General features: G+C 41.6%; 3 protein-coding genes across 4 annotated transcripts in view; all 3 read left to right on the forward strand.

Moving 5' to 3' along the window:
* The first annotated feature begins 245 nt into the window (after positions 1-245).
* OSTM1 (osteoclastogenesis associated transmembrane protein 1) lies at positions 246-9,634 on the forward strand. 2 transcript variants are annotated; one of them, XM_015623303.2, is made up of 7 exons: positions 246-605; positions 3,424-3,538; positions 4,412-4,509; positions 5,494-5,658; positions 6,434-6,599; positions 6,906-6,999; positions 7,407-9,634. In XM_015623303.2, exons 1-6 carry the CDS (start codon positions 267-269, stop codon positions 6,959-6,961), a joined length of 939 nt encoding a protein of 312 aa, XP_015478789.1. In that variant the 5' UTR covers positions 246-266; the 3' UTR covers positions 6,962-6,999; positions 7,407-9,634. The 2 variants fall into 2 exon arrangements, with proteins under 2 accessions (XP_015478789.1, XP_015478788.1); XM_015623302.2 differs by having other exon boundaries at positions 6,906-9,634.
* Positions 9,635-40,116: 30,482 nt separating this feature from the next.
* SEC63 (SEC63 homolog, protein translocation regulator) lies at positions 40,117-100,141 on the forward strand. Its single transcript, XM_015622004.3, has 21 exons — positions 40,117-40,308; positions 58,915-59,014; positions 59,803-59,917; positions 63,459-63,571; positions 65,848-65,909; positions 69,414-69,472; positions 70,201-70,251; positions 72,683-72,791; positions 75,234-75,328; positions 77,913-78,045; positions 79,197-79,289; positions 84,058-84,212; positions 85,997-86,144; positions 87,908-87,990; positions 89,629-89,688; positions 89,910-90,068; positions 90,944-91,099; positions 91,920-92,021; positions 96,849-96,947; positions 97,805-97,909; positions 98,464-100,141. Exons 1-21 carry the CDS (start codon positions 40,185-40,187, stop codon positions 98,605-98,607), a joined length of 2,265 nt encoding a protein of 754 aa, XP_015477490.1. The 5' UTR covers positions 40,117-40,184; the 3' UTR covers positions 98,608-100,141.
* Positions 100,142-135,273: 35,132 nt separating this feature from the next.
* The window catches only part of SCML4 (Scm polycomb group protein like 4), a 43,858-nt gene continuing 34,952 nt past the window's right edge, over positions 135,274-144,179 (forward strand). The window contains exons 1-2 of the mRNA XM_015620599.3: positions 135,274-135,474; positions 143,742-143,871. Of these exons, the coding sequence (XP_015476085.2) occupies positions 135,274-135,474; positions 143,742-143,871 (331 nt within the window). The remainder of the gene's footprint in view (positions 135,475-143,741; positions 143,872-144,179) is intronic.

Raw genomic sequence — 144,179 nt, forward strand, 5'->3', positions numbered from 1 at the left:
CACGGGCACGGGCACGGGCACGGGCACGGGCACGGGCACGGGCACGGGCACGGGCACGGCTCGCACACACTCCCGGCCCTGGGGTCATCCCAGCGCCGTGTCCCGGGATGAGTCCCTGGGATGGGACCCCGGCCCCAGGGACCACCCATCAAGGCCCCGCCCCTTTCCCCGTCCCCGCCCCATCTCAGCCAATCAGCGGCGGCGCTCCGCGGCGGGGGGCCGGCTCTTTCCCGGCGCGGCGCTTCCGCTTCCTCGGCGCGGCCGCTATGGCGCCGCCGTGGTGCCTGTGCCGGCCGCTGCTGCTGCTGCTGCTGCCGCCCGCCCTCGCCCTCCTCAGCCTCGCCACCGCCACGGGGCCGCGCCAGACCCCGGCGCTGGAGCTGGCGCAGGAGCTGGCGGAGGAGCTGTGGAGCGCGGGGCTGCCCGGGGACCTGCCCGAGCTGGAGCCCGAGTGCCGCAGCTTGCTGGCCGACTTCGCGGAGGGCAGCGCGGCGCTGACGGGCTGCCTGGGCCGGCGCGCCCGCCCGGTGCGGCTGTGCCAGGGCTGCCACGGCCACTACCGCCGCCTGCTCGCACAGTACGGCAGCATCGCCCGCGCCGTCGGGGTGCGTCCGTGGGGCCGAGGCGGGTGCGCGGTTTGCCGGGGCGGGCTGGGGGCCTGCTCCCTTTCCGTGAGGCTTCCAGGCCCGTGAGTTCGGTGCCGGAGCACGTCAGGTGGCGGTGGGATCCTCGGGAAGGTAGGCTGAATGCCTCGCTGGGATGCGCAGGGCAGTTTGGCAGAGGCTGGGAGTGTTTGGGAAGCGCTGCTGGCAGGGACGGCCGCCTCGTCCTGCTCTGTTGTGGCAGCTCCTGGCATGGCTGGGGGCGAGCAGCTCCACCTGCGGAGAAAGCTGTGCGAGTGGAAAAACTCGAGTTGTTCTTGCTGATGTAGCAATGGCTAAAGCCGTGCTCTGGCTCACGGGTTGTATGAGCGCAGCTGGGGAGCACTGCTAGAGCGTAGTTGCCTGGAACTTCTCGGAAAAAAGATGGTCTGTGAAGCTGTGGCGAGTGAGGCACATCATCTGTGAGGAACCGTGTCGGCGTTCTTGGTTCCAAAGCTGATGGGAGCGTGTGTAAAAAGCCTGAGCACTGGCTGGGGTCAGTGCACCCTACTGGTGGGAGAACTTTGACTGAAGCTGAGTCTTCTGTTAACATCCGCCAGACTTTTATCGTGCTTTGTTTTGTTTTGTTTTGTTTTTTTTTTCCCTCCTTTTCTTTTTGTTGGACGTGGTTTGTGGCTTGTTTTGTGTGTTCTCATCGAATTGATCCATTTGTAAAAGTTCCTAGGATGGCGTGATGATAACATCAGTGAATCAGAGCACTTAGTGATTAGTGAATCAGACTTTTGTTCTGTGATGATGACTGAAAGTGGATGCCCTGGTAGTAGAACAGAGAGCAAGTCGATAGGAGTATGCACCCTGGATTGTGCTTTCAGTCTTGGGATTTCTGAATTCCAAGATTTAGAATTGCCATTGATGAGAAAAATCTGTTGCTCTTCATGCCCAGGCAATAGATAGGTGCCACAGTGGCCTGCAAACCATCCTCTGCACTGTTTCCTGTCGTTGGAGAAGTATTAGTGTTGCTTTTGGGTAGTGTTTTGGGTTGTTTTCCTGTTTCCTCTCACCACCCCAGTGCTTGTATTGGAAGAATACATGCATGTTCCCTTGGTAATTGTTCTCTCCAGGGCATATATGTAGCTAGTGGTCTCTTGTTCTAGTTTGCAAACTTGTCTGTTCTATTTGTTTCTTCCATGGAAGCTGCTTCAGTGTGAAAGTGAGAAATTGAATGTATAACTCTCTTGGGTACTTTTACCATGATATTTTGGCTAGAATTAAGTGCCCAAACGTATTCCATTACTTAGAATATGTATGAACTCGTTGCAGCTGCTGTGCTTGAGTACTAGCAGTCTGGGAGGACTTGTTCCCTATGTGGTCTGGAAGACACATCTGTTGGCTTTCCTTCTGTGTGTGGATTAACTCACTAGGTGAATGAAGGAGGTGGCCTCTTGCAACCTCAGTCCCTGATTACAATTAATCAGGTGTCTGATGTTTCTATCTTAACAGCAGTTATGAGTGCAACATGACAGGAACAGCCAGTTTAAGTTTTGGACATCTCTGAAATATCAAATCCTTCTCACCAGGCTAATTAAAGAATCAATTAAGCAAACTTCATTTAAGGAATAATTTAGGTTTATGTGATTCAGTGTTGGTAAAGTGCTTTTTCCTACTCATGAGCCCAGGTGGTGAGGAAGCTTCACAGGCTTTCTGAAGCAACCAGAGTTTCCTGCATAAACAACATTCTTGCATATCTGTAATTTAGTAGAAATGAAAGCGGGTGAACGTGGGAGTTACCAGATGTGGCAATATTTGACTTCTGCAGTTGATCCTCCAGGGGAAAGTTCTTATTTAACCTCCTTGCCTAGTTTTAATGAAGAGGCAGAAACTGGATCTCTTGTAAAGCACTGTAAGGACCAAGTTTCTCATTAAAGAGATTATTTTTTTCTGTGTCCCACGTCACTTATCAAAGAGGCTTTTGGCAGTTTTGAGAAGTGCTTAAGTCAATTTTGCAGCTAGACACCAGGAGCTAGAGCACAGGAGTCAGCTGACTGGAGGTCATGGTTCTGTATCTGAATTCTGATCAGAATACTTCCTGTTTATTCTGCAACTGCTTTCACAGTTGTGCATTTTTTATGAGCTTGGTCCAGAGAATAAGTTGCTGTAAGAGTTGTGGCAGAGTCTGCTTTGAGGATGGGGTGCACTGAATGGCTCACTAAGGCAGGTGAGCTTGGCCCGGTCATATGCTTGGGTGAGTGAGCGTGGGCACTGCTCCACAGAGGACTCTGTTCCTGGTGTTGCTGCAGTGGGGGAAGTTTGCTGCTGATAGACTATGTTGCTGCAGTGGTTTTGGAGGCTGTTTCTGTTTGGGTTTGGTTTGTTTGAGGCCAGTCCACTGGTTCAGCTCCTTCAACTGTTCCTTTTGTCTAATGAGAATAACCCTGTCCTCTTCTCTGACTGCACATGCCTTGAGCTGGCTCCCGGGGCAGTGGCCCATGAATGGATGAATGTGAGCCACCTGGCAGAGAAGGTCCCGTCTGTGTGCTTGTTTTTTCTTTTTTTGTTTTTTCTTTTTTTGCCATGTACTTTTGACTGACTTGCCTGAGGCCCTAGTAGACCTGCAGAGGTTGTGTGTAAGCTGTGTTGCTCACAGTATGAATTGGAGGACTAAAAGATTTTTGTTCCATCACTTCTGCTCTGCCTTCTCCGGAAATATCCATGTGATGTGTTGTGATTGTTTTAGATATGCTTGTGTGAAATACATTTCAGAAATTCCCCTTTATATTTTTAACACTTGTCTGCTTCCTTTCTTTTTTCTTTTTATTTCTAGAATTCCTCTGAAAGCCACAATTGTGCCAAAAGCATCTTGACCTCAGACAGGCTGCAGATAGTTGTGACCCTTTCGGAGTTCTTCAACGAAACCTGGGAGGCAGCCAACTGCGCAAGTACGTGACTCATTCTGTAGCTCTCATGCTACTGTGATGATGTAGCCCTAAAATTTGCACAGATCAGAATTGTTTGAATACAGCCTGCAGATAACGCACAAATCCTGAACTACAGCCCACTCCAAGAGTGTTTTCTTTTGTAAGGGCCAAAGTCTGAGGGTGGTAGTCTGTCAGAAAACTACGAATGGTGTTTACTACTTTCAGGAGCATTTTCTAGGATGTTGGCTTGCTCTCACGGTGCTGTTGCTGAACTCCTAAATTCCTCAAATACTGTTGTTTTTAAAGGTCTGGCTGATTAGTGCACCTGAAGTAGGGTAGGATGGACGGAAGCAGTAACATGGGGTTGAGCCCCTGACTGGAAGGAAAGCCCCAGAGCTTCCCTCAAAGCTGGTAAAAAGCTCAGCTCTTTTCTTAAAGAATAATAATTACACTGTGATTTCTACTATTGTGTTCATGGTCTAGCTGTTTCCTGGGTGCTCTCCATTTCATCTCTGCTGCTGGTGCTTCTACTTCCACAAAATGGCTGTTACTGTTGCTGGGCAAAGCCAGATTTGTGGGCTGGGAAATAAAAGTAATGTCTTGTTTTATCTCAAAGTCCAAAGATAATTCAGTTCCCCTCTTCAGAAAGCTCTTGATGATAGTCTTCATCTTTCACTTAATCAAGGCCAATTAATTCTGAAATGTGTTCTCGATGAAGCGTTAGGTCAGCAGGTCTGAGATATCAGTGGCAGGCAGATAAGGAAACTGCAGTGTTGACTAGACCTGTCCTTTATAGTCGAGGGCTCTTTTTGCAGGAGTGGAGTGTCTGGGCCTTGCTGGCTGTGGAAATGTTAGAAATTAAAATATCCTGATGTTTTTCTTTCTTTTCAACAGATTGTTTAAAGAATAACAGTGAGGGATTATCAAATTCTACTGAAGAATTCCTGGATTTATTCAATAAATCTCTGACATGTTTTGAACATAACCTTCAGGTACTTATGCTGTGTATTTAAGAGAAGCACTAAATCGTCTAACTGCTACCAAAATTTTATTTATGCTGAATAAACTGCAGATGCAGACTAGGCAAATTAACTGCTGCTGAGTTTGTGAATTGTAGGCAGATAAATCCGTGATCGGTAAAATGCAGTTGTTTACAGACTGAGTGCCTGAAATTAATTCTAATTGATACTCACCTTGACTTCATTTTGTCTGTAATTGCAATGCTACTTCACATCAAAATTTCTGAATTCACAATAGTTGATAATTACATAGTAAAAACCAGCATGTCTGCATGCTCTTGCTTTGTAGAATTATCTTTTTTAACGTAGAAATTTGGTCTTTAAATATTCTTTTGATAATATGAACTAGCTCAGAAGTACCAGCCACCTTTAATTCTTGTAACATTTCTTTTGTCTGTTAAAATTACTCGTAGTTAAAGGTTGGCCATATTGTAAAGACAGTATAACTTCCTTAGTGAAACAAATGTGGTAATTGTCCTGAGAGAAAATGCCCTGTATAGCCTAAGAAACTGCATATTCCATTTCAGTCAGAAACTGGCCAGATTTCAGGATCATTTCGTAGTAAAATGGGTTTACTTCAATGGGCATGGGACAATCTCTGAGGAATCTGTCTCTTCTTCATGAATGGTTTCCAGGAAATGTGCCTTTATAGGCCTTGGTCAGGAGCGGTGTGGACTGGCCTATTGAAAACTTCCAAGTGATTAAACTAGAACTTAACCCAGTGGTCAGTGGGTAGCTGGTACAGCCATTACTGTGGTGAAATATCTTCAGAGATTGCAGGTTTTGTTTTCACGTGTCCTGTATTGCATTCATGGAGTGCTGAAGGCTGCAGATGGAAAGGATTGCTTGGTACGGCACAGTCCGTCCCCGTCAGTGTAACTCGGCAGTAACAAATTAAACCAGTTTGGTTTTTTTAATGCCTTAAACTGTTATTCATTCAGAGTTTTATAATCCTAGGGGCAGGCCATTGATCTGTCACCAAATAACTACACAGAGGTGTGTAAAAACTGCAACGAAACCTACACAAAATTGAATGACCTGTATACCCACCTGCAGAGGATGAACAGGCAAGGTGGTGAATCTGAGCACTCCGCACACTTGTGTATCGACGTGGAAGATGCAGTACGTGTTTGTTAATACACTTCATTAATCTGAGCCATTTGTGCTTTTCTTACTAGGGTTGCTTTTTCCTTTGGGCAGGGGGCAGTAGGGGCAGCAGTGCCTTTGGCAGGCTGGTGTCCTGTGGTGGGAGGTGCTTCGTGGGGCTGTCTTGTGAGGTCCTGTCCTCGGGCAGTGCTGCAGGAGCATGACTGAAGCTCCAGATCTCCCAAGCGCATTCCAGTTTGAGTAGCTGCGCTTTCGTTTCTTGTTACTGTGGAGGAGATGGATTAAAAAAAAATAAATCTCTTAATCTTCTGGCTTTTAATGTGGGGCTTTTCTCCTATTGTTCTAGCTGGTGTATTAATTGATTCCTTATTACAGCAGCTGTTTCTAGGGATCCTCAGCATTGACGACATATATTTGAAAAAAGCTTTGGGTATATTGTGGATTTTTAAGTGGCTGGGCTGAAGGAGTGTTCCTTAAAAGCATGGGATTAGCCCTGTCCCCACCGACTATCAGTGAGCTCTCTGGGAAACAGGCATGCAACAGTGTCTACATGTATCTGAGTATAGTTATGTTTTTGAAGCTTGTAAAAGTTTTGATGTGAAATCTTGGCTCCATCTAAATAGTCTGTTTCAACATTTCCAGGTATTTGCTTGCTTTTGGGGGAGATTTGTTCAAGTGCAATTTTCTGAGGTGATACTTGCATGTCTTGAGGCCTCACTGTTTGCCATGCCATGCTGCACAGAAAAAATGCACGTGCTGTTTTCATGGTTTGCCTCTGTTTTCCTTTTAGATGAACATCACTCGGAAGCTTTGGAGCAGGACTTTCAATTGTTCTCTTCCCTGCAGTGACACAGTCCCAGTGATTGCAGTTTCATCCTTTATTCTCTTCCTACCTATTGTTTTTTATCTTAGTAGTTTCCTTCACTCAAAGCAGAAGAAACGGATACTCATTTTGCGTAAGTGGCGGCGTTGGCATTTCAGTGTTGGAGTTGGGAGGTGCCAGGGATTTTCTTGGCTCTTGTGGGAGAGGAGGCCCAGCCAGATCTGCCTGCAGCTGTGCTGACGGCGCTAATAGCAACTATTAGTCTGCTGCTGTCCCCTGAAGAAGGGTAGTAAAGAGCTTCAGCCATATCTTTTCATTAAAGTTTCTGGACGTGAACAGAAAGCTGTTTGCAAGTCTGTCTGATAAATAGAGGGGAGTGGAGGGACTAGTTTTGTGGAATTCTTTGTGTTTAATTTTCATATAATTTTTTCCTTTCTAGCCAAGCGCATCCAGTCAAATGCCAATCTTGTGAACATCCAAGAAAAATACAGCTGAGCTGCAAAACAAAACCTGAGAACTGCTGCTGGTATACAGTGGGTACAATTGTGTTGGAATGAGGCCGGCACAAAAGAGGAGTTAATTATGGTTTAGTGTAATGATATAGAGCAACACAAGTTAAACAAAATGCTGTCTGACTTCTAAGCGAGGATATTAACAAACATGACAAGGCAGGGCTGTGTGACACTGTATGGACTCTGGTTTTGAAAAATCTGTGGTGTTTTTTTATTTTTTCAGTCTTGGGCTGAAGCTGGTGTTTTTCTGTTCCTAAGCTTTTGTACTTCACATCAGTAGAATAGCTACACTTCCCTTGCATGGTATTTTCTGTGTTTGTTTCATAAAAATTGGTATTTTGAATCTTTTTGAGGTGATTTTGATAGACAGACAAAATTTCAAATAATGTTTGATATTTCTGCTTAAAATATTATTTTTAATTCCACAGAATATTCAGACTTGGGATGGAAGGAACCCTTTAAAAAAGTTCCCATCTTTTCTATACCACTGAAAAGTCATGCTGGCACCTGTTAAAAAAGAAGCATGAAATATACAGAGAAAGTGGTAATATATACTGTCTAAAATGGCAACAAAAGCAGCGCAACTGCCAGAGCTGGACTTGAATAGTAATTATTGATGGCTACAGTATTGTGTTTTCTCTGAAACTGGTGGCATATCGAGTCTTTTGCACACTTTAACCACTAAAATCGTTGCTTTTCAAATCTTACATTTTCAGAAGCTAATCTTACATACCTGCTTGTGTAACAAGGTTTCACTCTCTGTTTATTATGCCATTTGCTTTCTTTCTTAATTCTAACATTTTGGTGTTTTTTTATGTCTTTGTAGAGGAGAAGTGAGGTAAAGTCAAGTCACTGGAGATGCTGAATTTCCTGGTCTAGAGCTTACTGTGGCTTAATACAGAGTTGTTTACAGGAATTTTGTAGGGAAAAAGTTGTGTTTTCTAGGTAATGTGTTTTTGCAGTAAGTGAACCAGTGGGTTCTCTTACTTGAAACCTGTTCTGAAGAACGTGAATATACTGTGTTGGGAATTGGTGACTTTCAAGAAATAGTTTAGAAGTATTATTCCTGTGAAATAGATGGGTGCAAACAAATGCAAACTAGCAGAACTTCAAAGCTGATGGAGAAATTAGTGCAATAACTGCGGGGATGGGTGGTGCTACTGTCAGGCTGTGGGCACAATTTAATGGCTGCAGCAAGAGTGGCAGTTCAGTTTGTTTATTGTATTTCTGATTTGGGAGAGTGGGAGAGTGGTGGGGTTTAAAGTATTTATAGCTGTACCTGAGGTTAATGAATGCCAGAGTCTTTGCTCCAGTTTTTAAATGTATTTTCTAACCTTGAGATAAAAAAAAAATGGTCATTACAGCTAAAAAAATTAACTCATTTTCTCTGGGAATCTGTGTCTGATGTCTGTCAAAATGCCCCATTAAATGGTTGTATTTGATTTACTTTGGAGCCTATAATGTTGAATTTCTCATTTGCACTAGGGCTCAAATAAATATATAACAGTGTAACAAAAACAGTCCTAAAGCTTTTCAAATCATTGGCTTTATTAATTTTTTTTTTCTTCTGTTAGGACATGCTATTGGTTTTGAAGTCAAGTTTAACAAGTTTATTAATAAACTGTATGTTTAATAATAAGTACAGTATGGTGTTAGCAATTGGTCCCACCCACATGATTGCTTTTTTGTGTTTTATCAGAAAGAAGTATCTCTCTTCCTCTGTTTAACATGTGAATTACTAGATCAGCAGTCACTTTGTTTTAGGTAGTTTACAGCAATGATACAAAACTGTGTTTCTCTTGCTTATTGCATAACTACATCTGGCTGGGAGAGGCATGCTGCCTTTTAATAAAAAAAATATTTTTTATATCTATTATTCTTAAACTTCAACTTTCTGGTACTTATTCAGCTGCCTGCTCTAATAGCATTACATTGATTTGGGACATCATATGATTGAGAGCTGTTCAAAGGAATCTTTCATTCCTGCAGATAAAGCCAGTTTGTATGTGCAGCATTTCAGAATGACAGCTTTTATACTGTAAGCAGTGGCTTTTTGAGCACATTCATGTTAAGTAGGTCTGAAAGTCATTACTTTTGGATATGGTGGTTAAGCACTTTAAAAAAAAAATCAGCTTTTCTTATTTTCCTGGCTCTTAAGCCAAACGGAAATACTCATGTGACTTTTGTTGGTTTTGATTTTAAAGCAGCAGCAAAGTTTACGCTTGAGATTTTTAATGTTAAATCTATTATTTTCTTTTTTTTTTTCCCACCCTTCCCCCGACTTTCTACTGTAAACTTTCTTTACACAGTGTTATATTTTTGGTAGTATATTTCATATATGAATTGATTGAATTGTCTTTATACTCTATTTGCTAGAGAAATGTGGAAGCAAACAGACTGTTAAAAGAGGAATGGGATTCTTTTTGCTGCTAGTCTTTCACCTTTTTTTTTTTGGTATTATGTATTAAAAGGCATAAACTTTGAAATACTGGTTGGTTTTATCTTGTTTTTTTTTTGTAGAAATAAAGATTTCTTATTCTGGGGGGGGGGGTGTAACACTTTGATTCATATTTATACTTAGTAGGAAACCCCTACTAAGGGGTTCCTACTAAACATGCAAAGTCAGGTCTAATAAAGACTGTCAATAAACAGTGAACAGCGTGGTTACTTAATTGCTTCATCTGTAGTAGTTTTGTACTCCTTCTGTTCTGCATTTGTGTTGAGAAGCACCTGCTTCTTATTCTTCATGATGCTGCTTGCAGGACAACAGCGTCAGAAAGGTGTTTTAGAGCAGTGCTGTGCTGAATTACAGACAGGCAACTGCTGAGAGGGTGGAGTTTCAGCTCTGTGGAAGTCTCCTGCAGTCAATGGAAAGGCTTGTGTTAGCTGCAACTGAGTTTCATGGGTGGGTGTGTGGAAGTGAGGCTGGTGGGGATAACTTCTTGTCTTTGTGGGGGGGCTTTTGGTTGCCTGCCCTGGCCCCTCAGAACTTCAGCAGGCATGGTGTTGGATTGCTGCTGGGCTGCAGGGTTTAAAAAGCAGCAGTGCAGTGCCTCATCATGGAGAGAGTTGGGTGTCTAGCCTGATGGCAGGAGCCTTGTGCTCTAGTGGTGCAATTTGTAAAGGCAAATTTAAGTCTCAGCGTATTCCTTGCAAGAAATGTCCAGGAAGGCAGTGGGAATTGCAATGTTGGTGTGGTTTTGGCTGCCTCTACGCTTGAGAGAGAAACTTGGAAGGGAATCTGCACAGGAGAAGGGCAAGGGGGAACAGTAGAGGATTTAACTGATGAGTGGAGGAGTAGAGGTTCAGAAATGGGAGTCTGTAAGCACATGAAGGGGAGGCTGCTGAAGTGCACAGGTGGTTGAAAGATGCTGAGAAAATGAATGGACCCTTGATGGCAGCTGAGCTGGAAGGGAGATGCTCTGGCTTCTTGGTCGAAGTGAGGCTGGGGACTGCTGGATGCAGTGCAGCTGAGCTGGAGCCCTGCACTGGTCTATGGTGGGGTGCCTGCACAGGTCAGAGCTGGGAGTGAGGAGTAGGATGACAACAGGGACTGCCTTCTGAGCTAAAAACAACTGCTTTCTGCTGGGAGGACTGCTGGACTGTGTGATGGTATTGAAGAAATCCTAGTTCAAATGTTCTTTAAAGCTCCTGTTCTATTTTGAGCTGAGTGAGGATTCCTGTTAAGTGCTAAACAAAGAACTCTTTAAAAAAAAAAATTTTTTTTTTTGAGTAATGGCTGCTTCTGCATCTTCATTAAATAACTGCTATAATCACAAAATGGCTTCAGTTTCCTAATGTTTTGTTTCTGGTGCTTTTTGTCCAGTTAATCAAGTACCATCAAATCTTCTGTTTCTGCTAATTTCTACCTTAGTTTTCATGCCCTGAATGTAGAGTTCCTCTGAAACGATAAGATGTGTGATTAGCAAAATCCCTGTACTCCTAATCAGAATGTATGGGTAACTTAACAATTTTTGTTCATATTTCGTTCTGAAATTTTCCTGTGGGACTGATGTAAGCATTTTTAGCCTGACCTTCATTAAGTTTGTGTAGGATGTGCATTCTGTATCTTTGCCAGAGTGAGAAGTTACATTGGAAGAGCAAAGCCAGTAAATTCTTCAACTTCTCTGGAGTGTTTCTTCTCCCAGTATTGTGATGGGTGCCTTTTGCTACTTGCTGGTGGCAGCCAGGGTGATTTATGTCCAACAATAGCCTTGTGTTTTGCTGAGAATTGAAGTGCAGTCGCTGTCTTGGAGATCCTAATCTAATCTAAGACAAAAATAACATGGAAAGGAAGAAAACAGGTGATGTGATCAGTAACCACAATCAGTTGTGTGATACCTGCATCAAACACCTGCACTTGGAAGGGATCACCAGCATCTTTGGTGGCCTTTCAGAGTGTCTGGCATGGTCTGTGCCCAGGACTGGGTGTGGGCTTAGGGAGCTGTCAGACCAGCGTCTTCCTCTGTGATGGCAGCAGCTTCAGTACTCGGCTCTGCTGGAAAGTTGGTGCTGCTCCAAACTGATTTCCTGCAGCATCTGCTCTGACCTGGGGCAAGGAAGGAATATGGGGATACTCTAGAGTACAGCTTTGAAAGGAGCTTGTTGCTTGAAATATGAGCTAGGCTTTTTCACTTCTGTGCATCATGTTTGCAAAGGGGATTGAGCAGAATAGGGCTGAGTGAGCACAAAGACAGCAGGGACACCACTGCAATGTTTCGCTGTGTTAGAGAGGCAAAGTTATGTCAAGTAAATGCTAATTATTTTTTAACAATATCTTAATTAGTTGTGGCAGAAATAAGTTAAATGGTTGCATGAGCTCTAATCTTCCTCTGCTCCCATCTGAGGTGAAAATAATGGGTTTTTTTCCCAAATAGTTATTAAAAGAAAGACACTCACTAGTAGCTCAGTTGAATTTTTAACTTTTAATACTGAAAATTTTCCTCTGGTGCCAGCACAGTAAGTATCATGGATTGCTGCAATTAAACCAGTGCATTAAGTTATTCATAATACCCTTTCTGGGCAGTGTTCCCACCTGCTTAATCTGTGCTATACAAGCATTTATTAGAACTGACTGTTGAAAAACGCCAAGCTAAATCGGACACTAAAAAAAAAAAATTGGAAAATCAATATGATGCCCTAAACTGGTTTAATGTGTCTTTCCTCTTCAATAATCCTACGTGTTACTGATTTATTTGCTGTAATGAACATGCCATTCAACCGAAACAAGATTAGCTGCTTAAACCAGCGCATTAAGCACGGAGCAACTTTAATGCTGCTTTATATTTCATTGTAATGCTCAGCACTTACAGCAGTGTGACTTTTTCTCCTCTGCAACAACGAGTTGTGTGAGAGTCACAGAAGGCTTCTCAAATGGTGTTTGGTTAAAACATTTGAAAGGGTAAATATGGGTTGGAGAGTTGCAAGGTGGCACCTCCTTCATCCAAACCTAAGTGGAACCAAACCACTGTGAGCAGGATTAATGCACAAATTTATACTCCCTTCAGGATTTTTCTGGGGTTAACCATGAAATAAATGGCTTATGTCAAATTGATCTAGGTTAAGACAGAGAGAACAGCCACTGGCAATCAGAATCTTCCTTTGGACCTCATTCAAAAAACTTTTTTCACACATTTCAAAGAATAGCAATTTACTGTGCTGCATTAAAAAGCAGACTGCAAGGAGAAAGCATATTGGCTTTGCAAGGGAGAGCCCCGTGATGGATGTGGTAAAGACAGAAGGTGTTCAAAGGATTCTGTAGAAGGAGACAGGGAAGTAAGAGTACAGGTATTCACACCTGTCCAGTATTGTGTAATATATAAATAGAAAGTCTGTTCTTTTGCATAATACTGGGCAGGTCTGAAAAGTTCAAGCTCTCCAGTTTCCAGGTAAAACTGTGTGTTCTCTTCCTGCTATAGTGGCAGACTTCAACTGGGTTTTCAGTGGGTTTTGATTACTGTTTTGTTCTTTTCCCGCTGTCATGAAAATGCTGTTTTAGATAATTACCTTCCCTTTTTGTTGATTAGGAAGCAGGCTGTATTTGCTGGGGCATCTGTATGTTCTCCATAGTTCTCAAAATTGCAATGAATTTTCTGTTTGCAGTGCAATGTTATGTTTCTTTTTTCTTTGGAAGATTATGATGAGTAGTCAACATGTTTCAGCAGCTTTTTGGGGTCTTGGAGTCAAACTTGGAATATCAAGCACAGAGAAAATATGTTTCAAAGTATTGCAGATGTGTGCTGAGTTGAGAGCAATTACCTAAACATGTAGAAATTATAAAAAAATACAGTGCATTTGCACTGTGTTGGTGCAGGTTTTCAAATGCAGGTGGTGATTCTTGCTCCAAGTGCATGTTCTTTCTGGTGAATGCTGCTTTTATCCAGATGACCAGAACACAGAATCAAAGTGATCTGGTAATAAGAAAGTTGAGGGATTGAAGTAAGTTGCTTCTGGAGAAGCAGATGCACTCTAAGAAGCCTCTTAGGGGAAGCAGCCTTACTGTGCATTGCTCCATTTAAACAAAAAAACAAACAAGCCTGAAGTTACTTTCAGAACATCTGCCTGAAGGGTGAGTGCTGGGATGCAAAAAAAGGGCTTGTGAGTCTTGAATAGACTCAAGAATATTACATTGCCACTGATATGACACTTTTTCATGGAAGAGCAGAATCTGAGGGTAAATGCGATGGAGTGCCCTGAGAGGAATGTGCATGCTGCAAGGGGAAAACACTGTCCTCAGCAGGTGGTTTAAAATGGAGGAAGAGTAGCAGTCATGTTTCTGTGGAATACTTGCGTGTTTTTTTTAAATTATCAGGAGCTCCCTTGGCCACCATTTGCTGTTGCTTTCCAAACTGCATAGATCCAAATGATGCTTGCATTCAGCCCCTGGGCTCTGGTCACTCTGTGTTACAGCAGGCTCAGTTCCTACTGCACAAAAAACCACTTATTTTTTCTGCTACACAGATAAGCAGCTGCCTTTATTGCAGCCACTCACATGAGCAACTTTAGGCCCACTCATATGTTCCCATAGTCATATTTTATTCAAAGAGGAAGTGGTTTGTGTGATCTTCTAATTCACAGCAATGGAAGCACTTGGACTGACCTGTTTGATGTCCAAGCAAGCCTCAGAAGAAGGGATAGTGAGAAGGAAGGAATGGGGGAGCAACAGTGAAACTGAGCAGGAGAAAGGAGGATTGAATAGCCCTGGGAAAGCCTCTGCTCTGCCTTGGCTTGTATAATGGGGACTTATACAACGTGTAACCCAACCTGACCCTGACCCTGCCAGTGCTCAGGGACTATATTTTTACTAAGATTAAGCTTTTCTTTTCTTTCTTTTCCTGGAACAATTTAATTGGCTTTTAGCTTGCCTCTTGGCTGGCACGGTCAAAGCAAGCTTGCTTGCTTTTATCTGTGATATTTACCTACATCCTCTGTGAGTTGTGTAGCAGAGGCTGCTTTGGCCCAGCAGCTGTGTGTGTGCCAGCCTTCTTGGGGAGCATGTCACTGTCTCACAAATAGTTGGGTAGTGAGGAACTACTCCAGAAATCAAGCAGGTGAAGAGGCTGACCATGCCTAGTTTTTTAATCAGGCTTCTCTCTCACTTTCCTGAGGAGATTGTGTGCACAAGCTGATCCCCAGTGACTGGTAACAGGGGCAGATTTCTGCCTCCTAATTAGGCATACAGATGCCCAATTTCACTTCTGTTCAAGTGAAAACAACTCTTTGCAGTAAGAGGCCAGAAGTAAAACCACATCCTGTGCTTTCTGACAAGAACACAGAGGGACTACAGCTCTGGGACAGGAACCAAGCCCCCTCGGGCTTGTGGGTTTATCCTCAGATGGGATGGCTGCCCTGCAGCAGACACCTCTTTGTGCAGCAGTCAGCAGTCTTACATCCAGGCAGGCAACCTCAGGGAAAAAACAAAGCATACACAGATGTGCTCTGCCTTATCTCTCACCCTCTCAATGTTTTTGCTGCTGCCATGTCTAGAAGTCTGTAAGCAAAAAGGACACATCACGGGGATTTGGATACACGGCCTCTCAGCACAAGGATGCCAGATGTGACCCGTGTGCTCTGCACTTGAACTAACTCTTCTGAATCAACCACAAGATCTTGAAGGCACTTAAACTGGGAAAACCCATGTCTTCTTCCCTGTTCTGGTTTCTATTTCTGATAATTTTGGCTCAAGATCTGCCTTTTTTTCCCCTGAAAATTTATGCTCACACAGCTGCGATAGTTCAGTAAAAGGAACAGCACCATCCTTTATGTGATTGGTGCAGAAATCAAGCTGTGAGTTATCTTCATGGTCTGACATGATGAAACTCATATTTTTACACTGGAAACTCATTCTGAGGGGTCAATAAGCATAAGATAACCTGGACAGAAATAGAAATAACAGATGAAAGTGTCTAAAATAGATTTTAAATATATTTTTATATATATACATATTTATTTTTCCTTTGAAGTGTACCTTCCTGATTTCAGAGTGCATAACTTTTTAGCTCCTGTGCCATGAGTCAGACAATCTGTGAACTGGGGCTGCACAGACACTACTGTTCTCACTTCCAGCATCTGAGAGGGGAGATGAGGTAAAAGGGAAAAAAACAGAGACTGAGAGACTAAGAGACCCCATCTTACTCATGTTAGAAAAAAACTCCCGTATCTGCTAAAAGGAGATAAAAAGAGCATAAATTCCAGTCAGATGTGCCTCTTGTGCAAAATGACTAATTAAATGACACTGGTATATTAAAAATAGACCTTGCTTTAACGGGAAAATGTTTTAGAGGTGATTTAAAAAGAAATCAGAACCCCAGGAATAATGAAGGTATGACTCTCTGTCTGGGCTTTGTTATTTCTTAGAAATAAATCTTATTTTGGGGAGAGCTTTTAAGAAGAACAGTAAAGCCTGGCTGACATACAATAGCCAGTCTCATACAAACAAGTGTGGGCCAGGGCTCACAAAAGGGGCTGCAGAGGTCAGAAAACAAGTGCTGAGTGGTGTGTAAATGAAGCCAGCCTCTCCTGACCCTTGGGCAAGCCCTCCTGCCCACGTGGGAGCAGCAGCCTTTGCGTCTCCCTGCACCCAGTGGCAAACCCACACCTGCCTGGGCCTGGCGGGAGCCTGGGAGCAGCCGGGCAGCTCCTGGTACCAAGCAGGAGAACCATGGGGCTTCTTCCATGCATTTCTTGTGCTGCTGGAACACAGACCCCATCCAGGCACAGGCTTTGGGCTGGTAACTGCCTAGGAGCATGGAGGAACATGGAGATGCCCATGGAGGGACATAAGAGCTGCTGCAGTGGGTCATCTCTAGTCCAGGAGCCTGTCTCCACTGTGCCTGCCAGCTCTGGCACTGTAGGAAGGACTCATCATTGTTTATTCACTCCTTCTATGCCCACTGGGTTTTCTTAAACCTTTGCTGCTTCTCTTCTGCAGTTTCCCCAGCAGCACATATGCCCCAAATAATTGTTTGTCGAACCATGTGCTTAAACACCTGCAAGATGAGATTTCTAAAAATTAGTTTATATACTGAAAACATGAAACGGATTAACGCAAAGGGGAAACGTTTGATCTCTTTCACCAAATAACCATATCAAAAGCTCTTTTTAACGCCTTTTGTTGAAACATATAAAAGTCATGAACTCCTTGGCTGCTAGCCAGTACATCAGAGCGCTGCCTGGTGTAAACTAATGTCACTCTGTCAGACTCCAAGGATATGAACTGACTTCTGCCATGCCAGGATGCAGCCTCCAGGGATTAACAGGGTGTTTGTATGACTGGTAACACTGTATGTTCTGTGCTGAAATGAGTAAATGTGTATGGAGAGCTGTGAATGTTATTGAGAAGCTAGCTCCTGAAGTACAGCAGATATTATTTTCAAGAGAAAGACTGACAGACTGTCTATCTTTGAGGTGATGAATAAGAAAGCACATATTTTTTTTCTAAAAACTTATGAGTTTTTTATTGAAAGTGACACATTGTTCCAAATACATCAATTTTGATTTCCTGGTGTTTGCCAGGAAAGGCTACTCCCCAATAAAGGAGAAGTTCCCTTCTGCTTTTGTTATAATAACAGCAAAACTCAGTTATAGGAAATTTTCCACCTCTTTACCTGAACTGGTGGTTCAAGGAACAGGTTTCCTACTTTAATATTTCACCCTTCAGAGCTTTTTCTGCTAATTTGGAGGGGTATTGAAAATTAAAGGGGTATTGAAAATTGAAAAGTTAAAATTATAAGAGTGCTCTGGCCCCTCCTGATGCTGAGGGTCTCTGCACTGTATTTCCTGTGGCACCTGGCTCCAAACACAGGTGTCTCCAGGAAGGACACTTTGTGGGTTTGGTGTTGAAACTTCTGCTGTGATCCCTGGAGGTCTGAGTAGTCCACTGTCAAGAAGCTGAGAGCCCTGTGTCTGCTTCAGGGACAGCCAAATATCTCCTTAAATGCTTGTTAACTCCAATCCAGGGTGAGCATTGGACATCCCTTCATTTTGGGACTAGCCCTCAATTCAATCCCTTATTAACCATGCAAGAAGCTGCTGCTGATATTGCTGCTGAGTGACACTCAAGTGAATGTCATAAGCAAGGGATGGTTAAAACTGTGTTCTCTATATATTTCAAGAAAAAAACAACCCTGTCAATGAATAACAGGGCAAGCACATCTGAGCTTGGCTTTCTGGGGAAAACAAGATTGTATCTTAAGGGGTTTGAATGCAGATTATGACCTCCTACATTTGTAATCTCTTGGCAAATCTTAATGAAACTGCACTTGAGGGAAAACTTACAAAGAGACAGGAGTTCCTACAAGCTTCATGATAAGTGCTGCTGAGGAGAGAAAGGAAATCACCCAGAAATTATCCCTCAAAGAGGTGGCAGCCTGACCTCACCATTGGTTAGCCATGGCAGAGGATAGAGCCACAGGATAGAACCTGTAGAAGCCCTAGTTTCAAAGAAAGCTACAGCCAGACTTTGCATCTTCCTGGGCACCATAACTGATTTATCATGGGGTACAAATGTGGCTTTGTTAGTTCCAGTCCTTAAGGACTACCTAAGCCAGCCTACTGGTTCTGCTTTACTCCCCAGTCTTTCTGTGCCATACTGGCAGCCCTGGGGCCCTCCTGGTTTTGGCACATCTGCCAGACTGGTAAGAGGGCAAAGTAACCAGCTCAAGACAGTGGTGGAACCACCTCTTTTCAGTAGGATCTCAGAAAGTTGTGGTCTGTCAGAAATGTATGTGCCTACAGTGCTGACTAGTGCTGTGTTTCTCAAATACAAGAGGATTTCCTTTCCCCTTGGTAGCAAGGAGTTTTATGCTGAGTTTACAGAATAAGACTTATCAGCAGAATAATCTCCCTGAAAGATTAGGAAAGTCAAACATTTCTTAGGATCTTTATCATGTCTGAAATATCTTTATCCTACATATGAATTACCTTTTTCCTTTTAAATGGATGCATGCACCAAAGCTGAACCCAATGCTTTAATTTCCAGCTGTATCTGTTTAGCTGCTCCCCTCTCTAAAACTTTTTTTATTTCCTTTTTTTTAAAGGTGAGAGCCTGAGAGAGGTCATCTGGAGCATAAGTGCTCTGCTTTTGCCTTTCATTAGCACAAGTGATGGCTACACATGGATTTCAAATTTTCTTCAGCTCTTACTGGGGCTCTTTGCAGCCTGAAGCAGGGATTGATTGTCTGTGAAGAGGCTCTGCGGTAACAAAGGCAGAAGTCAGGCAGGGAAGGTCTGACATGTGAGCTGTCAGAGGCGGTGTCACTGCCAGCTGACCCATCATAAGACTGCCAGGAACAGCCAAAGGGTGCCCTGCTCGGGAGGTTCTAGTGCCCTGCTCCCTGCTAGTTTGTGCTTGGAAACAGATTGACTAACATAATAGAGTGATTTTGTAATCTGTCATAATACCATAAGCTACAGATCCACAGACTTTGACCCCTTGCAGGTATAATGAGCTCCTTTATTCAGCTGCACATGCTCTCTCGATGGGGGAGAGAGAGGGGGGCTTTTTTCTAATTATATATCCAAAGCATATGTTTTGCCCAGAAACAAAGCATTATATTCATTAGTGAAATCCTATAAGCTTGGCTCTTTTTATTAGCCAGTTAACTAATTGACAGTTAAGAACATGTATTAATATCATGGTGTAACCATGCAGTCACTTAATCTGACAGCTTTATTAAAATCATAGCATTGCTCCTCTAAGTTGCTACAGTGAAGGGCTGTAGCATTTGCATTAGAAACACTGGTGTTTTGAGATATAAAGCTCAGCTGTGAAAAAAAAAATCAACATAACAACACACAAAGTCTTAGCCTGGTGTTGGTCTCTGTTAATCCTTTGTCAGAATTGGAGAAGATCACTAAAAGTCCTTGTGTTGAACTGCTCAATCAGTTTAAAGTAGGTTTGAGGAGCCTACAAAAAACATTTGTTAGTATATTATCCTTTTTTCCTTACTGCATCAGAAAATTGTAGCACAATGCAGAGCACTGCACATCTGAAAGAATAATGCAAAACTCTGGGTGCAGTTTGGGCAGGGGGTGTGTGTCACACTGGGGACAGAGGGAGCTCAGATATAACTGTGGATGTGGCACTGAACACAGCCCTTCCATTTGCTATGGTAGTTTAAAAAGGTAAATGACCTGTAAATGGAAAAGCTTAGAAAGTAAGTACTGGTAATGGAATCAGTGTCATCATGGTGTGATGACATTGTACAAATCAATCTTAAATCCTCACCTCACCAAAGGAATAACTCTCTATAGCAGCCCATGTTTGAAAAGGTTGAGGTGGCAGATTTTTGTCATGAAGCACAGTGCTTTCATGAGGCGCGAGAATAAAAGCTCTACAGAATTATTCCTTTCATTATGCTTGCAAAGCCTCTGCATCTGGTATACAGATCTTTATTACCTGGTGCCTGACATATAAGATGGAGAATACAAAACAGCTCTGGGTTTGTCAGACTGATAGTTACAGAGAGTGGGGAAAAAAAGAGGAAATCAGTGAAAGAAAATAAATATGAGAACACATAATGGTATTTTTAGCAATCTTTACTACACACAGATTGACAGACATCATGGTGGAAAACCCAAAAAGCTTTAAAATGCCCCCCCACTGAGCAGCAAGGCTGCCCACTGTGGGTATGCCTTCCCTGTTGCAGCTGTGAGAGCTGTGTTTGGCTGGGCTGGAGCTACTGTGCATTTGCTGGCCTGATGTGAATCACTTTGTGGTCAGGACCACCTGGAGTTGTGGCCTGGCTTTATTCATAGCAAAGATGTACATGTCCCCATCCCTGCCAGGATTCAAACTTTTCCCTGCTCTCTGTGCCTGAAATGCCCATGACCATTATTTTAGCTCAGCAAGAAGAGGGGCAGAGTCCAGCATCAAAGGCCTTACAAAAGAGGCTTCACCCCCTTCTTCATTTATTGCAGACTTCCCATCTTTTACCATGGGCAGCATAGAAGTGAGTGTCACAGAACTGTGTAGCCAGACTGATCCCACAGCCAATCCCTGGTGTATGAAAGATCTCATCTGGAATGGATGGGACAAAGTGAAAATTACCTTGGCTGGGGAAAATGGATTCAGGCTGGACATTTCTGATACAGAAGCAGAAAAGTCAAAATGTCTTCAAGTAGTTGTTGATTACACTGCAGCCAAGAAGCAGTAATTTTTTTAAGCAAAGAAACTTCTCAATGAGAAGTGGGCTAAAGTCAGTGGGTACACATGAATACAAGCACACGTTGGTGGTTTCACTGGGCAGTCTAATAGAAGAGAGCACATGAGCCCTGCCACCACCTGCAGTCCACTGCCCTTTTCTCTGCTCTATCTATCTAGTGCTACTGTGCTAGGGATGTTCAGGGGTATGTCCTAGCCCAGCCTTTTCAGTATCCACCCATGTCCATCTAATTCCTTAGTCAACTTGCTGATACCATTTGACTCCCCTAGCGTTATGTAGCTGCCAGCAACTCAAGTTCACTGCCATCAGCCTAAGGAATGTCTCATTTAAACCAAGCTCCTTTTGTTTCCTCCAGTCTCCCCCATACTGATGTTTGCTGATGCAGTATTTGTGAGTCCTCTTCCACTTGGCTATTGTTGCCAAAGCTTTGTAAACTTCCAACATGTCCTTTCTCAGCCACCTCCTCTGCAGAACCCCAGCCTCCCTCTTTGCTCCCTGGAAGATGATCTTCAGATAATCTCCTCCATCATTTCAGTTGCCCTTTCCCATTACTCCTCTAGTTCTATATACAAGGGCATAGGTCAACAGGTGCCTGCTCCAGCCATCAGTGGTAAATATAGATCAGTTCAACCAGTAGGTACAATTTTCAAAGTCCCTTTAATTTTTGCCATGACATCTATTAGGATTCAATCTTAATTAATTCTTAAAAAAAGAATTTTCATCCTTTGCCTGCTGAAATGTTCACTAAACCCAGACCATGTTGCCCCCTAAAATGAAGCAATGGACAAAGTAAATCAGAGAATGGTAGTTAATTAAAAATCATAAATGAAAGCTAACAAAAACTCTCTGGAATTCAATATGAGTCTCTGTGCATAATACCGTTGACCAGTGACAGGACCTGAGGGAATGCCCTGAAGTTGTGTCAGGAGAGGATTAGTTTTGACATCAGGAAAAGGTTCTTCACCCACAGGGTGGTTGGGCACTGGAACAGGCTGCCCAGGAACATGGTCACAGCACCAAGCCTGACAGAGTTCAAGGAGTGCTTGGACAATGCTCTCAGGAACAGGGTGGGATTCTTGGGGCTGTCCAGTGCAGAGCCACAAGCTGGAGTCTATGATCCTTGTGGGTCCCCTCCAACTCAGGACATTCTCTGGTTTCAATTTATGATTTATTATGTTCATGGTTTTACAACTATTTCCTGGACAAATCTTGCACAGGTAGCAGCCAGGCGATGACGTCAATGTGAATTTTTCCAGATCGCTGACAGCATGATTGAGATCCTAATAAATAAAATGTCAAGGAAAGCCTCTTTTAAACATTCAAACAACATCTGTTAAAAAAAGCCCAGCCATGGTGAACAGATGGCTGCTGTGTATGAGAGCGGACTTGTAGGAAGGACCATAATATCACACTTGCTGAGCAATTTCTCAGCAGCAGAGGAGTAAGCAATACCTCTAATAAGAAATCAGAGGTAAAATGAATTAGGTGGTGATAACCCTTGAAAAAGAAAAGGTATTTTGTGAGTTTCTGTGCAAAGACCATTTGAGCTCTAAGCTTCATAATCAGCTTGGAAAATAGTTTAACCCACAGGAATCTTTGTGACTTACTTCTGTCTTCCTGAGTTTGCAAGGTCAACTATCAAAACAGTTTGGAGAGCTTTGAGTGACAAGCAGTGAGCATAATTTACTAATGGTTTTCTGTTTCTAAAGGCAGTGCTATTGCATCATTTTTAGGTCATGTTTAAAATAAGGCATAAAATAGTTAATTTAAACAAAAAAAAAGTGTGTGTGTGTGGGGGGGGTGTGGACTTTTCAAATAATCCACTTACTGCATCTTTGTTGTGCCTATCCTCATAATACCCCTGAGTTCCAGTTGCTGGATTTAGCTGTAACACTTACCAACTTCCAGAGAAGCAGCAGCTGCGCTCCAGCTTTCATTGCTAATATTCCTGGCATTAGTGCCCTGTGGAGCCCTGTGGCAAAGGCTGCACCTCCTCAAGTGTGGGGGGAAGGGAGGGAGGGAGGGAGGGAGGAAGGAAGGAAGGCACTGGCCCTAGGTCAGTGGGAAACCCTCAGCTTCTAAAGCACTGCTCAGCTTCGGTATTGCATCTCACAGTTACTTCCTAGCAAGCAACTGGAAAGAACAAAGTAGGCCAAAATGCCCACCAAAATGATTCCTGATGGAACTCAACCACTGGATTTCTGCTAAGGGTAAAACTCCATGAAGTCACAGCCCAGACTTTACAGACTTACATGTAAAGTGCTTAAGCTCCTGTCTTCCCGCTTTACTGGCTCTTCTGGAACTTTATTCAGGAGCACTCTGGGGTTTTGAGCTGCCACTAACCTCTCCACTACTGAGACAGAAGCTGCCAGCACTCTGCTTTAGGACCTTTTTCCTGAGTTTTCCACCTCTCAGCAGGAATACCCCACAATTTACTGCCATCTGAAACTACCCACTGCATGAAGTTCTGCAGTATTCAGCACACTGCCCAGGAAAGCTCCATTTTCCCATTGTCATGGTTTCCCCTGGAATACAGTTAACTTTCTTCACAGTAGCTGATATGAGGAGGGTATGATTCAGATTTGTGCTGGAAACAGAGTTGATAATTCAGGGATATTTTAGCTTCTGCTGAGCAGCGCTTGTGCACAGTCAAGGCCTTTTCTGCCTCTCACCCCACCCTGCCAGAGAGGAGCCTGCACAAGGAGTTGGGAGAAGACACAGCCCAGAGAATTGACCTCAACTGACCAAAGGGATCGCCCAATGCTATGTAGCATCATGCCCAGCATATAAAGCTGGGGAGGAAGGAGAAAGGAGGGGGTATTTGAAGTGATGGTGTTTGTCTTCCCAAGTCACTGTTATGTGTGATGGAACCCTGCTCTCCTGGGAATGGCTGAACACCTGCCTGCCCATGGGAAACTACGAATTAATTCCTTGTTTTGTTTTGTTTAGCTTGCATGTGTGGTTTCTGCTTTACCTGTTAAACTGTCTTTATCCCATCGGTTTTCTCCCTTCTACTCTCTTGATTCTCCTCCCCATACTACCAGGAGAGAGTGAGTGAGTGAATGAGTGGCTGCATGGGACAGAGTTTCCAGCTGACACCAGCCCTTTTTTCACCCTATGTTCTTGTCCTGGGAAATTTTTACTGTATTTGGGTTAATAAGCTCAGAGCAACCATAGTAGTGGTGTCACACAATATTATATAGCAATTGCTCACCACCTTCTGACCGATTCCCAGCCAGACCATGGGCAGTGCCCCCCAGTTTATATAAGGAATCTCACTGTGCAATACATAAAGCCAGCTGCGTATCTTTCCCCCCTCTGCAAACCAACTGGATTCACCTTGTCCTTCAGCAGCCAGCTGATGGTTAAACCATGGCATCCATCCTACAGACTTCCATACTCCTGCCCTTCAGCTCTTCTCCTTCACTTTCCCCATCCCATTCCTATTGGTCTGGCACAATCTTTGTGACTAGCCAGGAGTATGTGGAAATTTCATGAAAGTGTTAGGAAGTGTGCCAAGGAAAATATGGTACAAATATTTTCTCACCCCTATTGGGAAGCAAATTGGGGTATGCAAGAACGGGGCAATGCCAAAAGGGAGCTATGCTCCTGTGGGCAGTTTGAGAAGAGGCTAAAACATGGCACCTTTCTTTCTTGTATGGTCATTTGGAACTCCTTTATGGCTCTGGAGAACACTAGTTTTAGTCCCATCAAAAACAACAGGCAAATCTAAAGAAGGCAGGTTCACTGGAGTCCCAAAGTCCTCAGTGGGGCATCATATGGCTTCTCTGTCAGAAATAAATAAAATAGCAGCAGTAAAAGGCACCATTGAGAGGACAGCAGTGTTTGCAAGGAAGTGGTTACATGCACTCACTTGCCTTCATGGAACTAGCTGAGCGCAGCTTCTCTCCTGTAGTGTGTTTCCCTTCATGAAATCTAATCAAAATCTATTTTGGGTTCATGACTCTTCAGGGAAGTCACACTAAACTTTTGACTGGAATTAATTAGAAGAATGGACCATTTTGTGTCACAGGATAGACACAGAGAAAAAACATTTCTAAAATAGCTGGGCCAAATGCAAAGACTCCTGTGTGACACTGCTTGCAGTATGGATCAGGAGCAGAACCACAAAAGGGACTGCAAGCCCACCCACCATGGCTGGGCAGCCTGAGGTGGATTCCAGCCACACACAATGCAGATCCTGGTGCCTTTCTGGTGTCTGCTTTTTTATGGTGACAGGTTCTTCTGATGCCCTCACAAAGAGCTGTTTTGTTAGCAATGCCCACTCCAATGAAATATGCCATGTAAATCTGTTATCTTCTCTCTTTCTCACCTAAACACACTAAGAGCTTTCTTCTTTTGTTGTTTTGATGGCACAGATATGCTAGACTTATGTCTATGACTAGACTAATGCCACATTGCATTTTATTGGGAACTAGTATACCTACAAAACTGGCAAATCATTGGAAATTCATCACCTTCTCTTCAGACTTGCTTGGCAGCAGCATGAGCTGGAGAACGTGCCAACATTGTATTGGATTGTCATTGTTGTAGAAGAAATTGTAGAAGTGGAAATTTAGCACTAGCAGTTTAAACATTAATAGCTAGAGTGCACAAAGCCTATAGATTGTGGCACATGAATTATAACAACATGTGAAATAGCTAACTACAGAATTGGCCAAAACACCCATAAAGGGATGTCAAATAGGATACAGGAATCCTGAAGTAGTCTGCAATGACTGAAGGCAAGAACTCAGAATACTGTGGAAATCGGAGTTTATGGGATGTGAAACAAATAGGAAATAAAGGGATGTGGATTAGATTTTTATTAGTATAAGTGTCCCTGTCTTTTTTATTAGGAAAATATCTTCTCCAAATCCTAGATGTACAATTAAATCTATCATTCGGAATCCTGATTTGACAATCACGGGGATAGGCTTAACACCTGAAGCTCAGGAGCCCGACCTGGAGATACCTAAACCCCTGGAAGTGGTGCCCAGGGAAAAGCAGAATCAATCGGGAACTGATGTGAGACTGCCGAAGTACGCCTGAAAACAAAGGGAGGCACGCCCTCTGCTGTGAGCAGCATCCCATCCCCGGGAAGCAGGGAAAAACAACCAAAATGAACCAGATCAGCACCTTGTCCAAGGAATCTTGGAAGTGTCTGAATTCCTATATAAAACCCGAATGTTACCAGCTGAAAAAAAAAAAAAAAAGACTGAATAAAGATGAGGATTCTTGAATTTATTCAAGATTTGAGAGCAACTAACCAGCATGCCTCACACCCCTCAGGGCCAGATTCTTCTCCTGCCCTCTTGAAAACCATGCACTGAGCTACATGTTTTACTGTGACTGATCTGACTGCAGTGTTTTTCAGTATTCCCACAGATGAAGAAAGCCATCCCTTGTTTGCATTTACTTGGAAGAGACTTCAGCTGATGTGATCTTGTCCTTCAGAGGGGTTTAATGGATCTTTCACTGACATAGTCAGTGGAGCCCTGTCTATCTCTTTGTGCACACCAGCACCATACCAGGTGTGAGGAAAAGCCTTGGAGAAGCAACTCCTGAGGCTGAACCTTTAGAGTTACTTGCTGTATGGGAACAGGTGTCAGGGGTAAGGCAAAAGAGTAAGGAGGCTCTCTGCGTGGCTCCAGCACCCTAAATTTACTGAGGCTGAAGGGGTCAGGGACAAAGAGCCCTGAAATAATCTGTGCTCAAGATTAAATAGAGGTTTCAGGGGGTGTGTACCTGTGTGTGGACATTCAACCAATCAGAAACAAACAGGGGAGGAGCATGAGGTGGGGTTTACAACATGGGAACCAGTGAGGATAAGCGGGAGGAGAGGACAGGTCACATGGGCCAATAGAGCCTCCAGGGTTAGGGGATTTCCACACGGGAGGTAGAATTGGGGATTGGCCCAACTGGGGACTGACAGGGAAGGACCTGGAAAAAGGGGCAGGGAACGTTAGGGAATAAGGGGCTGGGTTACAATGATAGGCAGCATAGGGGAGGATACAATTTAGGGATGTACCGACTTGGGGAGAATATAGGGGAACATTGGAATAAACCATTCACATTGAAACACTAACTATGAACCATAAAATAAATGCACACCACAACATTTCACCATATTTTCTCAGATATTAAAAGAAGATCTAAAGGATATTGAGTTACCTGGTGGATCAGATTTAATGTGATCTGTAGATAATTTATTTCTAATAGCTAGTAGAAATTGCAATGACTGTTTGAAAGGTATTAAACATTTATGTACTGCCTTAGCAACCAAGGGCACATTTCCATCCAAACTCCAGCTCCACACAGTGTCAAATGGGAGTAAAATACCTGGGATTTGTTTTAAAGGAAGGACAGCAAATAATAGATGTTATGAATAAGATAATTTGTTTGATTAGAGATGTTATGGTTATGATGTTGTTTATTGCGTAGGATTGTATAGGTGTACAAGAAAAGTGTAATAACCAGTTTTGAACAATAGGGGGGTATAAGAGTGATATAAACAGAATAGAATGGAACTTTCTAGAACAGTGAAGTCACAACGCCAGATGATGTTGTGGATCCTTGTTGGCTGAAGAGACTGACCAATGGGAGGTTGATTTTCAGAAATGATTGGTAGAAATTGCAGGATCCTAAAGACCAATCAGAGGACTGTGTTTGGACCAGTCAAACTGAGGATAGAAAAATGCACCAATCCTGCATGAGCAGAAAGTATAAGGACTGTTCTGGAACTAAGTTTCAGGTCTTCTGAAGGACTCTGTCGCCTGAGGAACACCCAGTCTGTGGACTGTTTGTAGAAACAGATCTGGTTATTGAGCTGGATCCCTGAGCTTATCTTAGGGGTCCCACTTCCAGTTGGAGTTTTATTTCTTTTGTTGAACAAATTGGACTGTTTTCCTGAGGTAATCTGCTTTGTTTATCACAATAGATACAAAAAGAGTAAAGATTATAATTTAAATTCTTTGGCCAGTTGAAAAACCACAACCAGTATGGTGGTTTCACATTAATTAACATTTGGGAAAAGAATAAAGCAACCATGGAAGTGATTTCTTTGAGAAAAGCTGCTGGGAGCTTCCTCTGTGCCTGGAACAGGCCAATAGCTGGCTAGTTCTGAGAACTGAAAACATTTTGCACCATTTAGAAATTAGATCTTCTTCTGTGAGATCCACTTTTAAAAACCACAAACCCGGGAAATCTTTCTCTTTGCCTCCGGCCTCAGAAGGTAGCGGAGCTCTGGTGGGACTGGCCCTGCTTCCCTGTGGCCTGTGTGAAGCTGGGTTGGACCCCAATGGCTTCTGGGCAGGGGATGGAGGCTGCGGGGCCTCAGCCCCAGGCTGGGCCAGGCCATGGCTGCTGACATCTGGCCAACACTAAATCCCCCCACCCTGGCCCACACAGACGGCTCCAGACAAAATGAGGACTGCTCGCCCCCCCTCAGCAGATGCTGGACAGAGGGAGGGGCCCAGCAGGGCCTGAAATCCAACACCATGACTGCTGTGGCCACTGGGCAAGATATTAACCCTTTCACTACACTGATGAGACCTGCAGTCTTTGTTCCTCTCTCCAGAGAGTGAAAAAGAGAGATAACACATAGAAAGACAACATGGGAGGAGAATGAGGACATGCATAATGGGGCTGAAATATTCTTTTGGTAGGGCCATGGAAACGGACAATGATATAGTGAAATCTCTCCTTTAATTTATGAGAGAGTATGGGAGGATGAAAGATTCAAACTGTAGATTGTGAGCAGAGACATCCATTGATGAAGCCAAGCAGATGTTGGAGTAGCTGTGATCCCATGAGAAGCCTGAACAGAGAGAGATGAGAGTTCATGAAGACCCTTTGCCTCCAGGGAGAGAAGAAGAAAACCTCTGTTCCCAGAGATGATCACAGAGACAGATGAAGAGAACCTTTGACTTTGAACAACTCATCCTTCAAATAATACCTCGTGAGTTCATGGCTCATGGACACACCTCTAGGAGGGCTGTGAAAATGAGAAGAATTTCATTATGCAGAACTTTTTGCCTGGGTGACTGCTATTTGGGAAAATGAAAAGCCACAAGAGAACTGTTGTGGAGAAGTGTCCGTGGCATGAGAAGAGAAAATTCTTCTCCCTACAAGAACTGATGAAAGACTATTGTATAGTTGGTACTGCTTTACCATCCCAGGTTTTGTTTCTACATTGTCAGTTAAGAAAGGAAAAAGTTGGGCAGGGGGAGGAAAGGTGTTCTGGAAGTTTTATTCTAATGCTTCTTGTAGTCCTGTTAATAAAGTTTCTATACACCTGTCGTGGTTTAAAACTAATAACTAAGAAAATTACTTATTTCTTGCTGTGAGATATGGATTAGAACAAGAGCAAAACAGGCATAAAACTTAAAAGGAATAAAGAAAGTTTATTGACAAACTACAATAATAAGAACACCAGAATAAACTTCCAGAAAAACCTTTTCATCCCCTATCTACTCACTATTCCTTTGTTCACACGACAACAGAGACAAAAACTTTGGAACTTAGGTGGTTAAAACAGTCTCAATTCTTGCTACAGTCTTTTCACCAGTCTTTGTAGAGAAACAGAAGTTTCTTCCTGTTAATTTATGGAGTTTCTCACAAGAAAACTATTTTTGTTATAGTTTTCCATTGCCCTGATATCAGCTGCCCAGAGCTGCTGTTATCAGAGCCCACCCCTCCCATTTTTACATCACTCTGAGGTGTGTTTGGGCCATGAGTCTAGGGATAGCATCTTTAAGGATGAGTATTCAAAGGCAAAAAAAAGTCTTCTTCATCTGTTTCTGTGAGCTTCACTAGACAACAGTTTTCTCATTGCCTCTCAAGGCTTCAAATCTCCCAGCACTTCACTATACCATAATTACTCAAGTTTACACTTTGAACACTTTATTCCTCCCTAGATACTTATCATGAATTAAAGGAGTTCTTTCAGGACTTCATTGTCCATCTCCATAGTTTAAACAGAAAGATATTTCAGCTAAATGAAAGCATCTTCTTAATTCTCTACCTTTTCTGAAGCTTCTTTTCTTTCTTGTCACTGGTAGTTTATAAAGTCTCTTTTCATGTTGATCACTCTCTTTTTTTTCTCTCTGGATAAAAGATTAATTCGCAAGTCTCATCTGGGTAATGAAAGAGTTAAAATCTTGCCCAGGCTGTTGTAGGTAGTTCTGTGGCCTCGGCCAGTGCAGGAACTGGAGCCGTCTGTGATGGAGAGTTCCTCATGGCTGCTCTGGAGAGTGTAGTCGCTGCCCCAGCCCGCTGCAGGTCCAGAGTCTCTCTCTCCTTCTTCACTCAGCAGTTTCTAGTGAATTTAGTTACAGCAAAAACCCTGCAGCCGAGCCAGAGATCAGCTCGGCCCGGCCCAGCCCGGCCAGAGCCCGGGGAAAACCCCCCGCAGGGCCCGCATCTCCCGGCCGGGAGACGCGGCAGGCCCAGCCCCCTGGAGCTCCGCCACTCTTCACAGCCAGGAAACAAAGAGAACCAAGAGAGCTCTGGTTTTACACTTTAAGGTAGGGTTCAGAAGTTGATCCCACTTTTCAATGGCCTAAACTGCTGTCAATTCTCAGCAATGACCGATAATTGGTCAGGAGAAAAGACTCCAGGCAGTTCCCAGAAACTTCAACTTTTCTTAAAAGTAAAGTAACTCCATGACAATACCTTTTAAGTTTTAAGCCTGTTTTGCCCTTCTCCTAATCCATATCTCACAGCAAGAAATGAGTAAGTGCACTGGTGATTTTATCCAGCGCTAAACCCACCACATTATTTAGTGCGTTGGCCAGGAAACTCAAATTGGCAAATCTAAACCATTACAACCAGCTATGAGGATTCTTAGGTGCAGCTGGGTTTTGCCAACTGTGGATATGAGGATTAGGGGAACTAATATAATCTCTGAGAGAAACAACAAAAAATGAAGAAATAGAACCCATTACATAGGGGCCAGGATGGGAAAAAGCCTTCAGAGCTTTAAAAAGGTCCTTGGTTTTGGCTCCAGCTTTTTGGCTTCCAGACTACCTAAAGCCTTTTGATATGTATATACATACAAAAAAGAGTGGCTAGTGGAGTGTTAATGCAGAAATTAGTTCCTCATCAAAGACCTGTGGCATTTTATTCTGACCAACTGGATCTGGTGGCAGCTGGAGCTTCAACATACATTAGATCCATGTTGGTGGCAGCTATAATAGGGGAAAAAACTAAGTCTTTAGTATGAGGGCACCTGTGCCAATACAATCTATGTGCCACATGAAGTTGAATTACTTCACAAGCAAGACACAAGCTATGTGTCTCCCCCATGTGCACATAAATACAAACTACCGCTTTAAAGTGTAGGTGTGTGACTCTACCTGGCAACACTATTACCAATACCAAGACAAGGGGAAGAGCCCCACTGATGTGACATGGTAATCCAGACTATTAGTGAAGCACAAGCAGATCACAGAGAGACAAAATAAAACAAACACAGTTCTTTTTTTATTCACAGATGGAATCATGCTACTGTTTACACAGGCAACAAAAGCCTGGCTACAGAATTGTGGAACCGCGGCAAGTTGTAGATGCCAGAGCCCTTCAGCAACAGTTAGTGCTTAAGGGACAGAGTTAACTGCCTTAGCCTGAGCAGCAATGCCTGGGAAGCAGAAAGTGAGTATTTATATAGATTCCAAGTGTACTCTTGGCGTATGCTTTTGGCGTATGCTCTTGGTGCATGCCATGCAATAGCATATTGTGCAAAGAATGGGGGTGTCCCACTTCCTCATGAAAAGGTGTGGCTAATGGAACAGAAATTTGGGACTTGCTGCACACAATTCAACTTGCCAAAGAAATTGCTGTGGTTTGCTGTCCATTCTGTACAGGGCACACAATCAGCCAAAGGAATGTATCAACAATGCAGCAGCAAAAGCCACAGTTCATCAACCTGCAATGAACATGATGGCAGTTACTTTAGATAAGAGCTCATGGCCTGATGTCAACCTTCCTCCAAAAGGATTATGACCAATCAGGTATGACAAATGAAGAAAAGGATCTGTTGTGCTGCATTTTCATATTTTGTTATGAAAAGGGTTTGTTCTTATGTTCCCCCATGCTCCTCTGAAATTGGTTTGCCCCAAAGTTATACCCTTCCCTACGCTGCCCATCATTGTATGCCCAACCTCTTATTCCTGAACCTTCCATGCCAGTCACCATGATCTTGCCCCTTGCTTCCCATCATCATTGTAAACCCTGCCTCTTGTTCTGGATCCTTCCCTGTCAACCCTTAATCCTCGAGGCCCTACTGGCCCGTGTGGCCTGTCCTCTCCTCCCCCTTGTCCCTATTGGGCCCTGAAAAGTAATCCCCTCCCTTTACTCCTCTCTTCTGGATTCCCATTGGCTGTTTGTTTGTACCCTCCCACCAGTTTTCAGCTGTACTTAATCCCATGCACAGCAGCGCTTGGGGCTCTTCAATCCCTGAACCCTTTGGAGAATAAAACCTTCCCTGGAACCCAAACCAAAAGCCTCCTCCTCGTCCTTTGCTCCCTCCTTGCACCAAGAACTGAAACTGCAATAGAGCATCAGCTCAAAGGTTCAGCTCCTGTTGCTTCAGTCAGGAGCTGTTCCCCACTCCCAGTGTGGTGCTGTGGAACTACAGCTAGCCAGGACTCTGGCACCATGTCAGAAACTGTGGAAAAAGTTAGAAGCAGTGCAAGGCTGAAGATGGAATATGAACAATAGGGGGAAAAGCTGTCTTACTGAAGAAATAACTGATAACTGAGTGGTTCCATCACAAATCTCAGGGAAGAATGGAAGCAGTGGCTAATCAAGCATAGCAAGTATGGGCAGATTTGGGTGTCTACGCAGCTGCAAAAAGAATTACTAATGCCTGTCCCACCTGTCATAAATTATTACATATAAAATTAATTTGTGAAATCAACATGAGCATTTTTCTCATTCCAAAGGTTGCAGATAGATTATATGGATATGCCTGCAGCATGTGGATGTAATCACTCACTGGTGATAGCAGCTTAATTTTCTTAGTTTCACAAGGGGAGGCATGCACAATTAGTTACGAGTTGTTGCATGTACATTGACCAGAGTGGAAGGACTTCAGCCAATGTCCAAAGTTGTGGGAACAAGTAAAATTAACGCATAAAATATAATACGGCAACATTTCAGGAAGATTCCAAGTATGGTCACTTCTTCACCAATACTTCAGCAAGAAATAGTGGCTCACCTCCTGGATATCAGATTAAGAGCTGGGGAAAAATGAATTTTTTATAGGTTATTAATTTTTATGATGATCTTTGAAATAATGTTTGTTTGTATCAAATGTGGTAACACTTGTTGTACACAACACCTTAGGGTATTCCACTCCCATATAAGAGCAATGTTAAGAACAACAAAGAGAGGACTGTTGTAGAAAATATTTGTTTCAACTTAGCACTAGCAGCCTAAACATTAACAGCTAGAGTATGCAAAGCCTGTAGATTGTGATATATGTGCTGTGACACCCATATTACAGTATGCTGAGTAGCAAACTACAGGACCAGAAGAAAACAGCCTAAGAGGATGTGAAACAGGATACAGAACCACTGTATATCGTCTAAGGAGATGCCCACTTGGAACTGCCTACTAGCAAAACAGCAAGAAATTCAGTAAGAAGTAAGAACACCCCAGACTCCAATATTACTATTGGTCCTAGCTGTCACATGAGGGGTGAACTTTGATTGTAAAGGAATAATTGCCAAGGGATTTCTTTGTTTGGGTCCATCTTTGGAGGTGCCTAGTCTGATCTGGAGCACTGTTAATACAAAGGACTCCATAGAAGAGTCTGCTTTCAATTTACTGATTCCGCCTAAGCCTAGAGCTGAAGCCTGTTATGGTGCCTGCTATGCTTAATTTCCACAGCACCATCTGCTGGCCAGTGATTACCGCCTGAGATCCCTGCTCTCCAGACTGCCAGCTGTGGGGAGGTAGTCCACCACCTCACAGAAGATTAGGAAGGTCATGACATGTGGGACACAAATTCCCACAGCAAACAGCATATCTGCTAGGTTTTAATGTCCATTTTACAACCATAAAATCTTCTGTTTGGAAAGTACGTATCTGTTACAGCTGAATTGTTCCTAGTTTCACCATTCCTACTCACTAAACCAGTCTGATTGTCATCTTTGGCACCATACCAGATTTGTCACTGCATTTCTTCCACAGAGATTTTAGGACCCTGTCAAAGCGCACTTTCTTTTGTCAGTAATTTGGGTCCCTGGCTTGTATGATTAGGGATTAAGGTAGGATTGAACTCAGTCAGCTGCACTTTTGTAACTAAGCCTGATAAAAGCCTGAAGGTGTGGCAGACGAAATCAGCAGCTGACAATCTCCCATGAGATCAGAAAGCAGGGGATATGCAGGAGAGGTGCCAGGTGACTGTGAAACCACTGTGCAAATGACTACGTGTGCGACACTGAGTAATTTGAACCTAGTGTAGGGGGCTGAAGGAAAGCCAGGTGAATGGCAGAAGAGCACTGGAAGATGCTGGGGGCAGCCCCCATGGCTGCAGAATCCACCTGTGCACACCCTGCTCATGTGGAAGGGCTCATGACAACTGCATGACAGTGTTGTGTTGCAAAAAAGAGGCACTTTGTGAATTGACACAACAGGTTCTTAAAGTATTTTGAGTGCATTTTGGGGAGATCAGACTCCTATAGGTTAGAAATAGTTACCTTATCAAGGTAACCCATAATGTTATTTAGCTGGCCAGAGTGGCCAGCTTCCACTGGCCATGAGTGAAAAAAGAAACATTGCTTCTTCCTTTTGCCTAGGAAGCAAGGGATCATGTCACTTCTTATAGGGAAATTGAGTATGCAAGGAACGACACTCAAATAAACCATAGGGGTTTAGGTTAGAATGGTATCTGCTCACTACTCTTCAGCTATGGAGCATCCCCCCTTCTGGCTGGGGAAACCTGCATACTGGAGCTGATGGTAGGAACTATTTTTCTCTGGCCCTCTTCCAGTGGCTCCTGGCTAATAGCTGGAACAGGCTGGCAGGGAGAAAGCAGAGGAAGGATAAGGCTGAAAGCAGCCCCTTATGACTCCCTTACTAGGTCAGTTAATGCCACAGGCAACCAATCCCCTCACACACCAATGGGGCAAAGGAGCAATGTTGCAAACAACAGATAGAAAATCTGTAACTGGGTTCCAAAATAATGGCATTAAGAGACTATCCGATGATCTGCAACAGGAGCAATGCCTGCTTTCCTCCTGATCTGGCTCCTGTGATCTACTGAATGCATTGATCAGAGATTTTTTACTGGGCACTTACCCATGCTGCTTCCTGTGTGGATTTTAAAATCCACACAGTGTCTTGAAAGATCTTGGCTCACCCACTGCTCATCCTTAAAACTGGGGCCCTCACAAGCCTTCCTCATCTAACAGGCTGCTTTCACAAAACCTGCAGGAACATAATGGTCTGTGAAAGCTCTGTCCCTTTATCTGCCTGAAGTAGCAAACTCAGCAAATGAACACAGCTGGAGGAAGAACATTTTCTTCTGCTTACAAAACTGCTCTGATTACATGTGTAGGTTTTTACCTGTCATGTCTTTTTACTGTGCGCAGTAGCTTTTCACTGACTTGCTGTAAAACATTAAGGACTAGAAACCCAGAGGGTGTTGAGTTTTAATGCATTCAGGGATCTTCCAAAACATCTACTGCAAGAATTGCCATCACTCCAGGGGATGTACAAGACTCAGGGTATATAGCAAAAGACATAGAAGGAAATACCTTAAACTTTGCCCATGAACCCTACAAGGGTCTAACCAGAAGCAATTACAGAGTATGTCAATGAAAAAAATCGAATCTTTTATTAAAAAAAAAAAAAAAAACACAAAATAATTTCCAAGAAAAACTGGAGATTTTGTCCATTCTGTAGCGGTTTAGATTTGCTAATTTGAGTTTCCCGGGCGGCACCCCAAATAATGTGGTGGGTTTAGCGCTGGCTAAAATCACCAGTGCACTTACTCGTTCCTTGCTGTTGGATATGGATTAGGAGGAGGGCAAAACAGGCTTAAAACTTAAAAGGTATATAGAAACTTTATTAACAGGATTACAAGAATAAGAAGCATTAGAATAAAACTTTCAGAACACCTTTGCTCCCCTGCCTAACTTTTTCCTTTCTTAACTGACAGCTTAGAGACAAAACTTGGGATGTTAAAGCAGTACTAACTATACAATAGTCTTTCATTAGTTTTTGTAGGGAGAGGAGTTTTCTTTTGTCATTTTGTCCTGCTTTAGGGCAAATTTGGGACAAAACCTCTGAATGGGGTTCCTCTAAAAAGCAGATTCAAGTGGCCCCTCCCCCAACTGGTTCCAGAAAAGATTTCCTTAGAGAAAAGTGGAAAAACCTGTTTATTTAACAGAAATTGAATAATATTAAAAAATGAAACCTCTTGCTGTTCAAAGAGATGGCACATCCAGAAAAGTCCTTGTTGTGGGGTATAGCTTGGCTCGCCCAGGTTCCTATCAGTCCCTCTGGTGCTGGAAAGTGCCAAGGCTCAGGCCTCAATGGACCACAGGTGTGAGCTCCTGGGGTTTGTCTGGGTTTTCAGTCCAGAGCAGGTTTGAGCAGATCCAAGGAAAAAGTGAAAAAACAGTCCAGGGAACTTCCCTGCCTCAGCTAGCTAAAACTAACTAACAGCCAAGGAGATCTCTGTCCTGCTGTCTGTCTGTGCTGCAGACAGCACAGTCCAGGAGCAGGATGCGGGGCAGTGAGCACTCTTTCTGAACACAAACTGCACACTTCTTCTTTCCCCCTTTTGCTCTCAGAGCCAGTCTTAAAGGTGCAGAACTTAATATGTAACATAAACCAGGCGACTGGGGATACAAGCATTACAGTCACCCCATGACACATGTTATGGAGACTTTTCTACAATAAGCTGTTTTTTTGTGGCTTTTCATTTTTATGAATAGCAGCTGCCTGGCAAAAAGTTCTGCATAATGAAATTCTTCCTGTTTTCACAGCCTTCTTAGAGGTGTGTCCATGGGCCATGAACTCACGGGGTATTATTTGAAGGATGAGTTGTTCAAAGGCAAAGGTTCTCTTTATCTGTCTCTGTGATTATCTCTGGGAACAGAGGTTTTCTTCTTCTCTCCCTGGGGGCAAAGGGTCTTCATCACTCTCATCTCTCTCTAAACTTTTCATGGGATTACAGTTACTCTAACATATGCTTGGCTTTATCAATGGATGCCTTTGCTCACAATCTACAGTTTGAATACTTCATCTCCCCATACTCTCTCATGAATTAAAGGAGATATTCTAGTGTATCATTGTCTCTCTCCATCACCCTACCAAAAGAATTTGGTATCTTTTCATTCTCTTTCTATCTGAGGCTTGACTTTTTTTTAGTGACTTTGGTGTTTCCATGTCATCTTTTTACATGTTGTCACTCTGTCCTTTTCTCTCCCTGGAGAGAGGAACAAGGTCTGCAGGTCTCATCTGGGTAGTGAAAGGGTTAATATCATGCTAGTCCTGCACATGGTCATAGGCAGTGGTCGCTGCAGTCACGATGATGGATTTCAGGCTGTGCTGGTCCACTCCCTCTGCCCGGCTGCCACTTGAGGGGGGGTGGGTTTGGCCTCGAGCTGTCGGTGTGGACTGGGAGTGGGGGAGTTTAGTGTCAGCCAGATGTCAGCAGCCTGGGGCTGGGTCCCGCAGCCTCCATCCCCCCCGGGAGCCACTGGAGTCCGGCCCGGCCTCCCCCAGGCCACACAGGCTGCAGGGCCTGCCCCACCAGAGCTCCGCTACCTTCTGAGGCCAGAAGCAAAGAGAGAGATTTCCCAGGTTTGTGGTTTAAGAGTGGATCTCACAGAAGCAGATCTAATTTCTAAATGGTGCAAAATGTCAGTTCTCAGAACTAGCCAGCTATTGGCCTGTTCCAGGCACAGAGGAAGCTCCCAGTAGCTTCTCCTAAAGAAATCACTTCCATGGCTGGTTTGTTACTTCTTTCTCTAAATGTCATTCAATGTGAAACCACCACACATTTACAGATCACTGTATCATGGGACCAGGACATTTGGTGCTACTTATCGGTTGAGGCATCGTGTTACCTTTCTCTCCACTTCCCACGTCAGTTTTCGTCAATGTTGGGACAGAACTTCTTTCTAAAGTATGCCTAATGTGTCCCTTGCATGGGATGCCATCACCATGTCTGTGTCTCATTTTCCCATAACCTGAACTTCTAAGAACTGAAGATGTGAGATTTTTACAGGATCACAGTTATGAGCAGCTGCACACTGGACCATGAATCTGTAGAGATGGGCATATTCCCACAAATGGGCATGATCAACAATTTTGTCTACCTCAGAGAAGTAACTTGCCATTATTGGTGTGAATAGGATCATCACAGTATCTGCCTTTTGATTTCACACCTTTAGGGTCACAACCCCTTGTAGAGCATGATCATCCCTGGAATTAAATTCAGAATTAGACACATTTTAAAATGTTCGCTCTCACATGTTTGCTGAGAGTCCACCCTCCAAATTCTGAGAACTCTACTATGCCTGAAATACTTGCTCTAAGGAACAAGTATTCTCTTCTTGGTAAAAACAGAACAAGAGGCAACAGGCAGAAACGGATGCACAGGAAGTTCCACACAAACATGAGTCAGAATGTCTTTACATGTGGGTGACCGAGCACTGCAACAGATTGCTTGTAGTGTCAGGTGGTGATGGTAAGGTGACTCTACCTTCCTCAAAGGGCCTCCAGGCGGGAAGGTGTCTGGGCAGGCTACAATCACACTCACACACATCCACTCACAAACAGGCCATGAACAGATGAGCCATGGCAGAGAGCCAGGAAGGGTCTTTGTAAGCAGTTCCAGTGGGGTTTATCACAGCCACACACTGAAGGGGTCCAGGAACAAAGACAGGGAACAATGGAGAGTCCAGGAATATATAAAGGTTTGAGGGGGTGGATCTGAGTGTAGGGGTCCAATAGGAAGAGGGTAAAGTGGTGCATAGGTGGGGTCAAGGAGAGGGAGAGCCAATGAGATAACAGGGGCAGAGGATTGCAGCAAACTGGGACCAATGGGGAAACAGGGAAGGGAGAGCTTTCTAAGGACATAGAAGGTAAAAAGGGGAGGGACAGCCTACAGGACTGCTGGGTACATGTAACTGGTGTACAGTGAATGGTGGTGCAAAGGACTATGAGAAATTTTTTTTCCTTCTATTCTTGTATGGGGAAAAACCTCTTTATGCTTCAACTTCGTACATTAGAGGCCTCCTTCTACACCATCACTGCCCTTGGCTCCGGAGCCTCCACTGTTGCCCAGAGAGGTCGTGGAGTCTCCCTCATTGGAGATACTCAAGAACCATATGGATGCAAGCCTGTCCTGCTGAATGGATTCAGAAGGACCTGGATAGGCTGGAGAATTAGGCAGAGAGAAACCTAATGAGGTTCAACAAGGACAAGTGGAGGACACTGCACCTGGGAAGGAATAACCTCAAGTGCCAGTACAGGCTGAGGACTGATGTGCTAGAGGACAGCTCTGTGGAGAAGGTCTTGGGACTCTTGGTGGATGACAAGCTGACCAAGGCAGCAGCCTTGTGGCCAGGAGGGCCAATGGTACCCTGGGCTGCACTGGGAAGAATGTAGCCAACAGGTCAAGGGTGGTGATACTGCCTTTCTACTCATCTACTACCTTGTGAGGCCACATCAGGAGTTCTGAGTCCAGTTTTGGGTTTCTCAGTACCAGAGAGACAATGAGCTACTGAAGAGGGTCCAGCAGAAATGATGAGGGGTCTGGAGCATCTCTCTTATGAGAAGAGACTGAGGAAACCTCAGGGGCCTGTTTAGTCTGGAGAAGACTGAGAGTGGATATCATCAACGTATATACATCCTCTTGACAAAGTGGCATTTGTCAAGAGGATGGTGCCAGACTCTTTTTGGTGGTGCCAGTGACAGAATGAGAATGGCCACAAACTAAAACACAAGAAGTTCCACCTCAACATGAGGTAGAACTTTACATGGAGGGTCGCAGAGCACTGGAACAGGCTTCCCGGGAAAGTCGTGGATTCTCCCTCTCTGGAGACACCCCAAATCCACTTGGGGGAGGTTCCTGTGTCACCTGCTCTAGGTGCCATAACCTGCTCCTTGGCAGGGGAGTTTGGACGAGTTCCACGAATCTCTTCCAGCCTTAACGAATCTGTGATTCTGCGGCACATGCTCTGAGATAACCCTGCTTTAGCAGGGAAGTCAGACCAGATACCCAAAGGCGTCCCACTCTAGCCCGGCCCACGCTACGATTCCCTGGATCCCGGATCCCGGGATTTAGTTATTTCTGGCGGGTGGGGCTTTTGGCCGAGCCAATGGGCGGCCGGGCAGGTGGGCCCGTGATGCCTGACGGGCTATGGTAGCTTTGCAGTGACACGTCTCCTAGCGCGGCCTGGGAGGGAGGGAAGGGGCGGGCGGGCGGACGAGCCTGCGATCTCGCGGGATCCCGGAGAGGCGACACCGGGGGGCCGCCGGCGGCAACGGTGGCGGGGACGGGCGGCCTGCGTGGCCATGGCGGGGCAGCAGTTCCAGTATGACGACAGCGGCAACACGTTCTTCTACTTCCTCACCAGCTTCGTGGGGCTCATCGTCATCCCCGCCACCTACTACCTGTGGCCGCGGGACCAGCATGCCGGTGAGCGGCCCAACCCCGGGCACGGCCGGCTCCTGCGCCGCGGTACAGCGGGGCCGGGCCGGGCCGGGCCCGCCGCGGAGCCGCCGCGGTCGGGGCGCCCGTCCGGCCCTGCCTGCGCCCCCGGGGGCCGGCTGGAGGGGCGGCGGCCCCGCGCTGCGCTCGCCGGCGGCCATTAAGCGGTACCTGGGGCCGGCGGAGGGGTCCCGGGGCCGCCGCCCCCAGAGCGCGCCCGGCTCCGCGCCGCGGCTCCTGCAGAGTCATCGCTGCGCCGGGGTCCGGGGCTTTGTTTGGGGTTTGGGTTTGCCCTTGTCTTCCCGGAGTGTTTCAGGGTGGGTGACCTAAATTTTGGTCGTGGCGAAAGAACAAGCTATTGAGTTGGGGACAAAGACGAAAAGTTACCGGGCTCAGCTTCTATGTGCCGTAAGGTCGCAGCGAGTACGATTTGGGATTTATTTTTTTTTTCGCATTGCGAATCACAGTTAAATGTCCGAAGGGCTACATTTCTGTTTCACTCTTCGGGGTGATGCCTTGTATCCCTGAACAGTGCTATAAAGTTTCTTCGACTAGTTCAGAGTCTCATTTCAAAGTAAATTTCCGCTTTGTCTTTCCTACATCCATCTATTTTTGGAAGGAGAAAGCGTTTTGGTATACAGCTTGCAGAGGAACACGTTTTTAATAGCAGTTCTGAGATTAAAAAGGCCGTAGAAATTGTGTTTAAAGGCTGGGTGGTAAGTGCTGAGTAAAACAGGAATGCTTGATACAGATTCCCATTGCAGAAACCTGCTGTCCTCTTAAGAACACCTGGGCTTTGCAATCTGAGAAGAATCCCTTTTGTTCCTTGCATCTTTTTACATTCAGTATCTGGTGGTTACTTAGTGGCTTTGATGCCATTTTAAATGGCTTGCCAGGTTCTGCTTAACTTAGTTTTATATGAAAATGAAATCTTAATCCTGTACCTTCTAGCAAGGAGTAGGATAGAGCAAATGTTGTTTGGGTGCTAAATCACAGCTGTTCACAGTCTTGGTTGCTGCCAGACGTGCCTGTGGCTTCTGGAAGGACCCTGGCTGGAGAACCTCTTTGGAGGATTGGTGTCTGCCCTCCAGGTGCTTACTACCTGTTGTACAGCTGAGGAGTTAGTTCTCTCTGCGGAAAGGAAAGGCTTCCCTGCCTCCTCTTTCTTCATCTTGACTGTTGCAAGAGGGAGGCGTTACTGTTGTTGAAGATGTTTTGTAATCTTTGGGTTGTTCTTGAGGAGCGGGGGATCAGAGAAAGAATATTACTTCTGTAACCTTTTTCCAAACCTAAAAGATTTTTGTTATATTTTTGTTCTGGTAAAGGGTGGGAGGCAGTGGGGGAGAAAATCGCTTTTCCCCTTGAATAATACTGTACTTTCTCTGTAGTTCTTAGAAGCTGCTTCTCGGGAAAATGATTGTGACTTGCCTGAGCTGCCGTGTGGAATGATATGGCCAGCAGGGACACTCTGTGATGCTAACATCAGTTTCAGGGGGCTGACAGAAGCAGGAAAAGCTGTAGAAATGCTGTCAAACTTGAAAGCACTTCACTAGCCTTACATAGTTGATCCTCAACTATCCTTACAGAGTGACAGAAAGTTAAAACCAGACTTTGGAATATGGCTGTATGGATTTCACCCAGTTTCTGAAGAGGCATCCCATTAAATATATTACTAATTTCTTTCCATCTAGCCATCATTGTCCAGGATATGGAGGGCCTGCTGCATATTATTCTGCATTCAGTGCTAGATTCTTACAAAGCTGTGTCAAACCATACTTTCCAAAGCAAAAGGTAGATTTTGTCATATGCTGTTGGTGCAGAGAAATGAGTCAACTAAGTGAAAATCACCAATGGAAATGAAGGGAGATGGAAGAATGATTTCTGCCTCATAATTGTCTTAATGGGTTTTAAAATGTGAATGTAGTCCAGTTTTTAGCGTATGCATTAATGGCATGCCTGCAGTCTCTTGATTGAGTTCTGTTCTGTAGGCTCTGTTTAAACAAAGAGTTGAGGTGTCATGCAGATCATCATTTAGGACTAATGTTGATCTACTAACTAAGTTCTTATGAAGTAAATCTGCTAAGTAGTAGAATATTGTGATGTTCAAGTTGAGCATAAGTGTATGGCTCTTAGGCAAGTAATTTCCAGAAAAATCCTCTCAGAATTTTTCTCACAGCTTTTTGTGTGTATTCAACCATGCCTGTTCCAGCATATGAACAAGATTTCAGGAATAAATTAAAACCTTGTGATGATGAAAAATACTATTTGTTTGGCCACTGCTTCTTGTTTTCAGAGTAATTCACTAGTTTCAAAAAACAGGAAACCCACTTATTTCAGAAGCTAAGAGAAGGCCCGTGTCTTCAAAAGAGAAATCTTCCAACACTAATATCTCTTGCTTCCTTTGATGAGCAGAAATGCCTAGATGTTGATACGAGATACTATTTTAATGCTAGTTTAGAGTAGAGTTTCCACTACTGAGGCACAGTATTGGGCCAAAGAGAATAAGCTCCACCAAGACCTCTGTCCTCTGTGTGTAGGACCAAGTAACATTCTTGTTCTGGAATTGTGTTTTGCTCTACCTGTGCCAGAGAAGCCAGCCTTTGTTGCCCCAGTGGACTTGGTGAGGTGCAGTTGTACTGGCGAGCTGTTTCTGCTCCAGCTGCAGGAGTGAAGAAGACCAGATCTGGGGGGAGCTTTTGAAGCAAATCAGATGCTTGTCTTCCTCACTTCAAGACCCCTTTGCAATGCAAACCAGAGCATCCAAAAGACACAGAGCAGATTCCTTTTTTGGTAAAATGGGTTGGAAGAGGAGCTTTGGCCGCACTGTGTTGTAAGAGCAGACTAGAGCTAGTGTGACGCAAGGGTGAAATGCTCATTGCAGGAAGGTCATGCCATTGGTGCCTGCTGCTTCTGTCTACAAATGTGCTGCCATGGATTGCTGGCATGTGATACACTACAGAGTGACAGCAGAGGGAGAAGTACAGCAAAAATCTGGGAGTTGATGATGGCCTGTAATATTTTAGGATTTATTTTGTGCTGTACTTTTGTAGTAAATGCTCATAGAATAAATAAACCCCCCAAACTCGTTGTTTGTTTTTGCCACAGTGAAGACTGGAAAGTAAGACTGGATCTATATTGCTTTACTACTTCGAGGAAACTCAAAATGTGTTACTAGAGTCAGATTTGTAGTAGAATAGTTTTTTGGCAAGCCATTAGCATTTTGCTTTTAGTTCTTATAATAAACTTTTGGAAAGCCTTTTCAGTACTACTGTCTGGAAGAACAGCATGATGTAACTTATGTCTTGAAGTCCTGAGAAGAATTTGAGCTGCTTTTTTTCCCCTGGGTGTCTAAACCTGCTTTTTCCAGGCATTCTGAAAGAGTCCATATGAACTGTTGTTGCAGCCTGCAGTAGGGGTGGATGTTAGTATTTGGGAGGTTTTGCTGTGGTGTGCTAGACACTCTGTGAACTGTCCCATAATTTCATTACCTCAGCTTTGATAAACCAAACAAGTAGGTAATTGACTTTGTAAACTGGATTTGTCCAAATGACTTTACCTCCTTGGTGTTCACTCCTGAGCTAATAAGGCCTTTATAAAAGGTTAATTGTTCAGCTTTGTGTCTTGGACTGAAGTTTCATAATTGCATCAAGGTAGCTATGCTCTTAACAGAGTTAAGTCCTGTATTTGTCCCCATCCCTTGTGCCAAATACAGCACCAGTGTATGGGAGCGGAAGAAAGTAATTTTACATAAAATTAATTTTTTGCCTTTTTTTTTTTTTTTTTTTCTCCTGTCTTACTTTTAATGTGGGTTCTTTTCTGTGTAAGACTGTGGGTACCTGGGATGGTACAGGATGTGACTGAGGGAAAGAAGACTGATTCTTTCAGTGTTGATGATAGTGAATATGGCTTCAGGCTGTATGGTTTATCCTTGACTTGTTTCTTAACAACATATATGTTTCATTACTAAAAAAAGTCACACTTTTCTGGGTTACCTTTGTTTTGGGAAAATACTGGTATAAATTTAGCCTAATTGCTGTGAGTAAAACCATTGCAAGGACTGCTCTTAGAATAAAAATTGTGGTTGCTAAGAAGTTATTCTGGTGCAGATTCATTCTTAACTAAATGATATTTTCTGCAATGGGACTTTTCAAGTTGTTTTTCAAAAAGTTAATTGTGTGAGAGTTGAAGAATTTTTTTTTCCCACAGCAATTAGGAGGAGTGTCCATGAAAGTATCTTCCTGTTGTTGGTCTTGAAATTTCACTGTAAGCTTGTGTAGATTAAATGTCAGCATCTAGAAAGGAAACGGAGAGCAAGGGGTGAATTAATTTAGTTAGATAGTATGGCAGTTGTTGCACAATACTGATGTGTTTGCTGAACTTTGTGTACTTTTTGACTTACACCTGTGCTGCTGGACTGAGACACATAGTTATAAAGCTGTGCTGAAACAGGTGGTCATAGATTGTGATGTGGTTTGTAGTTAAGTACCTGTATCTGGAAGCTTGCTATTTCATATTTTTTAGTTTATTTAGGTCTACATTAAATAAATTATCCTGTTTTAGGGTATTGGAAATTCATAATTTGTTACAAAGCTGATGGAAAGAATAGAAGTATGTATCCTGAGGGTTTTATAGTAACTTGAACAACACAAGATGTTGAAAACATTTCAAAAACCCTGAAGAATAACAGCTTTGAATGCAAGGGTAACATTAATACAAGTTTGCAGTCCCTTCTCTGAGAGAAAAGAGGCTATAGGAGCTATTCTGTTTAAAATTTAGATCTTCCTTCAAGTTTAAGGACATAAAAACCTACTGTAGGGAAGGGAAAAAACCCAGATGAATGGCTGCATTTTTGTACCTAGAAAAAAGTATTGATATGAAATGGATAAAAGTTATTTAGTTTACTTGCATTATAATAGAAATCCATGCAAAGTCTATGGTGTTTCATTTTATTTTCAAAATTTATTTGGCTTTTGTTTGTGATTTTTGTTGTTATTGTTGCTGCTCCCCAGCCTGGCTGTACATTGTCCTGTTGCTCACTACTAATACTTTCCCTTTGCACCTCCCCTCTCAAACGTTTCTGTGTGAGATATAGGTAAAGTTTTCTTGAAGAACACTGGGCTAATACAAAGAAAAGCTTTTGAAAATCTAGTTAAAGGAGGCAATTTCTTGCTAATCTTTGAAGTTGCTGTGCCTGTAGGAAGTAGCATAGGCAGTTAGAGAACCCTAGTACTATTCTAGCCTTTTTTGTATGGATGCTGGGCAAAGTACAGAAATATTTAAAAAGCACAGCTTACTTGGTGACTGTTAAAAGGGAGAATATTATACCATGTTGATACTTAATATTATTTTGTTAATTTTTTAGTGTATTGCTATTTTGAAGCATTAGGGCTTTTTGTATACTTCTGTAGATGTTATTTTGCAATTACATTCAAAATCTTGATCAGAAGTCCTGAGAAAGTTGTTCTGTAAATGTTTGCTGTCTTGGGAGCCATACTTCTCAGTATATCTGCCCACTATACTGGATATCTCTGTGTAGTAGTGTCAATAATGAAGTTTCTCTGTAATTTTTGGTGTATTTTTCATCTGTGTGTGTTGAGGCTGACCTCATAGATTCTCATATTAATCCCCTGCTTTAAGATGCAGATTGGGGAACTGAAGCTGTGAAGTTTATCTGGATGACGACAAACAATGAGTGTGCAACTTGGATGTGACTCAGGCCAGTGTACAGAATGCAGGTAGCACTTTTCAGTTTTATCTGTAATGGAGTAATGAGCACTTGAATCTCACAGCAACTGGGGGAGAAGGAAGCGGCATTGCTGCTGCTCCTACTCCAGGTAAAATTTTTCTGTGACGCTGCTAATCCTCTGGTGTGAGATAAGATTGGTTGGAGTGAGTTAACTGTGATGCCTGTCCTTGCCCACAGCTCACTAAAATCTTGTTAACCTTACTCCAAAGTATTTCACAGGATTTTGGTATTTGGTAATGCAGGATAAAGTACAGGATGCTGGTAAAGGACAGGATAAAACCACAGGATGCCATGCTCATTGCTAATGTGGTGGATAAGCATGGGTGTGAAAACTTGATATCTGTGAATATAAGCATTTTGTGCCCATATGTGTGTGCTTATCCTTTCCTGTTAATATAACCTTTCATCATTATGTCAGGAAGTGGGAGGAGAGTCAGTGAGACTCAGTTGTGCATTTAAGGACAGTTATTACATACAAATTGAGGTTTTTGAGAGATTGAGTGTACCATGGTTGACTTAAAACATTTCAAGTTCAGAAGAATACAGTTTATTAGGTGACTGTTTAAAGGCAGAATATAATGTAATGGAGATACTTAACTTTGTTTGGTTTTTTTTAAAATTTTTTTTTACTATATTTCTCTTTTGAAGTGGTAGGCTTTTTTTTTGAGAAACATTTGAAAAAGGGGCAAACATCATGAGATGCCAGTAGTAAGGCCTAGCAATTATCTCTAAAAGTATTTTTCAAAACAAAGCCTTTGCACAGAGTTATCCAAACTACACTGTTATTTGGAAAAAAATGCCTGTCTTTTCATGGAATTTTAAAAAAGGTATTGTAATCTTACCACTACCACTATAGCTTCCTAGCAATAAAATAAAATTAATAGCCCTGTATTAGACATTAGTTAAGTAGCTTCAAGACTGTCCAGAATACAAAATACCAAAAAGCATTTTTGTGGCAAGTTAAAGATCAAGCCATTACAAGAACTTTATCTTTCATTACATAATTTTTTATGTATATTACATGTACATAAAAATAAAGTACTTTCTGTTTTAAAAAAAAAAATCATTCTGTGTTATGGAAACTTATGAAAACAGTGCACTGAAGGTTTTTATTACATGTCTTGTTCATATAACTGTTGCTGCAAGGTTATCTTGACTACTCACAAAGATGACACTAAACTACCAGGCTATGTATTAGAGAATTAGATTCAGTTACGGTTTCATGGGCAGCTAAACTGTTACTGGAGAAGGAGCAGGAATTTTGAGAGAGAAGCAAGGTAAATGACAAAGAATAGAATTGATAGTTTGGTGGTTTTTTTGGTTGGTTGGTTATAGTTTTTTTGTTTTTTTTTTAATTTGTGTTTCAAATTCATGCCTGTAAAGAAGGGTTCAGATCTGCAGCAATTTGGTCAAGTCTCTACTGGGGCTGATGCTGCATCCTTGACCCCTGTGGTACTGCTTTCTCCCATTGTAGGTTTTACAGGCCTTTCCCTCAGTTACTAGCCAGGACCTAACATGTATCTCCATTTCATGCTGAGCAGGATTGTGCTGGCTAGAAATATCAAGAGCAGGGTACAGGTGCAAGAGCAGAAACCACTAATTTCTTTACCTAATTTCTTTCCTGAGCAAAAGGATTAGTGTCTGCACCAGTTTTAAAATAAATATACAACTAAGAAAATTTAAGATGTGTTTTCAGATTTTCACCTAGTATTTCTCTTTTACAAGAAATTGCTTACAAGCATTTTAAATTCAGAAGATTCCTTTATTGTGGCTGGCTGGATGAACTGTTTAAAACGAGGATATTTGTAAGCATTATGGCTTCTACAAAGGCTTACCTTCCCAGTAAAATTTAAAACACTCTTTTTTCTTTAGAAACAAAAGAATGGACATGCTGAGTTAGATCAGTTGGGGTTTTTGAAGTTGTATTACAGAAATGAATGCCTTAAGGAAGTTGCACAATACTGATGTGTTTGCTGAACTTTGTGTACTTTTTGACTTACACCTGTGCTGCTGGACTGAGACACATAATTATAAAGCTGTGCTGAAACAGGTGGTCATAGATTGTGATGTGGTTTGTAGTTAAGTACCTGTATGGAAGCTTGCTATTTCATATTTTTTAGTTTATTTAGGTCTGCATTAAATAAATTATCCTGTTTTAGGGTATTGGAAATTCATAATTTGTTACAAAGCTGATGGAAAGAATAGAAGTATGTATCCTGAGGGTTTTATAGTAACTTGAACAAGACAAGCTGTTGAAAACATTTCAAAAACCCTGAAGAATAACAGCTTTGAATGCAAGGGTAACATTAATACAAGTTTGCAGTCCCTTCTCACTCTTAAGGAAGTGTAGTGGTTCCACATTGATTAGCATTTGGAGAAAAAAGTAAGAAACCACCCATGGAAGTGTTTTCTTTGAGAAAAGCTGCTGGGAACTTCCTCTGTGCCTAGGACAGGCCAATAGCTGGCTAGTTCTGAGAACTGAAAACATTTTACACATTAAAAAATTTGATCCACCTCTGTGAAATCCACATTTTAAAAACCACAAACTCGACAACTCTTTCTCTTTGCCTCCAGCCTTGAAAGGTAGCAGATCTCTGGTGGGACCAGCTCTGCTCCCCTTCGGCCTGTGCAAACCTGGGCTGGACCCCAGTGGCTCCCGGGCAGGGGATGGAGGCTGTGGGGCACTGGGCCATGGCTGCTGACATCTGGCCAACACTAAATACCCCCACCCTGGCCCACACAGATGGCTCCAGGCCAAATCAGGACTGCTTGCTCCTTCACCCCACCAGCGGCTGCCTGGACAGAGGGAGGGGCCCAACTCAGCCTGAAATCCAGCACAGTGACTGCTGTGGCCACTGGGCAAGATCTTGACCCTTTTCACTACCCAGATGAGGTCTGCAGACCTTGTTCCTCTCTCCAGGGAGAGAAGAAGACAGAGTGATGACACGTAGAAAGACAGCATGGAAACATAAAAAAGAAAAGATTTAAGCCTCATATGAAAGGAGAATGAAGAGATGTTGAATGGTGCTGAAATATTCTTTTGATAGGGCCATGGAAACGGACAATGATATAGTGAAATCTCTCCTTTAATTTATGAGAGAGTATGGGAGGATGAATGATTCAAACTGTAGATGTGAGCAGAGACATCCATTGATGAAGCCAAGCAGATGTTGGAGTAGCTGTGATCCCATGAGAAGCTTGAACAGAGAGAGATGAGTATTGATGAAGACCCTTTGCCTCCAGGGAGAGAAGAAGAAAACCTCTGTTCCCAGAGATGATCACAGAGACAGATGAAGAGAACCTTTGCCTTTGAACAACTCATCCTTCAAATAATACCTCGTGAGTTCATGGCTCATGGACACACCTCTAGGAGGGCTGTGAAAATGAGAAGAATTTCATTATGCAGAACTTTTTGCCTGGGTGACTGCTATTTGGGAAAATGAAAAGCCACAAGAGAACTGTTGTGGAGAAGTGTCCGTGGCATGAGAAGAGAAAATTCTTCTCCCTACAAGAACTGATGGAAGACTATTGTATAGTTGGTACTGCTTTACCATCCCAGGTTTTGTTTCTACATTGTCAGTTAAGAAAGGAAAAAGTTGGGCAGGAGGAGGAAAGGTGTTCTGGAAGTTTTATTCTAATGCTTCTTATAGTCCTGTTAATAAAGTTTCCATATACCTTTTAAGTTTTAAGCCTGTTTTGCCCTTCTCCTAATCCATATCTCACAGCAAGAAATGAGTAAGTGCACTGGTGATTTTATCCAGCGCTAAACCCACCACATTATTTGGTGCGCTGGCTGGGAAACGCAAACTGGTGAATCTAAACTATTACAGGAAGGAATAACAGGATAAGCATAAATTATGCTTCCTTCTCATATTGTCCATACTAACAGTGGTTTTGAGTTCAGTAACTTTTGGTATAGCATCTAGACTATCCTGTGTGAGGGAGGTCACTATATCTGCTGCCCACACTGCAGATAATCACCTTTGTTTTGCAGCTGCTTCTGATGTTACCTAATGTTGCCTTATTTGCTTCGCTGGAAGAAGCAGTAAATGTTCAGTCCTGGCTGTCACTCAGGTTTTTTACAGCCTTCCATTACCTCTCCTTGCACGTTGTGAAGATTTGTAGATTATATATTAGACACAAATCTCCTTATTCGCTTGATGGCCCCTTGTTCATCTTAATTGAGTGTTTTCTGGTTGCCCCTCTTTAAGAGGTGGGGACTAGGACTGTACATCATACTTGAGGTATGTGCAGCCTCAAGGTTGGATATTCCTCCAGTTTATTTGGTAGAGTGATAATCCCTTCATTTTCTCTTAGGAGTGCTCTAAACACATGCTTTGATTTTTATTAGCAGTAAGCATTCAGCTGAAGTTTACATAGAACAGTTTCCACAACACCAAGATTGCATTTCTGAGAGGTGATGGTCAGCCTTGAGCTCATCCTTGTATACATAGAATTAGGATAGCCCCCACTGCGCTTTACATTTTCATACTCTAAATTTCATGTGACATTCAGAAGAGCCTTTGCTTGATCTTTACAATTCTTCAGGATGCCCTTGTCCTTGTTACCCAGAATAAGTTAATATCATCCAGAAGCTTTATTTTACTGCTTGCCCTTTAGTCGGATTACTTATTAATGAATTATGTTGTAGTTCCTACACAGATTTCCTGCAGAGCTTCTGGTGATTTCTTTCTGCTGGGAGAACTGGCAGTTCACTGTCTTCTAGTCACATATTTATTTTTGCAATAGGTAAATGGTTGTCCTGAAAGATTTGTAAGAGGAACCTTTCAAAAGCTTTTTGGAAACCAGACTATCAGCAGGATCTGTTCCATATGTTTATTTCCTTGAGAGGACTTTACTAAAGACTCTACTGATGATAAACAGATGTATGGTTCTCATCCTTGTGTCTACTAATTCGGTGTTTTATTAATAAGAGTTTCTTCAGGGTGTACATCAGAACAATACTGACAACAAGCGTTTTTTAATGATTGGTGATATGCTAAGTGACTTTTGTTTACATTTGTTTTGGATTGAATGTGTTCTGCACCAAACTGATAAAATTAAGCTAGTAGTTAAGAGTATGTAATCTTGGAGCCCAGCATTGTTGTTGACTTCATCTAAAATTGTTAATCTTGACTCATGTGGGTGGTGTTCCATAGTAAAATGTCGAGTTTTCTGATTCCTCTCAGATTCTATTAAAGTTTTGTGATGCACATATAGGTCCAGCCCTACTATAAATTTGATAATTTAGTTGATAGAGCTTAAAAGTTATTATAGTTAATTCCACTGACAGTCAGTGCAAATGAGACAGTACGCTAATAGGAAGGACAAGGTTTGGAAATGGCTTGATTAGCAGTAGAGTAATGTGGAACTGTGCCCAGCTGACTGTAAACAGAAAGCTCCAGTAAGTAAACTCTGAAAATAAGTTAACTTTCAAGATACTGAATCATCTTATGTTGCTGTTGTTTTAAAGCTGTTAGTAACAAATGCTATCTTTTGGTCAGCAAATATGTGTGGAATTGTGGGAATGGTAAGTTAGGTTACTTTTTGTTCCTTTTAAGTTTTATCTAGTTGCTGCAAAATGTGCTCTGGAAAAAAGCAGCCTTGCTGTTAAGTCTTTTGCAGGTCTCTTTGTAGTTAATGAAGTGCTTGGGGTTTTAATACTTAACATGTTACACAAAACACATGATTTTTTTTTTGCTTATTTCTATGAATATTTACAAGAGAGAAAAATCTCTTTGAAAACAACTAGGGTGAGACTATTCAGCTATAAATGTTTTAGTTAAGAGGCTAACCTGGACACAACCTCTTTATAGATAAATAATGAGGATAATGAGAACAATTTTTAAAATGATAGACATTGAAGTTAGAAAGCATCTATCAGATGGGTTTAATTCTTCCCTGCTATGGTCCATTCAAAGTCCTGAAACAGGCTTTTCATTTTATTTTGTTTTTTTTTAATAAATAATCCTAGTGGGAGCAGTAGTGATTATTTGAAGGCTTTTGCATTTAAGCCACAGCATTTCAGAACACTTTAAAAGCAATTCAGTTTGCTTAATGGCTCTTAATTTGGGGTTTTACAGTAGAAATCAATCCTATTATAATAAAGTTGAAATTGCTCAGTACTTCAGAGGGGTTGCTGACTGAGTTTGCTGTGAGTTTCAATCCTGCCTCTTAGTTGCTGGCAAAGATGGGTTACTGTTTTTACAGCATAATTATAAGTGTTTGTCAGTGTCTTTTTTGAAAGTAAGTGTGTGGGGTTTTTTCCTAATCCTGTGACTTTTAAAATTATTCTCAGATAACATACTATATCCATGTGGAATCTTATTTTATAATAATTATCAAGGAAAAAGTCAATAGAGTTAAGCATAGATGGCCTATGCTTAACATACATAGCATATGTATGAAGCATATGCAGGGCAGCCTTTTCATACTTCACTTGTTATCCGAGAAATAGTTAAGTGCTTAAGAAAGTAAGTTTTTTCAGAGAGCCTCAATTCAATATATATACACACACATAACTGTTGAAAGTAAATAGGAGCCTACTTAAGTGTACAGTTTAGAGGACTAAAACTGTAGAACCCTGAACAAAATCCAGCAAACCCAGAAACTCCTGAGATTGTCTCGACTGAGCCTATTGCCCTCAGTTTTAACAGAACAGGTGTAATGTTTGGAGCCATATATTCCTGGGCTGTAACCTTAACTCATGACTTGCATGCTGTGTGTATTATTTGCACCTCTTGATGCTTTCACAGGTACAAGTTTTCCATTCATGTGTGGAGAGAAGATGGCACACTACAAATGAGTTTTGTGGAAGTCTGGTTTGAAGGTGATCATGGCATTTCCTAGGGATGCAGAACTGTGTTGCTCTGTGTTCCTTGCTGGAAGAAGGAATTTTCTTTCAAAACCATCCTTTGGATGAATAGACTGCAATGGGTGGGCAGAATATTTCATGTGCACCTCGTCCTGTTTCTTGTTCTGACAGAGTCCACTGGAGCTGTATTTTTGACTATGTGACTTTGCTTTTCCTAGCTTTTGTAGCCTGGAGGTAGAGCACAGAAGAGTATGACATATTTCTGCTCTTTCATGCAGTTTGAGGTAGAATAATGGAAAACTGGTGGCTTCCATGTATTCTGGGTATTAGAGTTTTGCTTGTTCTTTTTTTGCTGTTATAAAAATCTACTGATACTTTAAAATTTTTATACGCTTTAAATATAAATACTGATGCAATGGTGTTGCAATGCAACACCATATATATATGTATATAACACCATAATATATAAATAAATACTGATGCAATGCAGTTATTTGTGGTATTTTTTTTCCTAAAACTGACCTTTGTTTGTTGCAGCTGAAAAAAGATTCTGGAGATTAAAACTTGTCAGTGTAATTACAGCTGTACCTATTTTCGTTCTCTCTCTTATAGAATCGCCTGTTTCCAATAACAATAGATGTGCAATCTGCTCTTTTTTCTCAGAAGGATGAAAAATAAGTGTATAAGATGGGTGAACTTCAAAACCAAACTTAAGCCAGACATGGCTGAGTTGTAAACACAGGTTGAATGTAATTTCTGGAAATGGGAAATCCAACCTGTAATAAGCTTCTTTCTGTGTTTGTATGTCCTGTGTCCTCACCCATTGTGTGACTGGTAAATCAGAACAGAGATTGAGGCAGATATGAGAAATTTTTGCTCCATGAAGATGGTCAAACTGTAGCATAGGTTGTTCGGAGGCACAGTGAGCTCTCTCTGAAGCTACTCCAAAGGCCTACAGCCAGACCTTGAGCAGCTGCTCTTTTGACTCTCCTTTTAGCAGCAGGGTTGGATTAGGTGATCTCCTGAGGTCTTTTCCACCCTTACCAACCCGTTAAGTTGTTCTGATTTACCCAAGAGCTGCGTGGCCTGCGTTACCAACACAGAAAAAGCAGATGCCTCTGGCTTAAAGAACTGGATATTCAAGAGGTTCGCATAAGTTCTGATCAAGAAAAGTCGATTGTTTATTTAAACATTCTCTACTTGTACTTGTTTTGATGCCTGGAATACAAAAGTGCAATAGTCAACAAGGGAAGACCAACCTATGTCATCTACCTAAACTTCTATAAGGCCTCTGACAAAGTCATGAAAGGGATGGCGCTCAGGTTTTCTGTTGTATCAGTACTAGTTGTACTTCTTGAACTTGAAAAGTATATGAAGATGTCGTTATGGCTGGATATTCACATACATTTTTAAAGTTGCTATAATATGCACTTGTGAGAACCCTTGTGAGTGTGAATTGTATTGGGGAAAATCTGCTTGTGAATCTCAGGAACTCTGGATGCATTGAGAGCCATGTGGAGGGAAATAAAGCATGGGATGCTTCCCCAGATTATTTACAGGAATGAAGTGGCAGTCTACATCCTCATGTGGAGGGTTACTTTAACAGTTCTTTGATGCATGGGCTAGTGTTAGTGAGATTAACTCTAAAGCCCATGGATGCATTATACCTTTGCTTTCCAAGGCTCTTTAATGCCTATTCCTAAAACCATAGGAGAGATTCATGTTGTGAAGGATTTTGCCCATGGAAAGAGAGAGCAGGTTTTGACTGGAGGAAAAACATTTCCTCCCACCCCACACACTTGTCTCCCTCTAGTCCCATATCAAAGGATGTTGTCTGAAGTGCACTTACACTGTAATGGGAAGCCACAATTTGGACTGTGAAGAAGCAAGAGAACTCTACTTGTCTGCTTTTAAAACTCTGAACCTCTTTCCCTAGTGGAATATGGATTCCAGAGCAAAGAACCAGAGGAAGTACAATTCGTATTTCGCTGCAAAGTGTTACCTTGAGGGAGGTGTAAGGTGTGGATCACACTCCAGTGTGATCAGGGTCTGCAGGATATTGTAGAGCAGTGTGCCAGTTCTGTGGCATGGTAAATTCACTTGTGTAAAAAAGAAGCTCATTTTCTCAGACAAAGGGAAAGCAAAAAAGATCTGATTTATCCACAACTTGTTCATTAGTAATAAGTTGCTGCTTTTGTTAAGCGCCAGAATTATCTGGTATTTTGGCATTTGCAAGCCTTTTTTTTTTTATTTGTCTTTACTTTTTTTATAAATTTTTCTTCTTTTTATAATTTTTAATTTTTTTAAAAATTTTTCTCTCTCCTTTTTTCCTTTTTTCTTTTTCCTGGAACCATTGTCTTCCTAATATTATGAGTAATTTCTCTGGTGCAATTGCAGGCTTTGTCTGTAAATAAACAGGAAGCCTCTTTTTCCTGGATACAGTAGGTATGGTATTTTGCCAGTGGCTTTCTGCCTAAACTGGGAGTTACACTGTCTGTATTGCTCCTTTTTTTTTTTCCCCAAGTAGGTGCCTGTTTTTGAATTCCACTAATTAACATGTGTTAATGATTACCTATGATAGAGGAAGTGCCTCAGGATAGCTCCAAATAATTTGAGTACTTGGGACTTCAGCCTCAGTTTGGGTAGGATTTGATTCTTTCTTTATGTTCTGAACTTATAACTGTAAACAATCTTTTTAGTGCCCCGTTTCCTTCTGGAATTGAGACCATTGCCATCCCAAGATCAGAAAGAGATTAATAAGATGCTTTTGCTTTGATACTGTTTGATCAACTGTAATGAACTTTGATTCACAGTTGTTCAGATGCATGTGTAAAAAATGCAATGGCTACTTACTTAAGCATCATGCCTTAATTTGGTGCTTGGCTGAAGAGGCCCCTTTGTGCAGTTCTATTTGCCAACTATTCAAAGGGCTTAATTTTTGCTCATGCATCCTGACTCAGGTTGTTTTGTTTTTTTTCTTTTGATGCTATTGTAAGACCAGTCACAAAACATGTCTTCTGCAGCTGTTACTGGAAAGCTGTTCTAGATGCTCAGTTCAATGATAACTGTAAACCACATTCAGTGGATAATTTTTATTTGACTTTCTGCCAGCTCTTCAGTTTATCTTGCTCAACTGTGTTTAGTTTCTCTAAGGTTGTGTCCTCTAAGGCATTTTTGGAAGGTTTTTGGCATGGTAAGCTAGAAGATGCCGGCAATTCTTGCAGGGAGGATGCAGAGTGGGGAAAAGAGAGGGTCATCTGGTCCTTGGAGGGCTGGACAGTTGGCAGGTTTGAGAAATGGGGTATTGTGGCCTTTGAAATCAAGGCACTGCAGCTTGTTAAACCATCAAAGTCCTAGCAAAAACACTAAGAGGCTCAGGTGCTGATCTGGGTGTATGTGGTTGAACTGATAAAAAGTTGATTTCATCTTGATTGATTGAAAGTATTTTAAATAAGTGATTTGGGCTTAAGCACATGTGTCTTCTGTGAGTCTTCTGATATCTGATTTATTCAAGTATAATCAGTAACTTTTTCATAAAAGCATCACAGTATAGCACATAGTTATCCAGTGAACATTTAAAATGTTTGGAACCCTTTCTTCCCTGTTTCTGTTGCAAAGCTTTTTCATCCTCATGACTTGTAGTCTTTAAAGGCATAAAGTTTAGTTGGGTGTTTCTTTTAAAAAGGCCAATTCTTTGTTTAGTTCTGTCTCTTTAGTTTTGCTTTAAATTTGTAATTTAATTTTAAGTAACAATTAGCTTCTGGTTGTGGTGAATCCAGTTTTGACCCAAGAGAGATCTCCTACAATTGTTGTCTTAAAATAAAAAAAGCAAAGACAAAATGCCAAAATTAATTTACATTCTACTGGTAGGGAGTGAGTGTTGCATTTTCAATGTGTTTCATTGTCTGTGAAATTTTTCCTTCACAGTGCTTTCTAAAGCCTTACATGAGTAAAACTGAGTGGGGGATTACTTAACCAAATTTTAGTCCTATTATTTTTTGTTTAGAAAGTTTTGTGGTTTAGATACGTGAACAATCTTTGCAGATCCGGAGAGCTGCAAAATACTTGTGTGGTTTATCTCTTGAACAAAACAGTGAGAGAAGTTTGGAAACTTATTATGAAGCAGGCAAGAATTGAATGAGGTGCAGGGGATTCAATTATCCTTGATTATCTCTCTCTGGTTTTGGGGGTGACGGGACTACTAATATAATTGTCACAGGAATAGCATCAATCTGTTTAATGTCATATCAAGTTTTGGGGAAGCTATACTCTATAGAATTAGGTAGTTCAGAATAAGCTGATACAATTTTTTTCTGTACCTTGTCTTTACAAGCTTTAATAGTTGTCTGCTTTACTAGTTCCTGGGTGGCCACGTGTCATCTGTGTTCTCACTCTACTTTTGCCAAATCAGCCAGAGTTTGAAATACCATCTAGTGCTCACATCTAATCTGTTTTAAATCTGCACTCATGGTTGATATGGAACACAATGGTCATGTTTCTCCAGCCTCAAAGATTGGCGATTGCTAATTGAATTCTACATGTTTCATCTGAATTGTGTGCTTGCTTAGAAATTTGAGTAGATCAACACCATATCCCACCTTCCAACACCTTCAGATTAACTAAGCAGAGGTTGTCACTGTCTTCCACTATTGCCTTTTAGAAATCAGCCATATATAAATGTCTTTATGTGTCATAACTGCTGTTTTAATTAAGATGAATTCAGCGCCAGGCTGGATGGAGCTCTGAGCAACCTGGTCTAGTGGGTGGCATCCCTGCCCATGGTTGGGTGGTTGGGACTAGTTGATATTTAAGGTCCCTTCCAACCCAAACAATCCTGTGATTCTGTGAGGGCATCACCTGGTCAAAAGTGCTAAGTTGAGATTTAAGACTTAGGAGACTATGACTGACATGTGCTGTGGATCAAAGTTGTTAATATAATTCCTGTATTTATATAATTTATGATTGCCTTTTAAATTTTATTCACCAGCGATATCTAAGTGTATTGACCCTGGATGAATTTTCTTTTGTCTTGATTCTTTTTCCTTCAGTCTGAAAAGGGCCAAATGATCTTATTCTTTTGCAAGTAAGGTAATTACTGTGACATCCTAACTTCAAAGTGTTGCAGGTCAGACTGCATAGTTTATGGATAGACAAGTTACTTAAACAGGAGTTTAGTTATAACATATAATTTCAGTATGTGGAGAAATTCTGGACAAGTTATTTGCTTTCCACTGTACTTTTCGTAGTATAAAAGAATTCCTTGACCAAGGCTAAGTTGGTCCTGATTAGCTCTGCAATACAATTAAAACTCTCTTAACAGAGCTTCCATACTCATCATGGTGAGTTTGACAGTATAAGTGCAATTTCCGTCCAGCCCCCTCCTGTCCGAAGAGGACCATGGGAAGAAATCTTGTTGACTGTCTTAATGTGAAAACTCCCTTGCTGAAGGCATGTATTACTGAGCTGCATGGCTTACAAGTTGCTGTTACCTTAGTCTTCCTTCCTTTTAGCCTTCAGCAATAAAACTTAAATGAAGGCAGCTTATAAAAGCAGATATCACAAAGAGGAAGTAATTGTGTCATATTTTGAATTGAGGAAGGAGCTGTTACTCCTGCTGTACTCTTTATTTGTACATAAACACCAGTTTGCCTGTGGGTTGCATTCTGTTTGTTTGTTTGTTTTTCCTGCATGCAGTAGCTGACATACTGAAATGAGAAACTTTTGGAGTTTAGTGGCAGAAGCAAAGTTTACAGGTGTGCGTGAAGCAAAGGCTGGGTTCACATATGATGGTTACTATGTGGCATATAGAAAATAGAATGGATTCCTTTTAGGTAGAGGAAGTAATCTGACCAACTTCTTATGTTTATACATGTACAGTGTCACTTAATTGGATAAAAAGCATTCTTTCCTCTGGTATTGCTGGATCTTGTTAGTCCTTCAACAGACCTTGTACTGCCTTCTTGGGGTCGGGTTGGCATGTTTGTTGTTCTGTGTTTTGTCAGCTTGGTTAATCGCAATCTCTCTATTTTTATAGAACAAATTCGATTAAAAAATATAAGGAACGTATATGGAAGGTGTTTGTGGTACCGCTTGCGACTACTAAAACCACAGCAGAACATAATTCCTACAGTGAAGTACGTATGTTTCCTTTGCATGACTTTCCATTAAAGCAGTTCTTACTTTTTTAAAAATAGCAATACATTGGTTTGTAATCAAAGTAGGATTTAGTTACTTTTGCATCACTAAAGAGACATTTGCAATCTGCTATATTTGAATAATTAATAGGTAATCATTATTGTTGAGTAGGGCTTGAAATCATGATGCATGCTGTTTGTCCTGTATCAGATATCTGAGAAATGAGACCAGTGAGCCTCAGATGTAAAAAAATAAACAATTTTTATTTATTAAAAAAATAATTCTCCCTCACTGAAATTAGCAGTGCTAGTGCAATATTTTGATTTAAATATTTAGTATTTGAACATATATACTCAAATATAAAAGAATAATAACTTTGTATGTTTGAAGGTAAAGGCTTTATATCCACCAGTTCCTGTTTACTTCCACCCTCAAAATATTTGGTGTTACACACCTGTGTCAGCATTTTGTGTTTGTTTTTTTTTTCTTTTTAAGACATTGTCTAGAATCTAGTCAAAATCTTTCTGTAAAAATAGGAAATAATAATATATATCTGCTGAGGACAGACTGTTAAAGAACAGAAAGAGACTTTGTGGTAGTGGATTGTCCTTGTTAAAAACTAGGAGAAAAAGTGGTATTAAAACTGAAATGCTAATACTTGCTTTAGTGTTTCTTGTTATTTTAATACTGTTTCTTTAAGAGTGATATGAGATGGCTTCTAATGTTATTAGAATGGTGCTAGAGCTAGTGGATTTGTATATTTAAAAAATTCTTTTCTTCCAAACAGGAAAATAGTCCTCCTTGCTGGCTGGGCATTATTTTTGTTCCTTGCATACAAAGTTTCCAAAACAGACAGAGAGTATCAAGAATACAACCCTTATGAAGTGTTACATTTGGATCCTGTAAGTAATAACATATTTCACTAGTCTGTACCACTGTAATTGTATATTCTGTGTGTATATGTCTAATCTTAGACTTGTTTTTTCAAACAAAGTATAGTGAATCTATCTAGTGTTTTTGTTCTTTTTTGGCATATGAAAGTTGCTGCTGCAGTTATAAATTCTGTTGTTACGTGCTTTTTGCCTATATCTGTACCAATTTATAACTTTTGTATCTAGCTTCTTCAAAATTCTAGTAAAGTAGTGAGGTGGGTTTTTAAAAATCCTATTCAGATGTTGTTTTCCTCTCTGTATACAGGAAGACAAAAAAATTCCTTTTGCTCTGTATGCCCTGTATAAATCTTCTCTTTTAGGGATGCTGAAGAAACTGTATAAACAAGAGTGTGAATTAATTTGATTTACGGTTTCTCTACAGAGCACTGTTTGTAAATGAAGGATTTCAATGAAGGTTTCACTGAAAGGTGTTGGTGATGCACATTCAAGGCTAGCTTGAGTCTTGGTTGTATCTCTGATTGCTAACAACAAATTCTAAACAGTGATCCCAGCCAATAGGTTTATTAAACTGGGATAAAAAAAGATATAGTTCTTACCTAGAAAATAGATGCAGTGCTTTGTTTATACTGAAAGACTGATTCAAAATGGATTCAAAAAATTACATATCCCAAGGACAGACTTTCTGAACTTCTTTTAAACTCTTCATCTTAACCACAATACCTCAAGCAGATTCTCTGCTTATGTTAATTATTTCCCGATACAAGGCTCCTCTTTTGAACAGTAGAGTCATCTTCCAGTTCTGGAGTCTGAGGTATGTTTCACTCTCAAGTCTAAAGAAGTATGCTATGGATCCAGCTGAGCACAAGAACATGAATGAGCTTTGAATGTACCTGTTTTGATTAAATGTGATGTATGTTGTTAGTGTGAGAGAGTTTAATATGTATGTGAACATCAGGAAATACATCTCTTGCCTTTAAATGACATTGACGTGTCAGCAGAGAAAAGCAGCACCTTGTGCTAAGAAAGCCATTTATAGCAGATGAGAAGTCTGTAGCCTATTTCCAGCTAGAGAGGTAGAACACCTGCCTGTCATGTCTAGAGCCAAGTTACTGCAATTCAACCCCTGCTCAGCTCCTCCGTAACTCACTGATTGCCAACTTGAGTTCTCTCACTGATGCATAGGAAGGAGCAATGCAAATTTTTACTGTTGAATGGTATCTGTTGGACCCATGCAGTTTAAATTTTCATATAACTGGGTTAACTTTGAGTAAACAAATCAGGCTAGGGATTAGGTCATCAGAGTATGTTCCTTCGTTATCTTTGGGAAATTTCTGTAAGTAACAACCAAGAGGGGAAAGACAGGAATGCATGTGGTGAATTATAGCTTTGTGTTTACTGATGAAAACTTGTACATGTGCTCAAGACACGTGCAATTTACCCAGGCAAAGAAACCAATTCTGGAATGCCTCAAGAACTGAGGGATGGTGAATGTTGTCATAAGGACTAGCTGAATGAAAGCAGAGATTTTAAAATGGGGAGGAAAAGATGGTTGTGATGATAGATAGTTGAAATAGGGCTCAAGATAAGAGTTCAGTATCTCAGAGTGTGTTTCTTGCTTTTAGGCAATTTCTGTTAAATCTCATGAAAGGCTTTCAGTTTGGACTATGTGAAAAATTAAAAGATTTGTTCTGTTACTATTCAGATGGAACCTTGAGAATTGTAGCCAGTCCTGCTGATGCGGTGATACAGATGCTAAAGTGTAATTAGATAATGGAGCTGTTATTGTTGTTAAAAAAAAAACATAACACCAGCAAAACCCCTCCCCCAAACTTAAAAACTTTAAAATGGTTGCAGATGCAACTTTAAAGTTTTGATGCACAGTAATACACTTCTTTTCATTCACACTCTAGTCAAGGTTATTTTTTTTATTTTATGTTGGCTTATCAGTTTATAACAAGAAGCGTTTTTCTCCAGAGAGGAACCACAACACTGATGAAGTCCAGATAATGTACTTACACCAGATTTTATATGTATTATCTGCACTGTGTTTCGACCATAGAATAGCTCTTTTTGAAGCACATCACTTGAATTCATTAACACATAAGGTGTGCAAATATTAATGATTTATTTAATAAGTATCTGTACTGCAGTTTTAGAGATGAGATCCAAGGCATAAAGATGAATCTCAAAAGTCTATACAGGCACGTTCTGTGTTCCAAGCAGACTGACACCAGCTGTCCAAGGCTACTAAGCATTTCTGTAAGTCAGGCCTAACCTCTGTAGCCTAGCTTTGGAAAATGAGGAGTAAGCAATTAATGTAGATGGAAAACTTGTCAACTTGTCAGGGATTATGTTCACCCTCTGTGTCAAAGAGAAAAAATTAGCTTTGTTTTTTCTATGGGCAGCATTCATCTGAGCCATGAAACTCACTCTACTCTAACAGCTTGGGATTTTTTTCCTTCCCTTTGTTCTTTTTCCCCTATATTCAAGCTTCTGCTCCCTGTCTGGCATTCTTCATCTAGTCTTCAAACACCTGCTTTTAGTTGAAGTCTAATTGATAATGGAGTAAATTTATCTTGTGCATTAAATGAGGCAGGCATGCTGTTGAAAAACAGTATTGGAATATGGCAGACTATATAAAGTAAGATACAGTAACAGCAAGTGAAGCCTCAGGGTAGTTTGATTTCTGGTTTAAATTTATTGAGACATTACTATCATCTGTAAATAAATTCTTGTGTGTTTATTATGCAGTTAAGGTCAGCATGCTAGGCTTCTCTCACACAAAATATTGAAAAGTCTTATGGTAATTGTGTGAAACATAGCAGATGACAACATACAGAAAAAAGCTTTAGCTGAACTTACTATAAAGTTTTGTTTGTTTTCTTGAGTAGTGAAGTTCACAGTCCAAGCTGGAAGTTAATGCACAGGGGATTGTGTTAGTGGCATTTAACAACATGCTGGAGCAGAATGAAAACCAATCTTTCTCAGGTATATGTATTCCCTTCGTTCAAGAAGTTTGAAATAATTTATGGGTAGGATGATTCTAGTCAAAGGTGTTTTTAAGTGGCAGGGAAATCTGCAGTTCCTGGTGACTGATAGTTTTATTTCTGCATACAAACTGCTGTGGACCATCATACTCCATCAATGAACTATGCCTAAATAGAAGAATATTGCAAGTGAGAATTCCTTGTATTCATGAATACGTTTAAGATTTGCCAAACAGATAAGAAATCTTTCCTTTTTTTTTTTTTTGTTCCTATGGATAGATAAGCAAAATAATCCAGAAATCCCAGTATTCAGTCATCTGAGTGTCTTTTAGTTAGGCTGTGACTTGTGTCTTCATTTAAAAACATAATGGTTGTAAGAATGTTTTCAGAAAAATAATAATGTTTTCATGAATTATATATATATAGTTTAATGATCCTATGCTACAATATAATTCTTCAGTGAATGCTTCAGAAAAATGCTACGCAATATGTATTAGGATTCTATATAAGAATGAATGTCATTTAAGGTATTTATTAATAAATGCAAACCTTTCCTTTTGAAGGGAGCAAGTATATCTGAAATAAAGAAACAGTACCGTGCACTATCCCTAAAATACCATCCAGATAAAGGAGGAGATGAAGTTATGTTCATGAGGATTGCTAAGGCCTATGCAGCGTAAGTTTCTTTTTTACCTTTGAAAAAAGGGAATCATAATATTATGGGGAGGACAGCCTTTATAGTAAGAACAAGGATGACCTAAGCAGGCAGGAAGAAGTGTGTTCAGATATGTAACAAAAGTCAAAACATGTCTTCCTGCAGTGTGTACTTGTTTTGTACGAGTTGGGAAGGATAATTTGTTTTGCACCTGTCAGAATACTGTAAGGTGTTAGATCTCTTGTGTCAGCTAGGAAAAGTATTTCCAATATAACACATATTAAATCTTAAAGATGAAAAACAACAAAGTGGTTGTTGTGGTTTTTTTTAACTATTGCACTCTGTTACAGCAGTTTTGAAGTGATGCTTAGAAAATATATGTACTGTTCATTTCACCTGGTGGTAAAGCCAGAGAGTAAAAGACAGTACTTCAACTGTTCCATCCAGTGAAAAGCATGTCTCATTCTGGATCTGACTGTTTTCTCTCAGCTTGCCCCTATCCCTTTCCATTTATGCTTGCCATGCAGTCCTGACTTTTTACTTGGTGACTGTTTCATAATACCTGTGTAGTTTTTAAAAGCTGAGTCCTTGAATCTTCTTTTCCTCTAGAGTATTTTTTGGCCTTATCTTTTATAGCATTTTTATTTTCTTAGTATCTGAGAGAAGTCTATTGTAAGAATTTGGTGTAAAGGAAATCAAAATACAGGAATTTCAATACACAGTTCAATCACAATACCAGTGGGATTCCTGTTACTGGTGTCTCTAATACACTCACTGTCACAATGCTGATGGGAAGGCATGTGTGGCTTGAAGCCAGCTGGAGCCCATTGCTCTCTACAGAATTCTAGTTGCCTGGTTTTTACACTCTGGTGACTGAGCCAGTGGACTCCCCTGATGCTGCTGCCTCAAACTTGAGCCATTCATACTTTTTTTATGCACTCAAAGAGAAATGTTTCTACCACCAGTTGATTCCCTCAGCTGTTGATAGGTATTTTATGTAAAACAAAGGCACCTTCGTGTCCCCTTTGTTCTGGAGTCAGCTTCTTTGCAGCAGCTGTGCTGAGTCACTGTAGTCATTCAGAGCTTCACAGCATGTCACTCTTACCCATTGCCTCTGAGACTTCTTCAGTTATTGGGGTTTATTGCATCAGTCACAGCATCAGAGAACCTGGGAAGTTGGTGATTTCTGCCTTGAAGTCAGTTGTGTGTGTGGTTAACCTTTCTGATGGAGAGTCCTGTTTGGGAAGAGGTGGGAAGGAAAACCAACACCATGCTCACTTGAGCAGTTTGGAAATCATACTTCTTGCTTAAACACATCTGTATCACTTAGAAAATGTCTTCAGTAGGAAATTCTGATGTGCCTTTTTGAACTCCTGAAGCATGTAAATTATTTACTTTGCAAGCCAGTACTCAAACACTTGGCACTACAGTTTGATACTTCAAGCACTAGCCCATGGGCTGTGGCAGAGGTATATTGTGAGGTAAATGATGCTGAAGTTCCTTGGCCATGCTGTCTTGAAATATTAAAGCTGCTGATTTGGTGGGTTTGCTTTGTCAACAAGTGAGAGACTTAGAAATGATCATGAGAGGCCTGACTTCTTCACTGGGTTTCTTATGTTACACAAAATCTTTCATACTGTGAAAGCCAGGTATTCTGTTTTCTAAAGCAGTATTCTTCCTTCTGGTAACAGGTATTCTGTCAAGGTGGCATACAATTGCCAAAGAACTGTAATTTCTGAACAGGCATAGAAACTCTAAGATTTAGGAGGTGGTGTCTTATTAAATAAGAGAGTGTTAAGTTAGGAAACTTGGGAGTTCCAGGGGAAAAAACCCTTACAACAACCAAACACAAGCTGTCAAAGGCTAAAGGTCTAGAATGAGATAAAGGCTCATATGGACTACTTCTGATCAGTCAACCCATCATCCATGTTTACCTTCCTTCCAAGAAAAAAGATACATTTCAATTTTGACTTTCAAAATTTACTGTGCTATAACTTGGCATCAAAAAATACTGTGTGCTGATGGGTATGCAGTCACCGTCATGAAAGGGAGATGGGATTGTGTCATCTTCTGTGTCTGATTTCCTGTCAGAGTCCTTAAAGAATTTGTTTGTGTATCAAGGAGCAGTATAACAGTATTGTTTCCTATTAGATTTCATACAAAAAAGTACCAGAAGCTGTTTATCTTTTCAAACTACTTCTAAAGGATAGTGTGACTGCCACATTTTAAAGTTTCTGTTTGTTAATGATTTAGAGAAATGTCTTTTGTATTAACTTAGTATCTTTTCTTGTAACTAGCTTAACTGATGAAGAGTCACGAAAAAACTGGGAAGAATTTGGTAATCCAGATGGACCACAAGGTAACAATTATGAATGACAGAGGTCCTGTAATCGCTGTACATTGAGATGTGTAATATCTGATCAGTCAAGAAGCACTTAGAGCTTTATATAGCAACTTTCTCCTGTGATTAAAGCAACACATCTGACCAATTCTTTGCTTGTAAAACTGGCTCTGGAGGTGGTGGCAGGGAAAGGCAAGAAAGAGTTTGCTTTACACATCTCAGACTTTTAATTGTGGTAAAAAGAGAAGAATTTTTTTTATTAGTCAGCTTCAGTAAGTATCTAGGGAGATTTGCCAGTATTAATGGAGGTGTAAGCAAAAAACAGAATACTGCTTATCAGAAACTTGTGGATTTTAAACATTTCCTGGTATTTATGATCAAATACTAGAGATGTATATCAAAAAATTAACAACTAGCCATAATGCAGTAAATACTTTAAAAGGATATACATGGGGATAATTGTTTCTGGGCAGGTAGCTACATGAAAACAATCCTGGTGATGGTGTGTCAAAGTTTTACAGTAGGTGATCCAAACTAAATGACTTTAAGACTGAAAGTTAATAATTTTTTCCTAATTTGCAGTTGTGTGAATTGCTTGTAAAACACCTTCGTGATTGCTTAAGTGGCCTACTAAGGAGAAATGTTGCATGTTTCTAGCTGATACTCATTACAGGCAAAATGGAAACCTGCCATTTATTAAAGCAAGTTATACAACATATCTGTGTGAATGAGTTACAGCTGGCTTGGAAATAATAAATGAAATTTGTAACTTAATTCTGAATTGACAGGATGACATGAGGGTACTCTATCATCTGTGCTGTAAATTCTTCTGAATTATATCCACCCAACACAGGACATTAATTTTTAAAGTTAAAAAACCAACCCCAGCCCTTGTATTGGTATTTCAAAGAAATAAAATCTTCCCTCTTCCTTCAAAAAACATCTTTGTCAACTATATCAATCTGACAAAGGCATTTCTGATGGATTAAAGAGGACTAAATTCTTTAATTGCTGTGTTTTATAGCATAATGGATTTCTATCAGCTCTTAGCTTCTACTGCTTCCTTTGCTTGGCAAATAAGAGGTCTCTGTCCCTCTTGCTACAAAATACAGATAAAATCTTTCTTCAGAAATGCTGTCACAATATCAGCAAAATGGTACCATAAATTTTAATAGCATTCCTAGGACCTTTCTGGAGGGTAAATTGTTTTTCATATCCATAAGCTACTCGCTTAGTGTTGACAAGGCATAGGATTTGAAGTTAGGCAGTTGTGTCAGTGTCCTTGAATGGACCTGAAGCTGTGACTTCAAAAGAAAACTCAGCCAAAACTTGATAAGGCACAAAGATCCTTGGCTGGCTTAGTGATTGTATTCACAAAGCTAAGAGATTTTTGATTCCCAGAGGGCAAAATGAAATGATTTTTGGCAGGCTAGCAGTTCATACTGTGAGCGTTAAGCCTCCTGCTCTTCTGAAAACTCTACCTCAGGCTCCAGTGGAATTAGAATTTCCTAATAAATACCTAATAAATACGTATATATAATAACCTAATGAATGAGGTTTATTTCTGGACCTCTCATTATTGTTTGAGACATCTGAAGGGTGGGAGAAGTCCCTGAATTTTCTTTCTCTCTCCTCTATTGTCTAACCTTGTTCCACATTAAAGTGTGAGGGGCTTTCTAATTTAGTGAAATTCATCTTCTCTTTATTTATATATCCATGGTGTAAAAACATGTACCTGAGCTATGTACTCTCGTCTTCTAGTTCTGTATAGACAAAGGATAGACACAATCCCTCATAGAGGTGTTTTCTGGGCTGAGATGAAGCACATCTGGGCTTAGACATGCCCAGCCATGTTTGATGGTACATCCCATCCTGTGTGCCCAGCACAGAGGAACAGGGAGCAGCATTCCTCTCTATCCAGCTGAGGCAGTGTGAGGCCAGAGGCAGGCAAACAAACATTCTTGCATTTGCATGACTTGCTCCTTTACTAAAAGTAAATGCAAAATCATTCAAAGACTGTTTGCAAGCAGATGAGCGGGATCTGAAGAGTATAAAGGTAGTCTACGAAAAGTGCCTTATGATTAAAGCCTATTTCTTTCCCCTTGGTATTTGCTGCTGTTTCAGCTCAATGAGCATGAGTGGGGGCAAGGAGACTCTCAGACCAGAAGAGAAAGAGCTTTTTACTGAGTTACTTCTATTCCTGGAGCAATTTGAGGCTACAATCCTAAAGGTCAAAAATATTGTAGTAAACTGAAATTTATTCCGTCAGTAAAAGACAGATTTTTAGTAGATTCTTCTAAAAATCCGTAGTCATTAACAGATTAGAGTCCATAGATCTTCCTTCTCCAGAGCAAGGCATTTCCTGTAACTTAATGGTAAATTCACTGGGTATTATCTGGTTGAACTCCTGTGGCTGAGGTGTGGTCAGGCTTGTCAGATATTTGATTGGAGACTCAAGAAATGGTAGTTTTCAACTTAGAGAAGCCACGTTAGGCTTGTTCATAAAAGCTGTTTATCTGAATTGATGGTTATCACAATCTGTTGGAGATGGCATCAGTGTAGCGCCTAATTTCATAGGGGTCCTAGCCTATCCTTTCTTAAGGCATGGCTCTTCATGGGTAACTGCTAGTACTAAGGAAAGCATGTTGTTTTTCTTTCAAGCAGGTCCTAGAAATCTTAGTCTTACTTTCTTTTCTTCCCCCTGTTGATTTCATAGAACTCTCAGTATTGGGATAAGATAGTGTTTCCAAAATTTAATTTATTGCTGCCTGTGTCTGAAAAGCTATTTTATGCTACTTTCTATTCAGATCTGTATGCTGGAGATGTTAGAGAATCATGTCTTCTATTTTTTGTAGCCTGACTTCTTTTGAAATGAGAAATGTTCCTCTTTTTTTTCTTATCAGTCACACAGAAATTTGAACTGACAGAGGGTTTTGTGTTTACAGCTTAGAGCATTTTCTTAGAGGGACAAACCAATAGAACTTCCCATAGAAATAATTTGTTCGGACCATTTTCTTGCAGTTCATTTGCTTACTTAACTATATGTTTTTAAACTGCTGAAAACTCTGCAATGCAAAACTCACAAATCTTCCAATCTGTGGAATTTTTATACACATACATACATACATACATACATACATACATATATATATATTTATATTTAAATAATTATATATAATTATAATATATATAATTATATATATAATTGTATATATACATATATATACACATATATATATACATATATCTAAAAATAAATCTTGTCTAGCTATTTCATTGCAAGATGTTAAGATAAAATATTTGGTATTTCAGGTGTTGGATTTAAGTCCTGTCATTGCATACTTGGCATATTTCTAATTTGTTGCTTGATTTTGCTATATTTGTTTAAATTTTGCTTACTGAAGTAACAAACATGAACGGGTTTTTTGTGGGTTGGTGATTTTGTTTCTTTGATAGACATAATGTGACTTTAAAAACATTTCTCAATATTTAATAGTGAATTTCTTTTATTTCATCATACAGCTACAAGCTTCGGTATAGCTTTGCCAGCTTGGATTGTGGATCAGAAAAATTCAATTTTGGTGAGTCAGCTTACTTAGCTCAAGATTTCAAGGTGAACTTTCAAGTGTTTTTGAAAAAAACCTCTTTGCTTAATACTGCACATTTTTAGTCAAACACATTAATACTTTGGTCCAAGTGCACATCTTTGGAGCAAGTTTCAGGAGTCATGAGTGTTAGAGTAGCTAAATCTTCCTGTTGAGAGTAAAGTATGAGTATGTTTGGATGGATCTCATTCCAGTGACAATGAGGCTCTAATGTGGTCACCCATGCTACAAAGAGTGTGTTCACTCTTGCAAGGAAACACATTTAGAGCCACAGGCTGGATTTCTCTAGTTCCATTTGGTTTGTTAGTGATGCTTGAATCATACAGTATCTAAGTGTTTTTCCTTTTGTATTTGTTGCTGCAAGGTATTTTTCTTAACCACTTGATTTCTTTTGACTGTCCACAGCATCACAGTGCTAACTTTTTAATTATTAAAGAAACTGACCTGTGACAGTGTGTGAATCATTTAAACTGATTCATATGTGAATCACACTAAACTGACACTCCTTATCTAAGCTATACCTAGTTATATTACTTGTAAGTTGCTCTTCAGAAATAATGATAGCAACTATGCAATAAGCTTGTGATAATTTTTAGTAATCTTGTGGTAGCACTACTTGACTGTATTTTAAAATAAAAATTAAACCTGAGTGGTATTAAATAGCCACAGTATCTAATACAGTATGTTTTGTATTTTTTCTGTAGGTGTTGTTTGTGTATGCATTAGCATTTATGGTTATTCTTCCAGTTGTTGTGGTAAGTAGTATCTGATATTTTACTCTCTGTAACCAAGTTGTAAACAAAGCTTTCTTAGACACAGAGTTCTCATTCTTGCCTTTCATAGAAAGTGAGCTGATTTTTAAAAAGGTAGTGTTTTCTTTTATTGTGAAAAAAGTGTAGCTGCTGTAGAGTTTCCAGAAAAATGCAATGCCATGATAGAGAGGGGACTCTGGGGAAATACTGGTTATCACAAGAATTATTAAGCTGTGAAATTTGTCTTGTAGCTTCTTAAGAAAATTAATGAGGTGATGAGCTCAAGAGGATATTCAGTGGTGTTATAGTAAAGACTGAGATGTCTCTAGCTGGTGGTGCTAGAATGATTACTGCAGGTGGAGCAGGTGGTTGATTTGGTTTTTCTTGGCTGCCTTTGCTTTCATAACTCCAGTTTTTATTCATCTTCTCTACACCATGAGATGTCTGCCCTTGACATTGCTTTGTGTCAGGAATCAATTGGTGGGAGAGTGTTATTTCAGGCCTCAGGTTTGCCCTACAGTATCGCTTTTGAACCATGTCCCTTAGCCAGTGGCTGTGTATTTGGGGTGTAGCATGAAGCAAGATTTAGAAAACTGACACCAAAAACCCCTCATGTTCTTGAGAAGATTTTCATTGCTTGCATCAGTGTGTGCTGAGACTCAGAGAGACATTATCCCTTCCCTTTGAGTCTTTCTGTGTAATTGAAAATTTAGTTTAGAAGATTAAATGTGCTGACTTAAACAAATGGTTGAATCAAAAGTCTAAAATCCAGGATGCAAAAATTTTTCATGCCTTTCCTTTTAGGATTCAGCTGATGCTTTTTTGTATACACATACTTTGTGATTTACACCAGTTTTATCATAGCTGAAGTGAAAGGAAAACAACCTTGCTGCTGATACAAAGAAATGTTTTGAGCACAGAAAAAATGTTCTGCCTCTTCTTTCTCCATACCAGATGTAGACTTGTATTTTCAGACTTGTCACTGTAAATTTCTTTTATAAGTCAGTGAAGAGGAATAGTCATTTTTATGGAGCAAATTATTTTATCATTTCATTTTAAAGTAGACATACAAGATAATTCATGCCTTTAATGGGTCTGTTTCTCTTTCATGAATTAATAAAGAAGGTGAACTTAACTACAGTGCAGTCATCCTGTATTTGATGGGCATCTAAAATAAAGTAAGGCTACTTCCACCCTTTGAATCCAGATTAATGAAAAAGGATAATACTGATAAGTAGTTCTTTCCAGACTTCCACTGACCTAAAAAATGTCCTGTACATGGGGCAAGAGACAGGATCTGTATCTGCAGAAGCAGTTAGGGCAGCCTTTCTCATGTAGGCTTTCACTGGCTTGTTATATTTTTCTTCCAATATCTGTTCTTGTACAACTAATTGGTAAATGTGGGATTGTAATTAATTTTTTTTATGCAGAAAAACCTTGTAGGAAGTTGTGTATTATTTTGTGTTAGCATTCATCTATTTATGGAGGAATCAAACCTAATTTATTAAAAAACTTGTTGGAGCCAGTCCTAGAGTATTTCCCAAATAATTAAGTAGGTTGCAAAAATCTTTCCATAGTGGGAGAATTCACTATTATTAAAGTAATAGTAGTAAGCATCACTTACTACTTTACTGCTTGTTGCTCTTCACTGACAGTAAATTTCACAGTAGATTGAGGAGTATCTTGGATGTGTTTTCTTATGTTAAATGAGCTCTGCTTACAGGGAGGAGTTTAATGAACAGATTGCAGTTTATAACCCAGCACACCATTTTTCTGAAAATATGTTAGAGAGTACAACCCATGTAGAGTGAGTTCCATAATCTGAGTCACTGGTATAATGCTAATTAGGCAATTATCAGAGTGTTGCTCTTCTTCTGTCAACCTGAAGGTGTATGGCTTAATTCTTAATTCACCTCCAGATTCCCCTTCTGAAAATCACTTTGTGGTCAGGTGACATAAAGCACAGTTTTGCAAATTTTCTTGTAGTGAAAGAAATCTCTTTGTTCTTGGTTTGGTCTTAAGCCTGCCTAAACTAGATTTGAATGCTGAGCTGCGCTGTAAGGAGTTACCACATCATACATAGAAAGTGGTAAATCGAGTAAATTTAGTGGATTTATTAAAACAACACCAGAAATAAACCAAGCAGTGTATATCTGTGCAGATGTATGTGCTGGGGAAAATTTCTCTTGGCTAGAGGTCACTTAAAAGTGTTTAACGTTAGATTCTCTCAGATGAATTTATCAGTGTGCTATTAAAGTTTGTGTCAGCAAATATATTTTGTTTCCCTCTCCTTTCTGAAATTCAGTTCACCTCAACCCAGATAATACCAGCTGGGCTGAGTAACCTGGTTGTTCACAGACATGAGGTCATGCACTATGGCTGTTTTGATGCTTCCTTGTTGCTGATATCAGTCCGTTTTTGTTGAATATTTCAGGGTTCCTGGTGGTACCGATCAATACGATACAGTGGAGATCAGATTCTGATTCGGACAACTCAAATATATACATATTTTGTCTATAAAACCCGGAACATGGACATGAAACGTAAGTAAAAGGCATCTTGAACTGTAGATGTGTTCATCTGGAAGTGTCAGTCTGCTGACATTAAAATACTTCTATTTTATAGGCCTTAATTAGGTTAAAGTAATGCTTCTGGTTCCTTTAGAGTGTTTTTAAAATTTAATTCCATTGCAGGTGAAGACTACTCTGTAAGAAGACTTAAATGTTTGGGAGAGGGAATTTTATAGATCTATATTTATATCTATCTGTGCATGAGAAAAAAGAGAAAGAAAAAGGTTTATTGTGTGTTGGGAAAAACATGCTGACCTGTAGCCCTCAATTGCCAGTAGGAGCCAACCTCTCTCTATCTGTTAGTGTAAAAAAATCAGGCTTTAGAATTTTTTTAGGGGCTTCATAAAATTTTTATATGCATAAAGAATGAAATAGCATTTCTTGGTTTTGGATGTTAGAACAGAGAGCTACATTTTTGTTAAAAAAATTTGCTATCAATTTTATGATATTTTGTTACTTCTTTGTAGCTTTCAATATACTTACTTTTCTTGCCTACTCCCTGATTTTAAATGAATAACCCCCCTCATTTTTTTCTGGGGAAAATGGTAGATGTATTTCGTTGGTGCAAAATTGTATTTTTAAGTTTGGGGCTGGAATGAGCTTGAAGAATTGCACAGTACTATTTAGTTCTAGACTGGATTTAGCTAAATTGCATGCTCAGAACAATTGAAAATAGGAGAACTCCCAAAACCTTCCAAAAAAGCGTTCATAAATAGATTTTCTTACTCCTTTGAATTGTACTGTTTTTCAGCTTTAAATTTGCTGGATGATTGCTGAAATCTGCTCTTGATCCTTCCTTTTCCTACAGAGCAGAAATGCTCTGTATGAAGCATGGAGTAAGAGTATGGAAAGATATTACCCTTTATTCACAGGACACATGGGTTTGTGTGTGGGATTAGTTCAGACTGGTTTATACTCTCTTTTGTCATACTCTTATGCTTTTTCCTATCTCCAGCTAGGTGAGAAAAGAGAGAGTAGGTGAGACTTTAGAAGTTTAGAGAGATCACTGTCTTTCTTCAGACTTAACAGTAGTTTGTTTCATACTGAACTTTGCTGAGAACCCAGCTTTGAGGCTTGCCTTGTCCCTCCTAAAGATTGGTTAAAATGTTAACTCTAGGTTGAAGTGGCCTTATTTAAGGACTTTCCACTTCTAGGTAGTTTCAGGATCAGAGACAGGTTAGTTTTTTCTACTGAGTTCTGTTTTGCAGTGTGAATGAAAACTAAGGTGCAGCTGAGGTGGCTTAGACAAACCATCAGGTAAGCCTTTTGCTTGGTTGTGAATTCCACTGTACTGTGGTATATCAGTGTCCACAAATGTAATCAAACCAGGCTAGGGGAATGATGAGACAAATCTGCATTACTTGCCTTGTTTTAAGGTATTTTTTTTCAAGCTTCAGGACAAACAAACTTTCAGAATCTCCTTTCCTGGAGATTTACAGTTGTTGATCGTAAATAATAAGAAGATATTTGTAGTCATCTGAAAGTCTTAAGTATGGTGTGCTGAGGAAGTGAATAGATATTTGAGCATGGAAATGAAAATTGATGCTCAGGGAGCTTGACTCCTGTTGACTAATATTGTTAGTAGTTTGAATTCACTGGGCACTGCAGGTAGGCAGAAATAATTTTGACTTGCTCAGAAGAGCACTTGCTCAAAATTTAAGAAGGAAGCTTGAGTAACTTCTGCTGAAGAAGTTATTTTAGCTGGAGCAAATAAGAGCTCCAGGAGCTCTCTCTGATTGTCTGTGGCTGAGAGGTCTGCTGTGTTCATGAGCAGGAAGCTCACAATGGGATTAAAATACCCAGTTCTCTAGGGCTTTCCTTTTAATTACACTACAGAACATTTTGTGGTAATATGGATTTTCCTAATCACATTAAAAAAAGACCAGTCCAACATCTTTGTGCAATTTGTTTACAAGATTATTTATTGAACTTTTTTCTAATAACTACAAGAATTTTTGGGTGAATTTCCAGTGCTGACTGAACAGAAAATGGAGTTGAAATTTTATCCTTCCTGCCTCCCTCTTCCATACATATTGTGGTGCTGCTGCAGGCACATGGGTTGCTGGGAGGAATGGTTCTGTGAGCATGCAGAAGTAGTCAAGCTGCTGTGCAGTGGTGTCTGCTAGTCCTAATGAAGTCTAATTATGTTTTTTTTCAAGACATTAAGTGTCAAATACTGGACTTGATACCATGCAAAATTGAGCCTTGAATGATCTCTTTTGTCTTGCGCCAGACATTGATTCCTGCCTCCTTTGCCCTGTGGCAGTGGTAACTGATCCATTAAGTGGAGAACATGGATATTCATGGTTATTGGGGGAGGAATGGGAGGAGTTTTATGGTTGAAGGTTCTGAACAAATCATTTGGTGTACTAGCATGTTGACATTTTCTTTGTCTGACTCCAATTATCTTTGCAGGGCTTATCATGGTTTTAGCAGGGGCATCTGAGTTTGATCCTCAGTACAATAAAGATGCAACAAGCAGACCAGCAGACAACATCCAGATACCTCAGGTCAGTTATGTTAAGAGAAGTTTAACTGACCCCTTCAAGGGAAGAGAGGGGTGATGGTGATGCTTCTGGGTGATCAGCTGACAGAATTGAAGTTCTTCAGGGATTAACTTTGTAGAGAGGCAACTGTATCCCTCCAGAAATAGGAGTTTGAAGCTAGACTTGATTTAAACTTTTTTAAAAGAAAAGATAGCATTAATGGTGCTAATGCTTATTTTAATTGTAATTGGTTTAGTATATAGGCTGCTGCATTGGGCTTTTGGGGAAGGGTAAAGTAAATACAGAATTAGAGTGTTAATCCTTAAAAATTTTGAGTATTGACATAAAGCAGTGATCAACATTTGATGTTCTTTTAAATCATTAACACAAATCTGGTAGACTGTGTTAACAGTAAAACAAAATTAATTCAGTATCTTTAAATATAGTGAAGATTCCTCCATGAATCTCTTCACCTCTGGTTGCCTTTTATATTAATCTCTATTCAGTGTTTCCAATGGCATCAGAAATGCCATAAATGTGTACTACGACAAAGAGTTTTTACTAGCAGAGTTTTAGGAAATCTTATTTATCAGAAACTAACACTTTGATTTAAGAAGTTTAAAGCATACTATACAAAATGCTTCAATGAAGATGTTTTGAGCTGGCAAAAAGAGGAGGAAATAGTCTCACAGATTTAACCTTTGCATGCACACAATTAAATTTTCATGTTTTAAATGTGACCTAAATGTGAGAAGTATCTCTGTCTATTTTCTTTTACATAATTATCTTTGTCTCTTTTACAAATTCTTTATCATGTTGTGGACTTTGAGTAGAAGATGGAATTGTGGTAAAGTGGGGTTTCTCAGCAATGGGAGCAAAAGGCTGGAAAAGATCACCTTGATCAGTGGTTTTTCACCCACACTGTTGCCAGCACTGGCATTCTGCAAGGCCTTTCACATTTAATCATTCATTATTTACAAGGCAGTCAAGCCTTCTGTAACCATATCCTGCTGAGAAGCTGTTCCAGAACTTGCTGTTCTAGTGATTAGAAGTCTTGTTTGTGACCAATTTATATCCTTGGCTTTTATCATCACTACTTTGGAGTCTAAACAATTATTGCTGTGTATATCCTTATGCATCTGTAGACAGAAGCAATAGCCCATTACTTATATTTTTGTATTTATTTTGCAAAACTAGAAAAGTTGCTGTCTTTCATTCATCTCTTTTCCAAAAGGCTCATTTTTCTCCGCCTATGTTCTGTTCCCAGCTGATAGACTTCTAAATTTTACATTATTTTTTATCTGCTTAGAATTGTCCACAGTATTCTATGTTGAGCTTTAACAGTGCCTTAGTTGGTGGCAGTACTGTCTCTGTATGTCTGCAGGGAATGACTTTCAGCATACTCTTTTCCACAGCTGTTTTATATGGTGGCTTAGTACAGCTAGAGTGGGATCAGTCAGTTTTCAGAATTTCCCCAACTTAGGTATCTCTCTTTTTCAGCTAACGGGTTCCCATCTTTGCTAGCTGCAGTTCTTGTTAACATGCAAGTGCATGACTTTGCATTTTATGACAGATTTTGTTCCCTTTCTAAAGGTCCAGTACTCAGTGTCATCTGTGTTTTTTTCTGACTATATGGCAGAGCAATTCACTGAAGCACCAGTACAGAAGGGTATTGCTATTAACTTCTGCTAGTGTATCCTGCTTCTGGGGCCATGATCAGTGTTCCCATTTCTTCACAGAATTCTCTTTTCTAAGTTTTACTGCTCTTTATCTGGGGTTATACCAGGATGTGCTTATAAGAAACTTCTTGTCAGAAGATCTTTTTTTTTCAAGTGTGGGGAAAGACTGGTCAAAGCTTTGTGTAGCTTAGCTGTTGATACCCAAAGTTCTCTTTTTGTCTAGAGATTTTGGAATTTTTATCTCTCCTCAGGTAACTTCTTGAGCTAAAAAGTGAAGCTTCTGGGCCATGTGCTAATGCTACCTTATCTGAGCTACTGTTACTCAGACCTTTTTGAACTGTGGGTCTTGGGCCTGTGGGGATCAGGAAAGGTCATCCTGAGTAAAGATCACCACACTTTTTTCAAGTTAGTGTGGTTTATAAATAAGTTAAAATACTTGATCTTCAGCCTACCAGAGATTTCAGGCTTGTAAATCTCCTTCCTGTTTTATCTGAAATTATTCCTAGGGAAGTTTGCTGTGTTTTAGATGGGTGAAAGGTCTCAAGGTGATGCTATTTCTTGCGGATATTAAATTCGATGTGAACGCCTTAGAAATATGGTCAGATCTAGTAAACCTTGGCAATAAAATCAGATAGTAAAAATATTTATCTGTCATCTAACACTACATAAGACAAGTTTCTTGCGTGCAAATCTTTACAACCCCGTTGTTCTCACATTGAAAAAAAGGCATAAAAAGACACTTTTTAACTTTTTGGAGCTGGGTTTTGAATAAAAATGGCTAATGCTCATCTCTATAGAAAATTCCAAGGAAAAGTTTCTTAAAACTCTTGCTTTTGTGAACATGCTTTTTTTCCCTTGTGGACTGTTCTCCTGTATTTGCTTGTCTTTAGCAATAAAATAGCTGTTTGTGTTTAACTATTTAATTTTAGCTAATCAGAGAAATTGGTGGCATAAATTTAAAGAAGAATGAGCCTCCTCTCACCTACCCTTACAGTCTGAAAGCCAGAGTTCTGCTGTTGACTCATCTTGCCCGGATGCAAGTTCCTGAGGTCCTTGAAGAAGGTAATCCCTAATAGTGTATTACTGGGAATGAAGCAAGATGCTGCATGCTACAGTACTTTTGATTCTTGTCCTATAAAGAGTTCAATGGATATCTGCTTAATAGTCTCTATGCAGGCTGCTTAGTTTTTCAACTTTAATGACCCTTTGGAGCATTTACTTAGCATTTACCCACCCTCCTGACAGCCCTGCAATACTGACATTTTACTTTTTAAGGCTTTTGGCTGCAAATATGGTTTAGATAAATTGTTTTTGATTTTTGTAATAGAATAAAATGTGAAATGTGAAGCATATTTGCTTTTCAGAGCAAAGAAATCTAAGATCAGGATAATGCTGCTCTGTATAGCATTTCCACGTGTATTTGTTTGTGGAGATTTTTAGCCCACTGTGTGAAGTAAAGATGACAAGATTGGAACTTTAAAAATCAGTTACCTGTGAGCTTCCATTTGTGTTTTGGAATTTTTAGTACTTATAAGTATCCAAACCAAAACGTTTCTAAATGCATTTCTTAAGTTTCAGCTATGAAAGCCATAGTTTTAGGCTGACCAGCAAAGTTGAGATGTTCTACATTTTAATGGAAATTAAAAAAAACAAACACAAAACAACAAACCAGGAAAAATACTTTGCTTCAAATTTTCCAGTTCTTTTCAAAAGAAAAACAATCAGTTTTTAAAAGTCATGAAAAATACCTTATCTTTCCTTTACTTAAGTTACTGTTTGTACTTAGAATTTCACAGATCTGCATTCAAAAGAAGTTGATACCTTGCAAATAATGTTTTTTTGCACAACTGGTGTTTCACTTAAAATTAAAAGTCCTGGTTTTAACCTGTTGTTACCAAAAGAATTCATGTGATTTTACTATGACTGGTAAATTGTCTATGATAGCCTGTTGCTTCTTTTTAGATGGATCTAATAAGTATTGTTTCATTTGGTGTGGAAGCTGGTATACAAAATTTGTTTCCTCTTAGCGCTTGCATTTTCCTGATTTTTTTTAAGGAATGTTACAGATGGATGTCAGTGATAATAAAGTGGCATTTTTGCCATAATACAAGAATGAATATAAGTGAAGATCTTGTCATTAAATGACCCAGTTCATTGAATTGATTGTTTTTCCTAAAAGTAGTACAATAATTGCAGCCAGTTGTATATTGCAGATCAGCAGTTTATCCTTAAGAAGAGTCCTGCACTACTTCAAGAAATGATTAATGTGATCTGCCAACTAATAATAATGGCTCGAAGCAGGGAAGGTAAGAAAAGAAGCTGCATAATTAAAACCAGTAAATATGTTTCTTCACTGTGGTGCTTCACAAAGACTTCTTGTGGGAAACATAACCTGTGATATTTAGAAATGCCTAAATGTGCTTTTGCTCTTTTTACTGTAATGAGAAAGTTCTCTATTTTGAGAATTGAAATATTGTTGCTGCTGCCAAGCTCTACTCTGAAATTTTGAGTATCTGTTCTGCTTGTAAGTTTTGCAATTAAAGTTTCTCCTTAATTGCAATTGAAAATCTTTTCTTGAAGATGTGGTTCATTTTCACTAGCAAAGCATTTAATATAAGACTTGTGTTCTTTCCATTTGCACTTCTACAGTTTTTTTCTGTCATGAGTGCCTCTTGTTTTTTAGATCATTTCCTTGCCATTATTTCTTTGTATTTCTTCTTTCTCATATTTCTCTGTATCAGAATTCTGTGCTCTTTAGCCTGCTATGTACTTTTATTCTGAGCTTATAGGGGCAAGTACTTAGCTGTAATTGCCATAGACATTATAATTTAATTGAAATAGAGTATTTAAGCATTTTTTTTCCACTGTAAAAAGGCAGTTACTCAGAAGATGGTTCCTTGCAGTGTAAGGAAGCAAAGACTTGGATATCATTCCTTTATTGCACCAAACATTGTCATTTTTTTATGTCAAACTAGTGACCATTATTTTGCTATCAAACAATACCTACTGGCTGATCTTTACTGGACTAAAACTCCTTTAATGAGCATTGATAGCTTCCTAGTAAGAATGGGTTTGGGAAAGATATTGCCCAGAACTATTGCAAGTGGTGCTGGAAATTGTGCTCCATAACAAAATAAAATGTGAGAGGGGAATGTGAGTAGATGAGGATGTTGTGTGCTAGCTTAGATTATTTTTTTAAAATTTGGATAGGGTTTTATAAAAAATACCTGAACCTCCAAGATACTGTAAAATACTTCAAGGCTCTGAAAAATACCTTTAAGATGGCCTAGATGGCCTATGTATATATTAGTCAATTAGCAAATAGTTGTTTTCTCTTTTGCAAAATGCAACCTAAATAACACAGGCAGAAGCTTTTTTTATGCAACAGAACTGGAAGTCTTTGAAAAATGAGAAACACCTATAGTCCTTCTGGTAAAAGCTGAAATAAGATACTCAACAGAGTGCATGATATACTTTGCAACTTAAATGATCTTGAGGTAGCTGCATTCTTTTCCTCTAGTTCTGAATATACATAGAGATACTTTCTTAATTTGACAGTAAAATAAACATTTATAGATGCATTGTTCTTAATAAATTGCTTTTAAGTTCCCGGAACTTTAGGTTTTAACTTAAACTAAAAGAAAAGGAGACAGTATTTTGAAATACAATGGTGTAAACTAATTTTCTATTAGCATATGAAATGGTTATTTATAAACCAAATCTGAACAACCTCTACCACTAACAATTTCCAGAGATTATCATTGTCTCTTTCAGCCTCAATCTTTTTGTAAAAGAATTTATAGCTGTCATTATGTACAGTATAAATTGCTTCCCTAGATTTGAAAAAAAGTAGGTATGTATCATAGGTATAGTTGAGGACTTGTCTGGTATTTCTCTAACTTCTCTAAAAATTAGTTTCTCTAAAAATTATTTCCAAAGTTTGAAAGTGGCAGTAGCCAGAAATTTGTACCAAACAACCAAACATTTGCTCTTGTTTCCATGCCCGTGCTCTCAGCACATGGTGTTAAAGAGAAGGTGTTACCCAACAGTTGCCCATTAACAGCCAACAATAATGACATTGGGGATTTCAAGGTTAATAGTTTCAGAATTTTGGTCTTTGGTCTAAAGTGAAGTCACTGTTTTTACTACTTACTATTTATTTAGCAAGTGTAATGCATTTACCCTGTTTTTGAGAACTGTGCATGTAGGGAGAACTGTGTTGCCCTGGGAAACAACTGGAAATTATAAAGGTGGCATTGGTTTGGTTGTGTGGTTTTTTAAGATGAATAAAATTGAAGTTAGGTATTGAAATTTTTAAGAGACTGCTTTGCTTAAGTTTGTATTTGTCACCATAATTTTAAGTGGCTTAAAACTTAACTGCAATTGATTTTGGGATTAATTCTAATTTTCACTTAAATCACCCTTGACACAGTACACAAAAGGATCACATGCTACAGTTAGTCATAGATTTTCAGCAGTGCTGGCTCCATGAAAGCACAAAGGTAATGGCATGTGTTAATACGATCAAAAGAAATATTTTGGGGACAAATCATACTTTGTGCAACCTAAATTAATAGTGGGATGAGAAGTCTCATTTTGTGCTGCATTCCTGTCTTTCAAATATTCTGAAATGTTGTTACTGTTAGAAGCTTAAAAATGCCTGCAGCAATTTATGCTTACCTTGTAATCATGTCTTTTGAAGAAAGACACTTGATATGAATCTTCTCAATCTTGGCACTTAGCTTTGATTTGTGGCATCCCTTGCTTGCATCCATTGTTCTGTGGCAATTTAACTGTTACCTGTGAACCAGAAGGTGGAAATTATTTCCATGGCTTTCTTAAGATCATCCTTAAGTATGATAAGTAGATAGCTGCCTTGCCAAGTGAGATGTTTGCTCCCAAAAACATGGGATGCAGTGCAGTAAGTGTCTGCAGAAGTTAAGCATCCGTTCAGCTTCATCATCAGTGTCCAGTCAAACCTCATTCCTTAATTCAGGTTGGAAGCTGCAGTGTAATGAAGAGGTGGTGTCTTAACCCAGGTGTATGCCAGTCCCTCACAAGTAACTAGCATTTGCATTTAAATTTGGGATTGACTACTTTAATGTTATATGTTTGGTTTAAACTGAAAGAGGGTGGTTTTAGATAAGAAATTCTTCGCTGGTGAGGATGGGGAGGCCCTGGCACAGGTTGCCAGAGAAGCTGTGAATGCCCCGTCCTTGGAAGTGTTCAAGGCCAAGTTGGATGAGACTTCGAGCAAGTTGGTCTACTGGAAGGTGTCCCTACCCAAGGCAGGGGCTTGGAACCAGATGATGTTTGAGGTCAACACCAACTATTTTATGATTCTATATTTTTGGTCAATTTCATAACCTTACATTAAAGGTTGTTGTGTATTGTGCAATTTGACAATCAGAAGCTGTTAAAATAGGTACAGAAATTATATTAATTTTATGGTAGGGGCATTTGGGGGATGTTAAAAGCTATGCTGTCCTCAAGTTCACTCTCAGGGAATACTGTGTTCTTTTCAGGAAACCAAGATAATACTTTCTAACTTCAAAATATTTTTCTACTGTCATATGGATGATGAGTCAATCCTTTAAGAAAGACGATATTTTCTACTCTGACTAGTGCTCTGTGGTCTCAAAGCTCTAGGTGAATTTTCTGCAAAAGTCAGTTTGTCAGAGATTATTTAGGATTCTTTTATTGACTTGGTTTGCAGTGTGTTTTTTTAACTTAAAAAAAAAAAAATCCTGTGACTTTCCTTAGCAGCAGCAGCCAAAAAAATTACAGGGGAGTTGGAAGCTAGGTAAAATGGAAGGTAAATGTAGTGTTACTCGGTTGGAACATTAATCTTTCTATTACTACTCTTTTTTGAAAGGTCAGTTATATCTTTCTTAGTTACCTGCCTGTCTAGCCAGGTAGTTCCATTTGTGTGTTATATTTCTCTTTGCATTGCATATAATTGTCACACATCCTTCCATGTAATTTGATTTGACAGCTGGTGATATTTATAGCTTGGTGTAATTAGTGCAGAAACAGACAATTTGAAGAGGAGAGGGGCAGCTGAAGCAGAGGGAGCAGTGATCTTTCATGTGCAGTTACTACGCTCTCCATAGCTGCTTAGAAATTTGCAACAAGTTAACAAGTGGTCTGAAATGAGTTCTCTCAACAGTGTTTATGAGAAATTTTTATTTATGAATGAATGGTTGTCAAACAAAGTTATGTTGCAGTTTGTGTCTGCTTTGCTTTTTTATTTCTTCGCAGATGGGATGAGTGTTAATAACTGCTAAGTGGGTTTTTTTTGGTTTTTTTTTTGCTTTTGCTCTGTTCTGGCTAAGACTTCCTTGTCTGCTTTATAATAATTTTAATTATGAATATAGGCCTTTTTGTATTTTAAAATATGAAAAGAATTATAGGTAATTTCTAAAAGCAAAGTCAAATAGGTATTTGCTTAGACACCCCTTTTAACCAGTAAGTTCATTTATAAAAGTCATGCATTTGATATTCTTCTTACTGCCTTCTAACATAGTATGCTCTCTTAGCTCCACTTATAAATATAGTTTTCTTTTTGCATGTGATAGGCTGCTACCTATATGTTCATTTCTCAAGATGAAAATATTATAGATAATGTATTATATCATAAAAAATTAATGTTTAATGGTAAATCATATTAAATTATACACTAAACACATACACACACATACATAAAACATACAACTATAAAACAAGTTTGTTTGGATGCTGCATTTTTTAAACTAAATTGGTGAAATTTTTGTCTATAATAATCACATAAATAAATTGTGCAGTTGTTCCCTGAGACAATGTTAGGTGGGAAGTCTTTCACTTCCTTAGTGTTCAGCTCTGACATCCTAAATAGAGGGAAGAAAATGTCTGCTGATCTGTGTGGCTGGAGTGAGAGTAAAAAGGCTGCCTAGTTAATAATACTGAAGATTTTAAGATGTCTCTTTCTTTTGCTTGTGGACTGGAAATAAGGTTTTCTGTAAAACAAGTATACATTGGAAAAGTATAAGAAGAAAAAAAATTAAAAATTATGTTGTTTGTTTCATTCTCCCCAAGAAAGGGAGTTTCGTGCTCCATCTTTGGGATCTTTGGAAAATTGCATGAAGCTTTCCCAGATGACGGTCCAGGGACTTCAGCAGTTCAAGTCTCCCCTTTTACAGCTGCCTCACATTGAAGAGGACAATCTGAGGAGAGTTTCCAATCATAAAAAGGTATAAAAATACAAATGACACTTGTTAACCTCTTAAAATGCTATCTGCTACTTCTTTTACCTATTCAAAGCTAAGGAAGCAAAGTAATGAATTAACCAAGAGAATAAAAATAGATTTATTTTTAAGGACTTCAGTACAATACTTCTGGGTATTCTGTCTGCTTTTGGTTTCTTTAAAGTCTCAGTTAGCAGGTGGGAATTAGAGATCTGTTAAGTGTAAATAAGTGTAAAAGATCAGTCTGTGTTGACCTAACAAACAACAGAAACAGTTTCTTTCTTGTTAAAACTATCTCTTATTTAATATGCTTCCAGAATGTGTCTGCAATGTCCTGCTGGGACTTTTTTTTTCTGGGAAGGGTGGGGGCTTGTTTGGCTTTACAGTATTCTTAACGTACTTTGATAGAAAATATATTTGGAAGCTTACACAGAGGAGTTCATAAAAGAAAAAAAAATCAGTTACTGTGGGAAGCATTTCAGGTTTTGTGCTCCTTTGTGTGCAAGTGTGTCTTATAAAGCTTTTGCTACATAGCTGTAGATGGGTAAGCGTTGGTATTTGTAGAATTTAGGGACGAAAAAGAATAGTTTAGTCTGAATACCTGCATGTGTTTCTTCACTCTGTTTCACCAACTCTGCATTCAAACTTGTTTTTTCGTTTGAGTCTAGTGTATCTTCTGGGAATGCCTGGCTAGAAGCAGCCCTTTGCTTCTACTAGAAGCTGTTGGCTTTTCTGATGGTTGTATTACAGTGGTTAATTTGAATGAATCTTGAAAATATTTTTATCTGATGGAAATTTTGTTTAGCTTTAGCTACAGCCTTAGGGAGTGTTTAAATACTTCTGTGTTAGTGCGAAGACTAAGAATTCTTAGGTACTGCATTTTTTTAATCCTCTCTGAAGATGCTTGTTCATGAAATATTCAAGTAATCATATCCTTTGGATAAAGTAAAAGATTCTCTTACAGGTATCATTAAAGACTTACTTTTTAAATCCAGTCTTAAACTACAGGGAACATATGAGAAAATAAGCAATTTTAGATGTATTTTTTGACATGTGCATTGTAACTAAGTAAAAAACCAAATACTTTGGCTATGTTATAGTCCCACCTCTGTTTGCCATGAAATAGGGGAAAAACCCCATTTTTTAGGCTAGTTTGTACAGGATCACATGCACCAAATTCTTCAAAAATACAGTTCCCTAGATTGCCAGTATGATCAGTCTACCTGGATGCATGAAATTGTATTTAATAAAGTATATGCATTTATAATGGTGAGGTAATCAAGTATTCAAATCTGTGTTTGTTTTATCCTTTCAGCTCTGCTCTGCAAATTTTAGAAGGAGTAAATTTAGATTTGTTTGCAGTTCAGTACAAAAAAAAATAAACTTAAACTTTTATTTGGTTGTTTCTGTTAATGTAAATCTGTAAGCACTGAAGTATTTTATCTAAATAAAAACCTCTATTAGAAAGATTTATTAGCTCAACTTTCTGAAAAAACTGGCTGAAATAACAATTTCATAAGAAATTGTGAAGAGACATTTCGAAGGGGTGACATACTAAGGAACACACCAATGTTCAAAGCAGTTCTGTTTAGTAGGTTTGAGTGCAACCTCTTTGGCTTGTTTCTCAAACCATACGCTTGCTAGTTTCCTAAAATGTAGGGTTTTTTATAAGAACAAATGTAATGGTGTGTATGTATTAGTAATGTGGGCACACCAGTGATGGATTATCAAGAGTTTATTTGTGGGCTGTGTTCTGTGCTTCCATGGGACTTCTTCTTTTTTTATTTCAGTATAAAATCAAAAGTATTCCGGATTTGGTGAGTTTGAAAGGCCCAGATCGTCGCAATTTACTGCACTTCCTAGAAGATAAGAAATACGAAGAAGTTATGGCTGTCCTTGGCAGCTTTCCATATGTCACTATGGATATAAAACCACAGGGTGAGTGGGAGGTCCTTTTGTTCTGTGTATGTCACTCTTTTGACATTTTGATAGTCTGCTGGCAGTAAGCTTTTGGAGGGTGCTGAAACAGAACTCACTGCTATTTATTGGAATTTTTACATACTTCTTTGGAGTTGTAGGTTCTTGTACAGTCTGAGGAGGTAAAGTACATTGAAACATTCCATTTATTCCCAAGACAGCAGTAGTTTCTCATACAGGAGCTTATCTGAAATTTCATCTTTTGATTTTAATATTTCACAAGCAATGTGGAATTCAGGTTGAAATACCACTTTTATTAGCTATCTTTAACAGTTACACTTATTCCAGAATTTATGCTCAGCTTTCTTCAGCATGCAGAGTCATTTGTGAGGTTTTGGAGTTGGAGACCCTGATGACTAAATAGTCATGGGTTCCTTTGTGATAATCCTGGTATAGTTTTTATATCTAGCAGAATTTGTCCAAGCTATGCTTAGCTACATTTTGTGTGCACTAATTCAGTGATGAATAATGTTCTTCCTCTCTCAAGATTAGGTGTATTGTAAGCAGTTCCTGTTAGACAGCTTTGCTTTGGGAAGTGAATTGGTTCTGTGGTCCCCTTTTCTTTGTAGAAGATCAGTGCTAGTAATTGTGTGATATTTGAAAGGTTGTTCTAGTTCTTGTCTCTAGTTTATATTTTCATTGTAATAGCAATGACCACATTCAAAATGTGATGTGCTTTGTTTGGGGAGCCTGATTGTAATTTTCCTTTTGTGTAGTCCCCTGTGAGATGCAGATGCTAGAAGAAATATCTATTAAGGAAGCAAATGTCTGCTAATTTTGGTGTTTCTGAATGTTATTTGTGTTGTTTTGTTGGGTTTTTTTTAAACAAGTAAACAGAAAACTTTTTTATTGTAGCATAGGATTGCCTACAGTCTTATTAATCTGCATAAAATTCAGTCTTGAAGTACTCCCCATATTTTGACAAACAATGTTTTCCTGCCTGTAGTCTTCATTTGTCACATGGCTGCATGGTGTGGTGTGGAGGATTAAACCATACAGATGCTTTTCAGTTTAGCTCAATATTGCCATTAAAATATATATGTAAGACTAGTTAATAGTAAAGCTGCTTTGTCAGGGAGAGATTGGAGGGGAATAAATAAAATGTCTACACTGGGATATAACTATATTCCTCTCATACCTGAGACATTCTCCAGTTTATAGGTTGGAGGTATAAACTCCTCAGTGGCTCCCCTGTGGGGTTTGTTTGATGTTTTAGTTAAACTAATCATTGGTGTTCTTTCATTTTCCTTTGCCTTCTCCTTAAGAAATAATTAAATGCATGATTGTTAATGTGGCATTGAAATTGAGTTGTTAATCATATGAAAGTCAGGAAAATAAAAATTATGATTCCCAGAACAAATATAATGGGGTCCCTCTGGTCATGTGTGATATTTCATGTTTCTGAAGTTTTATGCTTTAATATATAATGCACAGTATTACAGGGTTATGGTCCCCACAGCAGCTGTAACTTTGAATTTTCTAACTTTCATGCAATTAAAATTTCAGACACATTGTTGCAGTTTTATAGGTTGCTGAATTACCAGCTCTCATTCTGATAGTATATTTGAAGTTGTAAGAGACTTATTAGATAATACTTTGAAATTATTTTTTGTTAAAAATTCTGGAATGTGAATGCTTATCTTTAGAAGTGGCAGAAGCAATGTTTAATAGAGAAAAAGGCTTTAAAGTTGTCTAATAGATGTGTTGCTTTTCTTTTTGTTTAGTTTTGGATGATGAAGACAGCAACAACATCACAGTAGGTTCTCTTGTCACTGTTCTGGTCACACTAACAAGACAGACCATGGCAGTAAGTATTAAGAATATTGTTCTTTCATAATAACTGTGGGTGTACACTAGTAAAAAGGCATTTCTGGTTGTTTTGTAAACATAACTGTGAGGTTAAGGTTTGAAATTGAGAACTTGTACTCTTAATTCATCCTTATGGTTTTGTTTCTGAATGAGAAAGTTTTCCTGGAATAAAATCAAAGTTCAGTCTGACCCATTGCAGTTGTCTAGGGAACAGTAAAAGAATATGGCAAGTGATACTGCTCTGAGGTTTGTAAACAACAGGAAAAGAGACATTAAAAACTTGGTTCTTGAACTAAAATAAAACATAATATTCATTCAAGTCCTCAGGACAGTGTTTGATTTTGTTTTATGTGGGTTCAAAGTGTTACACATCTCTTGGGTGTTTTAGACACTTTTATGAAAGAAACACAGTCCAGCAGAATGCAGAATATGCATAACTTAATAATATAAAGGAGGTACACCAGTGTCACATAAAGAAAGTGGACTGCTGTGTAGGAAATAGTGTGACATAACCAAAGCAATACTATACCCTAGTAGTTAAACTTTGGACTTGTGCTTATTTTCTAGCTTAAAATTCAATAATGGCTTGCTTTGAACATAAAAACTTTAATACACAGAACCTAAACAAACTTTGACATGTCAAAGACTACAATGTCAATTTTTGCATCTGTACGAATGACATAATTGTCTAAGTAAGTAGAAGGTCTGAGTTACACCTCTAAGGTAAGGCACACAACCCTGAGTACTACAGGTGAGATGAGACTGTTGAGGCCAGTTCAGCAGAAAGTCTGTATATATAAGCTCCATGTGCTCATGCCGTGGTAGCCAAGGGTGCAGTAGGTAGGAAGTAAAAGCACTGTATCACTATGCTGGAATTGCAAAAGGAAGGAAACTGAAAATTATGAGGATATTGAACTGTACTTAGAAACTAAAATTTCTAATAGCATGTAGAAAATTAATTTAAGATTTCCTGTGCAACCTCCACTAGGCAGTCTGGCATAGAAACACATGATTATAAAATGAGAGCTAGCCTTTTGTATGATGCATGTTTTCGATGCTGGTATTTTCTATTTGCCATCTTTATATAAGACAACTCCTTGTGACTATTTTGTTTGGGTGATGCTTTTCTTTAATGGAATATAGTATATTTTGAAGAAAGAAATGCATTAAAAAATCCATTTACATAGAGGTGTGCCAGTATACAGAATACTAACATTATGTTGTGTCTTCACGTTTCACGTTTCTGGTTTGATTTGTTGTTCTTTGTCCCAGAGCAGCTGTTGAAGTTTTTAATGCTCTGACAACTGGAGCAGAATTAGCATTTTACTACTGCTTGCTTTTGTGACATAGGATTTCTGTGCTTTATAAAACAAGTAGATTCTTTGGAACAAGATGACACATTGCTACTGTATTTTTTTATAATACTAGTGATGGAAAAATCTGAGACCAAATGTTTGAAATAGTGTTTAATTTTGATCTCTTAATCCCCTGTTGTGTCTGTCACTGATAAAAGAATTTGCCATGAGTAAAATATTCAGACCTTATTAAGGTGATTTAGTTTAAGTTCAAATACGAAATAATAATTTGTTCTTGGTACAGAGAGGCACTAGTAGTTTTCACATCTTTTTCTAACCAGGAAGTGTTTGAAAAGGAACAGTCTATATGTGCAGCAGAAGAGCAACCAACAGAAGATGGGGTAAGTGAAGAGTAAATGTTCTTCCTAATTAAAGATAACTTTCTTTTAGATCTTGAATTGCTAATTGTGCACTTCTCAAGCATTTTTTTCAGAAATGTCTACTGAAGCATCCTTTGAGTTGTGCTTTCTAATTTTGGTTCTCAGCTTAAAACGCTTAAAATACAGTTGAATGACTGAAATTTTATGAATAGAATAAATATTTTAATACTGCTTTCCTGCAGCAAGGAGATGCCAGCAAAGTTAAGAGCAAAGGATGGCAACAAAAGAATAAAGGAACCAAGAAAGCTTCAAAATCAAGGAAAAAGAAGCCATTGAAAAAGAAACCTGTGCCACCTTCATTGCAACCACAGAAACAGCAGAAGCAAAAACAAGCTAATGGGGTAGCTCATAGATTCAATTGTATTTATAATTTTATTCAGTTTATCACTTGTAATCTGATGGAGGGTTTTTATCTGTCTCTTACGTTTCAATTTATGCTTTTGTGAAGTGTGTCCTCTAAAATAGCATTTGTTTTCTCTACATTTTTCTACATTTAACAATTACTACCATTGAACCACCATGGTAATGTTTGCAGTGGCCTACTGAAAATTCTGCTCAACTATTTTAAAGATTTGGCTTCATAGTCCCTTCTTACTATTAGTTCTTGTTATGCTGCCTTCTTGGAGGTGATTTGTTCTGCAATTTCTACTTTTTCTTAAAAGATAAAAATTGAAATGAGACTTTCTTCTGATAAATTAAGAAGCTTTAGTAACTTTATGTTTCTATTGCATGGTGTTTTCTCCACCTCATGGGCTGTGTTGTAGGTATTTAAGTTCTCTGTAATTTTCTTAAGACTTTATGAAATGCACTCCCGGAGTCATAGAAGGGTTTGGGTTGAAAGATCATTTGGCTTAAAGAGCATTCAGTTCCAGCCCTTCTGCCATGGGCAGGAGTGCCACTCACTAAATGAATTTTCCCGGAGCCCCATCCAGTCTGGCCTTATACACTTGCAGGGATGGGACATCCAATCTGGGAATCAAATACTGTTTTTTCCTATTCCTGTTGTGAGTGCCATAGGGAGAAGGAAAATGGCTTCTGTCCTCTTAGCAAATGAGGTGAAAAGGATTAATCTCCACTGTAGACATAACTCTGTGACACAAGAAGAGCGTAGATCGTGCGACCCGACCTTAAGGCAGGTGCTGTGAATTCTGTGCACTACAGTAATGCAGACAAACTAAGTTAGAGGTGTTGGGTGTTTGTTTTTCTCTCCCATTAGGAAGTCGTGAAGGAAGAGGAGGAGGAGGTCTCTGATAAAGGAAGTGAATCTGAAGAAGAAGAAACAAATAGAGACTCTCAAAGTGAAAAAGATGATGGAAGTGACAGAGAGTCTGACAGAGAACAAGATGAGAAGCAAAACAAAGATGATGAAGCTGTAAGCCTTACTTTTTCTTAATGCTGCCTCTGGAGTTGAGAGAAAATGCATTTTAATCCTCTAGCAAACCCTCAGGCTAGGCAGCACTAGGATGAAGGAGTAATATTGGTGCTCCAGAGGCAGACTTTTCAGACTGCATTCTGGTACAAGAGCTTTGTCACTGCAAGTTTGTTTCAGAGTGAGTAGTGTAGAGTCCTTTCAGCATGGTCAGAAAACTTAGAAATGACATGAGAAAAATGGCTAAACTTCAGGAGAAAAAAATATTTCTTTCATCTTAATTTGATTAATTTGACTATCTGGTGCAGATTTGTGACTTAAAGTCTCTTCTTTGAAGTGTGTTTTTTACAGGAAGTGGCTGTTGCATGCTGCAGAGTGCATACTAAGCATGCAGTAGTTGAACAAACTTGTACAGGTGCTTACTAAACTCTAGTAGCAGTCAGGTTATTTGTTTGGAACAGTAATAGCTTAATAGAGAGTTAAACATTGTGGTGGTAGATGATTTCTGCATCACAGGTCTTACAGTAAAAGACTTGTATGAGCTGAAGGTCCCATTCAGACTAAGATTAAGCTTGTGATGGGAAAGGAATCATCAAACTTGTAATCAGGATTCTTGTGGCTGAGGTAGAGAGTGTTTATAGGTAGTGTTGTAGAATGGAGTTTTGAAGAATGTGTGCAAACCCCACAGATCTGCTTTTTCCTTTTATAATGTTTAGTATTGCACGAGAACTAGTCACATGGAGCGTTTTCATGGACCATTTTCTGTCTTTTTAATGCAAAAGATGGTTAGTGCACAGTAATTCTTTAACCTTATCTTTGACAGGAGTGGCAAGAATTACAGCAAAGTATACAGAGAAAGGAGCGAGCCCTTCTTGAAACGAAGTCAAAGATAACACATCCTGTTTACAGTCTTTTTTTTCCTGAGGTCAGTAATAAAAACCATTAAGTTGTGAAACATGAAAATTAATAATAATATATTTTAATTGATCCTTTTATATTCTTACTGTAAATATTGGGCTTTTAAAAAAGCTTAATATCTGGGGAAAAAATTTAGTATTAATTTTATAGAGTCTTAACTTACAAAATGAAACACTTTCAGGTACTTTCCTAAAACCTTTTCATTATTCTTTCTACCCAATTCCCAGAGACTTGCAAACTTGTACAAAACTTAAGGTCAAATATTGGGGTGTCTTTAACTCTACATCTAACTGCAAGTGCCTATGACTGGGGGAGGTCCTCACCTCTCATATGTTACGAGTAATAACTCACATAATCAGTCTCATTACATAAGGAATGCTTGGGACTTGTGGATCAGCAGATAGTTTTGGCTTACTAGTTGACTTCAGGTCTCAATGCAGCAATGTGGTGGCAGCAGAATGTGCAGCCATGGAAGATGGAGTTGGTTGGAAAACTGTCTCTTTCTACCACAGAGTAGTTTGGAAGTGGCAGAAACCAACTGTGGAACAGTCTTACCTATAGAGCTCAAAAATACAAGTTCAAGTGTGGATGAGTGTCAGAGGAAATGATATATTTAAGTGGTGACTCAGTATAGGCTGACATGTGTTTACAGCAGCCTTTTGTGTTGGAAGTATTATCTGATATATCAGTTGTTACTTGCACTAACAGCTAGTCACTCAGTAGTTGTCTGAAAAGCCCTTAACAGCAGTGGAACTTTGAAAAGAGGGGATTTTTCCAAGTGGAGGGTTTGTGTTCTGAGCAGATAAGTTAGGTCCTTGGGGTGACCTGATTGGAAACAGGAGGAAGGAGTATTTGGCCACATTTTCTTTCCTGGCCACGGTTCAGAGGTTTCTTTTGCTTCCTTGCAGTCTGACTGTTACGTTATCTCCAATAACAGGGGTGGGATGCAAGGCTTATGCTTCCTCTTGTGGTTTAAAGACACCTAAGATGGGAAAGAAGAGTGAAACATGAATTGAAAACAAAGACACTGTATATTTGCACCCTCTCCTCAGTCCCCGGGGCTTTTTATGTCAATTCCCTGTACAGCATGTTGCATATGCAAACATAGGCCATTGTCCACATGCTTGTGATCACATTGTTCCTGCTGGTTTTACCTGCTAGCAGCATTAAAAAGAAAATTGTGGGAAGCAAGACTTGTTGCTAAGGACCCAGAGAAGATATAATGGGAATAAATTGTCTTTCTGAAGGCCTTAGATGGCATCTAGTTTTGTAGTGGCTGAACTTGAAGCTGTATTTTCTTGATATTCGGGTGCACTCCCATCTCCCAGTACAGTACAGTACAGCACACAGTCTCCAGCAGTACACCAGTGTAATGCAAAAAAGGTGTACTGGCATTCTGCTCCTCTGGCCACCTTAGATCATGTCAAATGTGCTGCAGAGTCTTAATACCTCTTTGCTGTGAAGACAGCTGGCTTTGGTCATCAGTTGAAGCTCACAGACAGTAAGTGCCATGCCCACTGCCTTAGGGGTGCTGAATATTTCTGTCTCTTACTGAAGTGAGTGTCCTTTCAGAGACTTTGCTTATATTTACTCTGAATAAAGCTGCATAAGCTTCAGTGGTGTGTAACCAAGTTATATACGGGTTTTGTGATAAAAATCCTAATACAGCTTGCTGCTAAAAAGAAATCTAGGGCTGATCTGGGTGCTTGAACTTGAAAGATACACACATATCCTCTCAGGGTACTGCAGTTGTAAATTTTCCAATTTCTCTTCACCGACTTCATGAAAGTTGAATGCAGCTGTACTTTGTGCTGTAGCTGCAGTTGGAGCATGTTCAGATAGAGTTGATCTGCAACATCCTAAGAGTAAAAAACATCATACTCTGGTTTGTTTTTTATTTTCATCTGTTATTTATCTGTGGTCATGGCCAGTTCAGAGATAAAAAATTAAAGATAAAATGCTATGTTCCAGAATTTAAAGATGTTTGAGTAGTAGCTGAACATCACAATACTTGTTCTCAGGAGACAGCCTTAATGCTGTTTCATCTAAGTTCTGGGGCAGTTAATTAGTCTGCCAGAGATGTGTCTTTAATCTATGCAGGTTCCTAAATAATTATCTTCTGCTCCTTCATCCATGGGTCCAGAAACTGCACAGATTGTAGTTTTGACATTTTTTAGGTAGAAACTGGCCTTGGTGTTCCAATTTCATGAACATACTGGTTCCCTGGCATGCCAAACCTTGCACCCATCTGTTAAAGGGCTTTTTGCCCACTTGCCTGTTAGTTTGCCAGATTCTCATAGGCTTAAACTTTAAATTCCACCCAATAAGCAAGAGGAAAATCACAGTCCTGCACAGTTGTCCTTTCTGTAAAAAAGTGATGGCACTTTGGGGTCAGGAGCTTCCAAAAAGTTTACTCGTCCTTTGAGCTTTAGATCAATGATTGTCATTTGTACTGGTATTTTTTCCCTACTTGGCTGTTATTTTTACTAGTTTTTGTGAAAAGCCATTTGATGACTTTGATCTTTGTTTCCATCACTGTCAACAGCAAGGATTTTTTTATTTTTTTTTTAGAACTGTGTATAGTAAGTCAGCATAGGGTTTTGGTAAAATCAAAAATAACACATTGATGCAACTGCAGGTCCTTTTTATTATGGTCACCATCCTCATAGGCCCAAAATGGTGATTAGCCATTTCTGTAATGGATCTTGCTTCTGTAGCTGTACTATTTATACTGTTCGTCTTTCTATTCCTAGAGGCCTCTTGGCTAGGAAATAAACACTTTGCCTAAGAGTCTCCTTTGCTACAGCTGTCAAGAAGATTGACAATATATTTACTGTTGAAACTTACAGATAAAATAACTTATGCCTTGTAATCACATGGGATGGTTTTTCCTAAAGAAAATCACTTGGAATAGTTGTAAGAAGGATTTAGAATTTTACACATTCTGGTCTTAAGTAGTATATGAATAGATTTTTGTGCTGTTCTCTGTGCCCATTCCAAAAACATGAGGGAATGCTGTTGCTTCACTGTGATGCTTTTACTTTGATACACTTCAAAATGGGCATTTAACATGCTGAGTGAATTTTACATTTCTTGGTTCTGGAACTGAGGAGTGCTAATCAGTGTTTCTAGTTGTTGGTGTGAGTGTCTTGCTTGTTGTAAATAGTTGAATATTTCAGTGAGATAATATGACAATTAGTCACTTCAAAAGAAAAAAAGGAGTTAATTGAAATTTTTCAATATGCAGGCTTTAAATCTTAGATCACCAAACACTGGCTTCTTAAGTGTTAAAAAAATCTTAAACTACTGAATTTTTAACTCTTCCAGTAGGGACAAAAAATTATTTGAATTCTATGTATTAGCAGCATTTGCTTCCCAAGTGTGGAATTTAGAAGTTGCTCACAGGTAGTGTTGGAAGTCTGCTTCATCTTTTCATTCAGTCCTTCTAATGCTTTTAGATTAAAAATGAAACAAAACAACCACTTCTTATGGGACACTGAAGTAACTGCCTGATTGTTTTTGGTATAAATGTATGAAAATTGGCTCCCTGATTTGGAGGTTTGACTTGCAACTCCAATAAGATGCACTTTTCAGGGCTCTAGCCTGTTACGAACATGATAAGTTACCAAACCATCAGGGGTGGATGCAAGTTGGTTTGGAGCACAGTTCAACATTTGAGTTGTCTAAAAAGAATGTGTATATTCCCCTTTTCTTCCTGAAGGGTAAGATTATGCTGTTGTGACTATTACCTATCTACTAAAATACTTCTTCATAACCATATAGAAGTCTTCCCCCTTGTCCCTCACTATTCTCACGTGTTTTAAAAAAAGGCTTTAGGAGGTGTGGAAACAGGAACTTGCTTTGCAGTACTAAACTGTTTTGTTTTCTTTTTCAATAAAAAGGTTTCCATTTCTATTAAACCAAAGTGGTTTTTACCTAAAATGAGTGCCAGAGGGTTAACCAAAAAGGTGTTGCATTTAAATGAAGAACAGTTGATGTTAAAGAACTGTCTTTACCATTTAGAATGGTTGTCTGTGCTGCTGAACTGCATCACAGTTCTAAAATTCTGACTCCAGCTGGAGGAAAAAACTGCTATTTTTGTACAGTGTTGCTGTCTTATATGAAGGACCACACTAATTTAATTAATTTAGGAGCTCTTTAGCATCTGCAATGGCAAAACCTTGAGACCTGCAGCTATTTGGAAACTTTTGTGTGATAGGGAACAGTTGTTGGGCATCCTTTACAAATGTATGTCAATATTGACTGATACTGATTCATTTCCTTGAAGTGAAATCTCAAGTGTGTTCAAATGTCATTTTACTTTTTGGAGGGGGAAGCAGTGGGACAGAGCACACTTGCCTGAAAAAGACTTTCCTGCGAAGAGTTCTTTATCTGCCTTTACACTTCCCTTACTTTATATGCTCAGCTTTTTATCCAGGTTGGATTTCTGTTGAAGGACCTAACATTGGTTTATATTGCATGAAGTTGGCTGTTAATTCTCAGTGGACATAATTCCTCAGGGTGGCTCCATGTCCCACAGGATAGCTGAAGCTGAATACATGCAGTGAAGCCTTTGGGGACCAGCAGTTACTTGTGACAACCTGTTTGCTTTCGGTGTGCTGTGTACACCATGTGTTTTATTCATGCACATCCAAGGGTTTAAAAAAGCCACCAGACACAAACCTTTCATTTCTGTCTGGATTACAAAGATCAGTGAAACCTAATTGCCTGTTAAAAAGTGTAGAGGCATCTTTTTCTATGATTTCAATAAACACCACAATCCTGGTGGTTTTTGGTGGTTTCTTACTTTAGTTTTTTTTCCCCTTTCTGAAAGGAAAAACAAGAATGGTGGTGGCTGTATATTGCAGATCGGAAGGATCAGATGTTGATATGTATGCCATATCACGTTTGTACACTAAAAGATAAAGAAGAGGTAAAGTACTTGGAGAGTTTTCTTTCTGGGGTATTACAAAACTCTGTTGAAGTGTTTCTAGTATGCAAATACATGTAGATTTAAACTTTTTTTTTTATACTTATCTCTTAAGATGGAAAACAAATTTTACTCTCTTGATAAAAGGAAAGAAGTGCCTTTTATAACTATGAAAATGGATAGTGGAGAAAGAAAAAGCAATTTAAGATGACTTTGAAGTTCCTTTGTGGAATATGTTGGGTTTTTTATTTTCCCTGATATCAAAAGATGATGAAAAGCAGTATTCATACACAGCGAAATTCCTAAATTTATTCAAATTGTTAGAAATATTAAGCGTTCTCTTTCTGTACAGCAGCGACTGTGACAAATTAATTAGCTTTGGCTCATATGAACTTTACTGAACCTGTAACCTTTGGCCGTGTCCTTCTTGTCACTTTTTTTTGAGAAATGAACATCTAATTTGTTTGTTCTTCCAAATCAGATATTGCATTCAATTTGAAATAACAGCTGTGTTAGATAAAGCTTTCAGCAGACTAAATGTTTTAACCTGTTTAGGTTTTTGAGGTTTAGCATACAACAGGGTGAAATTGTGTACTTAATGTAGTTTCTTGGCCTAATTCAGAAAAAAATCAATGATTTAGCTACTCAATGATTATTCAGCTTTCATGGCAGGTACTGTGTTTGGGTTTTGTGAGTCTTTTCTGCAGGTATTTTATTACATAGAGGTAATCAAAGAAGTGTCCCTCGTAAGAAACAAAAACTTTCTATTATTCTGTAGTAGTGTTGGAGGACTCAGGTACTTGTTTCAATGTGTCATTTGAAAGCAGTAAGAATATTATGGTATGAAATCTCTTTTGTAGGTAGAGCTGAAGTTCCCAGCACCAGGCAAGCCTGGAAACTATCAGTACACAGTTTATTTAAGATCAGACTCATATATGGGATTGGACCAGACAAAACCATTGAAGGTGATGTTTGACTGTGTTATATACTTGTATTCCATCGAAAGTTACTTCATATGGTCATTAAAGCATCAGAGGTCCTGTTTATAAGAATTCAACCTGTCCTAATTTTAAAACAAGTGTGAAGGATGGAATTACAAATGGTTTCTGCCTAATGTACAGTGGTAGTTTTATGATGGATTAAACAGGACTAAAATTTGTGATGCTTTCCCATGCATGTATATTTTAATACATGTTTTTCTAATGTTTATTCAGTTTCTGTAGTATGGCTGGCTATGGCTTTTTATACCTTGAAGCTTGCCATGCCATTTCTCCATCCTTCCTTAGTCCTAGATTATCCAGTTAATGGGAGAAATCTGTCATGCCTTATTTCTGGAAGCTGTTCTTGGTTTTGTTTTTGGTTTGGGGAGTGGGGTGGGATTTCTTCTGTTATTTAGTTGTTTTTTTTAACTGTTCTTTTGTGCGTTGCATGTTTGTTTTGTGCGTATTTGGTTTTTTTCCCAAATTGCTGTCTGTAAGCTGTTTTCCCCCCTCTCTTTTCTTTACTTATCCAATTACAGCTGGAAGTTCATGAAGCAAAACCAGTGCCAGAAAATCACCCACAGTGGGATACAGCAATAGAAGGTGATGAGGACCAGGAAGACAGTGAAGGCTTTGAAGACAGTTTTGAGGAGGAAGAGGAAGAGGAGGAAGATGATGATTAAACAAACTATTGATTGACTACAATATCTGCACACAGTGCAATCTCTTGGTCTGACTGTGGAACTTGTACAATTAACCAAGAAACACAGTACAGAAGCTTTGAGAAGGCTGAGTTTAAATTTTCTTTACCAATTAAGAGTGCATTATGTAACTTCTCAGTGGAGGTGAAACAAATATGTTGCCATTGATACACCTTGGAATATGCTTATGGCTCATTATAGCCTTCAAAGTGCAGGATGGTGCATTTGTTTCAATTGAAAATAAAAGCTTTTTTATTATAAATGTCCAAAAGTGTGGGCTATGTATTGTCTGATGAATTTAGGGTCCAATTTAAATAAAAGGTACTATTAACTAGGAGCAAACTTTCAATCAATTTTTCTGCATTAGGAATTTATTTTAGAAAATGTTTTTGTATATTTGACATTACCAATCTCTGTTGATTGAAACAACATTTGCTCAACTTTCAAACTTGATTGGTTCTGTGGTATTCATTAACTATTTTGCTGTGATACTGCTCACATCATTCATAGCTTTAAGAGTCTGTTTTACTTAACTTGATCATTACAAATTGGCATTATATCCATTGCCACATTCCATATATTCCAGAGGGCTGCTTTTTTAGGACTGTTGCCTTTTTATGCCCGAGATTATAATGGAAATCATGAATTTTCTTGACTCTGCCATAGGATACTTATTAATGGCTTAAAACATTTTTAAGCCTTTATTTCATCAGATCAGCAGGAGATCTGAGTCTTTTGATAAACAGAATGTCTGTAAGTAATTTTGGGACCACATGTTATGTAAGTTAGTGGCTTTTGTGTAATACCTTTATAAAAGGTACATGCTGAAAGCCGAAATATATTCTTAATTCTGAATCTACCTGACACCGTCAGAAACATTTTAAGGGTTAAATACAACATGCAGAGAGGGCATGTTTTGTATCAGTTTTCAATTCCCATCAATAAACTGGACAATTTGATGGCTGTTTACATTTGTAATAGTGTGCATCTTTGTCTGAGGTTGTTGGTTTCTTGTTTTGGTTTTATTTTTTTTCCTACCTTACTCTTCTGCAAGGTTGTAAACAAGATGGTGATTCTGTTCCTACCACTTTTAAAGAAAAAGAAAATTCAAGTCTAATTAGAGAATAAATTCAGGGAGGAGAGCATCAGGGCTATTAGTGCATTCTATGAGACTTGACAAAAGCCATGGATGGATTCCTTTTCTTCCTCTCAATCAAACAAATGAAATGTTGCATTTCTATACTTCAGAAATACTTACGAGTGTCTGCAAGTAGGAATAGATGTATTTCTGTTCCTGTGTATTGAAAAATACTATGAAAATACAATGCTGTAAAATATGACAAATTCTCATGCAGGAAAATTTCCATCCTGTAAAAATTGCCCAAGGCCAGAATAGGTGCACACTAATTTGTGACCTTGTTTGTTAGAAAGGGTTGTCACTTTAAGTTAAAATTTATATTGTTATATTCTTTGTAATTATAATAGATACAAATAAAATTTGAAGGTGTTCTAATGAGATTATGGTATTTTTCAAAGTACTTCTGAAGTGCACATTATGCAGAAAAAACTTGTAAACCATAAGCAGTGTCCTGTGTTCAAACTCAAGAATGAAGGCTAGGTTTCAGTTAAATGGCTCGTACACTTGATGCCTTTTAACTCCAGTTCTAACTTGCAAAATACAGCAGAGAAATAGCAACACAAAAGCTCCAGTTGTATTCCATAGGCTTCTGAGCCAATTTCTGTGCTGGTGGGAGAACTTGTAAGAAAGAGTCTGATGACTCTTCCTCAAGCAAGTAGCCAAGGTGAATGCTAAGATGACTGAACAACTCGTAGTGAAAGTCTGCAGTTGTTAGGAGAGTGGTGAGTCAGGAGGTAGGGTTGATAATAAGAGAATTCTGGGTGGTTTGGGCTGCACTCTGACCACTAATCCCTAAATTTTGCAGTCAAGGTATACACTGGCAAGATGTGAATGCATCAAAATTATTTAAAAAAAATAAAATCATGTCACTGGTCTGAATACTGAACTGGTTCCTTGAAGATTGAAGGTGACAGCTGGGATAACACTTTAAGTCTGCAAACTGGGGACGATTCTGTTGAGCCAACAAAGGCTAAATCTACTTCAAAGATGTGTCTCTTGTATAGTTAAGGTAACTTAGTAAAAATTGTGAGGAGAGAAATTGTGGTGGTATTGGAAATATTGATAATGTGAGAATGGCATGCTGATACTTTTTCTCATGGAAATAGCAGCTATGTAATTGTGCATGGTTTTATAACACCTCCCAAGAGAGATGCAGAAGGGAGCCAAGGAGATATTGAAGAGCTTCACAAAATTAACTCCACCCAACTGCAGCTGCCCAACATTATTGAGTTGTTGGTCTTCTGTTGCCTGGTGTGTCCATTAATAACTAGTTTTAATTAACAATATGAATTGTCATTCAATCATTGATCAACTTCCTCCTGAATAGCAGTTACCAGATGGGTAAAATTTTACAGGAAGGAGCAGTATTTTGCATTCACTGTTGTATAAGCCTCACTTTTTGATAGGGTTTAGGAATCAATCTAGCCTATTTTCTACCTAGGTGTTCTGAAACTCTGGACTAGTCACTGAAGAACCAAAAAAAGAAAGTTCTGGAAATAAAATCTGCTTTCCTGATGCACTCCCTGGGTAATAGTGACTCAAGCATAACTGGGAAGCAGCTACTTGTCCTTCCAGTCTGACCACACTTGTTTCTGCCCTTTTGCTGTTGTCCTTCTTTTTATAGCCCCTTGTTCTAGGCCAGAGGGGAGGCAACTGTGCTGAGCCCGACTGTCCTCCCAAGCGGAGGTGCTGCAAATACCTTCCGGGCTTGTGGCGCTTCCAAGGGGTAAAAATGGGACTTGGCTGGGACAGGCAGGAGGATGATGCAGTGTGAGTGGCCCTGCTCCTCCTGCTCCAGCTCAAGGATGGGTGCAGGGTGCTGTGACTGCAGTTAGTAGAGGGAGGCACCATGAGTTAGATTTAGGCTGCGAAATGTTGCTTGTTGGCAGTAGGTAAGTGTAGCTAAAAGGAAGAAGTTATAAAAATCAGGTTTTCTCTCGGGTGTTTTGTGTGAAATGATTTAAACTTCTGCCTCCCCCTCCCACCAAGCATTGACAATGGTTGATTAATATTAAATTAAGTGGTTTAATAACTGGCAAATATCTGTGAGTGGGGAAACCCTTGAGCTGTAGTGGAAGAAAAGATGCTTTTCTCAAGGAGCAGTTCCTGGCCACGCTCAGCAGGGGGAGGCAGGGGCATGGATTTCTTTAGGAAACCCTAGGATTTTTCCAGGGGATACCTATCGTATTTGAGCTGTAGGTTTAGTTTTGTGCTTTCCTTTTCTGGAGGGGAAGAGGGCTTAGATGAAAGTTTCTTTGATCTATTTTTTCCTTTTCAGGAAACTACTGATTTCTTTATGTTTCTCTGTGATTTGTTTTCCCCCCAACCCCCCCATACCATTTCAAACCTACTGAAGGTGACCCATTTTAATATTGGGATTAGTGTATTATTGTTATTGAATTTATTTTAAAATAAAAACCTGGGAAAGGCAGCACTTCCTTTCTTAGCAGTAATTGGGGTGTTAATGAGTCCATTTTTAGCTTTAAACATTGCTTTGCATTAGTTTTTAGGAGTGTGTGTGTAGACGATGATCATTGTGAAGGTATCTGCACTTCAGCTGTGTTTTAAGCTCTGCAAAGGTAGGTACATGAGGTGGTTCCACTGTGGGGATGCCCCTACCTTGAAGAGCTGATTTATGGGGTGCCTTGTGGGTACCCACAGCATGCCATGATCACTCAAGTTTTAAATAATGTGCCGAGAAACATGAAAAATTGCCCCTGGCAGCAGCATCTTTAATACCTCTTTTCTCAGGGCTTGTTGAGGGCTTGGCAGAGCACCCAAGTGCTGGATAAAAGCAGGTGCTTGTTTGGAATGCAGAGAAGAGGGAACTAGGTGGCTCGTGTTCAGTATCGAACTCTAGCTGAGATATCAAAATTGGTCACACTACATCTATTGATATTCATGGTTGCACCTAATTTCTCTCATGCGATGATCTTTTGTTTTAAGATGCAGCTTGAGCCAGCAGACACTACTGAGTTGGTAGAAATAATTTTGTGCCAAAATTGTTGGTATTTTTTGTTCAGTTCAATAACAGAACTATCGCTGGCAATGAAACCTGCTAATAAATCTTATTAGCACGGATGGATTGTAAAGCTAATGATAATATTTTAAAGCCAAATTGTGTACACTCTACCTAGAATTTGATTTCTAATGTTTGCTGAATCAGGAAGCACGGAATAATTTTCAACCTTTCACTGTGTGTAAGCCTTCCACATACATGGAAGGCTTACACACATGCTCTAATCATTAAACAGGGAAGACATTACATTTACAGTGCATGTGTGGAATTTAGCAGCACAAGGGAAGCTGCACAGACCACCTTGAGCAACTGTTTTTAACTCATCCACCTTTACTTTAAACTAAGGTGTGAGTGCTTTTCTTTTTAGGCAAGCAACATAGCTAGATGCTTCATGGCATGGAGGCATTCACGAGGGAGACCCTGGAAGAGCTGGACATCTTGTAGGTGCCTCCTGCAGGGTAGTCCCTGAGCTAAAAGAGCCCAAATCCCTCTGGGGCATTCCTGGTCCCTCATGGGCCAGTGAGGATCACCCAGGCATTTCTTTTGGCTCTGCTGGGGTGTGGTTATTAGGTGCTCCAAAGTTCAGGCTGGTATGAGGCCACCTTTAACTTAAGGTAGCTGAAAATGCGATGCTGCCTTTGCTGTGAAAATTTGTCTGGGCTTTTAGGTGCAATTCCTTCACTGGAGTTGTTCGTGTTTATGCCACAGACACAGCATCTTTTGTAGCCTTTATACCCTATACCACTGAATCCATCAACCCACTCTGCCCTCTCTGATGGAAACACACCCAAATGTAAGCAGGGGTCAGAATGAGGCCATACTCACCAATATGCCAGAGGGATGCTTCCTGCAGCAGTGACAGTGGGTCTTTCCCTTCCACCTCCAAGCATCCAAACTGAGATGTCCAGGTTTATTTGTGTGTCATGCTCCCATCAAGGAGAGACTTGCAGAGCGGATGGTGTGAAAGGCCAGTGGTGAATTGTTTACTGAGTGTTTTATTTTTTCCTTCCCAACACACAACCCTTTCTCCATGCTCAGATCACAGCTATGGAATTTGTGCTTCCTAATGTATGCACATGCAGTAAATTAAACTCAAATTGAATGACCAATTTCCTCACCACTAAAGCTCCATTAATTACTGTGTGTAAATCACACTGGCTGAGATTAGGTTATAATGGCTGTAAAATAGACACAGACCATGACAGGGAGGTGAGATTTGGAGGCCCAGATGACAATCAGTTTGGTCCCTTGAAATGAGACAGCTCTTGCTTCATTTTGCAGCCAGCTGTTGGTGCACCCACATGGCCCAGCTGTGCAGGCCCCTCTGGATCAATTCAGACTTCAGAGAGCCTGTTGCTCTCTTGGCCTCATGTACAAGGCAGTGGGTGTCAGCCTCCCACTGCAAGGCAATTTGAGCAACCTCATTAACATCATTAGCTCTCTGACATCCTGGGGCAGAAGGGGCTGCTGCATGCAGGTACTTCTTCCTGAAGTTAGGAGGATTTACTCTTTGCAGTTAACTTCCCCACATAAGGTTTTATCTTGGTTGTATCTTTTTATGGTTCCCTCCTGATGTAGATTTGTTAGGTGTATTTGATCTCTCTTTTATTTTTTTTACCTCCTTCATTCAGTTGGGACTGAGGAGTTCATTCAAAAGATGAAAAGCTGTCCCATTATATTTTACATTCAAATTCATATTTAATCTATAGTAAGTACACTAAAAGTTACAGGTTTTCTGAAATATGGAGATGACTATACATAGGCTCTTCATCCTTCTTCTGTCCCACCTCTCAGCAAGCTCATAAGACTCAGAGGTGATCAGGCAGGCAGCTGGGGCTGGACCTTGCAGTGGGGTGCAAGCAATTTGTGTCACCTACTTGTCCCCCAGCCCACCCCCATCCTGAGAACCAGTCACGGGAGGGGTCAGGCTATTACAGATGAACAGAAGAACCTCTTCTCCCCATTGTTGCTCTTGCCTGGTAGCCATGGAAGTCAGGATGGTGGCCCCCACCATGTGAAGGATTGTCTCTTGGACAGGGGATATTGGAGCGGGGGGCTGGGTGCCGGCGCAATGATGTTGTTCCCCTTGCAGTGACGCTGGAGCTGGCTCTGCCAGGCACACAGCAACAGGCAGGGTGTGCACTGAGCACTGTGGGAGCAGTGAGACAAGGAGAGAGAGGGATGCAAGGTCAGGGGGATCATCTTTGTTATGAGCTCGGAGAAGCAGAAGGCTTAAAAGATAAATAATTGAGATGAAAGCAGCTTAGTTTGACCAGTCCATGCCTCCTTGCAACATCAATGCTGACATTATGCCTGCATAGTGTGCCTCTGACCTCTTCTTCCAAGTCTGATGCCTTGAGTGGTGCCTGTGGGGTGTCACTGGGGTGTCAGTGCCCGGCAGCAGCTGGGGGTCAGCTCCAGCTGGCCGCACACTCCCGGACAGCACTGCCCAGTGCAGCATCCTCCGTGCTCGCCGCTAAAAGCCCATTAAAACAAAAAATAGAGCAATATTCTTCGAACCCCACTGTGTCTTAAAAGGGAAGCATGGACCTCTTGGTCAAATGTGAGCCTGGGAGACACGCAGGAGTGACAGCAATTAATCACCACGCTGCTTTGAATCTTTATGTTAGTGCTCGGTGTTAAACATTACAACGGCACTGATGTGGAAGCTGACACCAGCCTTTGTAAGCCAGGTCTCTGTAGATGCGAGGTTGCAGGCTAGGCAATAATAAAATAGTTCAGCTTGTTAGACACAGGCAAGGCTTTTTGGTATGCACATCATGCCAGCCTCAAAAATGATGTACGTGTCAAAATAGCAGAGGGAAAATAAGAGGAAAACCCTAAAATTAAGCCTTTTATTTGAAAGATATTACTGCTAAAATTAGATTAATTTTATAACCACAATAAGATTTCTGAAGTTTAGCATGCAAGCAATTAATCAGCTAGCTCAGAATACCCCTGGGAAGTATGTTTTGTTACTGAGGGGTGTTTTTTCCCCTTTTTTTTCTGTTGACAGCTATTCCACATCTGAAAAAGAGAAGCCTTCTCTGGCACGCAGCAGAGGTCACTTGAGGAGTTCAAATCACCTTTGCTAGTTCAGCTATCTGCCCACCTGTGACAGGATCCAACAAGTCTCTGCAGAGGTATGTGTGGATGGAGGACAACAGAGTCTGTCCTGGGATTCTGAATTTCATGAAAATTTGGGGTGATTTGGGGTTAAACTACAGCTAAAGTACTTCCCCACCACACAGTAAAATAAAATCCAGATACAGATTGTCCTCTGAAGCTGAGTGCTGAAATCTTGGTATATTTCTGATCTCTGCTAGTATTATTTTTTGTTGAAGGAAGTTGGTGTATGGCTAGGAGATGCTGTCATTTTCCTTAGTGAGGCAGACCTCTGTTACCACCAGAGCTGCCTGGGCAGCTGCACAGCTGCATTTCAGCCAGGCCTGGCTCTGCTCACAGGTATCACACCCCTTGTGCTGGGGCACCCTGGGCCTCTCCCCACCACCACTGACCTCCAGTGTGTTTATGCAGAGGGATCTCTGCTTTCCCTCCTGGGGACATGCAGATGCACCCTGAGCAGAAAAAGGCCTTTGTGGCTGGTATCGGAGGCGGTGCTTTGACCTCTCCCATGTGCCCATCTGTCAGGTTTTTGGCAAGTGTAGCGCTGCATTTCCGCTCCTAAATCCATGCTCATCACTGCTGTACCCTCTTCCACCCAGGCTCCCCTTCCCTCCTCCGAGAGCTCTTGGTTCCACAGGCTCTAAGCTGTCCCGAGGTTTGGCTCCCAAGGAGGGTCTGCCCCTCCTCAGTTGTACAAGCAGATGCTGTAGGGAAGTTTCTTGACTGAGTTTGTATGCAAACAACATACAGCTCCTGGCTGCTGATGGCTATCCAACTCCCTGGCAAATTAAAATCTATAAACTATGCTGGCATATGTAATTTAAAAAATAGCTATGCTATAGTATGGCTATGCATGCGTATTGACTAAAAATAGCACTTGCCAAGAGAAAAACAGAGATAATTACAGTGAATTTGGATTGCAACCGATTTTATTTTTTTATTGAATTAGGAAAAGGAGTATGCAAACACAGCTTATATGGAGGCATATATCTTTACTGCTCTTTTTGCTATGAAGGAAAAGAAAACCTACTGGACTTGGACATTTGATAAAAAATTATTATATGAAATTGCTACCAATGTCTTTCTCTCTGATGAGCTTTGCTTGAGGGTGGCAGCTGAGCCCATCCTGCTAATGAGATGCAGTGCTCCTCTGGCAGGAGGCAGGAGATGGCACCATCACACCTTGTCTTTCCTGTCTCTCTGGTGTGTGAGCAAGTGTTTAGTCTGGGGAAGAACAGCTTTCCCTGTGACACGGCTGGGCAGTGGCTGCTGCGGAGGATTCTGGTGGAAGCATAGTTTCTTCCTTGCAGTGGTTTTAATGACTACTAAATGACTTTTGGGATTGAATCCCTGGCTAGGAATAGTTTTCTTGGCCTTCAATCCCCTCAGGTGTGATATGCATTGCCCATTAACATTACCTGCCTACATCTTTGACACTATTTCTTTCAGAGTATCTGTGCTATCTTGTTCTCAAAAGTGTCTTTTTTTTTTTTTTTTTCTTTTGAGAGAGGGAAATGGTGGGGAATAACATCTGCTTTCCTAGTGCCAGACTAGTTTTCCAAGGCTAAAGGAAGAGAGGAGGCTGGAGAGGGTGTGATCCTGCCCTAAGCTGTGGGGAAAGAGCTCACACAAGGGCATGGCATGCACTGTGGTCACTGCTGGAGAGAGAGAACGTCCCTCTCCCCCACCTCCTCCTTCTCTGAACAGCAGCTTGCCATTTCTTCTCTTTTATTCATATCCATGCAGCAAGGGCATCCCAGCATCTCGGGCTTTGCATCTGTGAGGCAGGGCCAGGCAGACAGGGAAGCAGAGCACAGGCATCTGTGCTGCCCTCCTGCTGAAATGGGGGCTGGTCAAAGACATCCAGTGGCACTTCACACAGGAATGGTCCTTGCTGGCCGGGACTGCTTGCTGCAGAGCCAGGAGCTTCCAGTAGCTGCCAGGCTGGAGGTGTTTAATTGGTTAAGTGCCTGGGGAGGCTCTGGGATGGAAATGACTGCAGAAACACAAGAGCAATCCGAGGAACAAAACCCCTCACCTGGAGGATTTTTTTTATTTAATTACTGCTCAGACCCAGTTATCTCTACTGCAAAAAGTGAGGCTGTTTGAGACAAATTATTTGAGAGAGATGCTCAAAGATGGGTCCATGAGGGGCTATCCCCCTTCTGCCCCTCCACAGTGGGGCTTGTTAGGCTGCCCATAGCACGGGAGAAGCTGCTGAATGGCTGATGCCCCAGGGTGATGTACAAGGGGGGAAGTGGGCCCAGGGTTGGAAGGGAGAGCAGGGCTCCTAAATATTTGCAGATAAGCAAGTTAGTGTTTTACACCCTAAGAAGCATCGATGGGAGCTCCTTGCTCGGGACCTGGAGGCTCACCTCTGTTTTAGCATCACTGCTGACCCTGGCCAGAGAGAGATGGTCATGGGCAGTCACCTTAGTTATATAAACAAACATTTAATGAATGACAACGTGTGTCAAGCACCTTAAACTCGGGGATGAATAAGGTTTCTTTGTTTTTTAATCTGCAGCAGGTTGCATTGAAGCTGCAGCAGGTTGCTGTTTTGGCTACAGCTTATTTCATTTTGTTCTACCTACCCACTCTTAGGTGCATGGGATTTTGCCCAGGCACTTGCCCTTTTTGTCACAGTTCCTCTCTGAGTTGTTGTTTTTTTTTTGCTTGAAAGAAGCTCAGAAGGGAAGGAGAAGGCACGATTTTGGCAGCTCAGGAGATTATTTCTTTTATCACTAAGGATGCTGTGTGACTTTATTGCCTTTCTGAGCTCTTTAACACAGCAATAAACGAGCCGTTAAAATATTTTAAAATCAATAAATGTAATAAAGAACCAAGCAAATTACAAAGCTACTCCCGATGTTTAGTGATTTGGGAAATAATCACGTCCTCAAGCGAGCAGTGAGTTGGGGCAGGGAGGCAGCTGGGTGACCTTGCCGGGGCTGCTGCAGGGCTGGGGGAGGCAGAGCCGGTCCGGAGCCGGTGCCGGGGGCAAAGGGGGCCGTGGGGTGGTCAGTGGGCACGGGCTGGGCTGGGTGGGGGTCTGAGCAGGATGGGACTCCTGTTTCCTGCCACCCCTTGCCCATCCCGGCTGCTGTCAGGCTTAAACCTGGGGTTTCTCTTTGCCTCGGGCAGGTGCATAATTCCCATCTCATCCTCCTGAGCTGACTGCTGGAGCGCATCTGAAGTCTCTGCGGCTCTGCTCCCGCTTAGCAACGAGCCCAAACAAAAGGTGACCTCCAGCCCCGGGCTGGGCAGGGCGTGCCCAGCGGCAGCTGTGGGGTCCTGGCAGCCTGGGGCTTTCCTGGTTACCCCACATCGCCTTCTTTGCCGGGCAAGCTGGAAGGAGCGGGGGTGCGAGCAGGGAGCGACCGCAGCCAGGGCAGGAGTCGCAGCTCCTCTCACCGCTGTTTTCAAAGGTTCATGCGTCTAAATGACTTCTCAGCAGCTGTCCTCCCTGGAGACCCTCTTTCTTGAAAGATGATCCTGCTCTTGTAATTAAGGTAATTGTTTAAATTCATTCCCTTAAACCGGACTCCATCATAACTTAACCAACAGTGTCTGTGCAAGCGTGTCAGGGTCGAAGAGGGTCGGGGCGGGTGTCACGGGATTGATTCATCATCCGGAAAGATTCATGGGTGAAAATCTTGTTAAACTGAAATGCCTAATAAAGATGCAGGGGAAAATCACATACAGGGCATCACCTGGGCAGGCGGCTGCCCCCAGAAAGCTGCGGATATCTTCTGTGCTGCAGGGACTGGCAGGGTGAATGTCACCCCGGCAGGCAGGTGCAAAGACACGCTCCAAGCCCCACCCCGATCATCTGCCCAAATAGCAGGTCGGCCTGCACACATTTATGTTGTTTTGGGATGTTTAATTTCCTTTCTCACTTACTCTGAATGCTTTCTGATTTCATGGAAGTCTGAAGGTAATTGAATGTAATTGTTTAAAGAATCGAATTATTTAAATTACGGGGTAATGCTTGAAATAAAATGACAATCTGTGGGAGTTTATTAATGTTGGTGGTGGATGGAGAGCGGCAGAGTGATGTGTTCCATCATTCTCAGCACAGGGCTGCTGGGCTGGCTGTGCCAGGGAGCCACAGGATGCAAAGGGGCAGCGGCTCAAGGCCAGGATCCAGCATGGTCCTGAGTGGGTGGGAACCCTCTGTGATGCTCATCCCTCCCTGGCAGAGCCCAGGCCAGGTTTGTCTTCCATCTGAACTGACTTGGGCAAGAACTGGTGGCTCAGTCCCTCTTTGAGGCTGTTTCAAGGTATCTGTGGCAGGTGGCAGAGATTACCCTGGGGATAAGGGCTTTTCTCCATTGCCACATGGATTGCCCCATGCCCAAACCCTGGATATCAGCCTGCTTCCTGGCTGGTCCTGAAAGCTCCACTGCTTCGTCCCTCATCATGCCATCACCTGCCCCAAAAGCTTCACTTCCACTTTAGGGATCTGTTGCTCCTCACAGAAGGCTGTGAAGACAAGCAGTGGAAGGAAGGATTGAAATATAGTCAGTACAAAATAGGCGAAATACAAATATCAGGACACTGGTGAAAAGAACACGAATTGGACTTGCATTAAAAATAATAATTTTGGAGACTGATGGTGGCCTGTGGCTCAAATAGTTGGGGAAGCAGTAACAGGAGGCAGGAGGCTTCAGCTGTGCTCCTTGCTGTGCTACTGCCTGCCTCTCTGTGCAGAGATCCTTAATATTTCTCTGCAGTGCCATCTTCATCTGAAAACCTTATGCCTACAGAAGAAAGTGTTTCTATGTTTTTGAGGCTGGGTGACAAGCAGTAACTCATGTAAACACGACCTTTACCCCATCACCACTGTGTCACCTTTTTCACTTTCATTTGGAAACGAGGCAAGTCATGACGCTGCCCAAGCACAGTTCTGGTGTTTGGCAGTCAGACTTACTTGGGCAGCAATTTAAAGCTCCCCTACCTGTCCATCCACTCTTCCCCTCACCCCACAGTCAAGCATGTCCCTCTGCATGTGGGAGGGTGGTGTGAACCAGCTTTCTGTGGAAGGGCCAGCTTTGGGTTGAAGGCACCAGCGTGTGTGAACATGCCACATTTGTGTGAACATTCCACAGGAACACAGACAGGCAGCTCCCCTGCACCATCCGGGACACAATTTTCCCCTCAGCTCCATTTCTGGCTAGTCTCTCTTTACCCCTCTTGGGGAACCTGAGACCAGGGAATGAGCCTTGCATTTGGCTCCACAGCAGATGGAAACACTTCAAGCCATTCCCCCAACACTCTCACATCCACCCTTGCTTTTAGCCGTGATTTAAGCTGCTCTCCAGACCAGCTGTATGTCTTAAACCAAAATTCAGCTCTTTAAATTAAATTCAAAGCTGTCAGACAAACCCTCCGAAGAGCATATTCCAAGGAATTCTGCAATCCTTCACCATGCAACATTTGCTCCCAAAGCAGTGGGGAATTGGCTGGTTTGAGGTCTGGTTTGGTTTTCGGATGCAAAATTATACACGGCATTAATAGCAGCAGTGATGAGAAAGCAAAATTCCCAATGGCCTCCCCGACACTTCGCTGTTGTGTTGCATTGTATTAATATGATATTTTTTTGTGAGAGGCCACAGCTGATGCCTGCATGCTGTGAGGTTGTGCCAGCCTGCCCGTGCTAGATGACATTGGTAACGTGGTGTGACACAAACAACAGCACCGGGTGTGACAAACCACAGCAGCAATGGATCTGCGGAGGCAATGTGAAATGACAGGGATGGCTAAGACTCATGCTCAAAATTTTAAATGGCTTACAAGAGAAGAGAGGCTTTTTAAAGGATTTTGTCACAATTTTTCATAATTACTAGTACTTTTCCCCATTTATCCCCTTAGGGAACTTAAAACAGCAATTTGCACGGTGGTCCAGTTCCCTCCATTTTTCTCTGGTAAGGGAATCCGTGAGTGCTGGCCCTCTGACCCTGATTTTATATAAAAAAAAAATAAATAAAAGAAAAGAGAAGGGGGAAAATGAGGGATTACAGGTCTTTGCCAGGCTGAAGGATGGGATGCAGAGCATTTGTGTGCTTTGTTAGTAGCGTGTTTGTGAGCACTGGGTTCCATACATCGGTTACAGAAGACAGAAAACAGTTGTTCCAATTCTGCGCTGATAAAATATTTTTCACACCTACAGTATCTGTCAAGCTTGTAGCAATGCAAGCAAAAGAAACCAAAAAAGAGACTTAATGCTACCTTGTTTTTCCCAGCTCTACCAAACCTCATTTTTTTTTCCTTTAAATGCAGAGTTCTTCTCTAACTATGACTCTAAGAAACAAATAATACCATGGCCATCCTCCTGACCTTGTACTTGCAAGGGACTGTTGGAATGAGCTTGAGCATCTCACCTTGCTCACAGTCACTAGCAGGCAGGTGCTTGTCCTTCTCCCCACTGACAGGGAAGGGGACCAGCAAAGCTCTGGCTCTTGTTGGTACAAATAGCCCAGGACCTCTGATTTCCTGTTTTTCCTCTTCTTCCTTGGTAAATAAAACAGGCTTCATGTTTATCTCACCTTTTGTGGTGGCGAGTCAGAAGGAACTCCCCGAAACCCCAGAGAGCACAGCTATCACAAAACCAGGGTGCAGGGACCACAAAACCAGCAGAAACAATGGCCACAACTGCAAGCCTGTCTGGTGAGGCATTCATAGGACTGGAAAGAAAGGTGAGGAGCACATTTGGCTTGAATACTGAGTTACAATGTATGGAAGCATGTGAAGTGGGCAGTGGGGAGCTGTGTAACACTCACAAACAACTGTGACAACCCCCTTTGCTGGGATAATTTGATCTGGCACAGTCAATGGAGTATGGCAGGATTATTACAACTGTAATTTATCATATGTACTACAGAATTTTGTTGTTGTGTTGTGGTTTTGGGATTTGTTTTTGGGTTTTTTTTTCCTGTGTTTTTTTGGTTTTTTTGTGTTGGTTTTTTTTTGTTGTTGTTGGTTTGTTGTTTGTTTTTTGTGGTTTTGTGGGTTGGTTGATTTTCTTTTTTTTCCCCCCCTTTTATTTTGGTGGCAAGAGCTGCTAATGCTAGTGCTGTGAACTGGTACTTTCTGCGATGAGTGACTGGAAATTCATTGAAAAGCCCCTCCTGCATTCTGCCAAAGTGGCAGCCATAACTGGCTATATAATTTCTATATATTATGGATATCTTTGCCTGGCCATACCTGTAAGATCATCCAGAGAGCCGACTTTGTGAGTTTGTGTACAGGTGGATGTGTGTGTGCACGAGCAGCACTGTACACACACCCTCAGTGTCGCTGGCAGAAGGATGCCAGGCACTATTCCCCCAATTTCCATGTAAATTATCAAAACCAAAGTGACTGGTCCTTCCCATCCGTGGCACATCACGTAAGCTCAGTATCGGGCCAGGCTGCTGCAGGAGTGGGACAAAGGGCTGATGCTACAGTCCGGTTTCCATGGCAACAGAGGAGGGGTAGTGAGACCAGAAATGTTGCAAACACCCCTTCTTCTCACTGCAGGCCACTGTACTGCAAAAGCCAGTGCTGTATTGAGGCAGGGGGAGAGGGGGCAGGAAGAGTCCAAATGTCTTTACCTTTTCAGATGGCAGAGTTTCCAAAATAAAAAGCAAAGGCAATTTTTCTTCCTGGTGTTAGTTGCAAAGGGAGAGGAAACCCGCCACGCAGGCCTCGTTTTCTGCGTGTAAAATGCGTGTGTTCTTTAAAAGGCAGTGGTTGGCTGCTTATCCGGACATGATGTGGTTGAAGCTGTCATCGTAATGGAAATTCATTGCTGTAGCTATGGTAAATTGAGTTTTCTGCCTGTGCTGAATGCATTAGTCTAATGAGATGTTTGCAGCTGGAGAGCTGAGCTGCTGGAGACTTACACTGTGCTAAAAGACAGGGAGAAGATGGCTTTTGCTGGGTCCTTGTGACTGTGCTGAAAGTCCTCTGTCCCTTGGGTTCCAATGCCCAGGCTCTCTAAAGACTCTGCTCCGTGTCTTAGCCTAAGCAATAGGTAAGGGGAAAACATTCTTCTTCTTCTTCTACTCCTTCTTCACCTGGTGTTTGTCGCTGAGCCTTGTCAGAGCAGCTCTTGTTCTGCTTGTCTGTGTGTGGGAACTTTGCAGCTCCTCAGTTGCAGACTCTCTTTGGGAAAGCAGATCCTTCCAGAGCCCTGGGAGCAGTTCTTGTGGGGAGAGAGGCAGAGATCAGCCGGTGCTGCCGGTGCTGCACGGCAGCAGGAGCATCTCTGTGTCTGCGTGGGGCTGTGTGTGAGTTAGTGAAGACTTCTGTGACTACAGAGCACTCTGCATGCAGTGTGGCTTTGGGCTTTTCCAAACCTGAATCTAAGAGATCTTTTCTTATTTTTTTATTTTTTTTTCTGCCAAGGTAAATGTCTCTTCCATTTTAAAAGCAACTTATATTGCAATATATGTAGCAGACATATATGTCACGTGTTCTGGGGTTTTAATACAGTTCATAGAGCAATGAGTTTAATTATAATCTTCTCATATCTTCAAACCAGATGTTAAGTTGAATTTTTATGCCTAGCTGGAAACTGGAGGGAGCAGTAGTGTTTGCAGGCTGGGCTTTTCCTTCGAGACCAACAGGCTTCTAGCTTCTGAGAGACACCGAGGAGCTCACGTGAGCAGAGTTGTTCGTGTTTGTCTTCTCAGGTGTTGCAAAGCTAACTTTGAGGGAGGACGGAGCAGGGGGATGCGATGCCCGCGGGCAGCTGGCTAGCCCGGCTGGTCCCTCCCTAGCCCTCCCTCCCGCCCGCAGGCACCGTTTGCTGACAGAGGGGGAAGCCCGGCGAGCTTCAGTGAGTAAATTCCGCCTTTCCAGCGCTGGTGAATGCCTGTGGGGGTTGGTTGCTTTGCCCGGGGCTCGTCTGGCAGAAAGAAGTTGCTTTTGGGTTTGGTGCATGCGGGGCTTGTGGCAGGAATAAAGTTAACCCGGTGAGCTGCGGAAGGAAAGTTGCTCGAATGCTCTGCTTGGAGGGGGATTGCTGTTTTAATCCTGGGCTTATTTCAAAGGAGCTTCTGAAGACGTCTTTCTCAAGGACAGACCAAGGGCTTTTCAAATTGAATAAAGGCACAATGGGAGAAGTAAAGCAAGGAAAGGGATGTTGTTTTTTGCGGGAGCAGGGTTTGAATCTGAAGAGTGTCTTTGTGCTACAGGAGTACTCACAGCATCCTCCACCCCAGCGAGCTGCCGGTCCCCGGTGCAGCTCAGCACACCAGGTTCAATCAGGCACTGGTGTAAATCAGCATAAGTTCCCTGGCTCCACTCCCATCTGACACCAGCCGAGGACATGGCTTGGAGACTTGCAAGTTCAGGTTTTGTAATTTTATTTAGATGAGGTGCCTCCCAGTTCTCTCCGGCTGCAGGTGACTTTGTATTTTAATTCAGACGTCACACTGATTTTTGCCGGTCAGGCAGAGCCCCTCTGCCCCATCATAAAAGTTAGTTAGCTGATGCACCTGTTCTTTAGATTAGAAAGACTGCCAGGGGCACGAGTTTTTCAGTAATTGAGTGTGAAAGAGGGACTGGGAAAAAAATAAAAATCTACCAAGAGGGAAAGTACATGTGCTGAATTAAATCAGAACACTGCAGAAGGTATACCTTGAGAAATGCTTTGTTGGTGAGCATAGTAACTCTGATGTTTCTGTTATTCTGTCTATTGGAAAGGTTTAAGTCAAGTTTCCTTATGTTTTGTGGAAAAGAGTAGTTAGAAAGTGGCAATTTTCTGTCTTGGGCATTCAGTGACTTGCTATGAGGTTTCTCACCTGCAGGGTTGAGACATGACTGCACAGGTGCTTGACAGTGACTATGGGACCTGGAAAGAAGAAATGCCAATGGGATGCTTTTCCCTCAGCCATTCCCTTAGTTCCATGCATGACACAAAGATCTGGGGTTTTGTTAAACATAACTTCTTTTTTTTAAAAGAGAAACACAATATAACACCTGATCGTGGTACCTGAGGTTCAGTAGCCCGAAATGTGACCTTACACAGATATCTCCCCAATATCTTTTCCTCCCTCAAATTTAGGTAATATTAAAGAAAAGGAAAAATGCAAGAGAGGTCAGGTTGTGGGGTGTGGGTCCATTCACATCCCATTAACAGGAGACAGGTGAGCCCTGCCAGCTGGGCTCCTGCCCGCTCCTCCAGCCAGCCCTGCTGTGGGGAGGCACCTGGGCAAAGGCCTCTCTGCTGGAACATGGGCTGGCCTCAGTGGGGATGCATCCATCCTCCTCATCCCTGGCCATGCTGGCACCTGGCAGCATCCTTGGACTCCCCCAGCACCCAGCTCTGGTGGGAGCCAACTCAAACCCAATAGTAAAATAATTTAGGTCATTTAAGTTGAATCATAGAAGCTGAACTTCAGTGATCCTGTGGGTCCCTTCCAACTTGGGATATTCCATGATCCTATGATTCAAGTTCCCCAGCATCACCACTTTTTGGTGGGCTCCTTCCCTGCAGTGAGTTGAACTCTCATCACTCAGGCTAGCCCATATTCCTAGCACTGTTTTGGAAAGAACCAGGGTACTTCCAGCTGGAGGTGGAGGCATGCTCTCCTCCTTCAAATAGCAGGGAACCCACACACACCTGGCAAGAATAAAAAAAAAAAAGGATAAAAGCACATTTTGGGGTAAGGAAGACCTTCAGGAAATAGTTGATGAGAGCAAAACAGCAATGATTTCTGTTGAAAACTGAAATAAATGAAATGTTTATAGTTGGTAACACTGAAGTCAGCAAAGCGCTGGTTTCTTTAGGGGGTTTGAGTTCACTTTCATAAACTATACTTCATGGCCACATGGTGTCTCTAAAAAAAAAATAACAATGAGAAAATATACCCCAATACCCTAAAATCCTACCCTACTTCTTTCTCTACAGCTTTAAAATGGTGCAAAGGAGGAGTCAGCTTTATTTATATAAAACACTCCCAGCTGAGTTCTCCAGCTGGCCATTAAGAGCAGCTACAGTGTTTAACAGGTGATGGCTCTCCACAGTGAGAATGAACAATAATTGCTTTACTTATGCAAAGAAAAATATTCCAGGCTCACCTTGGAGGGAAGAATTAATTACATGTATTAATTCTGTCATAACAAGTTGCCTCATGAGGAATTGGTTTCCTGTACAAAGGAAGCAAAATTTTCCTCTTTATTTTGTTGTATATTAGAAAAGAAACTTGATTCAAAATTGTGTGTCAGGAGACTCCACATTGCTCTGCTGAACAAAATCATGAAATACTGATGCACTACAGGTACTGGCTAATTTGCTATTGACTAATAAAATTGGAAAGAATTTTTAATCTAAGTCGGCATCTTTGCACCAAGTTCTTTTATTGATGAGAATGAAGAAATTAGCAAAAGAAAAGGTGATGTGTAGTGAAGGTGGAGTTAAAATTTATTAAACTTCTAAATTTCTGATGTTCTTTTTAAAATAAAGCCTTATTAAAGATGATGAACCTGTAAGCCATTCATCAAGATTGACTGTTCCCTTTAGGAAGTAGTGTAAATTTGGTTTGAATAAAGGATTGCCCAGAGAGAGTCTGGATGTGTAATTATATTCCACTGAAGGATGAATAATTCCTCTTGAACTGAGCAGTTTGCTGTAGCCCTGCAGTTTATACTGACCTCATCTTTACGGGTAATTTGAAGAAACGGTGCTGTAAATGCTAGCCTTTCCCTTTCCCCTGCAAGAGTTTGTTACTCTGTTCACTTTGGGTGGGAGATGCAAAGGATGGGGTTCCCTTTCCAACATCAGCTGGCAGTGCAGCCAGGAATACACGTCTGGCTCCCCGCTCCCCTTCCCTGGCGTGCGCGCTGATGTCGGTGTGCTCGGCATTCGAAATGTCAGACTGACAAAAGCTTTTGCAGGGGCCAGCTGTTGCTCTCGTTGCTTCAAGTATTTTTATACCTGGGGCTCCCAGGAGTATTTGCTGGTATTTTCTTTATTTATGGCAGGTGTGACTGAACTGGAGCATTCAGAGCTGTGCCCTAAGTTGCTCGGAGTGCTCTGGTTCCCCTGATCCCCCCAGAGGGTCCCCTCCTGCCCCACACACAGGTCCTGGGTGCCCTCACAGCTCTGCTGCGACTGGAGCAGCAGGGAAGGGGCTGCACTTGGCACAGGGAGGGGGAGCCCCAAGGTCCTGCTCCTCTGATGACCCTGCCCTGGCATGCAGGCACTGCTGGTCTTCCTGCCACCACTCTGCAGCTCCGAGTAGCAGTTCTGCAGTAGCAGTAACTGCACTCCATCTGCAGTTCTACCCCAGATCTATGCTGGTAGAGATATCCTTTCCTTGCTAGCTGGAACTGGTGCTGCACCTGAAGCAGTGTCAGGCTCTGTACACTGCTCCCACCTCAGCACAGGGTGCCAGGGAGGAGCAGCTGCTCAATTCCTGGACTTCTGCTGGCACCTGTGCAAACCTTGCTTTCTCAGGGAGAACTACAGAAAATTCATCCCACAGCATGTGCAGTGATAGATGATTCCTTGTGACATCCTCTGTGATCTCAAGTAGTTTGAAGAAATCAGCTGTGTTTCTCTGTGACACTCCTCAGACACGAGCAGCACGTGTGCACACGCTGCCTTTTGCTGAGGCATGAGACTCAGAGAGCTGCCCTCTCTTGTGTAAGCACCTTCTCATGATGCTTGCCTCCATCTCTCCATGCTTCCACTTGTGTGTCAATGGTGTGAGGGAGATAGCACAAGATGTATTTTACTTGGTGGGAGGTGCAGGGAAGGTATGAGACACTTTCTTGTTTCAGCCCATCTTCCTGCAGGTGTCACACACCTGAGGTTTCAGTAAAAAAGCTAACTGTGGGTAGCATGTAAACCACCATGTCCCCAAAATGCAGGATAAGTCCTTCTCGACCTGAAAGCCTGTAAGCAGCACCAGCCCCCAATGATTTCTTCCTGCATGCCTGCCAGGAAAGACACCACAGACAGGTATGTTTTTAACCCAAAATCTTGTCTTGTCTGCCTGCAGCACAGGCAGATTTATTGAGAATTATGGTAGTTGTCATCCTGAGAGGCTTTGGTGAGTGTTTAGGCAGTCTATAAACTCACAGTCGGAGGGAATGTGTCACTCAAACAATCTATCAAGGCAAGAGAAAGGAAAGGTGGGAATGAGGGATCACCACTGTTCTCATTTGCTGGGTGTCCTAGTGCCACCTCCTGTCCACTTGCCGAAGTCATCTCTTGGGTACCTGCTGCTCCCCAGCCCCAGAGAGCAGCCAGAATTTGGGGCAGAATGGGCAGAGCTGAGCCCATTCTGCACCTTGCAAGCAGCTGTGGAGACTCTCCTGGGGATGCAGCAAGGGAGCACAAGCTGCATTCTGATGGATCCTCTGTTTTACAAGATCAGTGTGCAAAATGATCTGATTTCCAAAGTACATGTCAGTGGTTTGCAGCCACTGAGATCTGTGGACACTCTTGGGAGAGAAATATGACTGGAAGCAGGAGGAAACGTTTGGGAGAAGTCTTCAAACCTGGCCAGAGATGGTACTCAGGAAAGATTTTGAAAGGAGAGATAGGCTCTGAACAGGGCAAAAGAGAGCTCTGAGGTTTTAGCCAAGGGCAAATCCAAAGGGCAACATTACAAGTAGGGGTTCCATATTAAAGAATTTGAGAGACTGTGAGGTTTTCTTTTGTCTCTGCTATCATTTTAGTTTTGGGCTGAGCTGTCACTATGCCTGGCTCTGGTTCTGCAGGGAAATGCCTTCACACATTCAGTGCTGTGCTCTAAAGCTTGGATGGATGCACCAGCCCAGAGCCAATGCAGGGATTCCAGGATCACTTGAGGGGTTTGTTGCTGACTCCTGTGAAAAACCCCACTGCATCAATAGGATTGCAGCTCGGCAGATGCTGTGGAGTCTAGTGGTAGATAAGGCCTTTTAATGTATGTATCTGCATATTTCCATGAGCTTGTATGTGCATGGGAACTATCCTACTGAACTGTGCAACAGAGATAGAGAAATTTTCCTTGTTCTCCATCAGAAAGAATAAAGTGAGTCAGTGTTACTTCATTCATTACCCCTAGGAAGAAATACCTTGTGGAGTACACATCCATTTGGCATGGCATCTTAAAAACTGCACAGAGGGAGCTGAAGGAGGACTTCAGTAATAGTATATCTGATGCATTTTTAAGATCTGTTTGCCACAAAAAATGTCTATTTTCTGTTTCAGAACAGCATAGACCTGGTGAGGGCTCTTGTTTCACAAATGCCCAGTGCAGATTCTCGAGAGAACATCTGTGAGAAGAAACAGCACAAAAAGTGTCACCTCTCTTTCCTGCACCAGGTGCCAGTAAAGGAAGGGCTCACATTTTGGTGCTGGGAAAAAGTGAGTTGTAGTGGGTGGCCCATCTTTTCCGGGTGAGAATGTTCCCTTCCTGCTGCTTGTGCAGCTGCCAAGGAGGTGGTGAGTGAGTGAGCTGGGATGCTCCTCTGTCCCTGAGGGACTCCAGTGCCACTGTCAGGCAACAGCAACAAATAGGGCTTCAGTGCAGATGTGTAGTAAAGACACTCACAGAGAAAAAACAAATAGAAGAGGGGATGTCTTCAAGAAACTGTTTATGATCATTATTTATGTATATGTGGAGACTCAGTACCCTGTTGCCTTAAAAAATTGTTTGTAGCATTTATCTCCCAATTTAATCTGGCAGCCTCCATCTATTTCCCTGTAAACGATGAATGAGATGTGCCTAGTAACTATCTCTTATGGCTCAGTAAATACTTGAATTTATTTGCATATTAAGTTGGCCACGTTTCTATCGCGCTCGCTAAATGCAGCGACACGAACTACTACACAGAGGAGGCTCATGGGCCATTAATGTGCCGAGGATTTATGTGAATGACTCCCTTCCACATTAATGGAAGGTATCTGCACAAATCGCCTTCCACTGGGGGAATAGACCATAATGTATGTAAATACATATTACTCACTGCTGTTTAGTTATTCAAGAGGACGCTTAGCAACCTAAAACACTGCTCTGGTGCTAATATATGAGCAGTTTTCCTTAAAATGTGGGAAGAGAGGGTGCTGCTTGTTGTGTAGGTTGTTGTGTCACCTCTGAGCTGGCACACACTTGGAGGTAGTTGCAGTCCCTCAGGCTTCAGTGGGACACAGAGGAGGAAAGTTTTTCAGGATTAAGTCCTGGCTGAATTGGTATTTCACATGGGGGTGAGGGCAGTTCTGCTCGGTGGGATGCAAGATCTAGGAGAAGATGGGTTCCTCTGTCCCTGTTAAGCTCCCTCTGTGTCTGGGAGTGCTCCCCATTTCTCAGTCAAAGGCTCTACTGTGTGCTCCAGTGCTGCTACAATTCAGGAGGGGCTGCAGTGACCTTTCTGGTTTTGTCAGGCTTGGCCCTCCTGCCTTCACTTACTCACCTGGGAATTCCCACTGGTGTAGGTCAATGAGCAGCATGGCTGGGCTCTACCCACATGCATGGTGTGGTGTGAATCCCTTCCCAGAGACTTGGATGTTCCCTGCACACTGGGAGCTTTGTTGGCTCAAAAACCTTTAGACACATGTTAACATGTTGTGTTCCTCTTGGGATTGCTATAGTGGTATCAGGTCACTGAAGTTAAGCCTGTGGGAATATCCTTGCCTCTCAGAACATGGGTTTCTTGGGTGATGCTAAAAAAGCAGAAAGCATGGCTCTTCTCTTATTCACAGCTGACTACATGAAGGTAAACCTGCTCTGGAATGAAAAAGAAACAGGTGATTAGGCTGATGGCCACAGTGCTGCCCTTTCAGCCTGCTCCTGACCCTGCATGACCACAGGTTTGTGTGCTTTCCACACTGGCACTTGTGAGCTTGGGTATGTCAGGGCACCCTGCAGCAGACACAAAAATGTGCTGGTGGCCTGTGCCAGTCCTCTGGGATGGTTAACTGGGGATGGAGCTGTGTGGTATGGGGAGAGAAACCTGCGACTTAAGAGACATTTTTCTCAACAAGATTATTAAAGATGGTAAAATTCCTTCATGCTCTGATGTTTTGGAATTTATATTAAATTTACCTGCCATGGTTGTTACCTCTGATCTCTAATTAAATGAGGTTATTAAACTGGGAGACAATAGCGCAAAAAAATCATGATTAATTTTTTTTTCTTTCACATTATTTTTGCGTGCTTAGCAGTGGCAGCCTCCGCCAACAGCAGGGACTGACGTTGACATGGCAAAGAAAGTCAAGGATCTGTCGCTGTCAAAAAGAAAGATCTGCTCAGGCCAGCTACCATTAACCTCATGCCAGGGCTTTTGTCTCTCTGTGAACTTAGAACATGTGGAGCAAGAGGGTTTTTCCAGGGAAGGGCTGATGTTTAGTGGTAGGCTTGGCAGTGCTGGGTTAGCACTTGGACTCGAGGACCTCTGAGGTCTTTTCCAACCTAAATGTTTCTACGATTATATGCCGCATTTATATTTACCTGGGTAGGCAGTAGGCTGCTGTACAATGAGGAGAAAATGAGGGGAGGTTGGGGTATGTGATGTGGAGGTAGGAACATCCTCCTCTGTGAAATGGGGAGAGCAGGACTGATTGAGACTTCTGGTGGGTGATTTATTCTAATTAATTTGGAAGCTGGTGTGTTCTCTCAAACTCATTAATATCTAGCTCTGCAGATACAGAGGTCTCATGCAGAGGGACATACGGGAGGGGATGATGAGCACGCAGAAGCCCATCCTCCTGCCTGGGTGAAAGCTTCAGAGCAGGCAGGGAGCTGGGAGAAGAAAGAAGTGAGGCTCCAGCCCCTCTGAAGCACGCTCAGGGGGGACTCAGAGCACGAGTCAGAGAGCACAGCTGACAGCTAGCCCTGTGGGAAGCTGTGCCAAGGGAAATGGTCCCTGAGGCCAGTGAGGGAGAGAGCTTTCCAGAGCAGGCAAAAATTGCCATGCATGCCCATCTGTCTGCTTTAAGACCTCACACAAGCTGGTTTTCCCCAAAATAATGTGAGGTTATAGGAACGTGTGATGAGCAGGTCCAATGGCAAACAGGGCCGTGTGTGCCACTCAGTTATTTCTCCCATCAGTGCCAGCATGCAGAAACATGTATAACCACAGGGGCACTCGTGTCTGGCACTTTAACAGCCAAATAAAAGTGCAGAGGGACTGGAAATGCTAATGATGGTCTTGCTGTGTACTCAGCCTGTGTCCCAGGCTGTGACTGCAATCTTAATTACTGTTCGATGAAGAAGTGTTGCTAGTCAGAGGTATTGTAATTATTTATTGTTAGTAGGTCCAGGAGACAGTGCACTACCATCCCTGACTTTTTTGTTTGTTTGTTTGTTTTTTAACACAGAAATAAATGGCAGCAGAATTAATAAATAAAGTCAGTCTCTGAAAATGTCACATTTGCCTACAGTCACAGTCCATATGCCATTTTCTTATGCTAATTTTGGGACAGTGAAAAGCCTGACACTCTGGTCATGCTGCCTGTGATTGCTAGAGGGGGCAGCTTAGGTTGGTCTAACACAGGTGCCTTTAAGAATCAGAAAAGAAAAGATGGGCTGGGAGGGTCAGGAGACTGTGCTCCATAAAGGAATGTCAAATTAGAAGAAAGTGGGAGGAAAATTAAACAAATAAAGTCTGAAATTCTTCCAGGTATTCAGGAGGCTTCAGTCATCATGTGCTACGGATGGCAGCATGCCACAGCCCCCTGATAAGGGAGAACAAAAACATACAGGGAAAATAGGTTAAACTCTGAGTAGAAAAAATGGCTTCCAACAAAGAATTTGGGGGATGATGACATTGACTCTATTGGATCCTGTGTGAATTACATCACAAGACAGTAAGTCTGATTTTGGACTTTAAGGTGCAGAGGGAGGAGTTTGCAGTGGGCCACTTTGTCTGTTCTGCTGTGGGCATTTGAAACAGACATGTTCCACATTTAGAGACTGGTTTGGGTTTTCAAGAGAGATATAAGCAGCTTTTTAATCTGCCTTTTCATTTTCTTTGCAATATCACAGAGACTTCATGAAGAGATACACGCTAGTTGTCTCAAACACTAAGAGTTTATAATCTGTCCATAAGTGATGTGGTCACACACACAAACAATATAAAAGGATAACTTACCGCCATCCCATGTGACCATCCCCTACAGAGGGGCAGGCAGAATGAACTGTGACCTGCAGATATTTTATTTGTCTCATAATCATTTGTGCTTTCTCACTGGCAGAAGAAAGAGGTTGAAAGCCAAAATGTTTTATCTAACAATTTTGAAATGACTTTGCAGGGAAGCTGTGTGCCTGGGGCATGGAGGGGCTTTATGAAGGCTTTGGATTAAGGGGATTCAGGTGATGGGGGAGGAGAATAGTCCATCCTTCTGGCCAGGGCTTGTGCAGGCACCATGAGGCTTTCTCACCAAATGCCCACTGTACTTGGCAGGTGTTGGAGGGAGATCTCCCTGAGGGAAGGCAGGTGGCACCTCTCATTCCGTGTATTGCTCCTCTGGTGGTTCATACAGTGGGACAGCCCCCAGACACAGAGCACTCCCAGGGTCCCTGCTGCCCCTGGGTGCAGGAGCCTTTGTGGTACATCACAATATGATGCCCTGGGTGGCTGCTGTCAGTCTCAGGCCGCTGTGTGCCTCAGCCTGTGCATGAAGGCATTTCTTCCTTGGCAGCCCCCGGTATCTCCACAGAACTGTGAGGAGTTGTCTTTGCTACCTGAGCTGTGGCCCCAATTAGTTAGAAGAAATGTGGCCAGGAATGGAAGGCATTGCCATTCTAGAAAGCTCTTGCCAATTCTGCGATACAGACATAGAAAATAAGAAAACAATGACACCCTGGGAGCCAGTAAACAATTCAATGCATGGTGGGGAAAAAAATCCCTGTGTGCAGGGACCGAGTTTGCAATGCAAGTTCTCTGGTCCCATAGAGCCCTGTTGCTGTGGTTTGCAGAGGTTAAAGCTGTACTGCAAGAGCACATATGCCTTCTGCTGGTGCTCTGTGTTCGCTCTCACCAGCCACTGTTGGAATAACACAGGAGCCAAACTCTGGTTCCATAAAATGTCTGAAAGCTCTCTGGTAGTTGCCCTGGGATCAGCTCTGGAAGTGTGCCTTCTACTGACAGGCCCTTGCAAGCACAAACCGACTGAAAATTCATTCATAGGGACCTTTCATCTGGGGTATGTTTTTTCAACTAGCAGCAAAAGCAGACATTTAATCAGTGCAATTTTGCAGATTCTATTGCTGAAGGTATGCAGACTCTGACACACAAGCCAGCTGGAGAGGTTTTGCTCTGAATATTGAGTTTCTAGGTGATGAAAACAGGGTTGTTGCCAAACACAATGTAAAAACCATTGAGAAAACAGAAAATGGTGGTTAGTTGGAGGAGGAAATGGATCAAAACAGCTCTGAAAGCGGAAGGTTATATATTTATTTAGAAAATGAATTACTGATATAGTCAAACAGGGCTGAACTTTACTCTAGAGTGCTGTGCCCTTTAATAATCAGCCCCAAAGCTTTGCTCCCCAGTCAGACTGAGCTGCTCCTTACTAACTTGCTGCATGACATTCCCATGGTTCAGTCTTAGGTCCAGAATGTTTTGCAGTTTCCCAGCACGCTTTTATTCCAGATGTATCTAATCTGCATTTTGAGAGCCACCTGCAGCTTTCCCCAAAGACACATCCAGTGTCCAGGCAGACAGCAAGCCTGTGAGTGGCCAGAACTCACCTTCCCAAGAAGGTGTGCCAGCAAAAAATCACAGCTGATGGTCTGAAACCTCCCCATGACCCTCTGCCAGCCTGCCTAGTGGTTGCTGAGGCACCACAGATTTTCTGCTGGAGTGGGAAGCAGTAGCACTGAGATGACCATCCAGCTCCCAAATAGTCCAGGCTAACTCAGCAGGCTCTAGTGAGTAATGCACATGCTTTTCTTATTCCTGAACTTAGTTATTAAATTGATATAATTTTATTCATGCTGTCCAATTAAAATGTTAAAATGTGATTTGAATATAAATGTATCTCTCATGCGTGGAAGTGGAAGCTTTCAGCATCTTCAGAACCCGTGGTCCCTGAAATCTCTAAAGACAGAAACATAAGAGCTACTCCAGTTTATGCCAGAAAGGGATGAATCTTTTATAAGTCTTATTTCTCAAAATCTAATATAAAAGTGCATCAGATCCCTAAGGAATAAAGTTAACTTTATGTGAGGAATGTGTGAAATTTCTGCCCTCTGTCCAAAAAAAGATATTTCCCTATTGACTTCTGTAATATCAGTTCTTCAGATGTAGGGGGCTAATTTATTTCTTGGGACAGATATGTGTGGTAGGCACATCAGCTCTGGTGATCCAGTCAGGTGTGTAGGTGAGGATCCCTCCTGGAGTCAGTGGCTGGCTCTTACTGGTGGGGGAATGGGGGACAGCACAGGGGCTGATGCAGGAGCAGGGGGGCTGGATATGGATGCCAAGCACCCCAGGGTTCTTGGAGTACATCATTTGTGTGCAACTGGAGAAGCAGTGGATTGCTTCTTCAGCCCTCAGACTGCCTGCAAAGCATATTTCAGTGGGAAAGAGGAGAGAGTTCCACATCTTTTTTCCCCAAATAGGCGCATTAGCCCTGGTGATTTCACATAGTAGATCTAATCTGTAAAAGAAGGAAAAATTGAAATTTTATCCCATATTGTGGGCTCAAAAAAGGTGGGGAATGATGCCAGCTGTGCTCAGGACAGGGGCTGTCTCTGTATTAGAAACATACTTACTTGGCAAGGTAACTCAGGATGGCAATGTGTAAGCCATAATGAAACACTGAGAGTAGCACAGGAGGCAATAAATACCAACAAAAAATATCCAGACCACCTCAAGCTGTTCATCATGACCATTTTCTCTTTTACCATATAAACTTTGCTTATATTTCTTATTAAACTGAATCTGGGGAAGGCAGGGAGTTTTTCAATTTGACTCCAGTTTCTGTTCTAGGGATTCTTTCTGTTAATTACAGATGATTTCAGGGATCAGACCAGTTTAAATTAAATTGCTGGTTCAGAATCACAGCTTCAGTGCCATATAATTAATTAATGACAGATTGTCAGACATACTGGGCATCTTTGCATCTCCAGGACTCGGGCTTTGAATTGGGGAAACCTAAACTTGAGGATCTTGGTGTTGGAAATCACACCTGGTAGGTCAGGGAGAGAGGAATGATGTGCTCTGTGTTACAGTCCTCCCAGTCAGTGGAAAATTCACTTGGTCCCAGACTGCAGATGGTTAAAGACAGGGTGGCAGAGAAGCAGGTGGAGGCTGCTTGCAGCCTGGAAAGGGAGCAGCCCTCCATTACACATCCCTACATCCAGAGAGATGCTGGGGATGGATGCAGGGTGTCATGAGCCACCTAAGCAGGAGTATAATGGCTGTGGAGGCAGTGGGGGAAAGGACCTATCTCCTTTGGAGACTTTTCAGCCTGTCAGCACCAAGGGGAGGATGCTCAGATGAGGCAGGGGAGGTGAGGAAATGAAGTGGAGGTAGGCTGATAGGAAGGCCTGGCAAGCAGAACTTGGAAGCTTGCAGGAGCATCTACTTGTTTAATAAATACCAAACTTATAACAATCAGCCCTCAGCCTTAGCTCTCCATCCTGCCTCTCCAAGATCCCAGAGGGAGTTTTGCATGGCTCCTGGATAGATCCCCCAGCAATCCTTTTTACCACCCTCAGGGTTTCAGGACAGGGGATTTTAAGAGTGTCTTTTTAGCAAAACAAAACGGCACCTGTGCATTACACAGAAGCTGAGGCAGGAGGTCTCAGGACAGTGAGGGGAGGGTCCAAGTTGTTTTTCTGAGATCTTGTCTTGCAGATGGTAAACCACAGTCTGAAGCAAAGATCTGCAAGTGGAACCCCATCCATACCTGCATCCCTCCATGGTTGGACACTGAGTCCACTGTATTCCTTCTTGTTTCTCTGCAGTATCAGAAGTGGGGCCTAGCTCCACACGAGATAGAGAGGGAAGGAAGGAATTGCCTTTGCTTTATCCCTTCTTTGTGCACATTTGCCTTGACCACCTCTGCAGAATGACCCTTGTCACTCACCTGGCCTCACTTACCCATTTTCTACATCTTTCCTTTGGTGCTCTGCCTGTGCTCACTCACTCTCCATAAAGTTTCATTCCCCCACCTCCTGCTACAGGCTACACATCTGCAACAAAAACGTCAGGCCAAATGAAGAAAGGTAAGATCAGGAGGCGAGGCTGGCCTCAGCTGCTCCTGGGGGTCCCATTCTCGCCAGGGTTTTCAAGTTCTTCTGGCTCATTAAGCAAACCTGAGTGAGAAGGGGCATGCAGCTACTGCTCTACCTGCTGTCACCAGGGTGCTATCTTTCAAAAGAACACCTCCTCAAGGACAGCACTGTCACTGCTGATGAATTTAACTTTAAAAAAAAAAATAAATCAGGCTCTAAGAAGACATTGGGAACCATTTTCCCTTTCTTTTGCTCTTAGTAAGAACAAAACGTGCAGACACCATCAACAATTTTTGTCTGGATTTTGAAGAATCCTGTGTTTTCTTCTACCAGCTCCCTTTCTCTTCATTAAGGCACCTGGATGGTGGGAAGGAGAAGAGGGCAGGATACAGCACAGACACTGCTTTCATGATGTCCAGTCCTTTTGCACCCCAGTGCAGAAACTGAAAAGGCCAGGACCTGCTCTCAGCACCCAAAGAGCAAGCCTGCTGCAGGACCCCTTCTGCCACTCCTGAGCCCAGAGAGAAGGAGACTGTGAATACATGAACTCTTACTCTGCAAGAAAGTAGACTAAATAAATGAACCAACTTTTTGCCATGGCAAAAGTCTCAGGTACAAAGTGATGTCACTGAAGGAAGACTGTCATCTCCCACAGTGTCCCTGGCTGACATGGTGGCTCCAGGGCAATGTGCACAAAGTCTTTGCAGTGATGGATGCTCCTAAATGTTGTTTTGGATGCTGCAACTACTTTCGGTTCTATCAAGGAGGGTTAAAATTCTTCTGTGTTGCAAGGAGATGATATGGGGCTACCACCTCAAACAAGTGGCTGCAGCTCATTAGAAATCCATGTTTTCACAGTCCAGAACAAAAACACATTCACCCCTCTTGAATCTGTGTACACTCTTCACTCCAGCACTGCTCTGTGTAGGGAAAACTCACAAATATCTATTTGAATACCTCAGGATCAGTCTTCTTGGGGGTGCCTTCAAGCAGAAAATGTGTTTGCATTTTCTTCAGCTTTTCTAAACTGCTTCTGAAAATGTCTGAAACATAAAATAGCTGGAAAAAGTGAACCATTCAAGGAACTTTGGGAGGAAATATTAATTTATTCAAATGAGAGGTACTGAAATATTTTGCTCACTTTTCCTTGAGAAACAACATATGTCAGTGATTGGGCATGGGTGATGGGAGTATGAGGAGCCTGGATCCTGCCCTCAGCTGGTCTTGCCCCAGGAAGGTTGCTTTGCATGTCTGGTTTTCCTCTGGCCCCTGGAGGGGATGCTGTGGGACATGTGGGAAAAGTGAGACACCAAAAGGATAGTAAGTTCCTAACTTGGAATCTGACAATGAGGCTGAAACAAGCCCAGGAATCTCATCTTTCTTATGCAGGAAGCTTGAGTTTTCACTTTCAAAAAGGCAATTCTTTCCTCTGCAATGTAATGTACTACTGACCAGGAACACAGGACAACACAGAACTGGCCACTGCACATAGGCATGAGCAACCAAGTATGGGATTCACAAGGGCATTGTAGACATCTAGACATGAGTTTGTTTTTCCAAACTCATTTTATAATCAGAAGAAGCAAGTACATGTAGGACATGATAAACTTCACCCAGTGTTGGGTATAAAATAGACAAGTCAAACCTAACTTTCAGAAATGAGATAAATTTTTGTTTCATTCACCTAAATGAAGATGTCTACAAGGAAGGGACAAACTGGACCTGATCAGTGGACCCTAGAGCCACTGAAGCCATCACAAACTACACTTATACCTGGGCACCTTCATCCATTTATATCTGGACACATCTCCACACCTTCAACCATACTGGACACATCTCTCCTGACACCATGGGACGTCAGATATGCAGCATCCACAGAGACACCTGTGTCCAAGTGTTTCAATGTAGGCATTTAGGTATCTTAATCTGTTACTGAATTACTCCCTACACCTAAGTCTGGTTCTCTAAAACAGTCATCTAGTGCCACCTTAGATGACCTGAAGTGTGTGAGATATTTTGGCAAATGTGACACGGTATCACATTGAAATGACCAGAGATACCTATAACGAGGTGAAGATAAACTGGGGTTTGAAATTAGGTGGGGTGAATTCCATTTTTGGTTCCTACACCACCTAGCACAGATATTTGTGTTGGGGTTTTTTTCTTGAATGATTGGTTTGGGAAAATAGGCCTGCCTACCTATATCCTGTCGGCTAGACAGTCTCAAGAGTTTTATATAGAAGTACTCTTCCTGGGGTCAAAATGGGCAAGAGTCCCTCAGAGAAGCAGCTTCTCCTTTCAATCCCCAAAGCAATAGGCAAGAAAAGAGAAGAGGTTTGCAAATCACTGTAAAAGAACTTTGTGCCACAGATAAAAATTATCATGACCTTTCTTTGAGCAATGGTGAAATGGGTGTTCACCATGAGAGGTCATTAGGCAATCACATACAGACATGCAGAGAATATTGGCTCAATGCTTTTATTAGCAAAAAATTCCTACTGTCTGCTTCACTAAACTTTTACCTTTCATGTACTCCGCGGTGCTGCTTTGGTATTCACGATGAAGAGATGTGTAATGTCTCAGGTCCCTGAATACTCCCCAGGAGGAGCAGGCAGGTTTAAAGCTTGGCTTCTAGATCTGACAATGCTTTTCTTTTTGCTCACCTACTCCTCAGACCATCATCATCAGAGTGGTCACAGTCAAAGGGCTGTCCTGCTGTGCACAGAGAAAGAGGGGAAAACAGTCATGTTACTGACTGAAGGGTATCTCCTCCCTCTTGTTTAACAATGTGATATTCCCAAACAAACCTGCTTTCCTGAACAACATCTGAAGAAAAGACAGACAAGATCACAAGAAGTTTATATATTTTCCACATTCAGCTGTAGGATATGTAGATCAGTGAAACATAAAGCTCTGCAGGAGTCAAGAGTTGCAGGCAAGGCTGCAAATGCTAACAGGTCAGAGTCTTTCTGCAGCTGGGAGCAGTGGATGTAGGGGGGGGAATCTCCTTCAGCTGCTGAGGAACAGGCACATTTTCTAGTTGATTACAGCCCTGCATGTTCCTTTGGCTTAAAGCAGGAATTGCTTTGTTCCTTCCCTATGTGTCATCCCTATGCCTGTCCAGGCACAGGTTTGCATGAGACCTGGTATAAACCAGGTTTAAATGATCATCCTATGGAATTACAGATATAAAATTTAATGTGGTATTTTTACCTTCAGTCCTTGCAGTTACTGGAGTGCAGGTTAAAAGCTGCATTTATTGCAGACATTTCCTTTTATTAAGAATGGATCTTTGCAGTCCATCAAAAACACTCAGCTTGGGAGGAAATGCACCGTAGCTCCCTCTGCTCTCAGCTGTAGCCTCCAGCATGGCAATCTGTGTCGCTAATTGTACAGCGTACACACCAACACATGGTGCGAGGTGTGCATGGTGCAAAGCCTCCTGGGCTCCTGGAAACATCCTACAGCTCACCAGTGCTGGCCTAGGGAACGTTTTCTCCCCACCCCTGGCACCCCACAGGGTGGGCTGCTGTGCATAGCGTGCTCCTCAGGGTCCTCTGAAGTCACAGCTGAACCTCTGCTGCCAGAGGGGATGAGACTTCACCCTCCCTGCAGTGCTTGCCCAGGTGTCGAGGTGGGGAAAGGTGTTCCCCTGCTGTCTCCTCTCTGGGATCTGATGGGGCAATGTGGAAGGCAGGGTAAGAAATTGTATTTCCAAATGGCTGTGTTTGAGAGACAAGTCAGGAGAGGTTACCCTGTGTGTAACCCTGCATTAAGGGATAAGATGCCATAAATATAGTTTCCTGCTGTTATTTTTAAACTAAGAGTACAAAAGTGAGAGACCCAGGTCAGAGTGAAGCTGCACCATCCTTGGCCATCCAAAGCTAGTGCCTTTGGAAAAGTGCAAGGACAGGGCAAACATATACTGATTTTCCTCCCATAGAACTCCAGAGCTATTTGTACTACAGTGATTTCCTGAGCTGAGGCGATGCCTTTGTTAGTAGCCTGTAATTTGCTTCCTTGAATTTGCCCTTAAATTTCATCAAACTCTCATAACTTGCCTTGAACCTACCAAGCTTTCCAGCAGTGAGCTGTGGGTCAAGCCCAGGCGGTGGCAGCAGTCAGAGCTGCCCTAGGAAAGTCATTCCAAGGTAACGCCCTGACTGTTGGGGGGCAGTCAGACAAGCCCCTGTGTCCCTCTGACCTCTCTGGCCAACCTGCAATTTGACTGCCTGTTTTTCCAGCCTGCCCAAGACCTTCCTTCTGACTGTCAGGGAAGGTCGTGCTGTGACCCCTCACTGTCAGGCAGAAGCAGTTTCTGTGTGTCTGCTGCCCTTCCCTGCTGCTGGGGAGCACCTTTGCCTAGCAGGATCTGTAGCAGTGTGACAATAAATGCCACCAAAAGCACTCGCGTTTCCCTTAGCACACAAGAAAGGAGAATCAAGTCATGGTTGGGCTTGTAATAAAATGTAATTACAACAGCTTGTATGCTGAAGTTGACAATGTCTTTGCTGTATCAAATCAAATATGTTACGCTGAGATCCTTTTGTGCACAGTTCATTTGGGTCTTGTGTGTCAACACATGTTGTGAGGAGCTCTAAGAGGCTTTGCCAAAGCACAGTGTCACAAGTGTTGGGAGCGCAGAAAAGCACAAAAAACTGTGATTGTTAACATTTAGAGTGTTTCCTGACCACCACGTATTTAATACTTCACCAGTTGCAAAAGAAAGCAACATTTCAGACAAAGAAGCGCCCTGGGTCAGTACCTCTTGTTTTGGGGGTTGATAACTCAGAGTTTCTGAGGTGCCATCAGCTACTTTTACCATCAGAGGAGAATATGATGCAGACAATGCAGTGTAGTGTTCTGTGCAGGTGCACAACCTCTCTCACAGCCCCATGGCCACCAGTGGCCCCTTCTGCAGGAACCACTCCCTTCCTCAAGCAGGGAGCAAACCTGGCCTGGATCTGTCTTCTCAGCCTCCGCCAAGCTCCTCTGCAAAGGTTTATCTTGCCAGCTTTTCTTTAAGGCACACCAAAATGCAGAGCCTGCAGCACTGGGCTTTCAGTATGTTTTGGTGCCAAATCCAGTGTAATTGTTGCATTTCCTTTCCCTGCTGCACTCCCTGCCTACAGACAGTCTGTAATGTAAGATCCTGGGAATGTTTTGTTTTGGGAGGTGGAAGAGACACGGAGGGTGTCCGTCAGAAAGCACTGCAGGGAGGAAAATGAACACTGCTGGACACAGAAGGAAAGCAGTGATGTTCATGGTAAATTGGGCCTTTCCATTCAACTCCTGCTGTGGCAAGCCTGATAATTTTAACCCTGAAAGGACACTCTCTGCAGTCACATGAGACTTTCTTTGGTAAAAATCAGAGCCCCATGGCAGGCTTTCGTGGGGTTCCTAAGCTGGCTGAGCACGCCTGGAGAGCGAGTGCAACCCCAGTGGCTCTGAACAATACAGAGACACTGCAAAGTTTGCTCTGTTCTGATGTTTGACATTCAGTATTTGCATAAGAGTTTTAGGCAGGTGGGGTTGAAGACTGGAAATGTTATAACCAATCTGTAAGTCCCATCATATATAGTGGATCTATCTGAACAGAGCAGATACCCCCTAGCAGTATTGAAAACACACAGGATTTAACATGTTGCAAATAAATGCATTTACTGGAGGGTAGGGCTGGGAGCCCTCTATTTTTTTATCATACAGGTGATTGTGTGAACTACAGACTGGATAATAAACCAGTGGGTTTCTTTTTGGTTAGTCACACTTACAGAGTTTTAACCAGGCATAACATACTTGCCTTTGAAACAAAGAAGCCCCCAGCTGCAGATGCTTGTCACCAGAGACCTCTATCAAGTGGTATCCTTCCCATTATGTGAGTGAGAAATCCCAATTTCATTCCCAGCAACATCAGCTCTGATCACACTGGGTTCTGAAATTGTGAAATCTGAAGTGCTCTGAGAAATTTATAGGTTTTATAGTTTATAGATTTAGTAAAAAATTGTAGTTGTTTGTAGTAATAAATGAACCTTTATTTGCTTTATGTAGAGGATGCTCTTGAACCACATCTTTAGGTTTTCTCTGAAGCTGAGAGAGCTATGACCCTGCTCTGTGAAAAAATACAGAAAACAGGGAGTCCTCCATTATCACTTGCCCGAGGGAGCACAATTTTGACAACATTAGCCATTACAAGGCTTATGATAAAAGTATGAGAATTGCTTAGACCTTTGTGTCTAGCAATATATGCAGGCAGGACTGGGACTACTGTTCTGTCCATATGCAGGAAATCAAATGCCTGGACAAAACAACACTTGAAAACATATTTCTACAGCTGGTATTTTTTTGTTTTTTTAATTAACCTTTGCTTGTAGGTGACCCTTACTAGAAGCTGTGAAGCATGCTGTATATTCCCTTGGCGTTGTGCGTATGGTTGTATATTTGTTTTCTTTATTAAAATCTGGGCAGAGGAAAATGGACCAGATTCCACTCCATTCCCCCTGCTCAGCTTCAGCAGCTGCATGGAGTTGTGGTGAAGTAACTGCATTAATGGAGTACGTCCAGAAGTCCACTGCTAACATGCCTAGTAACAGATGTTATAAAACTGCAGAGAGGAAATGTTTGGCAATTACTCTATGGCTACCTTGTGCTGGCAGCCTCCCCACTCAGGAGTGCTGCAGATGAAGAGGGGGGAAGTCCATTTCAGTACTGGTAGTACTTCTGAGGTGAGGCAGGATTTGCAGAACCATGGAATTCGTGAAAAAAAATCAAGTTGGTAGGGATTTTAGGAGATCTCCTCCAAAGCCCATCTGAAAGCAGGCACTGACTGATGGCTGCAAGCTCGAGCTTTCATCACACTTACCTGCAGGACACAGAGTCGAGGCAGTTGTTGTGGGATTCACCTATTGGATATCTGCAATAGAAGCCTCACCACTCAAGCCAGTCCCTCTCCAGCACTCATGATCTGGAGAGAGAAATGGGAAAGGTAAGGGTTATGTCCAGCTTTGGAGACCAGCTGTGGTCAGGTGAATCCCACCCAGGGTGAAAGACACCCACTCAGGTGTGTTTCTTGCAGCTTTGTGATCAGTGGTAACAGGGAAAATGACAGCACTGAGCAATCTGCCTTTGGATTAAAAAGAGCTAAAATGAAAATTTAATAAAGAGTTGGTTTGCTTTGTTATTTTCTCTCCCTCGGGCAGATGAGCCACCCACCGTGCCTGGACCCCAGCCTGGCTGCTGGGGAGATGCAGTCCCCCAGGATGGCAGGGAAGAAGCGAGGGCGGCCCCCGCTCCAGCCAGCGCCCATCAAAATGTCTGTTCACAACCTCTTCTCGGCCCCAGCCGGTGCTCTGCCAGCCATGAAGATCCCAAAGAAGAGAGGCAGAAAACCTGGGCACAAGGTAGATGCATGACTTTCACATTCCTTGTCCACCTCCTGTTGGTCTTAACATATTTTCTTCTAGAAATTCAGCTAAAATGCAGGAATAGAGGGAAAGTTGTGTGGGTCTGGGGCAGAGCAAAGCAAAGGAAAAAAAAAAGAGAGAAGATGGTTTCTCTTCTACCTGAGCTGGTGAAAAAAATCACAGAATCATAGAGTATTCTAAGTTGAAGGGGACCCATCAGGATCATTGAGCCCATCTCCTAGTCCTGTGCAGGACACCCCAAGAACCACACCATATATATTTTCTTAAAGGTTAAAGTTATTTTAATTTGGTCTGTTTGAAGATGTTTTCCACTGTGTTGTGTGGGATGGCTGCACACCTCTGGGAAAGTGTTTCTCATTTGTCATTTTTTTCTTTCTCACAAACAGTGATTAGAAATTGAACAAACTGAACAGAGAAAGAAAGGAATACAAGAGAGCAGAAATAAAGAGAGGGGGGAAAAGCTACTGTCCAAAGGAAAAAAGAAAAAAGGGGCATCTGAGAAAAATAACTGGATTTCACTTTATTTGTCTGCTCACTTCCCAGCTCTCTGTTCAACCCTGGGCCAAAGGCAGAACTAAAGAAAGACAGGAACCCTTAGTGCCTTAAGCCCTTCCGATGCTGCTGCTGGGCTGGGTCTCTCCCACCACACCACTTTGCAGTGGGCTCAGCACCAGCAGGAGCAGTGCCACTGTGATGCCTCACACCAGGCAAAAATGGGACTGTCATGCTGAGGGAAGGAGAAATTGTTCTGGGGAGTGAAACTGGGCTACAGAAAGGGGTCTTGTGTTCAGTGGATTCTCTGTTCATCTCTCAGCCTCTGTCTCTGGCCAGCTTGGGGCACTGTACGTGTTTGCCACGTCTGTTCCTTGTTTTGGACGAGCTCTGGTGCAGACAATGCAGACTGTTACACAAGGAGGGCAAGTAGTTGACTGATCGAAAATCAGAGCTGCTTGAGTTTGTGGTGTCAAGACAGAAAAGTGAATAAAACAATTCACTGAAGCTGATACAGCCTTCCCTGGAGAAGGGCTTGTCCAGGGTGTTGCCTGGGTCTCCCATGGGTCTCTCCTGGTTCATAGGAGGCAACAACATCCCATGCATGGTGCTGCTGGTTGAGCTCTGGACACAGGGACCAATTGTTTTATTTCTGTGATCCTTGGATTTGAGCTTAATCTACAGCAGGCTCCCCTCATCTTTACCTTTCCCTCCTTTTCTCCTCCTGCCAGACCTTCTTCCTCCCATCCCCTTAACCTCTGTATAACAGTAGGCCAAAGCAGAGCTCCAAGCTAAAACTGCAGCAAATATTCAAGTGTTTTGTAAAATACTTTTTTTTTTTTTTTACTTCCATATCAGGATAAAACTCCAGGATGGAAACAGATCTGAGTTGCTTTACTTGAGGTTTTGTTTATTTCAAGTTTTTTATTATATTTATTTATTTAAAGTAATTTAGTTTTTATCAGTAAAGCTGGGTGATTTGTAGACTCTTCAGATCAAAACTATCCAGTCTGGACAATAATACTTTGGAGATGTGCTGAAATTGGGTCTTTGAGGCTTGAGACTGTGTGATTTTCCAAATACCACAATGACCTTGTAGGGGACCCCTTGCAGGGTTTTTCAGCTCCCCATCCCTTCTGTCCCTGCTTGTCTTGGTGATGCCCATTTCCTGCTGATGCATTTACATTTGATTTGTAATTTGACAAGAAAAAAAATAATAAATTGGGGGATATGTTCTGTTCTATCCTAAATGCACCCATCCACCTGGAAAAAAATCTTTCACCAACCACCACATATATATAAATGGGAGAAGTGATAGACTTAAATTCCTAAAAATGCTGCAGTAATACTGTGCTTTGGACCTACGTGGCTGAGCATTTGATTGCTGTGTCCCCCTCTTCTTCCAAAGGGACACTTTATCCCTGGCTGGGTACCACAAACTCCTCCTCTTTGTCCCCAGGCACTTAGCGAGGAGGCAACAGCATCCCTCCTTTGGCAATGGATCTGAGAGGAGGTTCTTTCTTGGTGAGTGTGGCACATAGAAAGGCATCATCCTTTTATAACCAGTGGCTTAGGTGGATGGAGCTGACACTTGTGAGCTGCAGCACCTGTGGCATGTGGCCTGGAGCTGCTGGTTTGTGCTGTAGGATTCATACACCAAAGCAATGTTTCTGCGAGGTGCCTTCGTATGCTGTGTGGTCAGCTGAAGTGAACCCCTCTCCATCCATCCATCCATCCATCCATCCATCCATCCATCCATCCATCCATCCATCCATCCAAAGGACTTCCCCAGTGTGAGTCAAAGATTACATTTTTTGATGGGGAACTCTAGCTTGATTTAATTAGCTCAATAATTGTATGACTTTCAGATACCACAAGACTTTAAATGCATTTAAAAAATTACTCCCTGCCCGAATGGCAGACAACCAAATTCTTTATAGCAACCAGAGAGCTGAATTATTACAGAACAGATGGAAAAATACTTCTGAATTTTTAAGAAACTAGGAATTTACAGCCTAGATTTAAATTTATTTTGACTGAGATGTGAATAACAGACATTTTCAATCACATGCTCTTTATAGACAGGTGACCCATTGCCTGTTTTCATTGATATTGAAGCAAATATCTGTGTCTTCCTGAAATGACATTTCATCACACTTCATCACCAAGAAAAGTCTTTTCCTTGCTACCCTGTTTATTTTTTCACAGCTTTGGCTATAAAATTTCATCAGCTGTTTTTCCAAAAACTGTTTTGTACCTTATGTGGAGCTATTTGCCATAAAATGTTACATTTCCCCAAAATACAATATTCTTTCTGATTGTCTAAATCTCTGGGAAAAAGCCTATTCTGGCAGCTGGGGGGGAGGTTAGTAGATGGGTGGGTTTTATTTCTCTGGCTGTGAGTGAGAGCAGCCCTGAAGAGCTGCCTAGAAAGCCTGTACAAGGGAAGGTTTGTTAGCACCCTGCAGGGATTCGCCGTGTTAGAGGACAGCAGAGGGACAAGCGCATGGGGCAGCACTGCAGCACAGACCATCCTCCCAGAGGGCAACAAGGCCATGACCCCCTTTGAGCAGCTCAAGGGGCAGTTTGTCCATCTGTGCAAGCAAAACAGTTCCCACCTGGGGAGGTGGCCCCAGCCCAGATCAGCCAGAACCTTGCAAGCTCCTGCCAGGTGGGGTGGGCAGCGAGTCACACGTGTGGAGTGACAGTTTCCATTACGGGGCATCGGTTCCCCTGCTGCCCTAGAAGTCAATACTAATGATGACAAATAAGCAGTCAGGATTTGGACACATTGGGAATGAGATTGCACAGACAGCCTTAAAAGTGTCCTGTTTATTCACCTGTCCTATGATACAGGCTTGGATTTCAAGGTTGTATACACTCCTGTCAAGGTTACCTGCCTCATTCGCTGTGAAACACTGATGGGATGTAGGAGGCTGTGTGCAGACTTGCTTGCATCATTTGCTGTGCAGAAGAAAGTTATTGCATGACACAAGAAGAAAAGGTGGGAAAGACCTTGGAGTGTGTTTCCCTTTGCCAGCTGCCCTCCTCTCTCACCCTCAGTGACTGGGCTTGTGTGATGCTGAGTCTCCTCACACAAGGAAGTGCAGAGCCACGGACCCCAAAATTTGCCCAGAAGCTCTGTGCTTCCCTGGTGTAGGCTTAATGGCAACCTTCTGTCCAGCTATCAGAAGTCCACATGGCAGGACTGGGCTGGCTTGGACACTCATCTTAATGAACATTTTTGGGGGGCTGGAGACGGTTCTATCTCCAGCAGCAAAAGCTCTCATTGCCAGGAGGTGCCTCTGCCCTCCTGTCTGGAAGGAAAAGGCCCGTGGGGATGGGGTGAATCCCAGACTTTTCTAGGAATTGTATTTCAGGACCAGGGAAAACTGGTACAGGGGAACAGGGAGCCATAAAAATGAGAACCTGCATCTAAGTGGCTTAAGAAAACTGCAGGGAGAGATTGTATTGTGGTTCATCATATTTCTTTCCCTTGTATTTTATTATACAAGCTGGCAGAGATCTTCTTCAAAAATTAAAAAAAAAAAAAGTTACCTGGAAAATATTCTTCACCTTCTTTCATTTTTTTTGTGGTTGATGACATAAATACCAGTCAAATGAATCCTGGCTTCTCTGAAGGGGTGTGCAGACTGCAGGAGTCAGCAGAGTCCTCCCCATCCCCAGGCGCTGCATACTCAAACTTGTAGCCAGCATCAATGGCACAAAGGCCCACTCTCTCTGCATCTAATGCATGGTGACTTTGATAAAGTAAACACATTTGTTTCCTACCTGAAATCCCTGATCAGTTTTCTCTGATCTCATTTCCATGGTAGAAAGTCCATAAGAGTTGGGGGGCTTGGTTGTAGATGTTGTTTTAAAGCAACCACTTTTACATCTCATGCTGTGCATATTAAAACTTACCACATTTGATAGTCAAAAGCTGATTCAAATGCCTTACCACAAGGATTTCCCAATGAGCTCTGACAGATTTCCTCTGTCTCCTTTTCTCTTTCTTTCTCTCCACTGCTTTTTTTGACACTCATGCATATGTGCTTTCTACTGGCAAGCTCTCAGTCAGTCAGCTGGTTAGTTGGTTGGCTTTTCGATAGAGAAGACTCAATCCAAGAAAAGACATCTTTAAGTGGAATACTTTGAGGTTTATGCTTCATTATATTCAGGGACTACTCAGGGTTTCAGTGGCCAGGAAGTAGCTGGCCCTCGCTTCTTCCCTGCCATCCTGGGGGACTGCATCTCCCCAGCAGCCAGAAGCTATTGTTTGCTTAGTCTACTATCTCTTGCACTAATCAGGCATTGCTTTACCTTAATCTAAAAAAAGCCAATTCTCTACTACCCCTAATAAAATGACATTTATCTGTACCTAGAGGCTGTAGAGCACATTTTGTTGCAATTAATTTTGCAGTAAATTGTTCACTAGAACAGGAAACTGCCAAGAAGGGGCTTCCACACTACACGTTTTACACAAGCCTTGCCTTCTGTTTATTTCCTCTTGAATATGAGCCTGCCTGGGCCTCCAAGATCTAGGAGGTGAAAAAGGTCTGATGGTGCTCGTGAGGCAGTGCACCATGTTGGTGGGGCAGCACACACTCAGGAAGGCTCAGGGGCTGAAGAGGGGACTTTTGTGCCTCTGTTTGGGCCCACAGGACTGTGAACCAGGAAGGATATTAAGGAGCCAACACCAAGTGAAGCAGAATTTGTTAGGTGTACTGTCTCAAAAATAGTATCTATATAGAGAAATGCAAGTGTGAGAGCATACATGAGTTGCTAGAACCTGTCCAGAGAAGGACAACAAAGCCAGTGAAGGGTCTGGAGTATCAATCCTATGAGGAGCAGCTGAGGCAGCTGGGGGTGTTTAGCCTGGAGAAAAGGAGGCTCAGGAAAGACCTTATTGCTCTCTACAAACACCTGACTGGAAGGTGTAGCCTGGCAGGGTCAGAATCTTCTGCCAGACAACCAGCAACAGGGAAAAGGGAAATGGCCTCAAGTTGTGCTAGGGGAGGTTTAGATAGAAGGTTTGGAAAATTTTCTTTGCAGAAGGGCGTTCGAGCATTGGAACAAGGGAAGTGGTGGAATCCCTGTCCCTGGAAGCATTCAAAAGACGTGTAGGTGTTTAGGGACATGGTGTAGCAGTGATCCTGGCAATGTTAGGGAATGAATGGACTCAATGATCTTAGAGGTCTTTTCCAACCTGAATGATTTTGTGATTCTATACATACAAGTATATATGCACATCTCTTTATAAATACATATATTTCATATAAATATAGAGTGTGTACAAATGCACACAATGTATTCTTTATATATATATGTGTATATAAATGTGTGTGATCAAAAACAAGCCCAGAAGCCTAACATAGGGACTACCCAAAGTTTCACTTTTCCAGCCCACTTTGCCATAGAAAAGTGAATAATTGACATATTGCTATAGAATGTAGTAAATCATGCTGCTTCTCATCTTGCATGGAATAAATCCCAAACTGGATGGAGACCTTGATTTTTGAAACCCTGTTCTCTTCCCATTCAGCAAAGCTTTCAGTACTGTCTCTCACTGTATCCTTCTGGACAAAAGGTCAGGCACACAGCTGGATAAACACATCATGCCATGGGTGAGCCACTGGCTCACCACTCAGGCACAAAGGGTTATAGGGAATGGGTGACATTGGACTGGTGACCTGTCACCAGTGGAGTTCCACAGGGCTCCATCTTCAGCCCCATGCTCTTCAATATCTTCACGAGTGACTTGGATGCAGGATTGGGATACTGAGCAAGGTCACAGATAATACAGAACTGGGACGAGCTGTTGACTCCCTCGAAGCAGGGGGACCCAGCAGAGACCTTGACAAATCAGAGGACTGAGCAGTCACCAACCATATGAAGTTCAATGAGGGAAAGTGCTGGATTCTGCATCTGGGATGGGGCAACCCTGGATGCACGGACAGACTGAGTAACAAGAGGCTGGAAAGCAGCAAGTGGAACATGAGCCAGCAGTGCCCTGGCAGCCAGGAGGGCCAACCCTGCCCTGGAGGACATCAGGCACAGCATGGCCAGCTGGGCAAGGGAGGGGATTGTCCTGCTCTGCTCTGAGCTGGGGTGGCCTCACCTCCAGTGCTGGGGGCAGTTTTGGGTGCCACAATATAATAAAGGCATTAAACTACTAGAGTGTGTCTAAATGAGGGCAACAAAGATGGTGAAGTGTCCTGAGGGGAAGCTGTATGAGAAGCAGCTGAGGTCACTTGGTCTGTTTGGCCTGGAGGAGACATAGAGGAGACCTCACTGCAGTCTTCAACATCCTTGTGAGGGGAAGAGGAGGGGCAGACACTGATCTCTTCTCTCTGGTGAGCAGCAATAGGACCTGAGGGAATGGCCTGAAGCTGTGTCAGGGAAGATTTAGGTTGGATATTAGAAAAAGGTTCTTCCCCCAGAGGGTGGTTGGGCACTTGCACAGGTTTCCCAGGGAAGTTGTCACAGCACCAGCCTGATGGAGTTCAAAAGGACTTGGACAATGCTCTCAGGCACGTGGTGTGACTTTGCGGATGGTCCTGGGCAGAGCCTTGGTGATCCTTGTGGGTCCCTTCCAACTCAGCATAGTCAGGGATTTAGCCTGCCCCAGGGGAGGTTGTGGAAAAAACTCACTCAGACGTGCCTAAGTCCTACACACTTCCCTCTCCTTTCCCCAGCTTTCTGTTTTTACCATTATACTGAAACAGCAACCATTATTTTAGACATTTGTAATAGTCACAGGCAACAAAAATCTTCATCCAAAACTTTTATTGAAAGATTTATCCAAAACTTTATCCAAAACTTCTACTCTCCACCAGGGACTGCTCAAGGTTTGGTTTGCAAGCAGTGCTCTGACTTAATTTCTACTTAAAATAGACTTTGTACACTGCCCATTGAAAAACAACAAAGGGAAAAAAATACCTGTCAGAAGAACACTTTGGTGTAGGACATGAAAATATATAAACCAGCAAGCTGTGTTCTTGGCTCTCTGCTTTCCCCCTACTTCCCTTCTTAGCAAGAAGAAAGGCAAGAGTGGTACCTTCAGGTCACATCCATCACATCAGTCCTTTTTAAATATGAGGACCTGATCATCGTTTGACTGGTGAGATGTTTCCAGGGACTGGCAGCATAAAGACATAATGATATTGCACCGTAAATTCAAACCATGTTTCTCTTCTCCAAGCTGGGCTACAGGTCACAGAGATCACTGGGTGCAGCGGTGCAGCAGTTTGTATTTACTTGCTGGTAATAACACAATCTGGACCACAGTGTGAGCTTATTTACATGGGTGTCAGCCCAGAGTAGCCTCTTGGTGCCACTGGATTTACACAAGATTTACACCCCTGCAGCCAAGAGCAGAATTTGGCCCTAAATTATGGTGCAGTTAAAGACCTCATGTTTCGGAGTTGTGGAGCATTGTTTACACCCACATGAAACAGGTCGTAAAATGCCATTGCACTGATTTGTTGGAGTGTTAGGCTCAATTTGCTCAGGTGTAAATAACTACCCAGTGGGTGGCATAATATTTGCATCCTGTAGCTTAAGGCGTTGCTGTCTGCTGCAAATCAGTCAGGCTTCAGGCTCCAGTATCCTCCTGGGAGCAGGATGGATCTTCTGGCCTGGAGAAAGTGATGCAATAGCAGATTGCTAATGAGTGGGAGTTCATGGGGCGTGACAAACATAGAATAAAATTGGAATATCTTGTGTATACTTTCATTCTTTTTTTGCAGCTGAAATCTCGTGTCCTGATGACTCCTTTAGCAATCTCTCCACCGAGAAGCACGCCGGAGCCGGATATTAGTTCAATCCCCCAGGATGCAGCTACAGTACCCAACTCGGACACCCCACAGGCTCTCACAGGTACTCAGCCTCAAGTGCTCCTTGACCAAGGGGTGAGCAGGAGCCACAGGCTGACAGCCAGATGTCACAGCCAGATGCTGGGCTTTCCAAAACAGGGGGAGCTCATGAAAATGGGGTATTTGCAGATTAGTCTAACTACCAGTGGCAAAGAGCAGAGTTATCCTGTAAGATTGTATTTTGACTGCTGTGTGTCGAGTTAAGTGGAGATGTCAGTTCTATTCCTCTTGAAATGTGAACATCAAAAATCCATGAATGCTCTATTTTATACCTAACATTTTCACTCCATCTAATATGTTGCAATGACCAAC

This window comes from Parus major, chromosome 3 (assembly GCF_001522545.3).
Source record: "Parus major isolate Abel chromosome 3, Parus_major1.1, whole genome shotgun sequence".
Taxonomy (NCBI): domain Eukaryota; kingdom Metazoa; phylum Chordata; class Aves; order Passeriformes; family Paridae; genus Parus; species Parus major.

What these genes read in the sequence shown, in the direction of transcription:
- OSTM1 (XM_015623302.2), top strand. Translation starts at nt 267, where the DNA reads ATGGCGCCGCCGTGGTGCCTGTGCCGGCCGCTGCTGCTGCTGCTGCTG. An exon ending in GCATCGCCCGCGCCGTCGGG is followed by an intron (nt 606 to 3,423) that starts GTGCGTCCGTGG and finishes TTTTATTTCTAG; the next exon opens with AATTCCTCTGAAAGCCACAA. An exon ending in GTATCGACGTGGAAGATGCA is followed by an intron (nt 5,659 to 6,433) that starts GTACGTGTTTGT and finishes TTTTCCTTTTAG; the next exon opens with ATGAACATCACTCGGAAGCT.
- SEC63 (XM_015622004.3), top strand. Translation starts at nt 40,185, where the DNA reads ATGGCGGGGCAGCAGTTCCAGTATGACGACAGCGGCAACACGTTCTTC. An exon ending in TATGGATATAAAACCACAGG is followed by an intron (nt 86,145 to 87,907) that starts GTGAGTGGGAGG and finishes CTTTTTGTTTAG; the next exon opens with TTTTGGATGATGAAGACAGC. An exon ending in CACTAAAAGATAAAGAAGAG is followed by an intron (nt 96,948 to 97,804) that starts GTAAAGTACTTG and finishes TCTCTTTTGTAG; the next exon opens with GTAGAGCTGAAGTTCCCAGC.